This window comes from Pelophylax lessonae (assembly GCF_965119305.1).
Source record: "Pelophylax lessonae genome assembly, chromosome: 3".
NCBI lineage: Eukaryota > Metazoa > Chordata > Amphibia > Anura > Ranidae > Pelophylax > Pelophylax lessonae.
In genome coordinates this window covers 560,042,094-560,186,272 of record NC_138770.1, presented here as the reverse complement: position 1 = coordinate 560,186,272, position 144,179 = coordinate 560,042,094, and the positions used below count along the sequence as shown (strand labels likewise).

The 144,179-nt window shown below is 43.2% G+C and overlaps 1 protein-coding gene across 1 annotated transcript; it reads left to right on the top strand.

The window, feature by feature from the left end:
- The first annotated feature begins 46,182 nt into the window (after nucleotides 1-46,182).
- On the top strand, nucleotides 46,183-107,452 carry LOC309549638 (myelin and lymphocyte protein-like). Its single transcript, XM_082250019.1, has 4 exons — nucleotides 46,183-46,337; nucleotides 93,070-93,237; nucleotides 105,248-105,367; nucleotides 107,331-107,452. The coding sequence occupies exons 1-4, from the start codon at nucleotides 46,233-46,235 to the stop codon at nucleotides 107,406-107,408; spliced, it is 471 nt and encodes a 156-aa protein (XP_082106145.1). The 5' UTR covers nucleotides 46,183-46,232; the 3' UTR covers nucleotides 107,409-107,452.
- Nucleotides 107,453-144,179: the final 36,727 nt, after the last annotated feature.

The window sequence follows — 144,179 nt, the reverse complement described above, 5'->3', positions numbered from 1 at the left end:
GCCACGCATATCTCCCAGATTAAAACATTTGATAATAAGCTGGTTGTTAAGACAGAACAGATAGCATCCGAATTTCATCAATTTTACAACAAACTGTACAATATCCCTCCATCCAATAAACCTTTACATTTGGAAGGTACAAGGTCACGAATAATACAACAATATTTAGAACACAGTGGACTCCCTAAGCTATCGCCCTCAGAGACCATAGCACTTGACCGACAAATTGATATTATAGAACTTATGCAGGCAATTAAATCCCTTAAACCAGGCAAAAGTCCGGGCCCAGATGGTTTTTCTGGCATTTATTATAAAACATTCTGTCCACTTCTAACGACTCACTTGTTAAAGGCATTGAATTCCCTGCAAGATTCTCAGAGAGCAATGCCGTCATTTACTATGGCCCATATTACAGTACTGCATAAACCTGGCAAAGACCCTACCGATTGTTCTAGCTACAGGCCAATATCATTGCTCAATCTTGATATTAAATTGTTTGCGAAAGTTATGGCCATGACACTTGGCCAATTTTTGCCTAAGCTCATTGGTCCAGAGCAAACAGGGTTCATGCCAGGTGGGGAGAACCGGGACAACGTTACAAAGGCAATGAATTTTATTCACAGGCTTAAGGGAGGTTCAGAAGAAGGTCTTCTATTAACGGATGTGGAGAAGGATTTTATGTTGTCAGTTTGTAAATATGTGGGATTTCAATCAAATATGATGGCCTGGTTGTCATCGGTACAGATTTATACAGTAATGGTACGAGACGGGGGATGCCCGCTTTCACCTATTTTATTTATCCTTAACCTGGAACCATTTATACAAACGATTAAAAACAATTCTTCTATTAAGGGTATTACTATAACCCATCGGCACTATAAGTTAGCAGCATATGCTGACGATCTTCTTTTTGCTTTGACACAACCCCACACCACGATACCTACCTAACCTTATGAAAGAATTTGATACATTTGGATATCCCTCAAATTTTAAAATCAATGTCTACAAATCTGAGGCGCTTAAAGCGGTAGTATCCCGCTTTTTGACACTTTTACCTACAGGTAAGCCTATAATAAGGCTTACCTGTAGGTACAAATAATATCTCCTAAACCGGCATGGTTTAGGAGATATTTACAGTGCATGCAGCCGCTCTCGCGAGCGGCACATGCGCTCTGAAGGTCCGGGGGGACCTTCAATTTATTTGCCGGGAGCTTGCCGGAAAATCACTCCCGCGCGCATGCCAATCATCGCGCCGGAGCCGTCTCTTCCGGCCAATCACCGCGCCGGAGCCGCCGAACCCGGAAGAGACAGCGAGGGATCATGGCAGCGCCCGCAGCGATGTCCGGGGGTCCGTGTCGGGGCTTCGTTCTAAGGTAAGTTACACATAATGGGCTAGTATGCGATGCCTACTAGCTCATTATGCCTTTGTCTTGCAGGTTTTTTTTTTTTATTTTTTAGGGTTTACAACCGCTTTAACATATCCTTAAATAAGGCATCCATAAAACAGATTCAGAAAAATTGCACATTCAAATGGGTGCCATCCCAACTTAAATATTTGGGAATCATATTGACTTCCAACATGGCGGATTTATATGCTGAAAATTTTCTCCCCTTTTTACAAAAGTTAAAAGAAGACATCAAAAATTGGAATGCGAAAGCCCTTTCTTGGTTTGGCAGAGCTGCGGCAGTAAAGATTACAGTATTACCTAGGGTGTTGTACCTTTTTCATAGCCTACCTATTCCGATACCCAATTGTTTTTTCCTATCCTTGAACTCTATTATTGGGAAATTTATTTGGGCAGGTAAAAAGAATGTTTGCAGATCCTTACTAGGCCAAAAACTGCGGGAGCTTAAACCTACCAAATTTTGTTCATTATTATTATGCTTCATACTTAGTAAGGATCATTGATTGGAACTGCCATGCTAAATATAAAGATTGGGTTACTATGGAAAGTTTGCAAACCACAACACCACTTAGGTTTTTACCTTGGATTCCTTTTAAACTTTACCCAGCCAATGTCAAATTGCACCTAACTATTGGGCCGACCCGCGCAATATTTCACAAAGTGTCCGAGACTTACAATCTCGCATCTTCTCCAGGTCCCTTGACCCCCTTAGTGCATATAATGGATTGGGCGCAAGATAGGAAGGCGACTCTTGCTTCTCAGGAAGAATCCCCAATATCCTTGACCCTACATCATTGTATGAGCATGGGGAAACGTAAGTCATACAGCCAGTTGCAATCCGAGTTACTCTGTAGACGTTTTACGTATTGGCAATATTTTCAACTTCCTAGTTATATTCATTACTATATTAATTTGCCAAACTTTTCAAGGCAGTTGACACACTTTGAGACTATGTGGATCAAGGGGAATCCTATAGAGAAACTGACCTCTAGATTGTATGATTGGCTACAAACGTATGGCATTGATCCACACACCAAACATAGGAAGGAGTGGGAATCAGCCCTACAAAGAACCTTTACGGATGCCCAATGGTCAAATGCATCATGTCTCACCAGTGTTCTATTAGCTCTAATATTCAGGAGACGGCATTCAAAATATTGACAAACTGTTATCTCACCCCAGCCAAGCTGAATGCGTGGTTTCCTGATACCCCTGACACTTGTTGGCGATGTGGAGAAGATAAGGGTACGATGCTACATATATGGTGGCAATGTACCTACATACATAAGTTCAGGAATGAAGTTTTTGCACAAATTTGTGCTATTACTAATATTACCCATGACTTTACCCTGGAATGCTGCCTCCTGAATATACCCAACTGCTCTTTGAGCAAGTATAAAAAGTCCTTAATGAGACATTTGTTGAACGCTGCTTAATCTATTATCCCTAAATACTGGAAATCCATGAGAACACCAACTCTCAAGGAGTGGCTATACACGGTGAATTCACTGTACTCTTTGGAAGAGCTGGTTGCGATAGCATCTGAGAACATCGAAAAATTTAATAAACTATGGGAACCTTGGGTCTACTATAAGCTTTCAGATATGTATCTCAAATTACAAACTGACTGATTGATTATGGCACCTAGAATTTTTTTTTAAGGGCTCTTTCACACGGGCGTTCCTTTTTTTTTGCCCGATCAGGTCCTTTTTTTTTTTTTTTTTGTAACGGACACGGATGACACTTGTGTCATCCGGTCCGTATGTCCGTTTTTCATCCCATCCGTTTGCGGATGAAAAACTGACATAATGCATGTCTATGTAAATACGGATGTCTGCGGATGACACCACTGACATCCGTTTTTGCTTCAGTTCCGTTTTTCGAATGGAAGAAAAAATAGGGTTCTCCTCCGTTCAAAAAACTGAACTGAACTGAACTGACAAAAAACGGATGTCAGAGGATGATCATCCGCTGACATCCGTATTTACATAGAGATACATTATGTCCGTTTTTCATCCGCAAACGGATGGGATGAAAAACGGACATACGGAACGCCCGTGTGAAAGAGCCCTAATTCAGATTTGTTATGTTTTTTGTTTTGTTTCAATTTATTATTTTAAGCTTAGAGAAAGGGAAACAATTGTGGAAGTAAGGCCAGTAGAGACACTATATCATGAGATGTGGTGTGTTTTTACTTATGCTTCTTGACTTATATCTTGGTGGTGTTTATCTGGTTTGTTTTTGATTGTACTGTATCTCTCTATTTCTCTGTATACCTTAATAGAAAATTAAAAAAAATTATTGTAAATTTACTAGCAACCTTGCTTAGGACAAGGATGCTACACCTCTTTTAGGGATCAATAGGTTGTGCATATGAGTAACATACAAATCCAATTCCAAAAAAGTTGGGACACTGTACAAATTGTGAGTAAAAAAGCAATGGACTAATATACAAATCTTTTAAACTTATATTTCATTTACAATATAATATAGATTACATATCCCATGTTGAAAGTGAGAGATTTTGAAATATCATGCCAAATATTGGCTCATTTTGGATTTCATGAGAGCTACACATTCCAAAAAAGTCAGGACAGGTAGCAATAAGAGGCCGGAAAAGTTAAATGTACATATAAGGAACAGCTGGAGGACCAATTTGCAATTTATTAGGTCAATTGGCAACATGATTGGGTATAAAAAGAGCCTCTAAGTGTGGCAGTGTCTCTCAGAAGTCAAGATGGGCAGAGGTTCACCAATTCCATAATGCTGCGATGAAAAATAGTGGAGCAATATCAGAAAGGATTTTCACAGAGAAAAATTGCAGAGTTTGAAGTTATCATCATCTACAGTGCATAATCTCATCCAAAGATTCAGAGAATCTGGAAAAATCTCTGTGCATAAGGGTCAAGGTGGGAAAACCATACTGGATGACTGTGATCTTTGGGCCCTTAGACAGCACTGCATCACATACAGGAATGCTATTGTAATGGAAATCACAACATGGGTTCACGAATACTTCCAGAAAGCATTGTCGGTGAACACAATCCACCGTGCCATTCACCGTTGCCGGCTAAAACTCTATAGGCCAAAAAAGAAGCCATATCTAAAGATGATCCAGAAGCGCAGGTGTTTTCTCTGGGCCAAAGCTCATTTAAAATGGACTGTGGCAAAGTGGAAAACTGTTCTGTGGTCAGACTAATCAAAATTTGAAGTTCTTTTTGGAAAACTGGGACGCCATGTCATCCGGACTAAAGAGGATAAGGACAACCCAAGTTGTTATCAGCGCTCAGTTCAGAAGCCTGCATCTCTGATGGTATGGGGTTGCATGAGTGCGTGTGGCATGGGCAGCTTACACATCTGGAAAGGCACCATCAATGCTGAAAGGTATATCCAAGTTCTAGAACAACATATGCTCCCATCCAGACGTCGTCTCTTTCAGGGAAAACATGGTATTTTCCAACATGACAATGCCAGACCACATACTTCATCAATTACAACATCATGGCTGCGTAGAAGAAGGATCCGGGTACTGAAATGGCCAGCCTGCAGTCCAGATCTTTCACCCATAGAAAACATTTGGCGCATGATAAAGAGGAAGATGCGACAGAGAAGACCTAAGACAGTTGAGCAACCAGAAGCCTGTATTAGACAAGAATGGGACAACATTCCTATTCCTAAACTTGAGCAACTTGTCTCCTCAGTCCCCAGACGTTTGCAGACTGTTATAAAAAGAAGAGGGGATGCCACACAGTGGTAAACATGGCCTTGTCCCAACTTTTTTGAGATGTGTTGATGCCATGAAATTTAAAATCAATTTATTTTTCCCTTTAAAATGATACATTTTCTCAGTTTAAACATTTGATATGTCATCTATGTTGTATTCTGAATAAAATATTGAAATTTGAAACTTCCACATCATTGCATTCTGTTTTTATTCACAATTAGTACAGTGCCCCAACTCTTTTGGAATCAGGTTTGTAGAAACAGTATATGTCACTCTTACAATACAGTAAAAGCACACCTCCCAACTTTTTGAGATGCGAATGAGGGACACCTATTAGCAAAAGTATGTAGGCATAGGAAACACACCCTACCACTCCCCCCTTAAAGAATTGCACAAAAAAATGTTTGGTTAAACCCACAAGTACTTTTTTACCAATACTATTCCTTTATAATGGCTTTTGGAATTTACACATGCTGCAATTTAGAAATTGGATTAAAGGCTTAGCACTGGGAAACAAGTTTTGATTGATAAATAGTGCATTTTATATTCCATTATATAGATCATACCAGAATGAGGGACAAATGAGGAGTAAAGAGGACAAGAGGGACTTTGCTTTGAATGAGGGACAGTCCCTCAAAATCAGGGACAGTTGAGAGCTATGTAATACCATTATTTCAGTTTCATTTTTATAAATTATCAGTTACACTTTTATAAATTGATATTTAGGGAGATACATAGAAGAAGCAACCCTTTACTCTCATGGTGAAACGCAAGAAAGGAATGCTTTCTGATGTATTTTTGTATGCACGCCTTGTATGATGGCCATACACAATGCACAGAGAAAACCAGATTTACAGGTTTGATGTGTCTTGTGAAAAATCCTGGCGTGATGGTGTGTGAAACTTTATCAATTTATCCAGTCATTCCTTCCAGAACAATAGCTGATTCATTGTAGCCTCAGCATTTCCTTACAAGTTCCAAAGTGAGGGGAACAGGTTAAAGTTGGTCATGTGTCATGATCATGTCAAAAAAATATAGCAAGGGTTACCTATTCAAAACAAGTTTTTATATGAAAAAAATATTTTACTTGTGGACAGGTCCACCCAAAATGAAATATACATTTGTTGAGCAGAAGCTGGTGGATTGAATTGACATTCGTTTTTCCTGGGAACACTGGTGGAAAAATGTCCCCCATACAATAACCATATCTGTGCCCCATCAACCATTACTGTCACCTGATCTCTGGGGTGCATTTTCTGAAGCTACCCTCCATTCCCTTCATCAGTCCGGGCCATCCCTCGTGTCATGTCACTTCTCCTCACTGCTGTAGGACCCCGAACAGGCAATGTGTAGAACTCAAATCACCAAGACGAGACCTGAACACTGAAGACTGGACACTACAGCACTTCGGAACAGAAGAAAGGAGACCTAGGACCCCTTGTCAGCTTGACTTTATAATTATTGACACTTTTAGATTTTTTTTAAAATACATTTTGATTAGGTATGAGGAGGTAGGAGGGCAGAGGGAAGTTTTTTTTCCCCCCACTGGAGGTTAGTTTTAAATTGGAATTCTAGCCAAATATAGTGGAAAACACCTTCTGGTCTTAACCACCTTAGCTCTGGAAAGTTTTACTCCCTTTTTGACCTGGCCATTTTTTGCTATTAAGCACTACAGTAAACCCCCGCCATTGCGGGGGTTACGTTCTGGACCCACCCGCAATAAGTGAAAATCCGCAAAATAGAAATACCCTATTCAAATACACTCTAGGCATGTTTTTATAACTTTCACTGTACTTTTAAAAGCATTTTAAGGTCTTTAAACACACTTTTAAAACAATAGAAACACATTTAAACACATAAAAGATACAGAGAGACAGAGCAAGAGCAATGGAAAACACAAAAATACTTAATTAACAATGATTTAATTAGTAAAATAATATTAATAGGTCTTACAGAAAAAAACGCAAAATACCGGGAAAACTGAACCGCGATATAACGGGGGTTTACTGTACGCTAATTTAACTGGTAATTGCGCGATCATGCAACACTGTACCCAAACAAAATTTATATAATTTTTTTCACACAAATAGAGCTTTCTTTCCATAGTATTTAATCACTAGTGGTTTTTTATTTGTTATTATCCAAATTAAAAAATCTAAAATTTTGGAAAAAAACTATATTTTTTACTTTCTGTTATAAAACATAGTCAATAAAAAAATATTTAAAAAAATCTGATTTCTTTATACATTTTTTCCAAAATATATTCTGCTACATGTCTTTGGGCAAAAAGGAAAATCCAAATAAATGTATATTGATTGGTTTTTGTAAAAGTTATACTTCCAACAGACTATGGTATATATACTAGAATTTTTTTTTTCTTTGTACTACTAATGGGGGGTGATCAGCGGTGATAATGGGGGTGATCAGCGACTTATGATAGTACTGCAATAGTGCAGCGGGAAATCTGACACTAACTGACGCTGAGTGGAAACTGACTAACTGCCACTAACATCGCCAGTGACACTAATACAGTGATCAGTGATAACATTATACACTGTACTAATGACACTGGCTGGGTAGGGGTTAACATCTCGGGAAATCAAGGGGTCAAACGTGTGCCTAACAAATGTTAATTTGTGTAATGTGTGCTGCTTTTTACCAAAGATCTCTTTGTTTCTTCTCCCTCCCAGTCGATCAGCAGGTCCAGGCCATGAATCATTGGCCGAGACCTGCTGACAAACTCCCACTGTGTACAACAACAGGGGGGGAGCTTGCATGAGCTCGCTCCTATACCCGGAAAACAGGCAGCGGTGTGCCAGACTGTCGCTGTGCCTGTACGGTCCACCCGTCCACAGTACATTGCAGGCGGGCGGTATGGAATTGGTTAACGCTGAACCCCTGTCTTACCAGTTGTACAGGTCCCTCTCCTTTTCTGAAATTGCTCACTGCACAAGATGAATTAAAGTTGCAGAGAGTCAGATCAAATCTGTCTCTTTTCAGGCTGGAGGATGTCCATCATCATCTAACCCTTTCCTCCCCAGCCGGACTGTCCTTGGCCTGGCCCTTTCATTTTTTTGGGATTCTGTTCTTTCAAAAATGGAGGCACAGCATCACATATGGGTGCCACCTAGAACAGTCTGCATGCAAATGAAGCCTGCTTAGGAATGCACACTGCACTATTCAATAAACCACATATTTGTAATATGTATGTATGTGTGTACATGTGTTTGTGTGTGTGTGTATTATGTGTGTATAAAAATATGAAAGCACACTAGATGCCAGGAGGATTTGGGCACAAAAATCAGTAGACGTCAGTAGGACAGGTGCGGGAATGATGTAACATTAGGGGAAACAGTCTCAAAAGAATGTAATTATGCGTAGCATATGGACATTAATATGTTAGATGCCAGGGGATTATGGGTACAAAAAACGCAAAATACCTATAGGGTATAGGCATAGAAAAAACCAGGGCGAAACAGGCACAAAAAGCACTAGACATCAGTAGGATAACAGCATAAAAATATGCTAGGTGGCAGGTGAATAAAGGGAAAAAAAAGTCTACCCTTCATGGAGTTATAAATTGACATCAGGGAGTTTGTGGCAGGCCAGCAAAATATTAAAGCCTGAAAATCCTCTGATGAGAAAGTAGAGGCATGAAGGTAAACGTCAAATAACATATCAATGGTATGATCTACATGGCAGAAGAAACTACCATTATGATCTTTGGCTACAGTAAGTGACACATGGAGGCATATCGGGTAAACTATTTACACACTAAGTGATCTAGCCTGTTTTTGAATGTCACCCATAGTCATTCTTTATTTATGTCATGTTATGTTGTGATGTCTAGGTTGTTTTGTCTTTCAATGTAGCGTTAAGCTGTTAGTATGCGCTAATTCAAAGCTAAATATGGGGATTATTGAAGCGTAAATATGCTGTAGATTTTTGCAAAACTATCCTTGCTAGAGAAACTATGGAAATGTACTATTACTCTAGGCTGTGTGTTATAACATAAAAATGTTAATCAATACCAGAGAGTGGATATCGCTATCAGCCCTCTGTTGTACTCTGCTTGGCTACGTGCACCAGGACTTGCATTTTACAGCCCATTCATAAAATGACAGCCACATGTAGCAGGGAGAATTCTATTATTGGAAGAGAGTGCTCTGTGACTTTGACAGGTAATGTCACCGCTCTTTCCTTGTTTTTGATGCATTCCAGACTCCAGACTTCCGAGCCAAGCACATCTATAAAGCACAACTGTGTTTTATAAGTGTGTGGTGTTTACTTTTTTTTTTTCAAAGCCGTAGTGGCTGCAGTAAAACCTTACTGCTGTTTGAATAAGTCCTATGCTCTAAATATGCTGCTGCGACTTATGCATTGCAACACAACAAGGATTTACTATTCTACTTTAGTTCATTATGTAGTACATTTTCTCTTTGTTCATTTAGCCTCGGTTCACACTGAATGCGGGTTTGAAATTGTGCGAGTTCAGCTCCAAACCGGCATTTTAGTCCGACTTCCGGGGGCAATCTGTGCGGGTTCATGCACAAATGTCTATTGAAATCGCCCCCGAAGTTGCCAAAAGTAGTACAAGAACTACTTTTGGGAATCGGTGTGTTGCCGAAAAGTCAGCGTTGCACCAGTTCGGATGGTGCCGCTGCTGGCAATAGGGTCTGATTTGGCATGCAATTTGACATGTCAAATCGCATGTCAAATGGAACCGATGTGAAAGGGAGCTAAGGGGGGCAAACATTTGTAGTGCATTGTACATTCTCTACAGCAGTGTTTCTCAACCTTTTTTTCAGTCAGGGCACAAAATTATAGACAATCTCAAGGCACCCTTTAAAATGATGGACAGTCTTGAGGCACCCCATTCTGAAATGTAAAAATCTATTCTAATAATTTTACATAATGCAGCAACATCCACACGAAGAACACCCTACTTCAGGTGATTTATTCTTCCAAAGCAAATACACTTTTGCACACTGTTACTGTTCCAATGTTTCTCTTCTTCCTCAATTTCTCTTCAATCAGTCCGCTAATGTCACCCCAGTGCTGAGGGAGAGGGGAACAAGAGGGTCCAACAAGGATGCTGTGGAGGCAAAAGACATCCTCCTTATTTACTGATGATGTCATTGGTTGTTAGGGTGCCAGTGTCTAGAAAGTCATAATGGTGCATTTTGAAAACCCGTGCCTTTGTATAACTAAAAGGCAGGCTTGATCCACCTGCTGGCTTGTATACAACGCTTGATATATTTTTAGTCATTTTTGCCAAGTCACCCCTAAAGAAACTTCAAGGCACCCCAGTGTGCCTGGGCACCCTGGTTGAAAAAGGCTGCTCTACAGGTTCCCTCCTTACGAAAAATGCTTTCCGCTATTGCACACTTGGCTTCCCATAAATGAAGCATTTATCAAGTTGTGCAACACATTTCTTACTGAATGCTATGCATTTCTTCATAGACCACACCAAGGAATGTGGACATAAAGCAGCATACTTTTTTAATTGTTAGGGGAAGGGGGGTTGTTGATATCAATAACTTTTTATGTCTGTCTGTCACTTTGGAACACATCATTACCTAGTCACAGAACAGTAGTCATCTTTATCAGTCCATAAAGTAGGCCATTTTTTACATTTCCCTTTTAAAGTATAACTATACTCTAATCAAAACATCCCACCTAGGCTTTAGTACTTAATACTATTCAACAATAATCTGTTTCTACACGTACCTTTAAAGGAGAAGTACAACTAAAGCTCGTTTTGCACTCCTGTGACCCATTTTCAGCGAGCTGAAGCAGAGCCAGTTCTGGCTCGGATAGGATCGCAACCGAATGGTCAGGATCCACCTACATGCCTGGACCAGGACCCAGCTCAGCCTCTCAACAAGCCGCTGAGAGCCTAAGCCAGCCACTCCCACCCCATCCACAGCCCAGTGCTCCAGTGAACACAGGGGGGGGGGGGGGGGGAGCTCACGGTGCTGTGAGAACCAAGTGACCAACGGTGTTGATTGCTTGATTCTCGGTGTTAGATTATTGCTCATTTTTAGGCTAATAAGCTTCTTAAAGACATTTATTTGACCAAAAAAATGAAGGTGGACTGTAGTGCAGATGGGTTAAAAAGCTAGATTGGAAGTTGCATATGGGTTGATTAACTAGAACTGAAGAGTGCAAAATCTGGTGCAGCTCTGCATGCTAGCCAATCAGCTTCCAGTTTTTTTGTCAGAGCTTAATTGAACAAGCTGAAGTTAGAAGCTGATTAACTAGCAACTTAAGCTTGTTTGATTAAAGCGGTAGAAAAAGTCCACTTTGTGATTTTTACCTACAGGTAAGACTATAATAAGGCTTACCTGTAGGTAAAATGAATATCTCCTAAACGGGCATCGTTTAGGAGATAGTCACACTGGATGCAGCCAGTAACATTACCGGCGCATGCACTCTGAGAACACCATGCCGGAACTGAGGGCTCCCATGCGCATGCATGGGAGTGACATTATCGCAACTCTGGCCACTCACACAGCTGGAGTCCGTGAACCCGAGGGAAGACCGGGGGAAGATGGAAGCTCTGTTAGCGGTGAAATCGCACCGCTGGAAGGGTCCATTCTAAGGTACGTTTTTCATGCCTTACCTTATGCGATGCCTACTATCATATTATGCCATTGTCTTACTGGGGAAATTTTTTTTTTTTTTTTTTTGTACTGCAGCAGTTTACAACTGCTTTAAGCTTTGACAAAAAAACTCGAAGCTGATTGGCTACCATGCAGAGCTGCACCAGATTTTGCACTCTCGGGTTTTAGTAAATCAACCCCATAGAGTCTTGTACCAATATCAGATTTTGTGTTCTGTTTTATACAATCATTGTAATAAATTTTGTTAACAATATTTGCACTGCTTTTTTCCTATATATGTTTTTCAGGTCCACTGGAACATCTGTGACAACACACAATAGGTGTGAACTGTCTTGGCAATCCCAGGAGATTTTACAAACCAAGCTTAAATTGATGTCAAATGGTATTACACTCCAATCTGTAGAGGATACACAATGCAGAGAATATTGGGAGATCTGACAGTTTGGGTTTTCTTGGAGAGAGCGTAGTGCGGTTCACCCATTATGGCTCCAATTGCACTTGTGAATGGGGCCATTAGCAATTACATATGGATGACCCAGTGGGGGTTCCTGGCAAATAGGCCCCATTGAAAGCAAAGGGAGACTGACAGCTCCCACAGCTGATCGCAGGGAACCTTCGCTGGGTCTCCAGCCACCCACAGCTAATCACAGGGAACCCACGCTGGGTCTCTCGCACATAATCCTTAGGCATGATTGTTAAACAAAAGGAATTCAGAGCTGGACACTGGCATGAGGGACATGTGCTAATGCCAAAAACAGTTTAATATTGTACAACAGGGGGAGGGTCCTCTTTTTCATGTGATTTCAAGGGTGACATGAAAAAAACACCAATCCTTTCATGTACATGCTTAGGACATTACTTTAAGTTGTATATGGTGCTATAACACAATGTGATTCTCACAGAGAGCATCTGCTACACTGTATTCTAATATCACATGATTTGCACGTGTAATAGATTTTTTTTACATTTCACATTATTGCCAGTACACCAATCTGATTAACCAAACTTAGTTGTTATTGCTGTCCGTGTTCATGCTTGGAGGTTTTACCTACTTTGACTATTTGTCACAGAGAGAGAGAGAGAAAGTGAAGGGAAATCCAAAATTTTACATTAGTCACCAGAATAAGAAGTGAGAGTAGAGGTGCATCTCATAAAATTAAAATATCATCAAAAAGTTAATTTATTTGAGTATTTCAATTAAAGAAGTGAAACTCATATATTATATAGATCCATTACACATAGAGACCAATTAAAAAAAAAAAGATTTTTAATACAGAAATGTTGGCTTACTGAAAAGAATGTCCATGTAGAGTATAGTATGCACTCAATACTTGGTCAGGGCTCCTTTTGCATGAATTACTACATCAAAGCGGCGTGGCATAGAGGAGATCAGCCTGTGGCACTGCTGAGGTGTTATGGAAGCCCAGGTTGCTTTGATAGCGGCTTTTAGCTCATCTGCATCATTGGGTCTGGTGTCTCTCATTTTCCTTTTGACAATACCCCCCAGATTCTCTATGGGGTTTAGGTCAGGCAGGTTTGCTGGCCAATCAAGCACAGTAATACCATGATCATTAAACCAGGTATTGATACTTTTGGCTGTGTGGGCAGTTGCCAAGTCCTGATGGAAAATTAAATCAGCATCTCCATAAAGCTAGTCAGCTGAGGGAAACATGAAGTGCTCTAGAATTTCCTGCTAGAAGGCTGCGCTGACTTTGGACTTGATAAAACACAGTGGACCAACACCAGCAGATGACATGGCTCCCCAAATTATCACAGACTGTGGAAAATTTTGCATTTCATTTGGAAATCAAGGTCTCGGAGTCTGGAGTAAGAGTGGATAGGCACAGAATCCAAATTGCATGAGGTTCAGTGTGAAGTTTCCACAGTCAGTGATGATTTGCAGATGAGCTGAAGGCCACTATCAAATAAACCTTGGCTTCCATAACACCTCAGCAGTGCCACAGGCTGGTCGCCTCCATGCCACACTGCATTGATGCAGTAATTCATGCACAAGGAGCCCTGACAAACTATTGAGTGCATACTATACTGTACATGAAAATACTTTTTAGTAAGCCAACATTACTTTTTTTTGTTCAATCTTATTTCATTGAAAGAGGAGTATAAAAGGAATATACAGCATTACATAAAGTTATCCAACATGGTACAAAGATAAGGAGTGCAAGAGATAAAGACGTAGTTACAACAATATGGCAGTTTCACATTATGGCTTTACGGTGTAAAAGTATAAAATTATTATAAAGACGTCAGAAGGGTATTGCACTGATATATATGAAGTAGATCTCTCAATCAACCAATGTCGCAGTTGTATACATTATATTGCACAGGACGGCTTGAATTATATCAATAACCTCATCACACATTAAGAAAATCTGAAAGAAAAAGAAAGAAAGAAAGAAATACTCTGGTAAGGTCAGTAAAGATGCTATACATATGGATGATTGCCATATATTGGTAAGAAGGTAAATGAGAAAGGTTCAAAACAAGAATACAGAGGGAAGAAAGTAAAGAAGACAGAAGGCAGAAATAATGAGAGAGAGAAAGAGGGGAGGAGGTGTTAGGGTTGTACGCACTCCATCATAGTAGGGGGGCACCAGTATCCGCTGCGCCCCCGGCCCATTGAGCAAAATCTGCTGAAAATCAGAACACGGACCAAGAGGACCATGTGGTGGAAAATGGTTCAGTTTTCCCATTTTCTTGCGCCAACAGACGTTCCAAGTCTCCAATCTTATCCACCTCAATGGCCCAGTTTCCCAGGGAAGGCATACCTGGTGTTCTCCAATGGCTAGGTATTACTCCCCTTGTTGCGGCCAAAAAGTGCCACAGGATGTCTTTTTTGATTGATCTGAATGTCCCCGGAATGACTGACACAAGGGCCATTTCCGGTGTGGGTTGAAGGGAGGTCGCCATCAGCTGCAGTACAGAGTAACAATCATCTCCCAAAGTTTCCGAACTAGGGGGCAATCCCACTAAATATGAAGCAGAGTCCCCTTAGCAGATGAACCCCTCCAACAAACGTCTGGCAGGGAAGGGTCTATGTATTTAATGGTTGAGGGACATCTGTACCATCTGGTCACTAACTTAAAACCCTTCTCCTGAGTTTTGGTAGCCAGAGATAGCTTATTTGTTAGTATGAAGCATTTCTGCCAGTCGATGGGCGAGATAGCATGGTGAAGTTCCTTTTCCCACGCTCGCGTGTATGGCGGAAGATCAGGGGAAAAGGCCCAAAGTAACAAGGAATACAGTTGGGAGTCGACTCACACTGGAGGACCGGCTTGCAAAAGCTGGTCCTCAAAACCCAAAGGGTCTGCTAGGATGTCCGATAAAGAGGGAAGTGTACGGAGATAGGAAAGGACCTGTTGTCTCTGTAATCACCCAGTCATGTGTTGGAAAGGTACCCGGGATGAGACCTCAGTGATAGATCAGCTGGTAGGATTTGGGCAAGGCGTCTTTGGTCATCTTTACACCATGGGCTAAACCTCTTCCCATTAGAAGCTGGCAGGAAGGCCGGGGTTCCAAAGAAAGGGGTCATGGGGCCCTGTGATTTAGACAAGTTGCCGGATGTTGTCAAGCGGTCCCAAATCTGAAGGGTCTCACAAGAAGAGTACAAGAGGAAGGTGTATCCCTGAAGTGAGCAACAGGTGTCCAAGGCAGGGCACAGAGGTCTATTGAATTGAGGTAGCGTAATTACCGCTGCCTTGTGGTACAGAGAAGCATCGGGTATTCCAGCTCCCCCACGGGCCCTGGGGAGGGAGAGTGTTTTGTATCGAATCCTAGGATGGGCCGCTTTCCAGATAAATTTGGAGAACAGTCGGCAGAGCTTCCTAAAGTAGGATGTAGGAATAAACATGGGTATCGTCTGGAATAAATATAGGAAGCTGGGAAGTACATCTATTTTTAATGTATTAATCCTCCCAAACCAGGAAAGTCTCTTGGTGGCATATACGGCTAAGTCTGATTGTGTTCTGAGGAGTAGGGGCTCAAAATTATCAGCAAAGAGTCGGGATGCATCGGATGGTATGTTAATCCTTAAGTAGCGGATAGAGGAAAATCCCATCTTAAAAGGAAATAAAAGCTTTGCTCCTGGCAGACTTCCCCTTTAAATGGGGGCCCTCCCGTATCAAATATCAGGGAATTTACTTACCGGACAACGTTGAGCGTTTTTTTGAATGTAATTTCCCCCCCTCTCCTTGCTCAGATCAAGAAGGATCTTGGGGAATGGCAGCGGGACTGTTTTACTGGTTTGGCCGCTGCAGCATAATTAAGATGAATATCATGCCTCGTCTGCATTATGTGTTCCAGGCCCTTCCTATTTTTGTCCCATCTACCTATCTAAAAAAGATCAACAGGACCTTCCGGGAGTTCCTTTGGGCATGGAGCCCCCCCCCCCGATTGGCGCTTAACATCCTAAAACTGCCGAAGCTGAAGGGCGGGATAGCCCTTCCGGATGCTATGCTCTACCATATGGCTTTCCACCTGACCAGAGTATTGGACTGGTGCCGACACGGCACCCTTAAACAATGGGTGCAGATTGAGCAGTCCCTTAGTGGGAGTCCCCTTAGAATCGCTCCTATGGTGCCAGTCCCCTGTGCCTATATCATTGTCGTCACATCCTACGGTAGGTGCTACTTTGTGAATATGTCGTAAAGTTTGCCAAGACTTTCAGATTGCCCCGTCACCATCACCCCTTCTCCCGGTAGTCGGTAACCCGGACTTTGTACCTGGGTTGAGGGACCCTAGCTTTCAGGAACTCAAAGCTAGGGGGATTTACCAAATACGACACTTTATTGTTAATGGACAGTGGATTTCTAGGCAACAACTTCAAAATGAACAAGCCTTCGAGACTATTTCCTTTTAGCAGAAGGTGCAAGTAGCACATTTCTTGGGATCACTGCCCCCAGCGGCTTCTTATGTTAGGTGCCTCACGACCTTCGAGGCCTTATGCATTGAGCACTCTCCTTGGCATTATGCAGTCTCGCTGCTCTACCAATTACTGATCAACCCCCCACCTACGTTCCGGCCCCCCTATGTTACAAGATGGGAACAAGATTTTAACCTGTCCCTGGATTCACAGATAGAGAGACTCACGTTCTTCTCTTGCAAAACCTCCATATGCTCTAAACATCATGAATCGGGGTACAAACTTTTGACTAGATGGTATCACACCCCGATGAAGATTCGTAAGATGTTCCCTTTCTGCTCGGACCTCTGCTGTAGATGTGGGGAGGAACCGGGTTCTCTCTTCCACGTCTTTTGGTCATGCCGCCTCCTACGATCTTATTGGTCTGAGGTCTTGGCGCTTACCCAGAAATTTACAGACCATAAGCTCACTTTGGATCCCGTGCTCTTCCAGTTGCACCATAACCCTTTTCCGAGGACATCCTACAGGAGATCCATCCTGCCTGTGCTGATTACAGCGGCAAAGATCTGTATCCCCCTGTTCTGGAAGCATGGTTGAAAAAAGTGGCCTACATTAATGATATGGAAGATCTTGTGGCCACAGAAAAAGGAACATGGGAACATTTTCTTGATTGTTGGTTTTATTGGCATGAATTTGTGTTCTCTGAGGAGTACAGGAAACTCATAACATAGATTGGTTCTCACTGCATATAACGGCATCTCTGCACACTTTGCAACCCCCACCTCCACCCCCCCCCCCTTTTTTTTCTCTCTCTCATCCCCTCCCCTTCTCTTCCCCTCAGCCCCTTTTTTACTATCTTTTTTCCTTGGTTGCTCTCCTGCTTGCTTCTTGTATTTCTCTATTTCTGAGTTTCCCAGTTGTGCTCTCTTTCTTTCCATCCATGATAAAAATCTCTGTCGGGTGTGCTTGCATTTTGGGTGAAGTGCCTTACCTGTACATGGGGTCGCTCCTGCGGCCGGGGGTCATTGCCTTTATATGCCGGGCAGTAGATGGATGCCGGTGGAGGTTTTGGCTATGCCTGGGGTCCCCCACGTGTTTGGGTGTTTTTCTTTTTTTCCTCTTTTCCATTGAAACATGGCAGGAAGAGTTACTCTCTATCGTAGTTTTCTGGGCTATCCTATATGTTATACATGTGATTTATCTGTTAGAAGGAAATGCGTAGATTGCTCCTCGGACCATGTTGGTCCCTGTTTAGTTATGTATCACGGATGGCGACTATTTGAGTTTTGATACCATGTATTGCTGATATCCCTGTTTGTTTTGCATACCATTAAATAAAGAATTTGAAAAAAGGAAATAAAGATGAAAGTTGACGCAAGGTCATCTCTAGCAACGATATATTGAGAAGAGAATTTTTGACTTATTATGATTAACTTTGAAGTTACTAACATCCCCGAAGTCTTTGAATTCTCACACAATCGAAGGTAACGATGAGAGTGGCTGGGTAACAAACAATAGAATGTCGTCCGCGAAGAGAGCGAGTTTGGAGTGTATGGGGCCCACTGTAATGCCTCGGATAGGGGGGTTATTCCGTACGGCAATGGCTAAGTGTTCCATCGTAAGGACGTAGAGAAGGGGAGAGAGGGGGCACCCCTGACATGTTCTATTCCGAATGGAAAACCCTGAGGACAGTGAGCCATTTATTCGAGTTCTAGCCAACAGAGAAGTACAGTATGTAGGGCTATGATCCTCGATAGCATATGTGGGCCGAGCCCTATCTGTTGTAGGGATAAATTAAGGAATTGCCAATCCACTCAGTCAAATGCCTTTTCAGCATAGACCGTTAACATGCAAAAAGGGAGAACCTGAGCACGCGTGTAATCAGTGAAAAAGAGAGCTTTTAAAGTGTTATCTCTTGCCTCACGTTCACTTACAAAGCCAACCTGGTCCATGTGTAACAGTTGAGGTAACAACTCCCTGGCATATATTTTCAGGTCTACTCCAATTAAAGAAATGGGTCTGTAATTCTCGCAGAGGGATGGGTCTTTATCTGGTTTTGGGATAAGAGAGATATGAGCTTCAAGCATCTGTGGGGGGGGGGGGGAGATAGAGCCTGCTGATAAGGAATGAAATACTGTGGTCAAAAAAAGGATAAGGAGGGAAGCAAACACTTTATAGAATTTGGGAGTGAAGTCATCAGGGCCCGGGCTCTTGCCAATAGGAGTACCGGCGATAGTCTTCGCCACTTTGTCTTCTGAGAAAGGTAGTTCAAGTTCATCTATAGTATCTACATCTAGGCTTGGCAAAGAGATATATTGTACAAAGATTGGTAAAAATCTTTAAAGGTCTGAGCAATTTGTGAGGGTGTGGCGACTAATTTACCAGACTCATCCCGAGTAATAAAGGTAGAGGGAGACTTAGGATGGAGGGAGCGGGCCAAAGGTTTACCACACTTATCCTGTAATTTATACTGGTGGAGACGCTTCATATAACTCTCTAAGTTGCAACAGGGCTAACGATAGAGCAGTTAAGGAGCCCAGAGTGGGAGCCGTTTGGGATCTGTTTCTAAAGATTTAAGTTTATGGACCGCGGTCACTCTTGCTGCCGAATGTTCTTTCTTCAAGTGGGTCCCTATTTTAATAAAGTTGCCTCATAAGACAGCTTAGAGAGCCTCCCACTGAATGGGGAGTGAGGTTGTGCCCGTTGCGTGGTCCACAAAAAAGTTAGAAATGGTTTTTGTGATCCGAGAGATGCACTCCTGATTTGATAGCAGGGAGTCATTCAGGCACCAAGTCCAATCCTTAGCTGGAGTGGAAGGAAGTGAGAAAGTGAGGTATACAGGGGAGTGGTCCGGCCAGACCATAGAGTCTGTCACATTCCGGGGACCAATCTAGACATCTATGATCTACTAAGAAGTAATCTATGCAGCTATATGACTGATGGACATAAGAAAAATGGGTATAGTTCCGGGATTTAGGGTGGAGAGCCTGCTACACGTCAATAAGGTGTAAATTGAATATGGCACATTTCAGGGCCCTCAGCTTCCTGAAAGCTATTGAAGAGTGGGAAGATGAGAAATCCAATAAAGGATCCAGCGGGATATAAAATCCCCTCCCAGGGTGAGCTTGCCCTCTGCGAAACCTGACAGGAGCTCTAGGTACTGCAGGGCTGTCGAGACCTGATTGACATTTGGCAGATAAATATTAGCTACCGTGAGCATAGTACTCCAGAGACAGAATGTCACAAACACATACCTTCCCTGTGGATCCAAGACGTGGTCTATCATTTAGATAGGGAGCATCTTGTGGAAGGCAATGGAGACTTCCTTGGATTTCTGCAGCAGAATGGTACTGTGAATCCACCTGTTGAAATATCTGTTGGAGCAGGATGGAGTAGAGTTAGAATAAAAGTGCATTTCTTGGAGGAGGAGCACATTCACTTGGCTCTTGTGCAATTTTAGCTTAGGATGAGAACTAACCGTATAGGCCATAATAGAGTGTGTAGAGGAGGGAAGGGTCAGTAATGGGGAGGAAAGGGGTGGGGGGAACAAGAAAAAAAGCAGAAAGAGGAGAGGATCAAGAAAGAAAGAGAAATAGAAATAGAGTGGAAGGGACACAGAGGGGAGTGTCCAACAAAACTAAAGTGTTTGCGAAGCAAAACACTACGTGCTTATCACGTTCAGGCACAAACCGTGCCAAACCTAATGTGGGAGAAAGGTCGAAGAGGAGAAAACCGAGTTGTGATCCCGGCAGTATGACAGGCACATAAATAAAGAAATAATAAACACACCCTTTAGAGACCAAAATCAAGCGAGATTAAAGTAACACATGTTCAATGATAATTTACGGAGAAACGGCACCAATCCGAATGGTCCAAAGATGCTTCATAAGCATCCACACATACCCTCTGTATATCCATTGCCCATAGAGTCAGCAAAAGAATACCTAGTATTTTGGAGGGGGGAGCGCATGTAAACAGTAAAACATACCATGGTTAACCACTCCGATGAGTATAGAACATAGTAACAACTACACCTTGTAATAACTGAGGTAGGCCCATAGGTGACAAGATCTGGCCCAAACTCCAGCCAGACAAATCTCACCGGCAAAGAGCAGGGTAAAAGCTTGCATATCCAACAGACCCACCCTCAGAAGTCGTGAACATGGCTACGGGGAGGAAAGTATCATAAATGGAAGGATATGACTAGTATAGACCTGATGGGGGTTGATGGAATAAAGACGTCTGTATATAGTCTATCGAGTAAGGCAAGTAAGGTCTTCAACGGCCCTCCAATAAAGGATCCGGTCAATCTTCTGGTGAGGTAGGGCGTCGCACTCCATGGTCCACAGACACGGATCTGGATCTTGGACATCCACGCCGCTGTGGGAGAGGAGCCTGTCTCTGTATCCCTGGTCTATCCTCAGGGGGGTCCAACCAGTTCGGAATGTCTTTTGGATCTTGCTCTAGGAAGAGGAAAAAAATCAGGGAGCTGTTCAGGGTCTGAGAGGACAAATTTGTTATCATTGCGTGTCACCTTAACTCTGAATGGATGACCCAAGTGTATGTTGCACCAGCTTGTCTATTTAGATCCATTAGGGGGCGAAGCACCCTGCTCATGTTTAGTATGTTGCGGAATAGGTCAGGATACAGATGGATGGAGGAAACATCAAAGTCCACAGGCTCCAGGCGCCAAGCTTTCTGCCTGATTTCCTCCTTCAGGGTATAGTAGTGTACTCGGCAAAGTACGTCTTGGGGACGACCTTCAGCTCTTGGTCAGCTCCAGTCGTGGCCTCTGGTATGCCCTGCAGCCTGCTGTTATTTCTGCGGCTCCTTTTCTCACCGTCTTCTTGATGTTGTCGCAGGCGGAGAAGGTAAGTTTTGGATGCAGTTTCAAGTGCCCTTATATGGGTCGCATGGTATCCTGCGTGGCCACGTTTGCCGTGACCTGTTGCTTTAATGCATTTAGTTCTACACACAGCGATGTTTCCATTTTGATTGCACAGGTTTTAAAATACATCCTGAAGGCAAATAAATGGGCTGCAGCTACAAATCCAAAAGTTCCCCCTGGTGCTGTATGACCAGTACTAGCTTGTATATCGGGATGGGGCACTGACCTGCTTGCAGAAGCTGGAGGAATTGCCTGTGCAGCCTGTATCTTTGGTGTCACGTCCTCACAGGCCTGTGCTGCTGCTCATTACTTTTTTTTTTATTGGTCTTATGTAATATTCAAATTTTCTGAGATACTAAACTTTGTGTTTACTAGCTGTAAGCCATAATCCTCAAAATAAAAGAAAGAAATGCTAAAAATACATCACTCTGTGTGTAACACATCTAAATAAAATATATAAGTTTCACTTTTTAAATTGAATTACTGAAATAAATTAACTTTTTGATGATATTCTAACTTTATGAGATGCACTTGTATATCTTCTTATGGAGGTGCCTGTTCCAGTGACAACTGTCTAAAAGGGCAATTCTTCTCACTTCCTGTTGTTTCTCCAGGACAGGCAGTGAAGGTAAATCTTCAACAGTGAGACACAGACAGCAAAAAGTAAACTGGTAATAGTTTTAAACCCTCCCCATTCTACCACAAAATAAAAAAAATGTTTTGGTTATACGAACGCTTTAAAAATTAGCACTTTTTAAGTAAGTGTATTAAAAGCTATAAATAGAGTTGGAAAATGGTTAAAACCCCTGCTAGTTATTTATTTTTTTTGCTGTCTTTGTCATTGGAAGGTTGATTTTCTCTTCATCTCCTGGAAAAACAATAGGAAGAAAGAGGAAAGTGAGGGGAAATCCCTTCTTGGACAAAATACACCCACAAACGGGGCATTAAAAACATAAATATATATTTAAATGTGTTTTTCTGTAAATTAGCGCAAACACCAACCCTAAAGTTATAATACCTGGACCAGGGTGAAATGAGGGTCTCTTTCCCTCTGTGTGAGAGCAGCAGGCTTTTCTGTTGCTGATTGGAGAGCAGTCAAGGTAGTATGTTCAGTTCATAACTTGGAAAGTAGCCTGCGTACAGAGCCCTGGGGATTCTGACTTCTGGGCTGAATCTAGGGTACAATTACAAAGAAAGTTATTTTAGGCACCTTCTATTTGTGTATTTTGTTTGCTCACAAACTATGTCTAGACTTTAATTTAGCAATTACAAAAAAAAAAAAAATTACCAAGGAATACAGATGTAGCACCCTACAGGGTAGGTGCTAGGTAAAAGTATAGTGGGCCTTGGCTGCCTAACAGCAGGGCCATAATTTCAGCTGGGCTGTCATGTCTCCCAGGTGTGTCTGCTGAGAGGGGAGTCTCCACACTGGCTCCATGAGAGGATTCTCATTGGGCAGTGAAGGAAATCCAATCAGAGACACTGTATCTACCCCAGAAGGCAGATTCTGCCACAGAGGATTCTGGGAGTGGGTATATGTTTGAGGGGAAAGCATGACGCAGCATCTTTGGCAGGAAGCAGAGTCCCAGGAGGGAGAGTACGGCTGTCTCTCCTCCTGTCAGAAGGATCGGGTGTTCCGGGTGGCTGCCTGGGAATCCAGAGGATGCTGAGTTGAGCTGCAGGAAGGATCTGGTGTGCCGAGGACCAGTGGAGGAAGAGGGGTTCAGTTCCAGGAAAGCCTGCCAAGGTTGTGAGTACTGTGAACTGCCCCTAAGGGTCTGCCAAGTGTAGAGGGGACCACTCCAAAGAAGGTTCTAGGGATCCAGGAGTCAGCTAGCTTTTAAAGGGGGTGCCTAGTCAGAGGACCCTGAAGGGTTAGAGGGGGCGCCAGCAGTTGGGCCCTGAAGAGCTAATGTGTACAGTGTGTAGTGTTGAGTTAAGAGTTGCAGCGGCACAAGCAGTGACAAGGAGCTACTTTGGTCAGTGAAGGGCTGAAGGGAACTGTTCAGTGACTTTTGAGCTAAGTTGAGTGTCAGGAGTCAAATGTTCTACAGTCCTGGATCTTCTGAGTTAACAAACATGTTAAAGTTGAGGTTCCAGCACTAGTTCAGCAAAGCAATATCTTCAAATGTCAGGAAGCGCTGGTCGGCATTCAGCTGGCGTCAAGACAGCACCAACGGGCATTTTTGTACAAAGTCCCAGTTAACCTAGTTGAGCCAGAGGAGTATCCCACTCATTCCCTTCTGTCTCAATTCTCACACTTGGGTTCACAATTTAAATGTGTTGGAGGTGTCACCGGTAACAATGGCAGACCCACATCAGACTCAAGGCCTGGAAATATTGCTACACGAAAAAAAAGAAAAAAAAAACAATAATACCTGTTGTTGTTTTTACAGTTTTGTGTTTGGTAAAATAAAACATATAACTGGTTAGTACAGCTTACGATTTTCACTTTTGCTTATCTCTAATTTTACACGTACTTTTTCTTTTCTTATCTGACTTTCGCTGTGTCCTCTGTAATAGAAAAGAAGAAACAAGGGAAAACCCCTTAAAGTAGCCCCAAGGGAACACCGGTGTATAGGACACACAATAGGTTTTTCCAGATCTATAAAGAACGAGAAGACGAGACGAAGAGTGGATGATCTACCTGTCCACGCACAAACTGAATTGTAAGTAGACAAATTCTTTAACCAATTAATGTTTGGTAAAATTGCTGTGCCATGCTCACACTTAGTGATATCATTTTCTATGACTTTCTTTATGTTTCTTGTGTATTTTAGATTTCAGTGAAATGTAATTAGTATGCTAGCTTTCCAGTGACAATTGTAAGAATTTTGTCTTGTGGACATAAACCACGTGTCATTTCACAGAGAGGATGAAAATAAAAAAAGATGAAAGATAAAAAGTTAACAGGCATATTATAATTTCTGGTTCTTTTTAATATAAACCAAACAGAAGAAAAAAAAAAATTTTGACACACAAAATAGTAACTTTTCAACACTGTTGTATAAAGAGTCATAAGTTGTTTCAACCTAAAGCACCCTTTTAGGTGCCTAAAAATTAAAAGACAAGCTTATCTCTCTTACTTATCTTTCTGTCAACTTACCTGTATGTCCTTTTCCTCCGCACTATTCCAGTGCTTCAGCCTCCTTCAACGCTTTTGTTCAATCCACTGTCTATAGCCAGCCATACATGAATCGAGATTTGGCTGGTTCAGCAAGAATCTGCCAAATTTAGATTCATGTATGGTAAGGGAGGTTGTGCAGAATTGGATCTAGTGATTGTCAGATTTTCTCTGCTCATTTAGTGCCACTGGCAATATATCAGTGTATTCTGATGTGGGGAAGTCTCCCCACTGTTAGAATACAATAGCTCAGTGGGGAGGATCCCCCATCCACATCGAGTGTGTGGATGGGGAATCAAGTAATTTTTTTTGTTCAACCCCCTGGTTGAACAAAAAATAAATAAAAAATGACTTGTCTATGGTGCCCAGGGCTCTCTCTTCTAAGGGAGACCTGAATCTGCTGCTGTCCTCCTTAGTTTACCCCATATTGCCTCCATATGTCCAAAAAGTATGCTATGCGCAGGAGAGTATCTGGATTATTTTTAACGGTTGACAGGCACTGGCCAGACAGGAATCACTTGGATTAGGTGCATCGTATTATACAGTATATAGGGTACATAGATGTGGGATTCTTCTTGGGGTATCCACGACACTTCCTATTTGTAGTGGACAAATCCTATTGACTGCTTAAAGGTGAGGTTCTCTCAGGATCCTGAACACAAGTCTTAGAAATTACATCATTGAGAGGCAAGCCTTGGGAGCTGGCCAGCGTAGGCACACCTGCAGTGCTGGATTACCAGTCTCCCACGACCAGCCAGTAGACAAAGCTGAGTAAAACTTGCTTCACTAGATAGAAAAAAAAATGTGCTGGATGGGTGAAGGGGGGTTGGGGGTTAAGCTAATATTTGGCTAGAGATTGGCTTTGAGCGCCCTTAATATTAATTAATCTTATAAAACACAAGCTCCCTAGTATTTGCTGCCCAGCTGCTTCATTACTACTTTACATTAGAAGTCTCTATTTAGGAGCACTTTGCTAATATGCCAATTTACAGCAATTCTTAGTGGAGCTTCCTTGTTTTTAGCTGTTTCTTTGATTTTACAATGGAGTGAACTGATTGTTGTTGAGGTCAGTTTACAGTCCTGACATCTGTTAGATGATGGGAGTAAGTGCGGGGTGCTAGCATGAATGAACTCCTGTTCACATGAGTAGGTGTTACTTCATCCCAGCCAATCAAAGTGGCCGAAAACTACTGAACTTGGAAGAAGAAGGGGTGAAGATGGATGCACTGGTGACAGAAAGACATTATGGCTAAAGCTCCAGGGAGGTCAAATTTTGTTACTTCCACTTTACTTTACAGTTTGGGTCTATATTGTATTCCCTTACAAAAATAAAAACAACATAATGCAAACTCTGGGGCAAAGAAGATAGGAAGGTTTCCAAACTACAACTTAGGAGCATAACTTAAAAAGTTCTGTCTTTCCAACTGCCAAAGTTATTTCACTTTGTTAATAGATAACTATCTGTAATGTACAAGTCAACATTACAAGTGGACATGGTAAGTTATCACAAAGTCGGGCTCATAAAAATGTTAAGCAAATTAAGAGAAAAACATGATGTACCTAATGTCAATATAAATAAAATGCTGTGGTTTCAATGCTTGATAGCAATCAAATCATATCTGTAATGAAAACTATGTATCTCAGTTAGTATGATGAAATACAGGAAGGGGGAAAATTAGTGCAGATGAAGAATATTACTGAAAAAAATAGGGGACTTTTCTATTAATCTGAAAACAGTCAGCCATGACATCAATTTTAGTGCAATCTTTAGACTAAAATGGGCTACAATTGTGTTGATGTCTGGTAGGTAACAGTAATCATTGTTCTTCCTTGTTGCAGTTGCTTGAATGGCAACAAAGAATGGAAGCTCTTTATGACACATCCCTCTTTTCAGATCCCCCCCCCCCCTCTTCTAATGGGCAAAGATGGCAAAGCTTGACCCAACAAAAGGTATTCAAAAATAAATGTAACCATTCCTGGTCTCTTCCACACCCAGCCAATGATTATTTTAGCTCCTTTTAGAGACTGATTACATAGTCCAGGTATTCATCCAGGTAGATATTCAGCACTGTCAGAATATCCAGATAAGCAGCTGTAGATGCTGATCGACCAAAGTTTTCCAACTTGTTTGATTGCCTTCTGTTGAGCAGGGAAAGCCGCACACTGATCCAAATTCGTTGAGTCCCTGCTGAACTGGCCAAATTTTGATCTGTCCATGGCCAGCTTTAGATGGGAATTAGGTTTACCTCGGGAGATTTCCTCTTTTTTCCCTAGGATGGTAAGTGAAGGGTGTTCTCCATAGTGGGACACAGGCAGCATAAAAAAAAAAACCTAATAGGAGTTTCAAACCATCTCTAAAAAACAAAATCTCTGGCTTTACATACTCTTTAAGGAATGCAGAATTGTCCTCTCTCCAACCCCAGACTACTTACAGCAGAGTAAAAGAGCTCTGCTTCCCCTGCTCTCTCCTTCCATCAGCATGCAGCACACCAAATTGGAACCCAGTTCTTCTCCCTCCCCATTTCTGAAATGTAAAATACATTTAAAGTCCCCATTTAGTCTAAATAAACAAAAAAAAAACGGAACAAGGGACTCTACTTATTATTAAACTGATGTGTCCTTTGCATTTCTGGCTCCTGTAGCCCTTGGAATCTTCATTCTACGACAGCCACCCCCCCCCCCCCCCCACTGTAATCTTCTGGTATGGCAGGGGTTCATAGAACCAAGAGAGCTGTGACAGGCATTTGGTGAGATACCCACCCTTTCCACCCAGTTCCTTCATTCATCAAAGCTGTATTGCAGCTTTAATGACTATAAAATTACCTATGAACAGAGAAATAAGTAAAAGGTCTGCCCCCTTCATTCATAGATCACGTTTCATTCATAGAAGCTGTAGTACAGTGAATTAATTTATTAATATGCCATGATTTAATAATGAATATAGAGTTGCACTCACTAAAAATTAATAATTTTTAATAGGGATGCACCGAAATGAAATTCTTGGCCGAAGCCGAATAATAATGAAATGTTTGGCCGAAGGCCGAATACCGAACGCGGTGTTTCGCATTTTTTCCATTTATTTTGCCAATTTTTTGTCCTCTCTCTTGTCCTCTCATGTCTCTCTCTCTCTCTCTCTCTCTCTTGTCCTCTCATGTCTCTCTCCCTAAATGTTACTGTAGGGAATGGGATTCAGTGCACACTGCAGCCTTGTACCATAGGGTTAATGTTAGTGACACTGTAGGGATTGGGAAGGATGCTGGGAATGGAAATCAGGAAGCATGCAGGCAGCCTTGTAAATTTTAATTGCAGATACAGGGCACTGGGCAGGTCAGGGTTAATGTAGTAACATCAATTACTCAGTGACAGTCAGTCAGTGTCAGTGTGGACTCGATCAGATTATACCGTGAAAGACAGTCTCTCATAGTGGTGGTAGTAGGAGTCTGGAGGTGGACTAGTAGGAGCCTGGAAAGGAGCACAGCCGCATACATACATTACTCACTCGTGCACTGCAGCCCGCCCCACACATTCAGTGAGTCTTACTCTCCTCCCTAGTTTTTTCAATGGCACATTCAGGAAGCCAATCACGCCGTGAGTAGCAGCACAGCGGAACCAATCAGGTGTGCAGGCACGCGTGATTGGTTCGCTGTGCAGCTAATCACGGCGTGATTGGCTTCCTGAATGTGCCATTGAAAGAACTAGGGAGGAGAGTAAGACTCACTGAATGTGTGGGGCGGGCTGCAGTGCACGAGTGAGTAATGTATGTATGCTCACCGCTGAAGTGTCCCGGCTTCCCCTGCCTAACACGGAAGTCTGTGAGTCCTCCTGTCCTCCTCCGAGTCCCTTCCCCCTGTAAATATCGTGACCTCGGAGATATGAATATCGCCTACGGCCACAGAACGATAGTCGATATCATATCGACTATCGTTCAGCCCTATTGTTCGGCACAAAATTATTCGGCCTTTTGACTTATTCGGCCGAACAGCGAAAATGCTATTTTTTCTATTTTCGGCCGAATAATGTTCGGCCGCCGAATATTCGGTGCATCCCTAATTTTTAATGTTTACATGATGACACCACTTAACGCCTTCTTTTGACCAGAGGCCAACTTGTTTCATTGGGACCCACATCAGAAGGATAATGTTCTCTCTCTCGCCAGTGACACCTATCCCAGCACTTACTACAAAGCTATTTTAGAACACTGTTTTTTTAACATATGTTACACTTTACTTCAGAGAGAAACTGCTGCATAATTCATGGGGCACAATTGTGGACCAGGCACAGTCTATAGGAAAACTCTGCTACATAGCAGGCCCTAGCTTGGTCCCTGCCACTCTACGGATAGCCCGTATAACCACCAATCCACTCCTCCGTCAGAACTTCTGTTACTGGTAACCACTGTCTTCTCTCCCAAACTCGCTGCTTCTCCGTCTTTCACTCTTCGCCCTCTGTTACTCAGAAAGGTAACAGGCCTACACATCGTTCCACATTCCCATACACTGTAGGAAATTAGACCAGATGACTCAACCAACAACTCTGTTTACTTAATAAAGTTAACAAAATGTACAACATTTCTTCATAAAGTTTGGCTTCATCACTCACATGGCAAATCAACAGTATATTGCAAGGTCAGCATTCCTCTTAAAGTTTTTTGGCAGGATTTGGGTTTTGTTGTTCTGTCTCATAACTTTAGCTTGTAGCAGTTTCTGAAGAGCAAGAAAAAAAGTGTATCACTTCAGCGCTAAAGTCTCAATAGCCAGTCATATGGTTGGACATCTTGCTGACTTAATGCTTTAGTAGGTAAATAGGGGAACATCCAGACCTTGCTGCCTGTTTATATTGGTGGAATCATTAGAGCTAAACGACAAGACAAGAATGTTGCACCAGCCTCGTGCATTACCTCAGATACCATTTTCTTGATAAAACAAGCATACGTAATATGGTTTGTTAACAATCCCACTTCAGGGTCCTGCTGAGGGGTGACGATATATATCTCTCCATGTATGGCCCCTCTCCTTCCCATGACCAGTCTCCAAAAAGGGGCCTAGGGACCCACCCCCTTTATAATTAAATACTCCAGCTACAGGAGCTCCATCAGGCCAAATGGCAGACACACCAAGCAAGTTAACTCCAACATTACCAACAATAACTTACAAACACAGTACACCATAATATAATTGGCATCTGCCTACATGCTTGTCACTTATTTGGCCAATAAACAAAAACATAGATTTAAAAAGTAGTAAATTGATGATGGGGTGGGATGCAGAATTCTTCTATTTGCTGGCGTTTTTAAACATTTGCTTTTTATTTCTTTTAAATATAACTTTGTGTCCCTTGAACCCATTACGGTATACAGGTATTAAAAGAGTTTAAACTTTTGTATAATTTTTGAAGAACACGATAAGTACTGGTATTTCCATTCATTTTCTTTTATACATTCTGTTATGCAGGCTTGCAAAGTTACGAAAGCATTCCTTTTAAATTTGCAAAGTTCAAAAGCTGAACAGTAAAAAAATAAACCTTAATTTAAAAGACGTTTATAAATATAACCCATATTCTCACTTCATCAGAAACTTGTGAACACAGATGCTGGTTTCTTAATGTGATTGTTCATTCCAGCCAGTTTAGAAACTCATATAAATGCAATACAAGTGAAAAAGTTCACTGTTGCATTCCTTTCACGAGTGCAATCTTTTGCAAAGGTTGCCAGTCCAGAAGTCAATATTTGGCAGGTAATTTTATAGGTGAATACCAAAAGCAATGAACCTTTACTTGGAAATTAGTTTCTGGATAATGTTTCACTAGTGGATAATTATAAGAATGGTAGAGCGTATACAACTCTGAGGTGACTAGCAGTAATAATAACATCAACAGCAATTCAATCTTCAGTTTCTATTATCCTGCAACAGAAACTGAAAGGGATTCTGTGACTTGAGAAATGGCTGTGATTCTGTAGTGGTTTGTGTCAATTGGTTTGCGGTCTTAGCTGATGGAAATATGGCCTTCTTATTGCAGCTTTCTAAATGAGAAATGTTCAAAGGTATTTATAAGGTTTTGGAAGGACTCCTGTCAAACCCTGAGACAAGTACAGGGAACAGAACCTATCTGCTGAATAGGTCCACTTCTCATCCAGTCATTGCTAAAGTGCAGTATTCCATCCCACTCCTCTTAACCCCTGAAATTCAAGGATCATGGAGCACACCTGTTGGTAAAGCTGGAACACTCTGCTTGCTGGATCTCAAATACAGAAAACCTGATATAAAAGACTACTAAGAAATTCTCACAGCTGCTAACTGTACTTTGCCCATGCAACGCAAGATCCCTGGAAACTGCAAAAAGCTCTCTGGTGTAAGGTCCAATTTAGACTATGTATGTGTAAACTCAGAGCATCTTAACAGGAAAAATCAGTATCGCCCCCTTTTCTTTTTTTTAACAGCGCATAGTAAGTGCCCTATGTTGCTCCGCAGAAATTGTGTGTTGCATGCTACTGTAACAGAACGTTGGGGTTTTGAATGGCACCACAAAACACCACACTATAGTGTGCTCATGTGGTGTGCATCACTGCTTTCTGGCATAGCCCACCAGTGTAGATAAGCTTTACTGTTCTAACATTGAAGATTATAAAATTACATTTTTTTAAATTTAGAGATTTACAATGATCGATGGAGATTACTTCCAACTCTTTCTGCACTCCGTGAAGTACAAAATTGTCACATGATCATTATTGTCTACTTTTTTGGTTTAAATTATATTCTTAAGTAACTGGACAAACTGCTAACCACTAAAGGATAATTATACTTTTAGTTCAGTTGTACTTTAACTGATCCTCATTTATTTATTCAACTTTGGTCAAAGAAGCTGAGTGGAAAATATTTGGCCTAAAAGTGACTGCATGCAATCATGGGCAGTCCCTGTGCAGGTAATCTGACAACTGCAGGTGCAAGCTGCCAGAATACAATAGTCAGCATGTAGGCAGGTTGGAATCGTTAGTGGGTGCTGTCCGGCTGGCCTGCCTGGGTCTGGCCCACTTGCCTGTGTGATATACATGGGACAGTGGTCCGGGTCAGAGAGAGTTCCCCTATGGGAGTTGTCAGTGGTGCTACAGGAGATACTTTATATGTACACTTTAGCCTTGAGCGTGAGTCCCGCAGGGGATGGATATGGAAGAAGACACCCATAGGAGTAGGAGAAAGTCACCTTTCATGGCCTGCAACATAGACCTGGGGTTTGACCAGAAGATACCAGCAGTGGAGTATGTCTCTAAAGAACCTACACTTGTTTGAGAGAGCCTGTAACGGACTGTGGACACTGGAATGCACTTTTATAGGTATGCCGGGGCATCTCATCAGCCTGTAGTTATAGTTAAGAATAGGGAAGTATCATGTTTTAATTGTTGGACTGTAAAATGTCTACTTTTTCACTTTTATTAAGTAAAGCATTTGAAACGTTGTCCTTGCCTGGTCTGAAGTTACTAAAGAGGTGTAATAAGTAACCAGCACACATTTAGTTCACTGAGTGAGTCTTTAACACACTGGGTTATGAAGACAGTAGCGTAGAACAAAGTAACCTGAAATCACAAGTAGTTGCCAAGAGTGACGGAAGTGTAACAAGCAGCCTGTCGGTAGGGTGTACCTGTTATAGATGGTACGGCCTCTGTCTCCCATAACAACAGGAGTGGATTGCACTGCAGACTTTCATCAGCCTGTAGTTATAGTTAAGAATGGTGAAGTATCATGTTTTAATAGTTGGACTGTAAAATGTCTACTTTTTCACTTTTATTAAGTAAAGCATTTGAAACATTATCCTTGCCTGGTCTGAAGTTACTAAAGAGGTGTAGTAAGTAACCAGCACACATTTAGTTCACTGAGTGAGTCTTTAACACACTGGGGTATGAAGACATCAGTGTAGAACAAAGTAACCTGAAATCACAAGTAGTTGCCAAGAGTGACGGAAGTGTAACAAGCAGCCTGTCGGTAGGGTGTACCTGTTATAGATGGTACGGCCTCTGTCTCCCATAACAACAGGAGTGGATTGCACTGCAGAGTTTCCCCATTCTGTACAAAGGTACAGAAGTTTGAGAGTTAAATGAGTGCACATATGGAGCCCATGCAGAGTGCACGGCGAGGCACACTCAGCTATTTGGGTATAGTAGTGGGAAACACTGGATAGGTGGTTGTGGATAGAGTTGGGCGAAGAGTTCAATCTGAGCAGAAGTTCGGCTGAACATCGCCTGTTCTTCTGTTCGGCGAACACCCAAATTAGCAGGGCGCTCTGCAGGATGTTCGCACGTCAAGCACTCCCCAATGCACTGTGCTCTGCGGTTTTGGCTGATTAGACACAGCGGGAGGCAGACCGCGGGAGGAGCGCCATCCTTCAGAGTGCAGCAATCTTTCCAAGGGACTACATGTCCCAGTGTGCAATGCAGCAGCTCTGGTCTCTGCCTTTGCCTTTGATTGGGTAAAGCAGCAATCGCAGATGGGAAAGTGGGGCAAGAACAAGCAGAGCTTGACACAACCCACACACTTGGCCCTCAGCTCTCAGCCCTGAGCTGCTCTGAAGGGTGTGAAGAGAGTCCTTGGCCCTATGTAAGCCATAACTAGTGTGACTCGGAGCCTACAGTGTCTTACCTTGATCCTGGAAGCTGAAGGAAACAACAAGGATGCAATGAAGAGTATGTGATGATGCAATGGAGAGCATTAAAATGAACCTGTTGCTTTGCCCAGCTTGACATTTGCTTTAAAGTTAGTATTGCTGTGTAAGGTGGCTCTACAACATACTACAGTGTGAGGATTATTTCATTTGTAATTTTTCTGAAGATTTTGCTCCAACCATCAAAAAAGAAAAACACCAAAAATAAGTGTGAGCTTCACAGCATAAAATAAAAATTTTGACTTTCATTGTGGAATTTTGTTATTTAGCAATACGAGGAAAATGTTTCTTCAATGTAAGTTTTTGGTGTCAATGTAAAGAAAATGCATAACCCCTGTACACGCGGCTGTACATGTGGCAAGCACATTATGATACAGGCAGGTTGATAACTTCACAGAAACAGGGAAGCCTTATTGTTAGCAATGATGTAGGGTTAGTAAAAGACACAAGAGGGATCAGAAGCTTACAGTACCCTGCACAATTAGCATCACTTCACATCGTTTAGAAATAATTACAGAAAGAGTAACAGTAACAAATTGCTGACCCCAGAAAAACACAAATGACAGTTCCTGCTAGGAAAGGGGAAGGGGTCATATTTCTCCTCTAAATAAATTATTTATGACTTTCTAGGATACCTGATATTCAGGCTGTTTTTAACAGTGCGGACTTTTAAAACTCCAAAAAATATATTCCCCCAGAATCTTACCACTTGCTGGTTGCAGTAATATATACAATAGATTAACTTTAACACACAATATTTAATATACACCCAATAGTAATAAATACAAAAAAATACAAAAATGTTTAGTTCTAAACATAATAAAGAAAAAAAACCCACTTAATTCCTCTTAAATGTAGACTGTAATTTTATTTTAAATATTTCTTGGTTTAGAGGATAAAACTGATGTTTTAGGTCTTTGTTACTATTTATCTAAAATCTTTATTATACAAATAATATAGGGTGTACTAATGACAGGGGATTTAAAAAGTTACAATCTCACAGTAACTGAAATTCTATAAAGATATCCTCTAGCTTCTTTAGCTGTCTGTGTAATTTGGACATAAGTTATTAAGAATTCTCTTTTTGCAGCAAAGCAGTTAGGATTAGCTTAGTAAATCTGTAAACAGCACTCTACTTGCTTGATGCATATTGCAAATATTTAGGTCTTCTTCATACTAGTGCAATTTTTGCTGCATCTGCTGCCTGATAATGTAAATCCCATTATTCCTTATGGTGGCCAATCACATCAATGCAACATGGTGCAGTGCGATTTTTAAAAAGGTGTAGGTGCCTATTTTGGTGCAGCATAGTGCTTTTGGCCCTAAAGACTTCAATGGAAGTGCATGAAAAAATGAATGTACATTTTGTAGTGTGTTTGTGGCAGGGTTTTGTGTTCAACAACCAGTTTTCTCCTACAGAAAAGCATGAAGCATGAAATGTTTCAAAAACACATGTAGAAATGTGCAAAAGTAGGTTACACAAATGCACTGATCAACACATGATTATGCATCAGAACTGTGGCTAGTGTGAACCTAGGCTAAATATTTAGGCTATGTAATATTTTATTGAACTAAACAAATGGGGAAAAAAGTCCAGCCAAAGCTTTTTTTTTTTTTTTTTTTTTTTAACACAATGACGACTTTTGTATAGTATTTTAATATTATAGTATTTTTTGTATAGAACCTTTGCATAGTTTTAATTTCTGTCTCTATTCCTGTTACAGAGATTTTCATGTGCTTCCTATTCTCCCTGGGACCTGTCACCTGGATAGCATGTGAGAGTAATGCTGGCCTTAAAATAAACGAAAAAATCTGCCAAAATTCAGTCATTTGGACAGTCTTTTTTTCGACCAGTTAATAGGCACAAATCTGTAATGAGTTGTTACATTTTTGAGCCAAAAAAATGAAGGACAAGCTTGGAAATGTTCTGCCGAACAAACGATAGATTGAAAGGGTAATGTGTTTCTCGTCCAAACAGTTTGCACTGGGTATATGTGAAAAAACCAACAAAAAACTGATTCATTTATGTCCATTGAACGATCAGTCTTTACATGATGGCAATATCGTTTGCTATCACGGCCAAGTGTTAGTTTTTTCGAAAATTAGTTTGAACTATTTTTTGTATAATGCATCATAAAGAAAAACTAAAATGGTTCCGCGCAGTGGTTATGTGAATTCTATTTCAATATGTAAAAAGCTACTGCCTCCACTAAAACAACTACCAGGGTAGAGTCTCAGTTTAGTAAAATTGGAAAGTGTGCATGGTGCTGCTCTGTAAGATAGATTAAGGTTTATTGATTGGTACTGTGTATGCAAGATGAAACTGTAAAGGGCCTTTATATCCCGGGTAACTATAGGCCGGTCAGCCTAACATCAGTAGTCTGCAAGATTTTGGAGGGGATGTTAAGGGACTATATACAAGACTTTAGTAATGAAAATGGTATTATTAGTAGTAATCAGCATGGTTACATGAAAAATCGTTCTTGCAAGACCAATCTATTAACCTTCTACGATGAAGTGAGCTACCATCTAGACAAAGGAAAGCCTGTGGATGTGGAGTATCTGGACTTTGCCAAGGCATTTGACACAGTTCCCCACAATGCTTACTGTACAAATTAAGGTACATAGGTATGGACCACAGGGTGAGTACCTGGATAGAGAACTGGCTCCAGGGGAGAGTCCAGAGGGTGGTGATAAATGGGGAGTACTTGGATTGAGCGAGTGTGGAAAGTGGGGTCCCTTAAGGATCTGTCCTGGGACCAATCCTGTTTAATTTATTAATAAATGATCTAGAGGAGGGGATATCCAGCACAATCTCAGTATTTGCGGATGATACTATACTAAGCAGGGCAATAACTTCTATGCAGGACAAGGTAACCTTACAAGCAGACCTGAACAAAATAATGGGGTGGGCAACTACATTGCAGATGAGGTTTAATGTTGAAAAATGTAAGGTAATGCATTTGGGTTTCAGAAACACGAACGCAAGCTACTCGCTAGGGGGGGACCTCTGGGTGAATCTAAGATGGAAAAGGACCTGGGGGTCCTAGTGGACAACAGGCTTGGCAGTGGCATGCAATGTCAAGCCACTGCAAGCAAAGCCAATAGAATACTGGCATGTATAAAAAAGGGGATTCACTCCAGAAATAAAGAGATTATTCTCCCACTTTACAAGACTCTGGACCGGCCACATCTGGAGTATTCCGTCTAGTTCTGGGCACCGGTCCTCAGGAAGGATGTGCTTGAACTGGAGAGAGTCCAGAGAAGGGCAACAAAAATAATTAGGGGAATGGAGGATCTCAGCTATGAGGAAAGACTACAAGAATTGAACTTATTCTCTCTGGAGAAGAGACGCTTGAGAGGGGATATGATATCAATGTATAAATACTGTACTGGTGACTCGAGCATAAGGAACAAACTTTTTAGGGAAAGGGAATACAATAAGACACATGGCCACTCACTAAAACTAGAGGAAAAACGGTTTAGCCCTAAAATATGTAGGGGGTTCTTTACTGTCAGAGCAGTGAGGATGTGGAATTCTCTTCCACAAGCAGTGGTATCAGCAGGGAGCATTGATAGTTTCAAAAAACTATTAGACGGGCACCTTAAAGACCACAACATAAAGGGGTATACAATGTACCTTTAACATCAAACACACACACACACACATAGGTTGGATGTGTGTGTGTGTGTGGAAGGACTGATGTCTTTTTTCCACCTTACTAACTATGTAACTATGTGATAATGTGTTGTTAACAACAGACACTAATTCCCAGTTAAGTACCATAAAAGTGCCAAGTGCTGCAAATCACAAATGTGTACTAAATGCTAATCCTTCATTGATATATGAGCAAAAACTATTACATTAAAATAACATTATTTATAGATCCAAGCTGTGATAAATTCATAAACATGTGCAAAGGTGCTAAAATATGTATCCACAAGTTTAGCAGTATAATAAGTCCGTAAACATATACAAAGGTGCTAAAGTATATTTCCACAAGTTTAACAGTTTAATAAGTCCATATATAATTGATTTGCAAATAAAGTGACAGGTGTTAATCAAAGTGCTTCAACAGCCGTGTATATTCAGAAAATTGTGTGTCGTGCTGGTGCTTCAACCCTTGCTCCCCCTTTTTTGCTTTACTCACCAGAGAGCTTTCCCCTCAAGTGGGTAGACAGCATTCACAGCATACACTGGCTGGGACAGCATACCCCAGATCCACAGTTGCCATGGATTTTTATTTTATTTTAGATAGTCTAAAATGCACACACATCATATAAAATAAGATTAACAACAATAAATTAAAAGCTTCAATTAACCTACAATCTATCTTACAGAGCAGGACCATACCCACTTTCCAATTTTACTAAATCTCCATAATAGACAAATATATTGTTAAGATGTTTCAAATCAACAACAACTCATTTCATTTTTTGTTTTCGAGAACTCACAGCCAGTGAGTAAAAAACACTCACCCCTTACCGGCCACTTTGATGTCCGAACATGGGTAGTCTCTACTGTGGCAAAATACCAAACCTTGGGTCCTAAATGTCCCAAATTGGAGTTCTATTACAGGAGGACACTATGCCAGTGCACCCTGTGGTGTGAGTAACATTTCTGCCATGTGGGATGCGACTCCACACGCTGCCCATTTCTTATGCCTCTATTTTTCCATTCAGGCCACCAGCCTGCCCCTCATTTTCTCTGCCTCCCCTTTCCCATGTGGGCTCTTCCCTTCAGTTTGGCGGTGTTCAGCATTCTAACTTCCTGCTAGGTTGGCCACGGTGCGTTTCATTTGCCAGAACAGAAAGTGACTTGGATGCTGGCACATGTCTGATGGGCATCTCAGATACTGCCAAAGTGAAGATTGGCCAGGGAGGATGGAAAGAGGAGGGTATGGTTAAAAATCTGTTAGTAATGGTGACCAGGGTCCACCAGAATCTTGGCCTCAGGCACACCATTCTAGCTACAATTATGCATTCAGTTCTGACAGGTAAGGCTGGGTTCACACTATTTGTAGAGCGGCTTGCAGCAGGGGGTCCAGTGTGTCTCTGTTCACCATTTCAGAGGCTGATCAGGTCCGAATTTTTGCCTGAATTCAGACCTAAAAAGAGCCAAAGACACACAGGATCCTTCTGCAGTGTGCTCCGCGGCCACCCCAGAGCTGTGTAAACTGGCTCCATTTTTGCTGTGTGTCCCCTGTGGGGGAGGGTTTCATTACACTCTCCTGTCATATGAATTGGATGCTGGGAATGCTCAGGTGTGAACAGATAATTATTACCAAAAAGTTCTGGCGCTACTCCAAAATGATGAAATCCTGGAATGTCCCTTCACAGAAAATATACAAAAACCTGTAAAGTTCATGTATTGAAGGTATATGGGAATAGCAACACTGTTCGCCCAATTCCTGATGTAAGACAGCATAGAACATGTAATGGAAATTGGATATAGGAGATGGCGCTCAGTGTGCATATAGTAATAAACCCCAATATGGACTTAGATGGATAGTCTCATAAGTACTTTATTAAGATGATCCAAGGGTAAAGCATATTATGAATAAAACAAGGTCAGTCCTACCACCCCTTGTAGCCTCTGGACATTCACACCGATGGAACTTGATAAAGCTACTATTGTAGCGAAACATGTCGTTGTGGCGATCGGGAGGCTCTTCAGAAGCAAACTCAACCAGTCCCCCATCCGTGCTGACATCCTAGTATTCCTCCAAGCCGGCTGGCTGTGGATCTTCGGTCCCGTGCAGTGACGTCATCAAAGCGCGACTCCCGAGGCTCTTGTCGGGTGCCGAGGGAGCGTAACACAGAAGCTCCGGTCTGAGGAAGCGGCCGCACATCAGACCAACCGAGCTCTCCTGCCTGCGACCCCACCTGACAACCGGCTCTTAACATCATCCACCGGTCTCCTACAGGATCACATTACCATCGGTGTGAATGTCCAGAGGCTACAAGGGGTGGTAGGACTGACCTTGTTTTATTCATAATATGCTTTACCCTTGGATCATCTTAATAAAGTACTTATGAGACTATCCATCTAAGTCCATATTGGGGTTTATTACTATATGCACACTGAGCGCCATCTCCTATATCCAATTTCCATTCAGGTGTGAACAGAGCCTGTACTTTAACCTTTACTTTCATTAGTTAGCAAAAGCTTTCCTTATTCTGCTTCATGTAATAGGTGAATGTAGTCATGGACATTGCTCATTTCTATTGTCAATGATCTTAGAGTAAACTTCTCGTGATATACAAAGCAGCAATAACATGAAATTACAGATACCATCAGTGACCGTACTTACCTTATGTTTGAGTAAATTGACCTCCAATATGCCATAGAGCTCCCTCATAAACACCGGGTGCAGTTCTGAATGTTGAAGTAAATGCAGTCCCTCATACATGTCAAAGAATACAATACAGGTACCTATAAATACAGGGGTGTACAAATTGCATTGTAGGGCTTTGTGGGCATGCTTACAATATATATATATATATATATATATATATATATATATATATATATATATATATATATATATACTGTAGATACAATATATGGTCTTCAATAAGTTTCTGCACTTTTATATACAGTGTATAATTTAGTTAAAAAAGTGCAGAAACTTTTTGAAGTACCCTCATATATATAAATACATATGCTTTTTTTGGAGTTTTGGATAGAGTGAGTGGGGATAAATACCATATCAGTTTAATTTTTGCTGTGTGTCCCCTCTGGGGAAGGTTTTTCTTCACTTCCTGCTCTGAAGATACAATCGGAGTGAGAGAAAAAGAAAATCTCAAAATTAAGATATATCCCTTTCTGTCTGCCAACACAATGGGTGACCACCTTTGAAAATTTCCCTTACTTCCTTTTTAGGTTACAATTATCACTTTATGCCTTGTGATCAATGGTCACCAGGACAAGTAGGGAGGATGGATTTACCAGCTTTTAAAAAGACAGAAATAAATACTTGACAGTGGTTCTAAATCTTCCCTACTCTATCCAAAATGTAAAAAAAAAATTTGATTACATACATTTTAAGAGTAGACTGTAATGGCTCATGGACACAAACGTAAAAAAAAAAAATAAAATAAAAAAATAACGCTTTAGATTCATAAATTGTACATATTTTTACAGGTCTGATCACAACTATACTGTATTGTGTTGTATGGGCCCATGCACAAATGTGGTCAACACATGCTAATACATACACTAAATGTAACTTTACTTTGTAGAAGTTTACTGATCATAGAAATAAAGGAGGTTGCATAAATGACACCACATTTGTTGCAGGTTGCACACTTCTTCAAGCAGAAAGGCAATGTCAGTCAACAAGGTAGTTCAATAGCAATATAATATGAGCTTGCATACCAGAGAATTCCTGAGGAGCACTTCCCTTGGAGGAGGAATCCAGAATACTGGGTCCCCCTGAGATCCCCACAGTCCTTGAAGTTTACCCAGCTGATGGTGCGAGGCAGTGCCAAGAAGCCAGCAGAAGGGTAAACCTATTTTTTTCCTCCTCATCTGGTATCTGTCCTACTTCTCCTACTATCTCCCCAGCAAGAAGGACCCTGACCTACTCCAACACTGTAGATGTGCTGAATGATGCAGAAACTACTATTTAAGACTTCTGTGTCAAGAGGTCTGCCAAATCTCATGGGATTTGAGCATCCAATAAGAGATGCCGCCTTCCCCAAGCTGTCCTCCTGTAGCCCATAATAGGGGGCTTATTGTTCCCCAATGGTTGATTGGCATCCTGAAGAAGCAGCACAAGGCCACCTTCAAATAAGCGGGTAAACTATGGCCCAACACCTGCCTACACTTCACATTCTTCATGGAATGCAGTCCTCAGCATAAAAAAGAAACACATATGTTTTCCTGAGGTTACGACTGTTTGTTACTTTATTGTTTGCTCTCTGTACCCTATGGGTTATTAGTTGTATCTCTGTAATTCTCCAGTGTATGTTAAACGTTGTACTACATTTGTTAACTCCAATAAAATCTTTGAAACGGAAAAAAGAAACACATATATTTTGAGAAACAGTAATAAAAACCAGCAAAACTTCGATTGTTTAGTCTGGTGGCCCTAGCTTGGAAGCAGGCCCCACCATCCACCTCACCATACAAAGGTGAAGAATCCTTAACAGGAGGATCCAAGTCTCCTGAAGCAGGGGAAGGCTGCACATGCTGAACCCCCTGATATGGAAAATGAGTCTCAATCTAAAGTACCACTATGGTGGAGCATCCAGAATTTGAGAAATGGATGGCGATGAAAGGGAGTCTGCACCAAAGATACAAGGTCTCAGCAGACCCTATTGTTAAATTCTTGTGAAGCCCTACCTGGTCTTCTGAAACAACATACACAGAATGATCTGGAAACTGTTGCTTTTCAATACAGCATGGATGAGGTTCCTATCTGGGCTCCAATTTGCGGCCCGCTCATATTTGCAACTATGAGTTTAGATGGTGTGCAGCATGGTGCGGTTACAATAATTCATACAGGTGGGTGCAGTTAAGAACTTGTATTGAAGTATGCAGATACAGTTCACAAGAAAACCCGGAGGAAAGACCGCCCAACTGGGTGCACTCACAGTTTTCAGCAATATGAATGGAGCGATGCTCAGCCAGACTGACAGCACCCGTAAAGAGGGCATAACGCAGCCTTGCCATCTCATAGCCAATTGGGAAAATGTCCAGAGGAGTCGCAGACCCTGCGATTTCCCTCCTCATCAGGAACCTTTTCGCTAACACTTTCCCTAACAGGCAGGGTTTTACTTTCTCTACACTGCCCACTCTCAAAATGCATGCCAAACCCGGAAGTCAGGGCCTTACATAGGCTCTGCCTGACACAAGATGGCAAACCAGATTAACATGGGGTGGCAGCATTCAAAAGGATAGCTTCCCAAGCGACCCACAAAACCATGCAGAAACCCTGTTCCTCTTGACTTCCTCTCCAGCAACAGTGCTGCTGCAGAGAGTGCCACCTGCAGTGGAGAAAGTAGGCTGCACCTGCCCACACAAAGAAGAACCCTATCCCCAGGTCAAATAGCTAATAGATCAACCACACATTTGACTGCTAAGTTTTGATGTTGTTCTAGTGCCACCTACTTAGCTTTCATTAGGTGGCACCAATGCTTCTGCACTCACTCATTAGGCGATTGTTCTGACATAGGTTGCTAGTGATTCTAGATCAATGAGTAACCTACTATATCACTATAACATAAAAAGAAGGACATATATCCTGTGGCCTTATGAACTATTTTGTTTCAAATCTAATCCACAATGCCTGCATAATAGGTGCAAGTTCTCCCATCCCTTACATGATTCAAAAGTGCATATTAAAGAGCACTCCCCCACCCCTCCAGTACAGATCGCCTCTCCGCAGTACAAACCTCTCTGCCCACCCCCCATCCCCCCAGTACAGAGCTCTCCCTAAAAGTACAGAGCCCTCTGACAGTACAGAGCCCCCCCCCCCACGCACACACAGTTACAGTGCTCCTCCTAATAGTACAGAGCCCCCTCACACAGTAAAGAGCGTCCACCAGACAGTAGAGAGCTCCCACCACAGTACAGAGCCCCCCCCCCCCCCACGCACACACAGTTACAGTGCTCCTCCTAATAGTACAGAGCCCCCTCACACAGTAAAGAGCGTCCACCAGACAGTAGAAAGCTCCCACCACAGTACAGAGCCCCCAACAATACAGAACTCTCCCCCCCCCCCACACACACAGTACAGATCCCTCAAAACAGTACAGAGCCCCAACACACACACACACATACACACAGTACAGAGCCCCAACACACACACACACACATACACACAGTACAGAGCCCCAACACACACACACACATACACACAGTACAGAGCCCTCAGCAGTACAGATCACCCCACACAGTATGGAGCCCTCAGCAGTACAGATCCTCCCCCCATACATAACAGAGCCCCCACACACAGTACTGCCCCCCCCCCAAACAATACAGAGCTTTCTCGTCACACAGTACAAAGCTCCCCCCAAAACTACAGAACACCTCCACACAGTACAGAGCCTCCCACCACTTACCTGAGAGTGCCAGGGGTAAATCCACAGAAGCAGCTAGGCTGGTGGCTCAGCAGCATGCCTGAGCTGCTGGAAGAGATGCACTGTCGCTGTAAACACAGAAGCAGGTACAGGAAGTGGGTAGTGCATAAAGCTTTCTCTACCGGCTTCTATATTTACAGTGAAAGACTGGAGAAGACAGGGCTGCCAGAAGTTCCGCCACATTCATGCTGAAAAAACAAACCCTATTTATGCATCTATATGTGTGCCTAAATGGAAACACTCCCTTGACAATTAAATGCATTCTTTAGGCAGTATCTTGCTGCCTAGGGGTGTGTGTCTTGGGCACCGGCTCTATGTGGAGAATTGGGGGCGCATTGGAAGCTCCCGTCTCCCTGCATCACACTGACAAGCGTGACTGCAGTGTCACTCCTGTCAGCTCACAGCACCCCTGGCACTAGCTCTGTGTTCCCTGCTGGCCACTGTTACTTGTAAACACAGAAACAGCTTTATATTCTGTACTTATAAGTGACAGCGCCCCCTCAGTGCAGTACCCAGCAAGACTGCATAACTAGCTGTACTGGGGGGCTCTGTGTACTAGGAGTTCTCTGTGTACTGGGGGGCTCTGTGTACTTTCAGAGATCTGAATACTGGGGGAGCTCTGTGTAGGGGGGTATGAGTATGCTGGATTCTGTGCTTATAAGTGACAGCTCTCTCTCAATGCAATGCCCCGCAGGCCTACATAACTAGCTGCACTGGGGGTTCTGTGTACTGGGGATGCTCTGTGGACTAGGAGAGCTGCGTACTAGAGGGGGTTATAAATACTAGGGGGCTCTGTGTACTGAGGGGGCTCTGAGTACTGGGGGGCCCTGTGTACTTGGTGCCCTGTGTACTAGGGGGAGCTCTCTACTTTGGAAAGAGGGAGGAGGGGGAGCTCTGTTTACTGGGGGAGAGAGAGAAGGGGGAGCTCTATTCAAGGGGGAGAGGAAGGAGTGCGGGGCTCTTTGTACTGGAGAGGAGGGGGGCCTCTGTGTATTAGGGGGAGAGGGAAGAGGAGGGCTCTGTGAACTTGGGGGAGAGGGAGGAGGGGAAAGTTCTGTGTACTAGAGGAAGGGGGAGCAGGGAGGGCCTTGTGTACTGGGGGAAGAGTGGGAGAGGAGGGGAGGAGTTGGAGCTCTGAGTACTCGGGGAGAAGGAAGAGGGGGATGCTCTGTGAACTTGTGGGAGAGGGAGGAGGGGGGAGCTCTGTGTGCTGGGGGAGAGAGAGAAGAGGGAGATCTGTACAGGGGGGAGAGGAAGGAGTGCGGGGCTCTTTGTACTGGAGAGGAGGGGGGCTCTGTAGATTAGGGGGAGAGGAAAGAGGGGGGCTCTGTGAACTTGTGGGAGAGGGAGGAGGGGAAAGTTCTGTGTACTAGAGGAAGGGGGAGCAGGGAGGGCCTTGTGTACTGGGGGAAGAGTGGGAGAGGAGGGGAGGAGTGGGAGCTCTGAGTACTCGGGGAGAAGGAAGAGGGAGATGCTCTGTGTACTGGGGGGGAAAGGTAGAAGGAGGGGCTCTGTACTAGGGGTAGAGGGAGGAAGGGGGCTCTGTGTACTGGGGGGAGAGGGAGGAAGGGGGCTCTGTGTACTGGGGGGAAAGAGAGGAAAACTCAGTGTACTGTGGGGAGAGGTGGGGTCTCTGTGTACTGGGGGGAGCTATGTGTATAGGGGAAAGGGGGGAGATGGAGGAGGAGGAAGCAATGTGTACTGGGGAAGAGGGAGGAGGAGCCCTGTGTACTAGGGGAGAGGGAGGAGAGAGGAGCTCTGTGTACTGGGTGGAGAGGGAGGAGGGTGGAGCCCTGTGTACTGGGGGGGGAGGAGGAGATGTTCTGTGCTAAAGGGGAGGTGAGCTTTGTGGTGAGGAGGGGGGGGGGGGGGTCAGGGTTGAATGAAGAGTTCTGTACTGGGGATGGGCTTTGCAATGATGTAGGGATATTTTTTTCTTTTCGGTGACACTACCAACACAGGGACATTTTTTCTTCCAGTGACCCCCACCGACTCAGGGACATTTTTTTCTTCTGCTGGCACTGCTGACGCAGAGACATTTTTTCCCTCCAGTGACACTGCTGACTCGGGGACATTTTTTTATCGCTGCTATTTATTTGCATACCACAAACATTACAATTATTTTGGCCCTTCCCACTATTGTCCCCCATCCTACGGGGAGGGGGGGGCAAGTCAAGGGGGCATGGGGTGCTGGGGGGGGGTGGGCCCGGGGGTGGGCCCACAGTTTCCCCATCTTCGCCCTAGGCACTAGTTAACCTTTTTCTTGCACTGGTCCCTGTGCATACAGAAAGTCCACTCACAAAAATGGAAAGTGTGTGTTCCTTTCAGTGCTACATATCCTGACAAGTGGGACAACTGGTCTGAATGTCTGCTTTCAGAGATCAGCTGATTGGTTCATCTGCAACTTTCCCAGCTTCAGAAACTGACAAAGCATAGTGTGTAGGTTATAGTTAAAACTATAAATGATGGCAATGTTTTTAAATTTTGAGTTCTCTAAATTCTTAAAAATACATACAAGTGATATGGTATAATTTAATATACTATATAGGTGCAGTTTTATCAGCCTTTTGGCCGCAGTACAGCTGAGTAGAACACCTGTCAGGTATTTAATAGATCTTGAATTTCTTGTATGTCCAGACTATCGTTCCTCCTCTACTTTCCCAGCACACTCAGGGCACTGAATTGCTAAGGGAGTGGTGGGGTTGGCTAACCACCCCTTCAAGGTGGAGAAAGAAGTGGGTAATTAGCTTTGAACCTATTGCAGTTGTATACCACTATTCAACAGGGATCTTTTTAATACATTCTATCTCCTGTAGTTGCAACTCACAGGTTAGCAGAGTAGACACAATGGCATCCACTACTGCAGCACCTGTGTATGGGGACATCTCTCCATTGCCAACAGGATTGAAAACATTTACTACTTTTCCAGACCTTCTTATGATACTTGAGTGGGTAAGTATTAATCTTGCAAGAAAACATTTATTTATTACAGGTATAAGGTGTATTTATAGTACTGGTGATTGCTGGTGTTAAGCTAACAGAAGCAACTATATACTATCAAGCTGCACTTTTGTACCTTGTACATAAACTAACCTTAAAGATTTCTTTTACTGTGCTTTATAGTCTCATTTAACTATTGCATGTCCCTGTATGCTCAGAATGAACAACAAATTTTCTGTTTATATTCAGTCAATGGTGTTAAATGTAACGCAGCCTTCTTCACACCATATGCATTGGACTGTGCTGGGCAGCCTTGCCCATCGCGGTCTCAATACATAGACCAGCCAATTTCCCCTCAGTTCTGTAAGCTCAATTTAATCCACTGTGGTGCGTGGTGAAAAAAGTAGGACATTCTCTACTTTTTTCAGTGCAGCATTTTTTGATGCATTTCAGAGAATAAAGATGAATTAAACGTCATTTTAAGGGAGATTTACTAAAACTGGTGCACTCAGAATCTGGTGCAGCTGTGCATTGTATCCTATCAGCATCTAAATTATGCTTGTTCAAGTAAACTTTGACAATAAGCCCCCATTCAAATCGCATACCAAATCGCAGTAGTGTCCCAATCGGTGCAACATTTCACTGATTCCCAAAATAAGTTCCTTCACTACTTTTAGCGACTTCCGAGGCAACTTCAATCGACATCTGTGCATGAACCCGTACAGATGTCTTTTAAATTGCCCCCGAACACGCACTGAAATGTAGGTTTGAAATTGTGCAAGTTCAGCTGCGTTCAATGTGAAGCAGGGCTAAAACCTAGAAGCTGATTGGTTTTTATGCAGAGCTGCACCAGATTTTGCACTAGGGTTACCACTTCATCACTTTAAACCAGGACACACATTAATTACACAAGTTCTGTGGCTGATTAACCACTTTAAGACCGGAAGGATTTGCCCCTTAATGACCAGGCCCTATTTTGCGATTCGGCACTGCGTTACTTTAATGGACAATTGTGCAGTCGTGCGACGCTGTACCCAAAAAAAAAAAAATTGATGTCCTTTTTTCCCACAAATAGAGCTATATTTTGGTGGTATTTGGTGGTATTCGATCACCTGTGCAATTTTAATTTTTTTTTTTGCGCTATAAACAAAAAAAGAGCGACAATTTTGAAAAAAAAAAAAACAATATTTTTCACATTCTGTTATTTGATATTCTCAAAAAAAAAATTAAAAATCAACATTTTTTAACATTTTAGGCCAATTTGTTTTCTGCTACATATTTTTGGTAAAAAAAAATCGCAATAGCCGTATTTTGATTGGTTTGCACAATTTATCGCATCTACTAACTACGGGAAAGATTTATGTCATTTTTTATTGTTTTTTTTTTATTAGTAATGGCAGCGATCTGCGATTTTTTGCGGGACTGCGACGTTGCGGAGGACAGATCAGACCCCTAACTGACATTTTTGACACTTTTGGGGGTACCAGTGACATTACTACAGTAATCAGTGCTAATAATATGCACTGTTACTGTAATAATGACACCGGCAGGGAAGGGGTTAACCCTATGGGTGATCAATGGGTTAAATGTGAGCCTAGGGGAGTGATTCTAACTGTGGGGGGGGCGTGACTTATGAAATGACCATAGAGACATGTGATCCTATATAGAAGGATCACATGAGCTCTGTGATCATTTCAGGGAGAAGGACGGTCGGCTGTGTTTACAACAGCTGACCGTTCTTCTCTCTCAGCGGGGAGCGATCATGGGTGTCAGGCGGCAATCCGATTGCCGCCTAACCCGTGCATTGCCTTCCCCGCTGCCAGGTGGGGGAGGGAATGCGCCGGCGGTGGCGCCTGCTCGCCCCCTAGCTTCCCGCACGCGACCGACGTAGGTCTATGCTGGTTTGCTCAGGAGAGACACCCTGCCGCAGTAAAAAGGCGGCGGGTGGTCGGGAAGTGGTTAAGGTGGTAATTCAACTCACTTAGTGTCCTTATGTGCATTATATTAGCCTCAGAACCTGTGTAATTCATGTGTCCTGGATTAAAGGGATGAGATGGCAACCCTATTTTGCACTCTCCAGTTTTAGTAAATCCACCCCTTTGTGACATCTCAGTAAAGCTGTAAAAAGTAAACCGCGCAGTGCAACATTTGCAACATATTGTCACTGCTTCCTTTAGACTAGGTTCACATTATTGCGGTTACCCTGCGGCTGCGTTTGCGCTGGCACAGCAGCCCTTTTATTTGAATGGATTGCTGTACCTGCTGGAAAACACAGAAATAGGGTCCCTCTACCTTTTCTAAAATCGCAGCCGCAGAGAAACCACATAGTGTTATGCATTTCCCAGCATGGGAAAACCCACTGTGGTTTTGTGTGTGTGATTAAGAATTAAAGGCATCCCAGGTGTCTAAGAGCAGCATGTTTTTTTTGCTGTGGAAAAGCATGCGATTTACACGCAATCCCTGTGCCAGCATACAGTGCATTGCGAAAGAATTCGCCCCCCTTGAACTTTTCAACCTTTTGCCACATTTCAGGCTTCAAACATAAAAATATAAAACTGTAATTTTTTGTGAAGAATCAACAACAAGTGGGACACAATCATGAAGTGGAATGAAATTTATTGGATATTTCAAACTTTGTTAACAAATAAAAAACTGAAATATTGGGCGTGCAAAATTATTCAGCCCCTTTACTTTCAGTGCAGTAAACTCTCTCCAGAAGTTCAGTGAGGATCTCTGAATGATCCAATGTTGACCTAAATGACTAATGATGATAAATAGAATCCACCTGTGTGTAATCAAGTCTCTGTATAAATGCACCTGCACTGTGATAGTCTCAGAGGTCCGTTTAAAGAGCAGAGAGCATCATGAAGAACAAGGAACACACCAGGCAGGTCCAAGATACTGTTGTGGAGAAGTTTAAAGCCGGGTTTGGCTACAAAAAGATTTCCCAAGCTTTAAACATCCCAAGGAGCACTGTGCAAGTGATAATATTGAAATGGAAGGAGTATCAGGCCACTGCAAATCTACAAAGACCTGGCCATCCCTCTAAACTTTCAGCTCATACAAGGAGAAGACTGATCAGAGATGCAGCCAAGAGGCCCATGATCACTCTGGATGAACTGCAGAGATCTACAGCTGAGGTGGGAGACTCTGTCCATAGGACAACAATCAGTCGTATACTGCACAAATCTGGCCTTTATGGAAGAGTGGCAAGAAGAAAGCCATTTCTTAAAGATATCCATAAAAAGTGTTGTTTAAAGTTTCCCACTAGCCACCTGGGAGACACACCAAACATGTGGAAGAAGGTGCTCTGGTCAGATGAAACCAAAATCAAACTTTTTGGCAAAAATGCAAAACGTTATGTTTGGCGTAAAAGCAACACAGCTCATTACCCTGAACACACCATCCCCACTGTCAAACATGGTGGTGGCAGCATCATGGTTTGGGCCTGCTTTTCTTCAGCAGGGACAGGGAAGATGGTTAAAATTAATGAGAAGATGGATGGAGCCAAATACAGGACCATTCTGGAAGAAAACCTGATGGAGTCTGCAAAAGACCTGAGACTGGGACGGAGATTTGTCTTCCAACAAGACAATGATCCAAAACATAAAGCAAAATCTACAATGGAATAGTTCACAAATAAACACATCCAGGTGTTTGAATGGCCAAGTCAAAGTCCAGACTTGAATCCAATCGAGAATATGTGGAAAGTACTGAAAGCTGCTGTTCACAAACGCTCTCCATCCAACCTCACTGAGCGCAAGCTATTTTGATAGGAGGAATGGGCAAAAATTTCAGTCTCTCAATGTGCAAAACTGATAGAGACATACCCCAAGCGACTTACAGCTGTAATTGCAGCAAAAGGTGGCGCTACAAAGTATTAACGTAAGGGGGCTGAATAATTTTGCACGCCCAATTTTTCAGTTTTTTATTTGTTAAAAAAGTTTGAAACATCCAATAAATTCCGTTCCACTTCATGATTGTGTCCCACTTGTTGTTGATTCTTCACAAAAAATTACAGTTTTATACCTTTATGTTTGAAGCCTGAAATGTGGCAAAAGGTCAAAAAGTTCAAGGGGGCCAAATACTTTCGCAATTTATTGTACATGTGAATCTAGGCTAACCGCGCAGACCTGCATCCGTGGTATAACAGGGCTTTTGGTGTAAATGAGCCCTAAATATAAAAGATGCCAATCCAAAAAAATTTAAAGGCAATTCTAGAGGGTTTCTGGAATATCTTGTTGATATGTTGTGATGACAGCTAGTGTGTTATATCCTTTTTCTGATGTTAAAGTGACACTAAACTCTGGTTAAAAAAATATTTATCCTATTCAAGTATGTATTCTTCACATCTTCACCCAAAAGTGGCTTCTGTTGATCTCAGCCCCCTCCAGATCTTCTCCCCCCCCCCCCTTTTTTTTTTTTTTTTGCTGCTTTGATCTGACTACCTGTTAGAGGGTGGCTACATTCATTCTCTTTGGTCTACTGTAATTAGAAGCGTAGCCACCCTCTCTTGGATTATATCTTGAATTATGGAATCTGTAGTGTGTATAGAGTAGTGCACGTGGCCACAACTAACATGCAGAGTTCATTTTAAAACAAAAGTGAGGAGGAAAAAAGAGAGGTTTGAGAGCTCAAAGATGTTACAAGGAGGCAGAAAAACACAGTAAAAACCAATTGTATGAAAAAATAAATTACAGGGCCATTAAGCAATGAATATGCACACGGGTAATTATTTTTTTATCACTTTAAAGTTTTGTGAATTGAACATTATGCATCGTGTTTAGGGTTGAGCGGACACCTAGATGTCCGTGTTCGACGGGTTCGGCCGAACTTTAAAAAAAAGTCCGGGTCCGTGTCCCGGACTTTTACCGAACTTTTCCCGGACACCGAACCCCATTGAAGTCAATGGGGACCCGAACTTTAAGGCACTAAAATGGCTCTAAAACACCAAAGGAAAGGGCTAGAGTGCTGCAAATGGCAGCAAAACGTAATTAAGAGCATGGCAAGTGCTCTGCAAACAAATGTGGATAGGGAAATAACTTAAAACAACAAAAAAAAACAGAAAAATAAAACAATGTTCTTCTTCATCTCTGAAGGACGAGGCCCATATGGAGTAGGAGGGAGGTTGAGGTGGTGGTGGATGTGGCGGTGACATAGGCGTGCGCACAGGGTGTGCTGGGTGTGCCTGGGCACACCCTAATCACCTAGGGCACATAGCATTGCCAGTGAGGAGATGGGAAAGATCTCCCTGGGACCTGCTCTGCTCTATTTCTCCTTGCCTACAGGTACATGGCCCCGATACATTACTCTCCCTGCTGGCAAACACATGCATGTGTATTTCAACTTTGGGGTGCACACCTTAATGCAATAGGCTGCGCACACCTATGGGCGGTGTAGGTGGAAGCGGCGGTGGAGGAGGACCAGGGCCGGATTAACAGCATCATGGGCTTGGTGCTGAGGATTTTGAAGGGCCTTAGGGCCGTGCCTTGCCATGCACCCAGAGGAGGAAGGGTGCAGCCATGCATGCCTAATTCAACATGGGATGCTGTCTCTGAAGCCCATAAACACATCCATGCATCGCCAACTGTCCCTCCTTGTCCGGCCTTCACGCTGTGTGGGGAGGTTCTGAGGGTGCTGCCTGGGGAAGCGAGCATAGAAGCCAGACTTCTGTGTTTACAAGTGACAGAAGAGCGGTAACAGTGAATATGGCCAACCCGGGGCCTATATAAAAGGTAGGGGCCTGGAGCTGCAGCTCCAATAGCCCCTACATTAATCTGGCCCTGAGGAGGAGGACGAGGTAGCCAACACTGCTTCTTTTCACAAATTTTAAATGAGGGTACACCCCAAAAGAGTGAGAAAGAGCAAAAATGGAACAATGGGTGGGTAAGGTCGGTATCCATTGCTATTCTGCATAAGGTACGGAAAAGTCCCGTGGGATCCATGCCTGGTTCATTTTAATGAACGTGAGCTTGTCCACATTGTCTCTGGACAGGCGGCTGCGCTTGTCTGTTATAACGCCCCCAGCCGTGCTAAATACCCGTTCAGATAATACACTGGCTGCAGGGCACGCCAGCACCTCCAAGGCGTAAAGGGCAAGCTCAGGCCATGTGCCCAATTTGGAGACCCAGAAGTTGAAGGGGGCAGACCCGTCATTCACTACATGTAGGCGTGTGCACACATACTGCTCCACCATGTTGGTAAAATGCTGCCTCCTGCTAAGACGTTCCATCTGAGCTGCTGGTGCTGCTGTTTGTTGTGGCGTGCTGACAAAGCTTTTCCACATTTCGGCCATGCTAACCCTGCCTTCTGAGGTGCTGGCGGTGCCCTGGTTGCGTTGGCGACCTCCTCCTCCTCCTCCTCTGCCTTGTGCTTCCACTGTGGCCCCGCTGTCAGATGGGAATGCCAGCAGCATGGCGTCTACCAGCGTGCGCTTGTACTCGCGCATCTTGCGATCGCGCTCCAGTGAGTGAATTAAGGACGGTACGTTGTCCTTGTAACGGGGATCCAGCAGCGTGGCCACCCAGTAATCAGCACAAGTTAGAATGTGGGCAACTCGGCGGTCGTTGTGGAGACACTGCAGCATGTAATCGCTCATGTGTGCCAGGCTGCCCAGAGGCAACGAAAGGCTGTCCTCTGTGGGAGGTGTATGGTCCGTGTCCTCTGTATCCCCCCAGCCACGCACCAGTGATGGCCATGAGCTGGCCTGGGTGCCACCCTGCTGTGAACATGGTTCCATCTCCTCCTCCAGCTCCTCCTCCTCCTCATCCTCCTCATCCTCCAGAACTGTGCCCCTGCTGGACAATTGCGTCCCTGGCGTTTGCGTGTGCAGGAACCCACCCTCGGAGCCCCTTGCGAATGACTGCCCTGAAAGCCTTGGAAATGTTACCTCTTCATCCTCCTCCTCCTCCTCATCCTGTGCCACATCCTCTTCCATCATCGCCCGAATTGTTTTTTCAAGGAGGCATAGAAGTGGGATAGTTAAGCTGAGAACGGCGTCATTGCCACTGGCCATGTTGGTGGAGTACTCAAAACAGCGCAACAAGGCACACAGGTCTCGCATGGAGGCCCAGTTATTGGTGGTGAAGTGGTGCTGTTCCGCAGAGCGACTCACGCGTGCGTGCTGCAGCTGAAACTCCACTATGGCCTGCTGCTGCTCGCACAGTCTTTCCAGCATGTGCAAGGTGGAGTTCCACCTTGTGGGCACGTCACATATGAGGCGGTGAGCGGGAAGGCCGAAGTTACGCTGCAGCGCTGCCAGGCGAGCAGCAGCAGGGTGAGAACGCCGAAAGTGCGCACAAACGGCCCGCACTTTCTGCAGCAGCTCTGACATATCGGGGTAGTTTTTAAGGAACCTCTGCACCACCAAATTCAGCACATGCGCCAGGCAAGGGATGTGCGTCAAACCGGCTAGGCCCAGAGCTGCTATGAGATTTCGCCCGTTATCGCACACCACCAGGCCGGGCTTGAGGCTCGCTGGCAGCAACCACTCATTTGTCTGCTGTTCCATGCTCCTCCACAACTCCTGCGCGGTGTGTGGTTTGTCCCCCAAACAGGCAAGTTGTAAAACTGCCTGCTGTCGTTTACCCCTGGCCGTGCTGAAGTTGGTGGTGAAGGTGTTACGCTGTCCGGATGAGGAGGCGGTAGAGGATGAGGAAGCGGAGTAGGAGGAGTTAGGAACAGGAGGCAAACTGAAGCGCCCTGCAATCCTCGGTGGTGGAAGGACATGCGCCAAATTGCTATCCGCCTCAGGCCCATCCGCCACTGCATTTACCCAGTGTGCCGTTAGGGAGATATAACGCCCCTGACCGTGCTTACTGGTCCACGTATCCGTAGTTAGGTGGACCTTGGCACAGATGGCGTTGCGCAGTGCACACCTGATTTTTTCCCCCACTTGGTTGTGCAGGGAAGGGATGGCTTGCCTGGAAAAGTAGTGGCGGCTGGGCACGACGTACTGTGGGACAGCCACCGACATAAGGTTTTTAAAACTGTGCGTCTCCACCAGACGGAATGACAGCATTTCAAAGGCCAATAATTTTGAAATGCTGGCATTCAGGGCCAGGGATCGCGGGTGGGTAGGGGGGTACTTCCTCTTCCTCTCAAGTGTTTGGGAGATGGAAAGCTGAACGCTTCCACGGGACATTGTGGAGATGGTTGTTGGTGACCCAGGTGGTGGTGTTGCTGACAGATCGTCTGTTTGCGGGGTGGCAGGTGCCGGTATCACTACAGATGTGGCTGGAGCGGCCGAGACTGCAGCAGAAGAGGAAGCAGGATGAGCCAGAGACGTTTCTTGGTTTTGAAGGTGTGTACTCCACTGCAGCTCGTGCTTTGCACTTAGATGCCTGATCATGCAGGTTGTGCTCAGGTTGAGAAGGTTCATGCCTCGCTTCAAGCTCTGATTGCACAGGGTGCAAACCACTCGTGTCCTGTCATCAGCACATTTTCTAAAGAACTTCCACGCTAGAGAACTCCTTTGAGCTGACTTTGGTGCGCTCGTTCCCTTGCTGCGTTGGGCAGTAGCGGGCGTAGTGTCTAGGGCACGGCCGCTCCGCTTCTGCACCCTGCTCCCTCTTCTGCTGTGCTGGTGGCTCTGTGCGACCACCGCCTCTTCCTCCAAACTACTCAGTTCACCTGCATGACGTTCATTCCATGTGGGGTCGAGGACCTCATCGTCCTCCACATCATCTTCCACCCAGTCTTCACCCCTGCCCTCCTTGTCGGTCTCCACAATGCTGAACGCCGCAGCAGTTGGCACCTGCGTTTCGTCATCATCGGAGACGTGCTGCGATGATCCTTGCATGTACTCATCTTGAGAAATAAGTGGTTGGGCATCGCTGCACTCAATCTCTTCCACTTCTGGGGCAGGGCTAGGTGGATGGCCCTGGGAAACCCTGCTGACAGAGTCCTCAAAAAGAATAAGAGACTGCTGTATGGCTTGGGGCTCAGACTGCTGGCCTGATTTGCAAGGGGGTGAGGTGAAAGACGGTTGGACATTGGCTGCAGGTGCCAACTCTGACCTTTCTGCAGTAGACTGGGTGGGAGACAATGTGAAGGAACTGGAGGCACTGTCAGCAGCAAACCAATCTACTATCGCCTCAACTTGTTCTGGCCTCATCACTTCTAGGGGCGTTTGATGCCCTACCAAATACTGATGCAGGTTCTGTCGCCTACTCACACTTGAGGAAGGTGTTTCACTTGTGCGTGTAGCTGGCACAGATCGACCATGTCCTCTCCTTGCAACAGGAGCTCTACCAGCAGCACCACGACCCAGGCCACGGCCCTTATTTGACGGTCTCCTCATATTTCTGTAATTTAAGATCTTGCCCTAGAAAGGTTTTTATTGAATAGCGGAATAGAAAATATGATCCAAAAAAAGTGTATGTATATCACACGTACACAACCACACTAGGCCCCAATTACTATTGTTTGTACCCCTAAAAGGCTAGATGAGGAGTAGGGGGGGTATGGAACAGGCAGCACCCTCAAACCTTCAGAAGTATGAGATGAACCCCAACAACTTGGAAAGGTGGATCTCTCTCACACGTACCGACACAGACTATCCCGCAATTCAATTGATCCTCAAAGGTTTTTATTGAATAGCGGAATAGGAAATATGATCAAAAAAAGTGTATGTATCTCGCACGTACACAACCACACTAGGCCCCAATTACTATTGTTTGTACCCCTAAAAGGCTAGATGTGGAGTAGGGGGGGTATGGAACAGGCAGCACCCTCAAACCTTCAGAAGTATGAGATGAACCCCAACAACTTGGAAAGGTGGATCTCTCTCACACGTACCGACACAGACTATCCCGCAATTCAATTGATCCTCAAAGGTTTTTATTGAATAGCGGAATAGGAAATATGATCAAAAAAAGTGTATGTATCTCGCACGTACACAACCACACTAGGCCCCAATTACTATTGTTTGTACCCCTAAAAGGCTAGATGAGGAGTAGGGGGGGTATGGAACAGGCAGCACCCTCAAACCTTCAGAAGTATGAGATGAACCCCAACAACTTGGAAAGGTGGATCTCTCTCACACGTACCGACACAGACTATCCCGCAATTCAATTGATCCTCAAAGGTTTTTATTGAATAGCGGAATAGGAAATATGATCAAAAAAAGTGTATGTATCTCGCACGTACACAACCACACTAGGCCCCAATTACTATTGTTTGTACCCCTAAAAGGCTAGATGAGGAGTAGGGGGGGTATGGAACAGGCAGCACCCTCAAACCTTCAGAAGTATGAGATGAACCCCAACAACTTGGAAAGGTGGATCTCTCTCACACGTACCGACACAGACTATCCCACAATTCAATTGATCCTCAAAGGTTTTTATTGAATAGCGGAATAGGAAATATGATCAAAAAAAGTGTATGTATCTCGCACGTACACAACCACACTAGGCCCCAATTACTATTGTTTGTACCCCTAAAAGGCTAGATGAGGAGTAGGGGGGGTATGGAACAGGCAGCACCCTCAAACCTTCAGAAGTATGAGATGAACCCCAACAACTTGGAAAGGTGGATCTCTCTCACACGTACCGACACAGACTATCCCGCAATTCAATTGATCCTCAAAGGTTTTTATTGAATAGCGGAATAGGAAATATGATCAAAAAAAGTGTATGTATCTCGCACGTACACAACCACACTAGGCCCCAATTACTATTGTTTGTACCCCTAAAAGGCTAGATGAGGAGTAGGGGGGGTATGGAACAGGCAGCACCCTCAAACCTTCAGAAGTATGAGATGAACCCCAACAACTTGGAAAGGTGGATCTCTCTCACACGTACCGACACAGACTATCCCGCAATTCAATTGATCCTCAAAGGTTTTTATTGAATAGCGGAATAGGAAATATGATCAAAAAAAGTGTATGTATCTCGCACGTACACAACCACACTAGGCCCCAATTACTATTGTTTGTACCCCTAAAAGGCTAGATGAGGAGTAGGGGGGGTATGGAACAGGCAGCACCCTCAAACCTTCAGAAGTATGAGATGAACCCCAACAACTTGGAAAGGTGGATCTCTCTCACACGTACCGACACAGACTATCCCGCAATTCAATTGATCCTCAAAGGTTTTTATTGAATAGCGGAATAGGAAATATGATCAAAAAAAGTGTATGTATCTCGCACGTACACAACCACACTAGGCCCCAATTACTATTGTTTGTACCCCTAAAAGGCTAGATGAGGAGTAGGGGGGGTATGGAACAGGCAGCACCCTCAAACCTTCAGAAGTATGAGATGAACCCCAACAACTTGGAAAGGTGGATCTCTCTCACACGTACCGACACAGACTATCCCGCAATTCAATTGATCCTCAAAGGTTTTTATTGAATAGCGGAATAGGAAATATGATCAAAAAAAGTGTATGTATCTCGCACGTACACAACCACACTAGGCCCCAATTACTATTGTTTGTACCCCTAAAAGGCTAGATGAGGAGTAGGGGGGGTATGGAACAGGCAGCACCCTCAAACCTTCAGAAGTATGAGATGAACCCCAACAACTTGGAAAGGTGGATCTCTCTCACACGTACCAACACAGACTATCCCCCAATTTAACTGATCCCCAAAGGTTTTTGATTAAATAGCGGAATAGAAAATATGATCCCAAAAAAGTGTATGTATATCACACGTACACAACCACACTAGGCCCCAATTACTATTGTTTGTACCCCTAAAAGGCTAGGAGTAGGGGGAGTATGGAACAGGCAGCACCCTCAAACCTTCAGAAGTATGAGATGAACCCCAACAACTTGGAAAGGTGGATCTCTCTCACACGTACCAACACAGACTATCCCCCAATTTAACTGATCCCCAAAGGTTTTTGATTAAATAGCGGAATAGAAAATATGATCCCAAAAAAGTGTATGTATATCACATGTACACAACCACACTAGGCCCCAATTACTATTGTTTGTACCCCTAAAAGGCTAGGAGTAGGGGGAGTATGGAACAGGCAGCACCCTCAAACCTTCAGAAGTATGAGATGAACCTCAACAACTTGGAAAGGTGGATCTCTCTCACACGTACCAACACAGACTATCCCCCAATTTAACTGATCCCCAAAGGTTTTTGATTAAATAGCGGAATAGAAAATATGATCCCAAAAAAGTGTATGTATATCACACGTACACAACCACACTAGGCCCCAATTACTATTGTTTGTACCCCTAAAAGGCTAGGAGTAGGGGGGGTATGGAACAGGCAGCACCCTCAAACCTTCAGAAGTATGAGATGAACCCCAACAACTTGGAAAGGTGGATCTCTCTCACACGTACCAACACAGACTATCCCCCAATTTAACTGATCCCCAAAGGTTTTTGATTAAATAGCGGAATAGAAAATATGATCCCAAAAAAGTGTATGTATATCACACGTACACAACCACACTAGGCCCCAATTACTATTGTTTGTACCCCTAAAAGGCTAGGAGTAGGGGGAGTATGGAACAGGCAGCACCCTCAAACCTTCAGAAGTATGAGATGAACCCCAACAACTTGGAAAGGTGGATCTCTCTCACACGTACCAACACAGACTATCCCCCAATTTAACTGATCCCCAAAGGTTTTTGATTAAATAGCGGAATAGAAAATATGATCCCAAAAAAGTGTATGTATATCACACGTACACAACCACACTAGGCCCCAATTACTATTGTTTGTACCCCTAAAAGGCTAGGAGTAGGGGGAGTATGGAACAGGCAGCACCCTCAAACCTTCAGAAGTATGAGATGAACCTCAACAACTTGGAAAGGTGGATCTCTCTCACACGTACCAACACAGACTATCCCCCAATTTAACTGATCCCCAAAGGTTTTTGATTAAATAGCGGAATAGAAAATATGATCCCAAAAAAGTGTATGTATATCACACGTACACAACCACACTAGGCCCCAATTACTATTGTTTGTACCCCTAAAAGGCTAGGAGTAGGGGGAGTATGGAACAGGCAGCACCCTCAAACCTTCAGAAGTATGAGATGAACCCCAACAACTTGGAAAGGTGGATCTCTCTCACACGTACCAACACAGACTATCCCCCAATTTAACTGATCCCCAAAGGTTTTTGATTAAATAGCGGAATAGAAAATATGATCCCAAAAAAGTGTATGTATATCACACGTACACAACCACACTAGGCCCCAATTACTATTGTTTGTACCCCTAAAAGGCTAGGAGTAGGGGGGGTATGGAACAGGCAGCACCCTCAAACCTTCAGAAGTATGAGATGAACCCCAACAACTTGGAAAGGTGGATCTCTCTCACACGTACCAACACAGACTATCCCCCAATTTAACTGATCCCCAAAGGTTTTTGATTAAATAGCGGAATAGAAAATATGATCCCAAAAAAGTGTATGTATATCACACGTACACAACCACACTAGGCCCCAATTACTATTGTTTGTACCCCTAAAAGGCTAGGAGTAGGGGGAGTATGGAACAGGCAGCACCCTCAAACCTTCAGAAGTATGAGATGAACCCCAACAACTTGGAAAGGTGGATCTCTCTCACACGTACCAACACAGACTATCCCCCAATTTAACTGATCCCCAAAGGTTTTTGATTAAATAGCGGAATAGAAAATATGATCCCAAAAAAGTGTATGTATATCACACGTACACAACCACACTAGGCCCCAATTACTATTGTTTGTACCCCTAAAAGGCTAGGAGTAGGGGGAGTATGGAACAGGCAGCACCCTCAAACCTTCAGAAGTATGAGATGAACCTCAACAACTTGGAAAGGTGGATCTCTCTCACACGTACCAACACAGACTATCCCCCAATTTAACTGATCCCCAAAGGTTTTTGATTAAATAGCGGAATAGAAAATATGATCCCAAAAAAGTGTATGTATATCACACGTACACAACCACACTAGGCCCCAATTACTATTGTTTGTACCCCTAAAAGGCTAGGAGTAGGGGGAGTATGGAACAGGCAGCACCCTCAAACCTTCAGAAGTATGAGATGAACCCCAACAACTTGGAAAGGTGGATCTCTCTCACACGTACCAACACAGACTATCCCCCAATTTAACTGATCCCCAAAGGTTTTTGATTAAATAGCGGAATAGAAAATATGATCCCAAAAAAGTGTATGTATATCACACGTACACAACCACACTAGGCCCCAATTACTATTGTTTGTACCCCTAAAAGGCTAGGAGTAGGGGGGGTATGGAACAGGCAGCACCCTCAAACCTTCAGAAGTATGAGATGAACCCCAACAACTTGGAAAGGTGGATCTCTCTCACACGTACCAACACAGACTATCCCCCAATTTAACTGATCCCCAAAGGTTTTTGATTAAATAGCGGAATAGAAAATATGATCCCAAAAAAGTGTATGTATATCACACGTACACAACCACACTAGGCCCCAATTACTATTGTTTGTACCCCTAAAAGGCTAGGAGTAGGGGGAGTATGGAACAGGCAGCACCCTCAAACCTTCAGAAGTATGAGATGAACCCCAACAACTTGGAAAGGTGGATCTCTCTCACACGTACCAACACAGACTATCCCCCAATTTAACTGATCCCCAAAGGTTTTTGATTAAATAGCGGAATAGAAAATATGATCCCAAAAAAGTGTATGTATATCACACGTACACAACCACACTAGGCCCCAATTACTATTGTTTGTACCCCTAAAAGGCTAGGAGTAGGGGGAGTATGGAACAGGCAGCACCCTCAAACCTTCAGAAGTATGAGATGAACCTCAACAACTTGGAAAGGTGGATCTCTCTCACACGTACCAACACAGACTATCCCCCAATTTAACTGATCCCCAAAGGTTTTTGATTAAATAGCGGAATAGAAAATATGATCCCAAAAAAGTGTATGTATATCACACGTACACAACCACACTAGGCCCCAATTACTATTGTTTGTACCCCTAAAAGGCTAGGAGTAGGGGGAGTATGGAACAGGCAGCACCCTCAAACCTTCAGAAGTATGAGATGAACCCCAACAACTTGGAAAGGTGGATCTCTCTCACACGTACCAACACAGACTATCCCCCAATTTAACTGATCCCCAAAGGTTTTTGATTAAATAGCGGAATAGAAAATATGATCCCAAAAAAGTGTATGTATATCACACGTACACAACCACACTAGGCCCCAATTACTATTGTTTGTACCCCTAAAAGGCTAGGAGTAGGGGGGGTATGGAACAGGCAGCACCCTCAAACCTTCAGAAGTATGAGATGAACCCCAACAACTTGGAAAGGTGGATCTCTCTCACACGTACCAACACAGACTATCCCCCAATTTAACTGATCCCCAAAGGTTTTTGATTAAATAGCGGAATAGAAAATATGATCCCAAAAAAGTGTATGTATATCACACGTACACAACCACACTAGGCCCCAATTACTATTGTTTGTACCCCTAAAAGGCTAGGAGTAGGGGGAGTTTGGAACAGGCAGCACCCTCAAACCTTCAGAAGTATGAGATGAACCCCAACAACTTGGAAAGGTGGATCTCTCTCACACGTACCAACACAGACTATCCCCCAATTTAACTGATCCCCAAAGGTTTTTGATTAAATAGCGGAATAGAAAATATGATCCCAAAAAAGTGTATGTATATCACACGTACACAACCACACTAGGCCCCAATTACTATTGTTTGTACCCCTAAAAGGCTAGGAGTAGGGGGAGTATGGAACAGGCAGCACCCTCAAACCTTCAGAAGTATGAGATGAACCCCAACAACTTGGAAAGGTGGATCTCTCTCACACGTACCAACACAGACTATCCCCCAATTTAACTGATCCCCAAAGGTTTTTGATTAAATAGCGGAATAGAAAATATGATCCCAAAAAAGTGTATGTATATCACACGTACACAACCACACTAGGCCCCAATTACTATTGTTTGTACCCCTAAAAGGCTAGGAGTAGGGGGAGTATGGAAAAGGCAGCACCCTCAAACCTTCAGAAGTATGAGATGAACCTCAACAACTTGGAAAGGTGGATCTCTCTCACACGTACCAACACAGACTATCCCCCAATTTAACTGATCCCCAAAGGTTTTTGATTAAATAGCGGAATAGAAAATATGATCCCAAAAAAGTGTATGTATATCACACGTACACAACCACACTAGGCCCCAATTACTATTGTTTGTACCCCTAAAAGGCTAGGAGTAGGGGGAGTATGGAACAGGCAGCACCCTCAAACCTTCAGAAGTATGAGATGAACCCCAACAACTTGGAAAGGTGGATCTCTCTCACACGTACCAACACAGACTATCCCCCAATTTAACTGATCCCCAAAGGTTTTTGATTAAATAGCGGAATAGAAAATATGATCCCAAAAAAGTGTATGTATATCACACGTACACAACCACACTAGGCCCCAATTACTATTGTTTGTACCCCTAAAAGGCTAGGAGTAGGGGGAGTATGGAACAGGCAGCACCCTCAAACCTTCAGAAGTATGAGATGAACCTCAACAACTTGGAAAGGTGGATCTCTCTCACACGTACCAACACAGACTATCCCCCAATTTAACTGATCCCCAAAGGTTTTTGATTAAATAGCGGAATAGAAAATATGATCCCAAAAAAGTGTATGTATATCACACGTACACAACCACACTAGGCCCCAATTACTATTGTTTGTACCCCTAAAAGGCTAGGAGTAGGGGGAGTATGGAACAGGCAGCACCCTCAAACCTTCAGAAGTATGAGATGAACCCCAACAACTTGGAAAGGTGGATCTCTCTCACACGTACCAACACAGACTATCCCCCAATTTAACTGATCCCCAAAGGTTTTTGATTAAATAGCGGAATAGAAAATATGATCCCAAAAAAGTGTATGTATATCACACGTACACAACCACACTAGGCCCCAATTACTATTGTTTGTACCCCTAAAAGGCTAGGAGTAGGGGGAGTATGGAACAGGCAGCACCCTCAAACCTTCAGAAGTATGAGATGAACCCCAACAACTTGGAAAGGTGGATCTCTCTCACACGTACCAACACAGACTATCCCCCAATTTAACTGATCCCCAAAGGTTTTTGATTAAATAGCGGAATAGAAAATATGATCCCAAAAAAGTGTATGTATATCACACGTACACAACCACACTAGGCCCCAATTACTATTGTTTGTACCCCTAAAAGGCTAGGAGTAGGGGGAGTATGGAACAGGCAGCACCCTCAAACCTTCAGAAGTATGAGATGAACCTCAACAACTTGGAAAGGTGGATCTCTCTCACACGTACCAACACAGACTATCCCCCAATTTAACTGATCCCCAAAGGTTTTTGATTAAATAGCGGAATAGAAAATATGATCCCAAAAAAGTGTATGTATATCACACGTACACAACCACACTAGGCCCCAATTACTATTGTTTGTACCCCTAAAAGGCTAGGAGTAGGGGGAGTATGGAACAGGCAGCACCCTCAAACCTTCAGAAGTATGAGATGAACCCCAACAACTTGGAAAGGTGGATCTCTCTCACACGTACCAACACAGACTATCCCCCAATTTAACTGATCCCCAAAGGTTTTTGATTAAATAGCGGAATAGAAAATATGATCCCAAAAAAGTGTATGTATATCACACGTACACAACCACACTAGGCCCCAATTACTATTGTTTGTACCCCTAAAAGGCTAGGAGTAGGGGGGGTATGGAACAGGCAGCACCCTCAAACCTTCAGAAGTATGAGATGAACCCCAACAACTTGGAAAGGTGGATCTCTCTCACACGTACCAACACAGACTATCCCCCAATTTAACTGATCCCCAAAGGTTTTTGATTAAATAGCGGAATAGAAAATATGATCCCAAAAAAGTGTATGTATATCACACGTACACAACCACACTAGGCCCCAATTACTATTGTTTGTACCCCTAAAAGGCTAGGAGTAGGGGGAGTATGGAACAGGCAGCACCCTCAAACCTTCAGAAGTATGAGATGAACCCCAACAACTTGGAAAGGTGGATCTCTCTCACACGTACCAACACAGACTATCCCCCAATTTAACTGATCCCCAAAGGTTTTTGATTAAATAGCGGAATAGAAAATATGATCCCAAAAAAGTGTATGTATATCACACGTACACAACCACACTAGGCCCCAATTACTATTGTTTGTACCCCTAAAAGGCTAGGAGTAGGGGGAGTATGGAACAGGCAGCACCCTCAAACCTTCAGAAGTATGAGATGAACCCCAACAACTTGGAAAGGTGGATCTCTCTCACACGTACCAACACAGACTATCCCCCAATTTAACTGATCCCCAAAGGTTTTTGATTAAATAGCGGAATAGAAAATATGATCCCAAAAAAGTGTATGTATATCACACGTACACAACCACACTAGGCCCCAATTACTATTGTTTGTACCCCTAAAAGGCTAGGAGTAGGGGGAGTATGGAACAGGCAGCACCCTCAAACCTTCAGAAGTATGAGATGAACCTCAACAACTTGGAAAGGTGGATCTCTCTCACACGTACCAACACAGACTATCCCCCAATTTAACTGATCCCCAAAGGTTTTTGATTAAATAGCGGAATAGAAAATATGATCCCAAAAAAGTGTATGTATATCACACGTACACAACCACACTAGGCCCCAATTACTATTGTTTGTACCCCTAAAAGGCTAGGAGTAGGGGGAGTATGGAACAGGCAGCACCCTCAAACCTTCAGAAGTATGAGATGAACCCCAACAACTTGGAAAGGTGGATCTCTCTCACACGTACCAACACAGACTATCCCCCAATTTAACTGATCCCCAAAGGTTTTTGATTAAATAGCGGAATAGAAAATATGATCCCAAAAAAGTGTATGTATATCACACGTACACAACCACACTAGGCCCCAATTACTATTGTTTGTACCCCTAAAAGGCTAGGAGTAGGGGGAGTATGGAACAGGCAGCACCCTCAAACCTTCAGAAGTATGAGATGAACCTCAACAACTTGGAAAGGTGGATCTCTCTCACACGTACCAACACAGACTATCCCCCAATTTAACTGATCCCCAAAGGTTTTTGATTAAATAGCGGAATAGAAAATATGATCCCAAAAAAGTGTATGTATATCACACGTACACAACCACACTAGGCCCCAATTACTATTGTTTGTACCCCTAAAAGGCTAGGAGTAGGGGGAGTATGGAACAGGCAGCACCCTCAAACCTTCAGAAGTATGAGATGAACCCCAACAACTTGGAAAGGTGGATCTCTCTCACACGTACCAACACAGACTATCCCCCAATTTAACTGATCCCCAAAGGTTTTTGATTAAATAGCGGAATAGAAAATATGATCCCAAAAAAGTGTATGTATATCACACGTACACAACCACACTAGGCCCCAATTACTATTGTTTGTACCCCTAAAAGGCTAGGAGTAGGGGGAGTATGGAACAGGCAGCACCCTCAAACCTTCAGAAGTATGAGATGAACCCCAACAACTTGGAAAGGTGGATCTCTCTCACACGTACCAACACAGACTATCCCCCAATTTAACTGATCCCCAAAGGTTTTTGATTAAATAGCGGAATAGAAAATATGATCCCAAAAAAGTGTATGTATATCACACGTACACAACCACACTAGGCCCCAATTACTATTGTTTGTACCCCTAAAAGGCTAGATGAGGAGTAGGGGGAGTATGGAACAGGCAGCACCCTCAAACCTTCAGTATGAGATTGTGTTCACTGTACCCCACAAAGATTGAGTTCACTGCACCCCACAATGATTGTGTTCACTGCACCCCACAAAGATTGTGTTCACTGCACCTCACAAAGATTGTGTTCACTGTACCCCCCAAAGATTGTGTTCACTGCACCCCACAAAGATTCTGTTCACTGTACCCCACAAAGATTGTGTTCACTGCACCCCAAAAAGATTGTGTTCACTGCACCCCAAAAAGGATGTTGTTCACTGCACCCCAAAAAGGATGTTGTTCACTCCACCCCAAAAAGATTGTGTTCACTGCACCCCACAAAGATTGTGTTCACTGCACCCCAAAAAGATTGTGTTCACTGCACCCCAAAAATGATTTTGTTCACTGCACCCCAAAAAGGATTTTGTTCACTGCACCCCAAAAAGGATGTTGTTCACTCCACCCCAAAAAGATTGTGTTCACTGCACCCCACAAAGGATTTTGTTCACTGCACCCCACAAAGGATTTTGTTCACTGCACCCCAAAAAGATTGTGTTCACTGCACCCCAAAAAGGATGTTGTTCACTGCACCCCAAAAAGGATTTTGTTCACTGCACCCCAAAAAGATTGTGTTCACTGCACCCCACAAAGGATTTTGTTCACTGCACCCCACAAAGATTGTGTTCACTGCACACCAAAAAGGATTGTGTTCACTGCACCCCAAAAAGATTTTGTTCACTGCACCCCAAAAAGATTGTGTTCACTGCAGCCCAAAAAGATTGTGTTCACTGCAGCCCAAAAAGATTGTGTTCACTGCAGCCCAAAAAGATTGTGTTCACTGCAGCCCAAAAAGATTGTGTTCACTGCAGCTCACACACAGAAAAATGGATGTGGATCACTGACACCTGCCTATCTCCAATCCCACACCACACAGCAATATCGATTGTAGTTTGTAGAACACAGTTTCCCTAAAATTCAGCAGACTCTGTCCCTAACAGGATTGAGAAGAGATCGTAGATCAGGATTGAGTGCAGACCCCACCCCCCACACAGCAATATCGATTGTAGTTTGTAGAAGACACTGACCCTATATAATTCAGCAGACTCTATCCCTAAAATGCCTACAACTCGCCCTGCCTAAACACTCCGACCTGTCCCTCAATTCTATCCGGACACAAATGGTTTTTTCCTGCCTATCTTTCCCTAATCAGCAGCCAGCACGTTGATGTGTGCTCTGTCCCTGAATCTAAGCAGCATAATGACGCCGCTGCGGCTGCCTCGAACTTATAAAGACTTGGTCACATGCTTCAGACGGCCAATCACAGCTACTGAGACATTTGCAGGCATGGCTGGGATGGCTTAAGGCACACCAGTTAAACGATTGTTGATTGGCTGTTGAAAGCCCGCCATGAAAAGAGCGCCAAAGCATGCAAAACCCGGAAATAAAACGACCGAACACGGATTTTTACCCGAACATACAGTAAAGTGTCCGTGTCCGTGTTCGGGTACAAAAAATCCAATTATTCGGTACGAACACGAATAATACAGTCCGTGTTCGCTCAACACTAATCGTGTTCAATTAAAATCTGAATTCTAAGGCCCCTTTCACACGGGCATTCTGATCAGGTCCATGAAGCCCTATGGACAGGCACAAGTTCATTTAAGCTGGGTTCACACTGTTGCGAATTGGATGTGGGTTTCCCCCGCATCCAATTCGCATGATAGGAGAGTGTGATCGGCTTTCAATGGAGTCGGTTCACTCAGCTCCATGGTGGCAGCGGAGTGCACTGGAAAAGGGTCCTGTGCGTCTTTGGCTCCATTTCCGGAGCAAATACAGGCACCTGAAACTGTAAACAGACACGCACCAGACCCCAGGCACAAACCCGTGGCCGCATCTGTGTGAACCTGGCCTTACACCTACCTACCTATGGGTTTGATCAGGTCCAGTAATAAAAAGGTAAAGGACTGCTTCCTTTTCTGTTTTGGTGACCCGGAACGGAGGTAGCCTGGTATGAACAGACAACGGAGTCTGTTTAGGCTCTATTCACACCAATGCGTTTTTTTCATGCTTCTTGCAGAAACACAGGACATTATTTTTAACATGGGTTCCTATGAAACACGTTCACATCAATGCATTTTTGTGCCTTTGCGTTTTTGGAAAGGGTCGGGGACTTTGAAATGTTAAAATACAAAACAGTGCTTTTTTTGGTTCAATAGGCTTCAATGGAAAAGCTACAGAAAAGCATGTAGTGTGTTTTTTGCTGCATTTTTTAATCTGCCCAACAGCCAGGGCCGGATTAACATAGGGGCTATTGGAGCTGCAGCTCCAGGCCCTTTCCTTATGATAGGCCCAGCCCAGTAGTGTGAGTGAGTCACCAATGCTTTCCAACAGTGTACACAAGATTGATATGTTAATCATGGTGGCATTAATATGTAAACGCTACATTACTACAATTCTAAGAATAACTAATGGCATCCTCTCTCTCACCCCCCCCCCCTCTCTCTCTTCCTCTCTTACCCCACCTCTCTCTCTCTCTCTCTCTCTCTCTCTCTCTCCCTCACCCCCTTCCTCCCATCCCCCCTTTCTCTCTCTCTCACCCTTCCTCTTTTCTATCATTCTCCTCTCTCTCTCTCACCCCTCTCTCTCTCTCACCATCCCATCCCTCTCTCTTTCACCCCCCCTCTCTATTTTATTTAATTTGTTTGAATATTTAATTTGTTTCAAATATGCAAAAATGATTTGCATTTTCAAAAGACCCACCAAAATCCCCAGCACCAGGTCCATGACGACCCTAATCCGGCCCTGCCAACAGCAAATTTGCCAAAAAAAAAGATATAAAAACGCAAATTGTGATACAAAATGCAAAAAGCACGGCAGAAATGCTCAAAAGCAACATGCATAGATGTGAATTGAGCCTTACACCCGGCAACCCATCATGCTCAGCGGGGTCTGCCCATGTCCTGTCTGCAAAAACTGAGCAGACATGGATGTGACATATATGTGCCCTAAAATTGTTTCACACATGCATACTACCGTATATCTGGTAAATATTCTTCAAATACAGTAAGTTCACCTGTTTTCTGCACCTGCTACTGTAGTTTATTATGTATTAGGAATACAGTAATCCCCCGCTACATCGCGGTTCAGTTTTTGCGGTCCCGGTAATTCACGTTTTTTTTTTTGTAATGTTATTTTACTATATAAATCATTAAAAATGAAATATTTTTGTGTTTTCCATAGCTCTTGCTATGTCTCTTAGTATCTTTTATGTGTTTAAATGAGTTTCTATTGTTTTAAAAGTGTGTTTAAAGACCTTAAAATGCTTCTACACGTACAGTGACAGTAAAAAAAACATGCCTACAATGCATTTTAATAGGGTTTTTCTATTTCGCGGAATTTCACTTTTCGCGGCTGGGTCCGGAACGTAACCCCCGCAATGGAGGGGGGTTTACTGTACATGTGCTTATAGCCTTTTCTATATCATTTGCAATTGTGCTACCATTCTTTACGAAGTGACACAGGCATTGAAAGAATAAGTTAACCTTCGGAACATGTAACATGTTACAACACCTGCCGCCTCTCTCCCCAACCCCATGACAGAAGGGCAAGGTTCTTCTCCCCACCCCTGCTGTCACTTTTTAAAAAGTTTCCTGTGAATGAACAAAATACGTCACCACGGCTGACATGCTTGTAGTTTCTATGGGACAATGATGAGCGCTAGTTCAATGACATATCCCCTGGCTTACAAACAGAAAACCTGCACCGAGATTTTGCCTGAAAGCCAAAGAACATGTCTGCAGGTGCCCACACCCCATGTGTGATCTACTGATCACGAGTGCAATGCTTTCCAGGCTACTGCTGGGGAAAAAATAATAAATGCACACTGTTTTTTTTCTGCAAAAATGTGTATTTATTATTTTTTCCATAAAGGTGAACTTTTATACTTTTTAAAAAGGTTTTTCTTTTTTTTTTTTTTTACAGTTTTGTCATTATCTGGTATAGTGCCATACCTGAATTGGGTGCTGCCCAACTTAGTTATTTCCTGCCCCTCCCTTTTACCTGCTCCCCTTACAAAACAAGAAGATTGTTAAAAGAGATAAGTCCTGGTCCTCTCTTCTCAGCAGAGCGTAAGGCCTCTTTCACATGGGCTTTCTACCCGCGGACTCCGTTTTGCTCAGCGGTTGATCGATCCGTCGATCCCCACTGAGCAGAAGGATGACTGGTCAGCCTCCACTCACTGTGCACAGACGGACCTGTCAGAGCCCCGCTATCCTCTATGGGAGATTGGATGAAAACGGACCGCCTGTCCGTTTTTATCCGGTCCGATCCTCCGGACGGATGGAAAATAGGGTCACCATCCGTTTGGATTTCAAAGACAGGATAGGATCGGAGAGGACATGTCACCGCTGGCATCTGCTGCTCCATAGAGGTGTACGGAGCGTTCGACCAGGTCCGCCTGAAAAACTGGCAGGCAGACCTGATCGGAAAGCTTGTGTGAAAGGGGCCTTAAGCCAGATTTGTGAATGACTACATCTGTTCTGCCTGCATTTATCCCAGTCACACAAGTGATTTAAAGTGTGTTTCCCAAAGCACTTTAAAGCTCAAAATCAAAATTCCCATTATATTCCATTATGCTGTTCACACCTAAACATTAGGGCACTTGTCACTTAAAGGATAAGTTCTCCTTTTAACCAAAAATAATAAATGTACTTTTTTTGCAGGTAAAAAATGTTCATTTAATATTTTTTGTTTCTGGAGCCTCTAAAGCAGGAGTCTCCAAACTTTCAAAACAAAGGGCCAGTTTACTGCCCATCAGACTCTCTGGGGGCCGGAATGTGGCCAGTGTGAGTAGAAAATGCTTTGACGTCAATGGGAGTATACAATGCCATATCATTGGTAATAGGTGGTGAAATAGTGGCAATTGTTTATAACAGGGGAAGGAATAGTACCCTTTCATTGGTGTCAGTTTAGGCAATGGTGTCCAAGGGCTTGATAAAGGCAAGGAAAGGGCTGCAGTTTGGAGACACGAAGCTACATTCTTAAAAAAATGTTATCAGCTAGTGAGAAGGAGAAGATCTCCGCTAACGGGAAGGAGAATATCCCTGCTAGCTGTGGGAGAGGGGGGGAGTGGGAGCCAGTCTGTTTGTAACATGTTACACCCTGATATACAAAATGAAAGGTGAACTTCTCCTCTAAATAGCACATGAGTTTCTTTGGGGCAGGGTATCACGTTTTGCGTTTTTGGCCACTTTATTTTTGAATGATTTATTGCCTCCCCTCCTAGTAACTAGCTACCCATTGGCTACAACAAAAACTCAAGCCTGAAAATGTTCCCAAATACCCTAAAAATGCTCAGGATCAATAAAAATACCAAACCTGCCTATACTTACCTGCCCTGTTCAATCGTTTTGCACAGACCAGCCGGATCCTCTTCTTTTGGGGTCCCCCACCAGGATTCCAGGTCCCTCTCTTCATTGGCTGCCCCCACAAAAAAAATACACTTTACAATCTCCTGTAGATCTACCATCTAATATGTAGGGCCTGCCCCATTTGATACAAATTGAGTGGCTTGTTCAAGTGGGTCCTCCTATGACATCATTTTGATGAATCTAAAGGAAATTGTACAGAGATTGCATAGCATTTGGCAAGCTTTTACAGTACAAATACATGAGAGGGAGTGGGCTAGACACTCAGCAGTCATTGTTCTTGATTTCAATGGGCTGCCCTACGCATTACAAACATGGAAAAGTAGCACATGGGGCATTCTGACGCATTACGGTTTGTACATTCTTTACCACACGTTTTTTTGTTGCATTTGTTGGTTGTTTTTTGCATGCAACAAATGCATGTTTGCTTCCACAATTCAACAATTAAAGTGATTCTAAAGGCTGAAGGGTTTTTCTCTTGCTGCATTAAGATAAAAATACTTTCAGTGTGCAGCAGCCCCCTAATACTTTCCCATCTCGATCCAGCAATGTGCATGAGTACTTCAGCTGTCTCCTGATTGGTTGAGACACAGCAGCGGCACCATAGCTCCCGCTGCTGTCAAAAGTCAGTTAGCCAATGAGGAGATGGAGAGGGGGACCGAACAATGGCTTTGTGTCGGAATGGACACACAGAGCTGCGGCTCGGCTCAGGTGCCCCCATAGCAAGCTGCTTGCTGTGGGGGGCACTCAACAGGAGGGAGGGGCCAGGAGTGCTGACGGGGACCCGAAAAGAGGAGGATCCCGGCTGTTCTGTGCAAAACCGCTGCACAGAGCAAGTAAATGTAGCACTGTCCCCGTAGGGCTTGCTATATGATGACTTCTTGGGCCTCCTCTGACTACCAGTAGACAGTCACTTAGGGTACAATTCACACATTCATCAGGGGTTTTGTTTTTTTTGTATTTATTGTGGAACTTGGATGGGAGAAGGGAATAGTGGTATTCTCCAACTGAAACTATACAGTGGTTAAGGACAACTCTCACTTGGCCTCACCAGGTTACTTGTGGAACCAGTCACGCTGCTTTGGCCATACTACCATGTCTATGGAAAGGGTTAAGTCTCCTTGCAATTGACTTGGTGAACTACATTATCTTCAGGACACTCTAACATCCCTGACACCCGTCCACTGACTCTTCTAGCTGCAGAGATGGCCCCCCTCAGGTCAGTCCCCTTGACCTAGATCTGTAATCACTGTATGCAGAATCAGATCCTTTCTAGTGTCTCCCCTCCAGTCAGCTTTACAGGACCTCCGGGTTCATTTTCTCTCTAGCTCTTTAGGTCCTTAGGTCGACCAGCTTAGGCCACATGGCAACTTCTACAGAGGGGGAGGAGGCAGCCGTACACTCCCTCCAGGACTCCGCTCTCCAGCTGGAAAGACCCCAAGCACATGTGCTCCTGACATTTATACAGTATCCCATGCATGGAGGCATTTTCCTCTGCCATATCACCAGGGCTGTACTAAATGCCTGTGCACTCATTTGTCAGGTTTCTTCCCACTATCCAATATGCCTCCCTATTGGACCAGTGTGAAACACTCTCCAGACAGACTGATTTGCACCTGAGCACATTGAGCAGACCTTACTAGCAGATCCTGCTTTTTGGTAGGTAGAGAACAATATAGAATTACCTGCAATCCCTCTGGTAAGCCGAAAGGATTAAAAACTATACTCTTTCTAGCGCCTACCTAGAAGGGTGCTACATACGTATGACATGTTTGTTATTTTTTAAAGAAAAAAAAAAAAACAAGACTTTAGTATCACTTGGCACCAAAAGCACGACTAGTTAATTTTAGGTGTATAAAGGGGGGCATACACTATACAATCTGTAGAATCCCTTTAGATTTACCTAAACTATAAAATAAGAGGACACATCCCCTGTATGTATCCAATCAAACAGGCCCTTGCACTACCTAGTTGATGTAGATCTAAAGGCAATTGAACAATCAGATTGAATAGTGTATGGTGAACTTTATAGACTTCCAGGGCATACTTCTCCTACTTCCAGTACAACAACTCTGCTCCACATTATAGACTGTTATGTGATTTACCAGCTCCCTGCATACTCTGCAAGAAGAAGGTAAGGTACTAAACTATCCATCAGCAAAAGACACTGGCTGTGTATTGAGGGAAAACCATGCTCACTAATAATGACTACATTAGAGAAGCTTGTAACTACAGGTGGGTGAGAGCAGGCTCTTGGAGGTGGGGTTTGCAAGGTGTGTTTTAATGGGGTAAGCTGCTGAAGTACTGTAGGACGGAAACCAGGAAGTCAGAGGAGTTTTCTATAGAAGAAACTGGAGGCTGAGGCGAGCTTGCCCTAGAATACAGGTGCATCTTTTTATTTTCTGCAACAGAGGTCCATTATTGGTATATTGCCTCATAGGAAAGCTGGAATTTATAAAAAAAATAAATAAATAACATAGCCTTAAAGTAGAGCTATAGGCATTTTTTCCATTTTGGATAGAGTAAGAGAGAGTTAAGACTCCTTTCAGATGTTTTTTTTTCGCCATGTGTCCCATTGCGAAGATTTCCCTTCGCTTCCTGTCCCATAGCCAAACAGGAAGTGAGAGGAAATCCCTGCAAACTAAAGGAATCTTTTGGGGACCCCCAGGTCAGCAGAACTAGCGTCTCCTTTGGAAGAGTTCCCTTTGATTACTTTTCTGGGGATGCCCCAAAATGTTGGATTTTTTTTACTATTACTTTCAATGAAAATGGTAAACAGGACAAATAGAGAAGGTGAATCTCCTCCTTAACGGGAGCACAGACAGCAATAAAAACTGACAAGTGTTCTCATCCCTCTCCACTCCACATCCAAAACTGAAAAAAAAAATGTTTTGCCCTTTGGTTCTACACTAAGCATAGAATATAGTGCTAGAAATCCCATGCAGCACCTGCAGCTTTTATGTCCCTGAATTATGGGTGTATAACATAATTTGTAACATGCTCCAGAAGATGAACCTATGATTTAAGTGGGCTTCAATGCCCAGGAGGCGGTGCAGCTCGTCATGTGACCAATGTGACTGCATGAGCACGCTCTCAGCACCCAGCCTCAAGCCGCTGTGGATACATAGGTGTGGTGACTGGGCTTTTTTATTTTATTTTATTTTTTTTATGCCACTTATATGCATTTACACAGTCAACAAGAGGTTGACCTGGAAAAAAAAAACAGGCAGCACATAAAAGTATTCAATGAGTTACTAATTTATGAAGTAAGTACAGCAACTGTGTTCAATTAAAATTCACTTAATTTACCATAAACTGAATTCAGTCTAATCATACAAACCAAGCACCCATGGCTCCATAAAGCTGGTTTTGTTTCAATTCCTCTGTTAGGCCCCTTTCATACTTGCTGCTCCGTCGGCGGACTCCGTTTTTCTCAGCTGGGGATCGATCCGCCGATCCCCCGCTGAGCAGGCGGATGGCAGCTCTGTCTCCGTGCTGTGTGCAGAGACAGAGCTGTCAGGTCCCCGCTCTTCTCTATGGGGGAATCTGATGAGAACGGACCGTCTGTTCTCATCCGATAACAGTGTTTTTAACATCAGCAAGGATGGGGTTTTGACATCATTAGCAGATGTGATTCGGGATCACTATATTATAGACAAAATTTGTAGTTTTTGATGAACTACAGCAGGGTTTCTCAACTAGGATTCCTTCAGAGGTTGCTAGGGGGTCCTTGAGCAACGAGCATTTTCTGCCTTTCTGATAAGTTCCCACTGACAGCATTGATCCTTTTTGCAATCTGTAATGGGGTCATTCTTCCTAATAACCACTGATCACACTAATGTATCAAGAGTTATAGATAACAGTAACTTTTAGCAGGGGTTCCATGGGACCCGAAAGTTATTTCAAGGGTTTCGCTGTGCTGAAACAGTTGAGAGAGCCTACACCAGGGCTGCTGTTAGAAATCGCGGGGCTTCGTAAAGACTACCTGGCAGGGCCCCCCCAAGAAAATATTAAAGATATATTTAGCTAAAATTACAACAAAATCACTATTATCAGACACAAATACAACATAACTCACATAATTCCTGCTAAATCTAAAAGAAAAAAACTATGTGAATAAAAAAAAATTAAGATGAGATGAAACAATATACAGGCTGAGCAGTTGGAGCTCCGGGATCAGAGAGACAGCAGGAGAGAAACAAAGTCACAGATAAACTCAGGAGCAGAGCTAACATTAGAGCCACTGCTGGGAGAATTTGATTTTCAGATTGAAGGATGATAGTGGGAGACACCAATGACTCATATTTAAAACCTCTAAAGGGGATGGAATATCCAAACCCCTGGTAAGCATTAGTAAGTAATTACCCACTAGGAATTTTTTTTTTTTTCATTTCCTTAATGGATAATTACATGTTACAGCATAACTGCATTAAGTAATTATTGCTTCTCTGTTCATGTCCTCTTGTACAAAGAGTATCTGAAGTTCACAAGGAGAATTTGTAGTTATGCCCTGCAGGTTGGATACTGCAGCATGATAACAGATACTTTTAGCATGTGTAACACTACCCCCGAAGGAGCCGCTTGAGTATTTTGGTTCTGTATTCTGCCTCTCAACCCCAATAAACAGTTTCAGCCCCTCTGGCACATCTGGTACTAAAGTTATTGCAAACATACCAGTAAACAGACACCAGTTATAGTGAAAGCAGTTAAATCTGGTTTTTACTGAAATATAAAAGCAGTCATGTGCATTAACATAGACACATAACATGTAAAGATTTTACCTTTTGATGAATAGTCTCTGGAAATAAGAACAGCAAAGAACACAATTGGAAGCAACACATGTGTATTTGCACATATATATTGAACATTTGTGCAGGTCAATAAAGTTGATTTTTATTGGGATCTATGAGCACAGGTCAAAGAAGGGCAGAGGGATGACAATATGTATATCAGGCCACTCCCGTCAATACCTCCACACCACAGTCCCAGAAACTGCTAGAACTCTGTTTCTAACTGACTCCCAACAATAGAGTCCTGAATGTAGCTGTGGGTCCCACAAAGCACCTACAGGACCAATCCCTTGAGGGGAAACAGGTTGTAGTCTTTTTGAAAGAGGAAGGCCTTATGTCTTCCGCTTGCTCTGTGTTGGTCCACTTGGTGTCCTGATGGCAAAGTAAACAAGGTTGTCTGTAAGCAGTGTCCTTGTGTCCTGCAAATGGGCAAGTGCCCGCTCACAAATCCTGCGGTCAAGGCCAAGTGAGATGTCCTGGAACAAGGCAGGCTCTTTGGGTCACCCAACTGGTTACCTCACCTCTGGAGCACTTCATACCATCAGTACAGGTGACTCTGGAGATGGGCTGAAGATCGCCATCTCAGACAGGATGTACCCCGACTGGCCGTGGATGCCTGGAAGGACGATATGCCTATCCAGGAGGCAACACCTCTCTCCAAGGTCTGGTCTTCTCCGTTGCCTAATGGTTTTCTCCCTAGCCCCAGGCAGAGAAGACTTTTCTTTTAATCCTGAGGGCAGCTGGTCTGTGTAATTTTGTCCCCATCGAAAGCTAGTGGGCTAGTCCATACCCTTGAAAAAGTCATGTGTTTTAGTGACGCAGCACGTCGGGAGGAACCGGGTGATGTCACTTCCGGTCGGAAGTTCGGAATCTTCACGCCGCTTACTGTGGGGGCCAAGCGGTCCGTATTCATATGCATCTTATTCAACTTTATTGTAAGTTATCAATATTTTTCCATTAAAAATATCCTTATATACTACACCATGAACCCCCTGTTTATTATTTTTTATGAGTGAACTACTAAGGGGACATACATCTCCAAAACGTTTGGCTATTTGTTATCATGTTTTGGATCACTACCATTTGCTTCTTTACCATCAATATTTTCTGCACTTGCACATGCACTTTTATATGGAATCTTTATTGATTATCTTTACATGAACATTTAATTTAAGATATATTTATTTTTCACTCAGATTTTTTGCACGGTTTCTTTGATATTGATTATTACTTTATTAATATTAAATGATTGTGTTATATTTGTGTGGTATATTTTCTGAGCAGGGTTCCACACAGTATATTCTGGAATTAGTGCCAATTTATTCATAGTTTTTTACTTCCATAAAAAATGGAACCTTTTTCCATAACCTTTTAGAACGAGCTGTGTCAAAGTAAGGGCAGGGCCTATGCTTGGACCAGTGTAAGTATGTATGTGCCATACCTGTGAGATCCCTGTGGAAGCTGGAAATAACTGAAGAAGTTACAACTACACTAGTAGTAGGCACTTCTGGGACCTGTTTCAACTGGCTACCCTGCTTCTTATTGATTAGAGGAGGTCACTTTCTTGAATGGTGCCCACATTGCATTTTCTCAATAAATACAGTGTTCTCTGCTGCGACGAGGTGAAGATTGTGACATTTCTGCCTCTCCATCTTGTGAATCGGAGATCATTCACTGAGAAAATGCAAAGCATTCCCTGAATGGCACCTATGCCAAGCAAGCGACCTCCTGTGTTCACAATGCAGCAGGACAGCTGCTCAGCATGGGACCTGGAAGCTAGTGGAGTTCACTGTAGTAGCAGCAGTGTCTAATAAAGTTATTTCCAACTTCCACGGAGATCCCACAGGTATGGCACATACAAACATACATTGGTTCAAGCTGGACCAATGTAGCTCTGTAAAAACTGCCATACTTAAACTTCAGCTTTAAGGAGGAACTGCACTCTTAAAGCTGTGCCCAAAAAGGCCAGGGAGATGGCAAAGGACTGGTCACCAGTATTGCCTGTAGACTCCCTGCAGCTGATGTTTCCCCATATTGACTTACCAATTACCATGTCTTTTTCTGCACTGCATCTCTGGTGGATGTGGCCATCTTAGTAGAAGCAGGGCTTTGCTTCCTCGTCAGAGTTTCCAGCAAAGACAACAGTAACCAACATAGGAAAAATTAATATGTACAAATTGTATTACTTTGTTCCCTCTCCACTCTGTACAGCTGCCACCAGTTAAAAAAAAAAATAAAAAACACAAACCCTGATATGCTCTGAAATTGCTGTAGCCACAGAGGACTTTCTACCTGCCCCTATGTGACAGTGCTAGGCCAATAATCCAAGAACCAGTGTACTCGGATGAGAGGAAGGGGGTAAAGGAAAGAGTATGTGCCACAGGGGAACTTGGGTCTGGAGCTTTTCCCTATATGCTATATCCACGCTATTGTTATATAGTTAAATTACATCTTGACTTGCGGATATGTGTAGCTCTTTAAATTACTAGAACTGTAGAAGGGCACTTAGGATCTTCAGTAGTTATGGTTATACGTTTGTGAGGTTCAGGATCATAGTTTCTTTAAAACTATCCTACTAGGTACTTGTCAGTTGGTCTATAGTTGTTTTCCATGAAAGCAAGCTAGGGTGGCTCGGTTTACATACAGTAGTGTGGAAAAGCAGCAAATGCTTTACGTTGAAATCGTAAAGCAAATCGCAGGGCGTGTCAACGTTGAGTTACATTAAGGACACCCCAAAAATGGTTTGCAAAACGCAGTGCGATTGACAGAAGCAGTTTGCCTTGGGTGTTTACCGTGCAGGGGAAAAAAGGGTCCTTCACCTTTTTGTGCGCATTTGGTCTGATTTGGGACATACAATTAAATGGCTCAAATAGCACCGCACAGACATCGCGTGTGATTTGAATAGGAATGCAGTGCAATTCCAATTTGAATCACAAATGGTGTCCAGCACCACATTTACCTGCACCTAGCCTTAAGCTGAATAAATGTATACTTTTACTAACTACATGGAATTATTTAAATTTAATATTGGTTCAGGATTTGTGTGTTTGATCCAAAACAAAAACCAGAATATGCAAGTACAGTCTTTAACTCTGCACCCTGTTAAACAACTTGAACACAGAATACGCAACAGGAGTTATTTAGGAAACTGATGGCTGTAATATAATACTGAAACAGTCAGAATAGTGATTACAGTATATGCTTTAACCATGCTAGCATTTTGTTCACCAACATTAGAATCATTGAATTACTTGTACTGCATAAACATGTTACAACAGAAGGTGGACCATGGATACCATGGGATGAGGAAATTCATTCCATCAATCAACCACTGAATCCCAATCCACAATGTTTTTGACCGTGGATTCATTTTTTCTTTTTATTTATTTATTTATTTATTTATTTTGATCTGTTGTTCACATTTAAAATAGAAGAAGAGTATTTGCACCCCACTCCAAGAAGTGAATTGTTTTGAAGGTCCATGGCAGGTACATAGTCTGTGGGTGAGCCTCCCAGATGTCAGAATGTGGGAAGTCAATCAGAATATGATTGATGACATTGTGTGACATAATAGTTTGTAATTATGGAGGAAAAGAGATTTCACATACAGAAAGGCTTATGTACAAAAGAGACCCACAGAAGTTAGTTCTGTCCAATGCTGTAGGTTTTTTTTTTTTTTTTTTTAAAGAAGGCTGGATGTTTTCTAAAGTGGAAATTCACCCATTAGGGGAAATTCCACATTTCTGCCTCATCCCCCACCCCTCTCCCACTTTTAGCAACTTTTGTTTTGTTAGGGGGGAGAAGAGAGAGTAGGTACCAGGTTTTGGCAGCAGATCCCACGTCTGTCTAGATTTCCTATCTTTATTTTTTTTGCTTCCTCTTGAACAGCTGTGGGTTTAGTGTTCTGTGGATGCAAGTCTTCTTTTTCTCTCTTCCTTCTTTTTTCTTATTCATGGAAGTCTGCCATGTTGTTCTCTTGTTGACAATCAGCATTGATGGTTTGCAACCTTGTGCTCAATTAACGGCATTTAGTAATCAGCTTTGGTTTTGCACTTTACTATTTAGGCAGCATCTTGACATGTACTCACATAGTTATGACTAAACGAATGTAATTTCCTGAAACGCGTCGACTGTGTTTTGTCCCCTGTCTCTGATTTGTCTTTATGGATTGTTTTAATTGGTTGGATCTTCAATAAATGGATTTTATTGCTTCATACCTTCAAACTGGAGTGCGGTTGCCTATCTCTATTTATGCAAGTCTTGCATACCCAAGCTTTTTGCTCTCTAAACCACCTTAAGTCCCAGAGTGTTTGTGTCAGTTCAGTGTTTTGAAGTCTACTCCAATGTGTTATATATGCATTTTTATTTATTCAATTTGGTAGCAAATTTGCATATATGCTTGTATTTCCTTCTGTTATATTGGGTATAAATAGTAAAAATGGGAAAAAAATTATCTTCCTGCAGTTGTTTCTAATGTAATGTTTACATAATTTGAAAACCTCTTGAATGCTTGACGAATGCAGCCCCCCTCAGAGAAATTCACATCTAAGCTAGTTCTGAGGAAGGGGGTGTGCCCTTGAAATGTGTTAGATTGCCAATAAAGCTTTGTGTTTTTTTGAGCACGTGTATCCTGCACTACATGGCATCTTCTGGTCTACATGCTCTTTTTATGTTGCACTTTTGTGAGTATCCATTTTTTATTGTCTGCCTGCTTTTTTTTTTCCCCACAATCAGCTGTTAAGAATGCGGCGGCCGGCTTCCTGGCCTGCTGCTTGGCAACCAGCATTGTCAAAAAAACAGCCTGGGGGTTCCCTGACCCCCCTAGGCTGTTTATTGACAAATCCTGGTCTGCTCCTTAGCAACCTAGCTTAATGCGGTAATTACCGCTAAATCTAAATAATACCGCATTCGGTATTTACCGGTAAATTCTTAGTGAATTGTGAGACGTGAGTCACTTTGGGCGGGGTGGCTCGTTGAACCCAGCTTACCTTAGCGAGGTTGGGAAACTCTTGTTTCAGCTCCCCATGCCCCTCTTATGTGTAAGTTACCGAGAAAATGATGGACAACTACTTAATGGATGCTGGATTACTTCAAATGGGACAGTAATATTTAACAACCATATCCCTAAAGAAATATATGAAGATTGAATCCCACTTTACACTGTAAGACTCATAGCAGATGGTAATCTCATCAGCTAAAGCCACCTGGCAAGTCTGACCTGGAATGAGACCTCTAAGTGTCCAGGTGGCTAGTTGTTTAACTTAATGTTTATAGTGTTAATTATATTTTTGTATACAGTTGCATTTGCATAGGATTGTGTGATCAGCCTCACCTGAGTGTGTATTGTATAAACACCCTTTATTCTTGTTTAATAAAGAGCTCCAGTTTTGCAGCTGAGCTAGTCCTGTCTAGTTCTTGGTTGCAATATGCGACTATAATATCTGATATCTATGTTCAGACTTGAGGAAGCAGTATACTGACGGAAGCACTCAAGCGGAGTGTGGAACGGTTCCGTCACATTGGTGGCAAGCGGTGAGATGATTCCTGCAGTCTGGGACATCCAAACCTCCTGCTGGATCCAAGGGTCGGATAGCAGAATAGGAAAGGTACAGATAACAGCTGCCAGGGAAGAAGAATTTGGAAGGAGGTTGCGAGAGATGTGGATACTGCACAGGGGACCAGTGTGAATACAGGTCCTGCTGGGATAGTATGATTCTGTCCGCTGGGAACATTGGAAGAAAATGCTAGCCTGTGAGCAGCAACACCAGGGAAAAATTCTCCCCTCCATCCAGGAAAGGTACTGATCGCAGTACGAAGTGTGAATGCTGTTTTTGGGGAAACAACTGCGCAAGGAATGAAAAAATTAGTTAAGCAGGCTGGTCCAGGCAGAGATATGGTTGGATGAGAGCTACAGAGCCCTCCACTGGTATGTAGCCCAAGTGTGCCTGTGGACAGCGGACAACAGCCCAATGGAAGGCTTTGGCAATAGTGGCCTGGGGCTGTTATTAGAGAGGCTGTCGAAGGACCCTGACTTTAGGAGTGATCTGGAATGGTGTTTGGAGGAAATCTTGGAATGCAGAGAACAGATGCTGAATGTCTCGGAAGTGCTCTGGGCACTGGAAGATTTGAAGTTTCTAGCCAATCAGGAATAGGAGCTGGAGATCGCCTACAGACGGCTGCTAGACTCTGCTCAGCAGCAGGTCTGGGCTCCCTTTGCCTGGGATTAACCAGAAGTACCAGCCGACAGTCCTAAAATCCCAGCTGAAGTGTCAGGTATGGGGCAGAGTAACCGTGTGCTTTGCCTATCTCCCCCCGCAGCTATGGAAGCGGAGGACTTTTGGCAAGTGCTGACTCACCTTGATGATCAAGTTTCTGCACATGACGATCTTGGATGGAGGAATGCATCTGTCCAGCAGCCGGATGAGGGTACAGGAGATGTAGAAGTCAGCTCATCTCTCCAGCCACAGATCACAGAAAGCATGGAGTTAATTGATTTTTCATTGGGGGATGTAACATTTACTGAACTTTCAACTGAAGTCCCAACAACCGGGCAGAGCTCTGCTAGCCTCTGCCCAGCACCGGTAACCTCTTCTGTGTTTTAGGGACAGAAGATGGTGAACCTCTATCCCCAGACACCAGTTCCAGAAACTGGGGATTTAAGATTTTTTTGCTGAGAAGGAACAACCCAGTGAGCCTACAGCAGAAAAGCGTGCATCCAGGCATAGAGCTGCTGACCTCTGCCTGCAACAAACGGTGACCCTGGAGGATTTTTGCAAGGCCACTGACTTTTACTTTTCAGCTTAACCACTGGCATCAGGGCAGAACATCACTGAGCTTTGCCCAGCACCAACAGCAGCTTCAGGCTTCCTAAGAGAAAAGGCAGCTGGTCTTTCTCCCACACTACTGACGGGGACATGGGACTTACCAACAGCAGCATCTGAGGAGTTACCACAAACTTCTCCAGCTGGAGCACTGGCAGTCAGACAGAGGGTCCAAGACCTTTGCCCCACACCTGCGGCAGTTCTGGAGGCCCAGCGTGAGAAGGAGATGGTTACTTCCCAGCAGAAGATCAAAATCCAGGGGGAAAAGAGAGAGGAGGTTGTCGTTCTCTCTCCCCAACAGTCAGCTAGAGTGAAGGAAACTGTCTTCCCTCCCCAGCAAGGATCCATGCACCTGGGAGACAGCGACAGAAAAATATCATCATCCCAGCAGCCGCAGCCAGATGAGGGTACAGGAGATGGAGCAGACAGCTCATCTCCCCAACGGCAGCTACACTGTTTTGGAGAGAGCGTGCGGCAGATCCACAGTCTGGGAGTGGAAGAAGCCAGCAGACCCGCAGTCTGGGAGTGGAAGAAGCCGGCCTCCCTCCCCAACAGTTAGCCAGAGTGGATGATGTGAGGTCCCTAGCTGAAGTGAAACAGGGCAGAGCGGCGCTGGCCTTTGCCCTCAACTAACAAAAGATGGATTTTCTGTGGAAGTGGATAGGACTGCGATCTCCACTGACACAACCCCAGAAAAAGGTCTGGCATTGGAACAGGAGGATATCAACCTTGCTCTGCAAGCACTAGGGGATTTACATCTAGAAAAAGTGGATAGGACTACAGTATCTACCTGTATACCCCAGGGATGCTGGGCAGTCGGCCCAGATCCCCACCAGCATGACGGGAGTGAGACCAGCCACCCTGTCTTCTCTCCAGTGGCTAAAAGGCCTCCAGGGAAAAGGGCCAGTTTGCAATTCTCCCTAGCTACGGGTATGTTCTATTAGAGAGGCAGAGGTTGGCTTGGTGAGTAATGCTCTGGTTTGGGACAATTTGTTTGGGGTACTGGGTGGGTACTGACATTGGGAACTGGAACCACAGACTAACTTGAAGTCAACATCTGGGGTCTCCTCCTGTGTTAGTCTCCTTCCAAAAGTGGAGATATGTGATGGAAGTCACTTTGGGTGGTGGGTGGCTTGGGGAACCCAACTTACCTTAGCGAGGTCTGGAAATTCTTGTTTCAGCTCCCCATGCCCCTCTATGTGTAAGTCACCCTGTGTCTATTAGGGGCACAGGGTGACTGAGAAAATTATGGACAACTACCTAATGGACACTGGATTACTTCAGATGGGACAGTGATATTTAACAACCATATCCCTCAAGAAATATATGAAGATTCAATCCCACTTTACACTGTAAGACTCATAGCAGGAAAGACACCTGTCTTTCACCCATTGTTAATTGTGCTAATTAACACACCTAACTCTCTGCTAAAAAACTATTGTGAGGATGTATTTATACTTGTAATAACGTGTATTGTACTTTTGTGAGCTTGATGTCTGTCTGCAAATCTGACCTAATATGAGACCTCTGAGTGTACAGGTGGCTATTTGTTTAACCTAATGTTTATAGTGCTAATTATATTTCTGTAATATAAATGGGTACTAATATTTATAGGTAAAGTTGATCCAGGGAATATCCGATTGCCTCTTTTTGGGATCAGGAAGGAATTTTCCCCCTGCTGTAGCAAATAGGATCATGCTTTGCTGGGTTTTTTTTCACCTTCCTCTGGATCAACTGCAGGTATCAGATTGTGTATATGGGATTGTATGGTTGGGTTTTCATTACTGTTTTTTGTTTTTTATTGATTGAGCCAGATGGACTTGTGTCTTTTTTCAAGCTGACTAACTATGTAACGTATGTTACACGTATGTATACAGTTGCGTTTGCATATGATAATATGATCAGCCTCACCTGAGTGTATAGTGTATAAAAAGCCTCTATTCTTGCTAAATAAAGAGTTCCAGTTTTTCAGCTGAGCTAGTCCTGTCTAGTTCTTGGTTGCAATATGTGGCTATAATATTCAGACTGGAGGAAGCGGTATACTGATGGAAGCACTCAAGCAGAGTGTGGGACGGTTCCCTCACAAAATTAGCTTTCACAACTGATTTACCGCATGCAGTATTTTACTGCAATTTATTTGCCGTTATTTATCTCTTAGTGAGTTGACCCCCTATGTTGGTTAAAAAAAAAGGCACAAAGAAAAGAGGGGAGGGAGGAGAAAAGAGAAGAAAAGAAGAAAAGAAAAGGATCCGATCCATCCTGAAGCTCCCCACCAAACACATCTCTAATTGCCATTTAACATCCAGTCCTTGTAAATAGGATATGGAAGCTCTGGCTTTCTTATCAAATAGTGCTTCTTTATCCCGCAGGATGCTTACAATTTTTCATTAAGCATAATCCAGGTAAATTTTGTGCTTCATCAGGCCCAAGTTGACTACAGGGCTCTTCCAAGCTGTTTCAGTGGTTATCTTGGCCGCTAAGTAGGATCTGCGTATGTCTCGGAATGCTATCTACTGGTATTTTCAACAGCACAATCCGAGCATCTCTAACCCTATTAACCCTTGTAACATAATATATCAATGGGTGGAAATGTCCCCAGAACCGTCTAACCTTAGGGCATGTCTTCCAAATATGAAGGGGTGTCCCCACCTGTCCACAACCCTGAAAGCATGAGGATGAAGAGCCTAAAAACATTTTTGAGAGATGTTCTGCTACTAAATACCACCTAGAGTAAACCTTAAAGCCGGCCTCTACCAGTGCTACATTCATAATACCCTTATGAATACGAGCGTTCCAGGTTTGGCAATCCGCATCATCAGGGTCTAAGTTAAGATCCTTCTCCCATGCCAGCTAATAGGGCAATTTGAAGGACGGGACAACAAATAGGCTGTACAGCATTGAAATGCACCCCTTTGCAATGTGGCTTGAAAACATCTATTCTCAAGTATCGTTTGTGTGGCAAGGTCAGCGCTCGGTTTTTGAAGAGAGCATAGGTAATGTAGAATTTTGTTGTAAATGAAAATTTTTCAGAGGGTGGCATCTTTAAATGCTGCACAAAATATGAAGAGGGGTATATGCCATTGTGATCAAAAAATTGGCCTATCCATTATAATCCCTTGTCCACCCACCATAGAAACTGATGAGATTGTAGGCCTGGAGGAAATAAGGGGTTGCTAAAGAGGGGTGCAACCGGGATATGGGAGGAGCGAAGGGGCCACATCCTACAGGGAAGATTCCCATAAGCCTATGGAATGAGAAAGAGTTGGGCTCAAAAGAGCTTTACAATGTCTGCAAGGGAGCCAAAGCACTGGTTCTATAGGTAGAGGGGAGCAGTCTTGGGCCTCTAAAGACACCCAGTCCAGCCTATAATAGGAACAGTGTAACCTGGCACATTTGGATCAACTGCGCTGCCACATAGTGTTTACAGAAGTCCAGAACTTCCAGGCCTACCAAATCCTTAGGAGATGAAAACAGACAACCCTATCTAGTACCTGACACAATTGTAAATGGGTCTGATTTATGGCCTTTCAACATAATTTAAGTGGAAGGTTTGCTATAAAGAGACTGAAGAAAAGCCACACATATTGACCCCAAATTCCATTTAGACATATGAAAAGCATTTGACTCCCTGTCCTGGCCCTAACTTTTTCACATTCTAGAGATGACATCATCCCCCCTTCTGTCTCCCTTCCCATCCCAAGAGGAATTATGGAGAGGAATCAAATCAATAGTGCGACGCACCTGATCTGCCGCCTATCTATGCAGAAGAAAACCAACCTAAATCGAATGAATGTAATGATCCAAGGACTGCAAGTAGTTGGCAAACATTTTTGTAAATAATTTTAAATCATTATTCATGAGCGATATTGGTCTATAATTTAGCAACCTTACTAGAATCCTTAAGAGGTTTAGGGATCAAAGTGTAGCACTACCCTGTAGGGGTTGTAAGTGACAAGGTTCTCCACTTCTGCACAGCCAGGCACACCACAGCTTCAGCTTTCATCCAAACACAGTAAACAGTCCTTGAGTTTTGTTTTGTGTTTTTATTAGGGGTAATGACTTGGATGGGGATAAGAATTATGTGATGCCCAACTTGAAAGTAAAAAAACCAGGGACAACTTCCTCCCTATTTACAGCTTCAATTGATTCTTTCCCCTTTACTCTGTACAACTACAATAGATTCCTCCTTTAGTAACTAACAGTGTCTGTTAGATCAGCAACGGCCCCTTACAGGCTAGGAACTCTCAGTAATGTTAAAAGAAATATTTCCGCGCTAAAATTAGGACAAGGTAAAGACAGTGAATGAATACAAGCAGCTAGCACCAAAATCAACTAACAGTGATCCATAAACATAATCCTTCCAAAAGTGCAGTGCTATAAATAAATGAAAAATTCGGAATATTTGTGAAACAAAAGGTAAAACCACAAAAAACATAAAAGGGGTAGTGTCCAAAATAATGAATAAAGTCCCAAAAAGTGGTGCAAATGAAAATAAATCCACATGCAGGGTGTTGATAAAAACAATCCTTTCGGTGACACCAGGGAAAAGTGCAAAATGGGGACACCTCTGTGCACAAATATCGCAAGCAGCTTACCAGAACTCCATGGCTACTCAATTGAATGAGACAGCCTCTCCCAGCAAGATGTTATACTAGTGTCATCAGTGGATGTCAAACTCAGGCACTTCTTAATTACTCCGTCATACATAAATGGATATATGGAAAGAATAGAGGCCCATAGCGTAATCCCGTAACACATATAAATCCAATTTATTTAAAAAACTACTCACAATAAGAAGGCATAAAATGGCATATAAAGTAGGCTGTTCGTGGATCGAGTCGCGGCGTCCCGCGGGTATCCAAAGCAGCGTGGAACAGTATGTAAGCAGCCGGCTTTGTAAGGGGGCGTGTGGACGTTACGTCTGGAGTCGCCAACGTTTCGTCATCAAAAGACGTCGTCAGTTTTTTAAATAAATTGGATTTATGTGTTACGGGATTACGCTATGGGCCTCTATTCTTTCCAACCTATACTTTCCAACACTTCAAAAATATTTTTTAAGGTCATCTTTTTTTTCCTGCATGTCCAGAAAGCCATTTTAGGCGGGGCATGTACTTTAATTAGGGACGGGGCATTCATTTATTTTGGGTGTAGTTCTACAAGGCGTCCCATTAACATATTTATTTGTTGGAGGAAGCTTTCCTTGTCTCCAAAGTTTACTGTTTAAATTTTGTGACGTGTCGAATGGCGGGGAGAGATTCTGCTGTAGCGTTAGTGATCACATCACTTGGGACCCAGGACATCCCATGAGAGATTTGGAGTACATTCTCTGAGTGCCCAGGGCTAGCGATTATACTGCATGTACAGTGCCTTGCGAAAGTATTCGGCCCCCTTGAACTTTGCAACCTTTTGCCACATTTCAGGCTTCAAACATAAAGATATAAAACTGTAATTTTTTGTGAAGAAACAACAATTTGGACATAATCATGAAGTGGAACGAAATTTATTGGATATTTCAAACTTTGTTAACAAATAAAAAACTGAAAAATTGGGCGTGCAAAATTATTCAGCCCCTTTATTTTCAGTGCAGCAAACTCTCTCCAGAAGTTCAGTGAGGATCTCTGAATGATCCAATGTTGACCTAAATGACTAATGATGATAAATAGAATCCACCTGTGTGTAATCATGTCTCCGTATAAATGCACCTGCACTGTGATAGTCTCAGAGGTCCGTTTAAAGCGCAGAGAGCATCATGAAGAACAAGGAACACACCAGGCAGGTCCGAGATACTGTTGTGGAGAAGTTTAAAGCCGGATTTGGATACAAAAAGATTTCCCAAGCTTTAAACATCCCAAGGAGCACTGTGCAAGCGATAATATTGAAATGGAAGGAGTATCAGACCACTGCAAATCTACAAAGACCTGGCCGTCCCTCTAAACTTTCAGCTCATACAAGGAGAAGACTGATCAGAGATGCAGCCAAGAGGCCCATGATCACTCTGGATGAACTGCAGAGATCTACAGCTGAGGTGGGAGACTCTGTCCATAGGACAACAATCAGTCATATACTGCACAAATCTGGCCCTTATGGAAGAGTGGCAAGAAGAAAGCCATTTCTTAAAGATATCCATAAAAAGTGTCGTTTAAAGTTTCCCACTAGCCACCTGGGAGACACACCAAACATATGGAAGAAGGTGCTCTGGTCAGATGAAACCTAAATCGAACTTTTTGACAACAATGCAAAACGTTATGTTTGGCGTAAAAGCAACACAGCTCATCACCCTGAACACACCATCCCCACTGTCAAACATGGTGGTGGCAGCATCTTGGTTTAGGCCTGCTTTTCTTCAGCAGGGACAGGGAAGATGGTTAAAATTGATGGGAAGATGGATGGAGCCAAATACAGGAAGAAAACCTGATGGAGTCTGCAAAAGACCTGGGATTGGGACGGAGATTTGTCTTCCAACAAGACAATGATCCAAAACATAAAGCAAAATCTACAATGGAATGGTTCACAAATAAACATATCCAGGTGTTAGAATGGCCAAGTCAAAGTCCAGACCTGAATCCAATCGATAATCTGTGGAAAGAACTGAAAACTGCTGTTCACAAATGCTCTCCATCCAACCTCACTGAGCTCGAGCAGTTCTGCAAGAAGGAATGGGCAAATCTCGACTGATAGAGACATACCCCAAGCGACTTACAGCTGTAATCGCAGCAAAAGGTGGCGCTACAAAGTATTAAGTTAAGGGAGCTGAATAATTTTGCACGCCCAATTTTTCAGTTTTTTATTTGTTAAAAAAGTTTGAAATATCCAATAAATTTCGTTCCACTTCATGATTGTGTCCCACTTGTTGACTCTTCACAAAAAATTACAGTTTTATATCTTTATGTTTGAAGCCTGAAATGTAGCAAAAGGTCGCAAAGTTCAAGGGGGCCGAATACTTTCGCAAGACACTGTATATTATTGTCACTAGGACATTAGGATGCTATTTGAGGTATTATCATAATATGCATGAAGATGTGAAAAATTGCTAAAGTGAACATTTATACTGTGACTGTACATTTATATTACTTTCATGGTAATGCGAACATACAGATATTTATTTGGATTTATTATTGTAGCTTATTATAAACTATAATAATAAACCCAATAAAGTCACAGTATATATGGTGACTTTAGCAGTTTTTTTACATCTTCATACATATTAGGAACATCTCCATTGGCAGTCCTAGTGACAATAATAACCAATGAAATCTGTAATGTTGATCACTGACTACAAAGCCTTACATTGGCTGGTGGTGGAGATACTGATGTTCCCTAGATTTTAGTTAAGGGTGGAGGTGTGCACACCTCCGCCCTTAACTGAAATCCAGGGATCCTCAGGGTCTCCATATGGTCACATTTTGCTGCTTACCAGATCTGTTGCTTTAAGAGAACCTCCACCTGCTACACATTCACAACCTGGAATCCTCCACCGTGTGCTGCAGTCTCTCACAGGGTCTCTCTATGCAGCTTGAGCCTCGTACTTGCACCAGAACATGGACTGGGCACCATCAACTTCGAGGCTGGCCACACCTCCTCCCGGAGTCCAGCCTAATTAAAATGCATGCCTCAGCAGGCTCCACCTCGGGCATTTTCTGTAGGAGTGGGAGCGAGTGTTCTGATCTTCTGCTCCGCAGATCGGGACAGCTGGCAACTACAGAGGCCCCACCCCTCTCCACTGTACAAAGGAAAGTTACCTGCTAGCCGCAGGGAGATCCCGTGGCTGGCGGGCATCACTGCGATTATGGTAGTTCCACACTGCTGTAAAGGCTGTAGAGGTTTAAAGAAACGTCTCTTCTGAGCAGTAGCTGGAGAGATGTCCGCAAATATTTTGGACTTTGTGGCCCATTAAATGAATGGAAGAGGCCTCCCTTGCCTTTTGCATAGCGCTCTCCTTAACTTGTGTGGCTTCACAATTTATTATTATTATTATACAGGATTTATATAGCTCAAACTGTTGGCGCACAGCTTTACAACATGGGGGCAGACAGAACAGTTATAATACAATTCTATACAGGAATAATCAGAGGACCCTGCTCATTAGAGCCTACAATCTAGAAGAGAGGTTTAAATGATACAAAAGGAAATAACTGTGGTGTATGATCTGATGGAGAAAATGAAAGTACTGTTGTTGGGGGCAGAATAGAGAGAGTTTTTCAGGGATCATCTAAAAGCAAACTGAGTAGGAGATAGCTGGACAGATAGGGGTAGGGAGTTCCATACGATGAGAGAGGCTCTGGAAAAGTCCTGGAGGCAAGCATGGGAAGAGGTGATGATGGAGCTAGAGTGCAGGAGGTCTTGGGAGGAACAAAGAGAACGATTTGGTTGGTATTTTGAGACTAGGTTAGTGATGTAGCTGGGGGCCTGAGCTGTGGATGACTTTGTAAGTTGTTGTTAGTATTTTGAATTGAATTTGTTTGGCGAGTGGAATCCAGTGAAGAGAATGGCATAGAGGGGTAGCAGACACCGAACGGTTGGTAAGGTGGATGAGCCTGGCATCAGCATTCATGATGGACTAAAGGGGGGTAGCCTATGAAGAGGTAATCCTGTGAGGAGGGAGTTGCAAAATTTAAGACAGGAGCTGACCAGGGAGTGAACTAGGAGCTTTGTGGTGTCATTGGTTAGGAAGGGGCATGTTTTGGAAATGTTGCGGAGGTTGAGACAGCAAGCTTTGAAAAGAGATTGGACTCCAGGATTACATCTAGCACCCTGGCAAGTGGGGAACAGGCTGATAGTAGTGCTATCAATCTTGACAGAGAAATCAGGGTAAGAGGCATGTGGGGGAGGAAAAATTGAGCTTGGTTTTGGATAGATTGAGTTTGAGGAAGTGGTGTGACATCCAGGCTGATATGTCTGTTAGTCAACTAGTGCTATGTGGGGAGATTGAAAGAGTGAGTGAGGGGTAAAGAGATAGATTTAAGTGTCATCAGCATAGAGATGGTATTGGGAGCAATAGGAGGCAATTATGTCTCTTGGAGGGCCATTCGGATGAGAAGCTTTTTAAAGCTCTGTGAGAAAGATCAATTTACAACTTGTGTGCGCAGCCTATTGCATTAAGGTGTGCACCCCAAAGTTCCAACACAAATGCGAGTGTGTATGTACAGGTGCATCTCATAAAATTGGAATATCATCAAAAAGGTAATTTTATTTCAGTAATTTAATTCAAAAAGTGAAACTCATATATGTTTCAAGCATTTCTTTCTTTTAATTTTGAATATGACTTACAGCTAGTGAAAACCCAAAATTCAGTATCTCGGAAAATTAGAATATTACATAAAACCAATAAAAAAGGATTTTTAATACCAAAATGTTGGCTTACTGAAAAGTATGTCCAAGTATAGTATAGTATGCACTCAATACTTGTTCGGGGCTCCTTTTGCATGAATTACTGCATCAATGCGGCAAGGCATGGAGGCGATCAGCCTGTGGAACTGCTGAAGTGTTATGGAAGCCCAGGTTGCTTTGATAGCGGCCTTCAGCTCATCTGCATAGTTGGGTCTGGTGTCTCTCATCTTCCTCTTGACAATACCCCACAAATTCTCTTTTGGGTTTAGGTCAGGTAAGTTTGCTGGCCAATCAAGCACAGTGATACCATGATCAATAAACCAGGTATTGATACTTTTGGCAGTGTGGGCAGGTGCCAAGTCCTTCTAGAAAATTAAATCCGCATCTCCATAAAGCTGGTCAGCATAGGGAAGCATGAAGTGCTCTAGAATTTCCTGGTAGAGAGCTGCGCTAACTTTGGACTTGATAAAACACAGTGGACCAACATCATGCAACTTTGATTCTGTGCCTCTCCACTCTTCCTCCAGACTCTGGGACCTTGATTTCCAAATTAAAAATTTTCCACAGTCTGTGATGAGTTGGGGATCCTCTCCTCTCCTCTTCAATTTCTGTTTCAACTTCTATCCATCTATGGCCAACTTAAGAATAATTTACTATTACTGATAAAATGTTAATTCCAAGCTTTCCAAATATACCAAATATATATCTTTGTTCCTCTTTTCCAGGTTTTCGGTGGCCTGGTGTGGATATTAGTAGCTTCTACCACAGTTTTAATCCCATTACTTCAAGGATGGGTTATGTTTGTTTCAATCTTTTGCTTTGTGTTTACAACCATTCTGATTATCCTATACTGCATTGGAGTGCATGGTGGAAAATCTTCCTGGACAACTCTAGTAAGTTGAAAACTTTTATCATGTTACAAATGCATTATCTGTTTGTTTTGCCTTTAAATAATTTTGTCCCTTCCTCACTCTGTAGCTAAGGGATGCTCTTTGTAATTAGTCCCACCCTTTGTCACACTTTAGCCTCTATTCATCACATGTACTCTATTCTGCTGGAGATGCACACAAATTTGACTTATTTGATATTCATCTGCTATGATCTGTACAAAGTTTTGAATTAAAAATCTTTCTACAATTGGCAGGATGTAATTTGGTTCAAATCAATGTCTGCTAATTGTACGCAGACCATAAGTTCTATCTATCTTGCCACAAATGTATCGGATGTGTAAATCAGCCTTTTTCAACCAGGGTGCCTTGAAGTTTCTTCAGGGGTGCCATGGCAAAATGCCTAAAAATTGATTAAAAATTGTATACAAGCCAGCAGGTGGATCAAGCTTGCCTTTTATTACAAAAAGCCACGGGTTTTCATTAACCACCATTATGACCTTCTAGACACTGCATCCTAACAAACAATGATGTCAACAGTTGATCAAGAGGATGTCTGCTGCCTCCACATCATCCATGTTTGACCCTCCTCTGCCCCTCTCCCTCAGCACTGGGGTCACATTAGCTGACTGATGGAGAGAAATTGAGGGAGAAGAGAAACATAGGAATTCTAGTCAGTACCAGTGTGCAAAATTGTTTTTGCTTTGGAAGAATAAATCACCTCTAATGTTGTGTGTCCTATGTGTGGATGTTGGTGCATTATGTAAAACTATTAGAATAGCTTTTTACATTTTAGAATAGGGTGCCTTGAGACTGTCCATAATTTGAAAAGGTACCTTGAGATTGCCTACAATTTTAAAGGGTACCTTAACTGTATTTATAGTGAAAGAGACCCTAAGGAAAGATTGGGGGATGGCTCAAGGTGTCAGAGCCAAACACCAGAAAGGAAGGGAGGAAAGAACACAGAAAAATGGAGAAAGGAAAAAAGAAAAGGGGAAAGGGGAAGAGAAAGAAAAGGGGGGGGAGGGGGAAAGACGGGAGAAGGGGAAAAAAAAGAAAAAAAGGGGGAGGGGCAATGAAGAGAAAAAGGGGAGGAAACGAGAAACAAGAAAAAGGAGAAAAAGGGAGAAGAAAAGCCAGACAGGAAACAACGGAGGGCTGGTGGGATTTTTAAGAGGTACCGTAGCTCATGAAATGACAACAATGTATAAAATATAAAGTATTTATTAATACATATTAAAAACAAGTACTAAATGTACACATAAATTGTAAGAACAGACAACAATACAATACATAGATGCAAATTGTTGTGGCAGCAATTCATATAAGTATACAACTTGTCCAATGAAGGGCTCATCGGAAATCAACCCGACATGTTTCGCGGACTAAAGAGATCCGCTTCTTCAGGGGTATGTATCATGGTATAAAGAATATGCCTTTTTTTAACCTGTCATGTCATGTCTGTCCCCCTGATGCTTTTTTGGTTGATAGTTTTGGGTGAGACACTTGGTGTACACATGGGGGCGCTACAGTTGCATGCCTGCCCGTCTCTCAATGTTATTTATAATTATGTCCTGCTTTTGCCATTTATACCATGCAGGTTAAAAAAGGCATATTCTTTATACCATGATACATACCCCTGAAGAAGCGGCTCTCTTTAGTCCGCGAAACATGTAGGGTTGATTTCCGATGAGCCCTTCATTGGACAAGTTGTATACTTATATGAATTGCTGCCACAACAATTTGCATCTATGTATTGTATTGTTGTCTGTTCTTACAATTTATGTGTCCATTTAGTACTTGTTTTTAATATGTATTAATAAACACTTTATATTTTATACATTGTTGTTATTTCATGAGCTACGGTACCTCTTAAAAATCCCACCAGCCCTCCGTTGTTTCCTGTCTGGCTTTTCTTCTCCCTTTTTCTCCTTTTTCTTGTTTCTCGTTTCCTCCCCTTTTTCTCTTCCTTGCCCCTCCCCCTTTTTTATTTTTTTCCCTTCTCCCGTCTTTCCCCCTCCCCCCCTTTTCTTTCTCTTCCCCTTTCCCCTTTTCTTTTTTCCTTTCTCCATTTTTCTGTGTTCTTTCCTCCCTTCCTTTCTGGTGTTTGGCTCTGACACCTTGAGCCATCCCCCAATCTTTCCTTAGGGTCTCTTTCCCTATAAATACTGTTTACATATAATCAGGGTGTCGGTACCTTGTAATCCTTCTTTTAGAACAAACACTATTATTTTCAGGGTGCCTTAACTGAAAAAAGTTTGAGAAACACTGGTGTAGATCACACTTGCAGTGCTTAGTTTGGAGAGGCAGAACAGTCAAAAACTCTCATTTAGCTGCAGTCAAATCTTCAGTTCCAGTCAAAAAAATTTCTTTAGCTCTAGTTCAAAAAAAATCTTCTTTAGCTCCAGTCAAAAATTGATCTTCAATAGCTTCAATTTAAATCTTTTATAGCTCCAGTCAAAAAATCATCTTTTTAGCCTGGAATACATTGTAAAATGCGATATCACCTTGGATACACAGCAGCTTAGGATAGTGCATCCATTGCTATACAAGCCTATACATGCCTTCAAGCTTTTCACCACTTCCTACAGCCTAGAAGACCACAATATTCCAGTGCTTTTCTAATGTGACTGTGTTATACAAGTCAAGTTGTGCATGTATATACATGTATTCAGTAGAAGCTGCCTACATTACTACATGCCATTTTGATTTCTGCTTTTAGTACCTTCTCAAGCAAGTGCGACAGACAGCAATCTGTGCTTCACAAACCACTTCCAAGCACACAGGCAAGCAATTGATACATTTCTCATAGACTGCCAGTTAACTCTTTCATTGTCAACACAATGTCACAGCAAAACATTACATTTTCTGTGGAGGCTGAGACAAGCAAAAACTAGAACTTTCTGTCATGTTTCACATGCTTTGAAATCTGCTTTTAAATTTTATATGTATTCTCCTGCCCCTGGTTCCTCCCCTCCCCTTAGCTCAGTTTATCCTGTATAGATAGCTCCACCCCTTTGTTCATTTTTCCCAGTAATGCAGTAATGCATCTCTGCCTCATGTCTCATGGAGTGGATCACATTATGATCTTTTGACCTGTCCAATGTTCATTGTTCTAAGATCCTCACAGTTTATGTATTAAACGTAACAAGATCTTCAAGATGTCATCTGGATCGAGTTCCTGTCTGTTAATTCAGCTAAAATTGTGGGTTATTGCTATCTCATCACAACTGTAAGTTTCAGAGATCACACTTTCAATGCTTAGATTGGAGAGGCAGAACAGTCAAAAGATCGTTCAAAAGATCAGTGAAATGTCTTTCTGAGGATCCTTGCTAGTTTTGGATACACAAAGAAATGTTATATGGACACTGGAAATAGCAGCTAACAGTCAGCGCTGCCATTACTACACAAGCCTGTATATGCCTGCAAGCAAATCTCAGCATAGCACCCATTAGTGTCAGGACAATATTACTGCTATGAATGTTCATACAACAGTTTATACACTGCCTCTGTATACATTAGCACATGGCATTTTGTCTGTGAAATCTTATAAGAAAGTCAAGGTAAACCTGTATGCAACTGTTGCCTAGGAAACCTGAGCTCAGGCAAAGCAAATTGATACATATCTCTGCTGCTGGAAGAACTTTACTATTACCCTCTCCTTATTAGCACAATGTTTAAGCTAAGCAATATACAATCTTGGGAAACTAATACACAACCAGAGTCAGAACTCCTTCCAGATCAGGAATTAAACCCTTAACCAAACAAATGAGAAAAATGCTCAACAAAACCAACCTGGAAAGTGCAAGAGAATCCTAAAGCTGACAAGGAAGAACTGCTTACGGTCTAATACGGTTAAATGCATGTCTTCTCTCTCCCAACAATCTCATGAGCCATTACAACTAGAGGGCGCTATCAATCAATTGAATGTTGCTTATTAGAGTTATCAAATACTGTGTGTTAAATATACTGATCTTTAAAGAAGTACAACACTCAAGGGCCATTGGAAGAATTAAAGGGATTTGAGGAGCTTGATCTTGAAAGAGACAATTTAGTGGTGCAAACAAAGACAAAGGCAGAATTGAGAATAACACCGCTCCATGAATCTAGATCTTATCACTCTGCATCTACTAGACACTCCACAAGATCTTCCAAATCCCTACAATCAAGATCTGCTACACTCAGTCAACAACTCATAAAAGCCCGTGCAGATGCTGAAGCTTCTAAAATCCAGGCAGCTTTCACCCAAAAAGCAGAAATGGAAGCTGCATGCCAGGAAGCAGAAAAGGAAGTTTTGGAAAAACAATGTGAGCATGCCACAGCCATGGCAAAGTTAAGGGTCTTAGAACAAGCCGCTAGTGAAAGAAAGAGACAACAGTTGCAGGCACTCATTTGCATCTTTTGCCTCAGATTCTTCACATACCTCTCCAGAACATCCACTCCCTGTCACAGCAGCCAAATCACTCAATCAAAATCTCTTCTCTGCACCTACTGTACCTCAAGACAATTTGTAGTTTATATCTTCCAGTACATCAGACTGCAGCAACTCTTCAAGCAGCATATAATAGACTGTCCACCTTACTTTGGCACTAACCATGTACCTCCTAGCAAGCGCACTATTCCACGGCTACAAACCAACATGTCAATGAACTTTAAAGCCAGTTCCAGAATTGAATGCCTTAGCAGCAACATATGTTCCCAAGTCACTAAATGTCAATGCACCAGCCATCACAACTAACTCTGTTCCATTTGCAGTCATGCACCCAAAGTCTGAAAACACGGACATGTCACAGTTTGATAAATACATGCTCCGCAGAGAGCTCGTTAAGACAGGCCTTACCAAGTTTGATGACAAGCCTGAAAATTACAGAGGCTGGAAATCCACTTTTAGGGCCACAATGTGTGACCGAGACCTCAGTGTCACAGAGGAATAAGATCTACTCATCAGATGGCTAAGTCCACAGTCTACTGAGCGCATTAAGAGGCTCAAAGCAGTTCATATTGACAACCCTGCTGTAGGCCTTAATGCTGCTTGGAACAGACTTGAACGTACCTTGGGCAGCCCAGAGGCCATTGAAGATTTCTTATTAAAAAGGTTGTAAAGTTGCCCAAAGATTTCTTCTAGAGACAATATAAAGTTTCAATAACTTAGATATGTTCTATTAGAGCTTCAACTTGCTAAGGCTGACATCAACTTACCTGTTCTCAGTTACCTTGACAACCCTCATGGTATCAACCTTATTGTTCTCAAGCTACCATATGGCATTCAAGAAAAATGGGCAGTGCTTGGATCAAAGTATAAGGAAGAACATCAAGTTGCCTTTCCTCCTTTCCTCCTTTTTCCTATTTCTGCGAGTTCATCAAAAGAATTGCAGACACTAAGAATGACCCAAGTCTCTCCAATGGTGACTGTAACCCTCTCAGTTCACCCACTCCAAGACATACAAACAAAGATATGACTCACAGAGACCATAGAGGTCCAGTGTCAGTGAAAAGGACTAATGTTCTACCTGCGCCTGCTACAGTTCTTGAAAAGACTGATCAAAACAAGAAAATTGAGAGCCCAAATCGCCAATGTCCAACACATAATAAACCACATCCACTTAAGCAATGTATCTGCTTCAGAAAGAAAACCCTACAAGAACGTAAGGAACTTTTTGAAGAAATTTGGGGTTTGCTACAAATGCTGTGCCTCCACAGAACACTTTGCAAAGGACTGTAAAGCTATCATCAAAAGTATAGAGTGTGACAGTGATGATCACGTGCAAGCTCTTCATCAATATCTGCACAACTCTATTACGCTCACAAACAATCTTCCTGAGGCAAAGCAAGGCTCCCTGCCCAGATCAAACAGCACCTTACACCTCAGTGATCTCTACATGTGCAGAAGTCTGTGCAGGACAATGACAATTTGGAATTTGGGCTCTCATATTTCTTGTTTTGATCAGTCAGCCGTCACCCTCTAGTGGGCTGCGCTCGGCCAGTAGTCGGGGTGTTGTGCCGCGTCTCTTTATGGCAGTGTTTGCAGCAGCGGCGTGTGCAGTGTGAGGACAGGAGAGACCGGCTGGATCCCGGGCTGTGTGTGTGTGTTAGAGTGTGTGCGGCTCCTCTCCTCTCCCCTCCCCAGCCGCCTCCCTCCCTACTCACCATGGGCTATGTATGACTTCAAACTGAAGCTGACCGGAGAGCGGGAGCCGGTGGAGGACCTGTTTGAGTACTAGGGCTGCAAAGTTATGCATACATGTTTTCAAAGCAGTGCATATATGTGTTCACAGCCAAGAGGAAAGATAGGCGAGTGCCCTGAGCAGGCCTGGGGGCCTCTGGTGAGCCATGGATGGGCCTGACCCGTGTCCAGTGGGGGCCACACTGAGCCCCATGAAGGGGGGGGGGAGGACATCTCCATATTTTTGTATATATACCCCATCATTATATATATATATATATATATATATATATATATATATATACAATTCTTCATAATCATCCACACCCCATTCTATATATAACACCCAATCATTATAGCTACACCCCACTATACATACATAAAATTAAGCCCCACTGTACCCATTATACCACATAGCTATATATACACCCACTATAGAAAAACACCCCATAATAATAATAATATATATACACACCAATACACATAACATCCCATGATTATATGTATCCTACTATATACGTATATATGTAAGTATATCTACATCCCACTATATACATAACCCACAGTGATATATATCTCACTATATACATAATGCCCCATAGTGTGTGCCTGGGCATCAGGCTTTCATTTTTGTTTCCTACTATATATGTAATACCCCATGGTGTTCCTGGACATTGGGGGGGATATTGTATTAATATATATACACACACCACACACATGCATACATTGCTATTCCACTGTTTTTTTTTTTTGTTTTTTAGCAAAAACTGTGTAAGCACCAAAATGAATCTATTTTCCTAGTAAAAGCAGCACTCATACTAAACACAAATACTGGCTAGCAGGCCAGGCCAATTACATTGTACACAGGTAAAGTGCTATGAGAGAAAAGAGTGAATCGGCACTAGTGGGAAACAGCTTCTAAAGTGCACTGCTCACAGTGCTTTGCAACCTAAAATGCTGGATAAAAATGCATGAATAAATACAAAACTATGAAAATGTCTGGTTGGTATGATATCTCGGTGATCGGGGAGTTTTTTAACCCAGTATGCAAAAAAGTTTAAGCTGGAGTCTTCCTAGAAAATAATCAACCAAATAATCACATCATGCGATCACATTTGCGAAAATCGCAGAACATTGTATGTACTTAGTTTCCTGAATTGGTGATTAACATACAATGTTCTGTGATTTTCGCAAATGTGATCGCATGATTGCATAATTTCTAGGAAGACTCCAGCTTAAACTTTTTTGCATATTGGGTTAAAAAACTCCCCGATCACCGAGATATCATACCAACCAGACCCTTTCATAGTTTTGTATTTATTCATGCATTTTTATCCAGCATTTTAGGTTGCAAAGCACTGTGAGCACTTTAGAAGCTGTTTCCCACTAGCGCTGATTCACTCTTTTCCTCTTTTCACTCACTGTTCCTTGATTACTGAAGGCCCCTTTCACACTTGTGTGACGTTAAAGTCACGCAATTTTTTACCGCGTTTTTTGCCGCAAATCAATGCCTATTACGTTTTTCTTTTTGCGCCCCCCCCCCCCCAAAAAAAATTTTGAGCACCAGCCATCACTGGTAATGCTCTCATGTATATATCACACTCACTCAATGGCATCAGTAGATAATACATATGCAGGGGGATCCAGACCATCAGTAGATAATACATATGCAGGGGGATCCAGAGCACACACCATACCTATATTGCAGGGCTGGAAGTATCAAGGCTGGAAGTATCAAGTATCATGTTTGGGATTCGCAACGAAGTATGGTTGGAGAGCTAAGTGAAGGTTGGTGGGAGTCACTGGGTAAAACACTGTCTGCTCTTGGTAGTAATGATGTGGTGCCTTTGGCCTTTTGAATTTGGCCCTACCCAGGCCCTAGGTGTCGTACTTTTCAGAGCTGGTTCACACCACAAACATACTCCAGGTCCATTCCAGATGCGTTTCTGCATGCGTGTTTTTGACATATTTCAGTTCATTTTTTATGCGTTTTTTTTTGTGTTTCTGGGTATATTCAAGGTGGGTTTTTTTTTTCCTTTTTTTTTTCACTGTACTTGGGTCTGGTGCATTTTTTATGTGTTTTTGATGCATTCCATTGCTCTTTTGATGCATTTTACTGCGTTCCAGTACAGTCTAGTGCAGGAAAATGCAGCATGTTCTACTTTTTTTTTTTTCTGGAACTGAGGGCACTGGTGTGAACTATGCCATTGGAAATCACATAACCTATTTTTGATGCAGAAAAACCACACTGGACTGCATGCTGCATGTGGTGTGAACTGGCCCTCAAACCATATAATGCTGTATTCCCCCACATACTGTATTGTAACAGCCACCATAGTAATATTAAAAAGTCTTAGAAAATGTCTTTATGCATTTAAGCACAGAAGAAAGCCTGCAATATACTAAAAAAACGTAATTTAATGTTTATAAAGTGCAAAATATATCACTATAAAATATAAGGTAGATAAATGCAGAATAATATATGCCTTTGTATGCAGACAGTGATCATATCACAGTATTATATACTGTAGTTTCTTACTGGTTGCTTTTTAGAAAGCAGTTTCGCCAATGTCTCCTGATGCTTTGTGAATGCCAGGTTGCTCTGTCCTTGGGGTCATTACAGCTCTTTGCTTTCCATTGCCCAGTCATCTTCTTAATGTGACCCTTACACCACTATATAAAGCCAAGCTTATAAAAGAAAAGCATGTATACTTGCCTTTCCAGCACCCATTTCCTAAAGGGGTTGTAAAGGCTTATTTTTTTATTTAAAATAATAAACGCCTTATACTTACCTGCTTTGTGCAATAGTTTTTGCACATAACCTGAACCTCCTCTTCTGGGGACCGTGCTGGTACTTATGGCTCCTCCTCACTTACAAGTGCCCCCAAAGCAAGCTGCCTGCTATGGGGAGCACTTATGCAGGCTGGACCCCCGACCTGGGCTATGTGCGTTGTGGGGGGTTAGCTCGGTGGCGGGTGTGGATGACCCCTTGGGGGGGTTCGTTACACAGGGAGATAGCCGAGAAGTGGTTGAAAACAACAGTGTATGGTTTTATTCTTGCAATTTTCTTCACACAAGTGCAAGCCTCAAAAATATCATACTTCAAAATAAACATAAAATAAAATAAACCCTTGCCACTGTGGGTGGCTACCTTCTCACACACAAGAACCTACCTAAGGAGTCTGTCCCCAACCTACTGTTGGGCAGACTTTGCTGATCCTACAGCAGACCATCAATAGTCCATTTATTTTCTCTTCACACAGAAAATGTCCCCTTTCTCTTCACATAGAAAACATCCATTGGTTTTTCTCTTCACATAGAAAATGTCCCTTTTCTCTTCACATAGAAAATATCAATTGGTTTTTCTCTTCACATAGAAAATGTCCCTTTTCTCTTCACATAGAAAATGTCCCTTTTCTCTTCCCATAGAAAACATCCATTTGTGTTTCTCTTCACATAGAAAACATCCATTTGTGTTTCTCTTCACATAGAAAACAATCCAAGACCTCACCTTGAGAAGTCTTCAGTCTTTTTACCCTCCTCAGCGCACATCGCTTCAGGAGGCATTCCTCTCCTATGCTCACACAGCTTCAGGAGGCACCCATCTGACTGTCCTCCTCTACTCACACAGCGTCAGGAGGCAGCAATCAATAGACTTCCTCTGGACAAATTATAGAGGCCTTAATTTCCTCATTCTGAATAGCTGAAGGTTTTTCCACTTCTTTACACCTTCCTGCTGGCTACCTCTGCAGCTGACACCCTATAGTAATTGGTGAATTGTCTAAACCAAGCAGACATGTATCTCCTGTCTGTGACAACATCCACAGATTTGCCTGACTTCCTCTCACAGCGTCTATTGACACACACAGCTCGGATCTGCCCCCACTCCCTCCCCACAGGTTTTGATTGATAGCAGCAAGAGTCAATAAGGGAGATTTACTAAGACTGGAGCACTCCAATTCTGGTGCAGCTGTGCCAATCAGCTTCTAACGTTAGCTTGTTCAATTAAGCTTTAACATAAAACCTGGAAGCTGATTGGTTTCTACGCAGAGCTGCACCAGATTTTGCATGCTCCAGTTTTAGTAAATCAAAACCAATGTCTCCAACTGCTGCCTTTGAGTCCTGTGAGGCTAGAGAGAGAGCAGGGATCAGGTAGGTATGGATGAAGCTGACCGTGGAAGGTTTCTTACCTTAATGCAGAGAATGCATGAAGGTTAAAAATAAATCAAAAAACTTTTTAGCCTTTACAACAACTTAAAACTCTGCTATTCTGCTCCTGACTACTACAGGCATTCAATACTTCTGGGTGCGTCAAATGCCTGCTCCCACTACTGCACACTTCCTCTCATCAGCTCATACATCCTGTGAGCAGAACAACAATGTGCGGCCAGAGGAACAGGTATACAACACACCCGGATTCGATGAATACCTGCAGTTACTGCAGTTACTGGGGAGTAGCAAAGCAGCTTACATTATGGAGATCATGATGCATAGGTATTTTGTAGTCCACAGAGGAGAACTGAGCAGGACAAGATCATTATAAGCGTGTGTTGCAGATATAAACTGATCGATTGTTTGTTTGTTTTTTTCTTTTGCCTAGATTTACTCTTTAAGATTAAACTGGCTATCTATCTTAACCACTATACAGTATTTACAGTATTTTACAGTACGTTTAATTTACTATTTTTACTGCTATATTTGAAACGAACTGGAAAATATGCGACAATTAAAACGTTGAATGAACATCCTCAGTCCCAATTAACCAATCAGGGAACAAGTAGCCTTTGCTGTATATCATAATAAGCCTTGCTACATATGTTTTGCAGAACATGACAGATGACCATCAGATAGGTAAAAAAAAAAAATCATACTGTGTCTAGCTCCAGCAGAATACAGTTCATGTGATGAATGGAGGCTGAAGCATGAAGAAGGGTGAGACTAACAACGCTGAGTATCTCCTAGCTACAGTATGAGTTAGGGCCAAATTTATTTAACCACCTCCCACCCGCTGTATAGGGAAATAACAGCCTGCGGGGTGTGGCGATCGCAGGCGTGCCGTGTCCCTCGGACATAGCGCAACCCCGATCTCATTAAAGAGACAATGATGCCGCTCTTTACCCATGTGATCAGCTGTGTCCAATCACAGCCTGTCGCATGTAAATGCAGAAGTGCCATTTATCAGCTCTCCTCGCTTCAAACTGTGTGAGACGAAAAGAGCTGATCAGCGGCATCTACTCACAGGGGAGACTGTACAAGTAAACAGGTCACTGATCCTCGGTGCCCTGATTACAGCGCAGCCCCAAGAGTACCCAGCAACTGATGCTAGTCTGTGCCCATCATTGACCCAAATCAGTGCCCATCAGTAACACCAATTAGTGCTGCCTTTCAGTGCCACCTCATCATTGCCCATTAGTACAGCCTATCGGTGCCCATCAGTGCCGCCTCATCAGCGCACATCAGTGAAGGAGAAAAATTACTTATTTACAACATTTTCCGACAAAATCTAAGAAATTATTATTATTTTTTTTTGTTAGCAAAAAATAAAAAAAGCCCTCCTGAATAAATAATTGATCATTTCATTTGGGTACAGCGTTGCTTGACCGCGCAATTGTTATTCAAAGTGTGACAGCTCTGAAAGCTGAAAATTGGCCTGGGCAGGAAGGGGGTAAGAGTGCCGTGTATTGAAGCGGTTAAAGGCAAATAAACAACAATGTGTAACATGATACCACTCATTCTTTATTTTGTGTAAGTAAAGAATATACAAAAAATTCAATATGCAGTATATCTAACACTTTAGTGTAGAACTCCTGTGTTTAATCGCATTCATATATAATTTTTTTTTTTTTTTTTTAGGATGCCTTTTATCACTTTATTGCTGCCTTATTCTACCTAAGTGCTTCAGTACTGCAGGCTGTGGCAACAATAAGTTCGAACGGCCTTGGTCAAATATATCAAGAGAACATTGCTGCTGTGGTAAGTGTCATATCTATTTTGTAATCTCTAAGGATTAGTTTAAACCATATCAGCTGAGCATACTGACAACAACCACTAATATTGACTACTAAAGAGCTGACTGATCTGACAGAGTGCATTGTGACATGTTAAAATCTGTCAGATCTTTAGTGGTCAGTGTAGAAGTGACCCCTTACATTGGTGGTAAGTGGAAAATTGCCCGCTAGCACTATGGGGTCAATATAGGTGGGAAATCAATTCACCACTGCTCTTTGACATCGCTTTCCAGATGACAACAAAGGTCCCCTCCAGCCACCGACACCCGCCATGTCGCTCCCTGGCTCGCAGATGGGAAAACAGGTCTTAAAAAACATGCGGGCGCATCTAGCACACGTGGAGGGGGGGGCATACCGGATGTGTGTGAGCCGCCCGAATGCTTTCATCTGACAGGCAGGAGTCTGCTTGTCAGTTTCACACACCATCCCGGTGGTTGCAGCCACCAGAGATTGTGTGTGTGAAACCCTCCGTTGTCAGGTCCGTACAATATACAGACCTGGCAGCGAAAGGGTTGAATGTCCAAAGTGCAAAATATTGAAAGCCGCATACTGTCCCCTTTAACCACATCTCCTTAGGTGGACGTCCTATGACATCCTGGACTTGAATGGGTAAATCTGAATGATGCAGCTACAGGTATCCTTCAGATATCTTTTTTTTTCTGCCGGCGATTCCCTGCACTGCAAAAACAATCATAGAGGCTGTTCAGCCGCTTGATTGTTTTTGCAGGCGGTGGGAGGGGACGCCCCCCCTCCCGCCATCCTCCAGTGCTGTGATCAGTGAGCCAGATAATGAATCGGCCTGTGGCGGCCACTTACCATAGAGAATACTGCAGGCCAGATGGTTCCTGACAATCTCTATGACCTTTGTAGGTCGGGCGAGACGTTATGACATCACCTCCGGCCTAGGCAGTTGTAAACCATGACATTTGTTTACCTGGAAAGGCTGAGATCGTTTTTTTTTTCTTTTTTTTTTATTAGATCTCAGGCTTTCTAGCATAGAGGAGAGATGTGGGGTCGTATAGACCCCAGATCTCTCTGTAAAGAGAACCTGTCATGCTCTATTCCTATTAGGAATGTGTATGCAAACGCATATGTACGTTGTGCCCACATATGTAAATTTCGTTTAAACCACACATGTGAGAGATCACCGCAAACATTAGAGCGAGAGCAACAATCCTAGCCAAAGACCTCGTCTGTAACTCTAAACAGATAACCTGTAAAAATGTTTAAAGTATCGCCTATGGAGATTTTTAAGTATCAAAGTTTGGCGACATGGCCACAGGAAATTTGAAAATTACAAACTTCACAATGATGCCTATAACTTTCACACTACTTCTGTGACAAATAAACACTTACCAGAAGGTGTTGACCCCATAAAAACAAATGAGTAGGTCACACAATGCTCAAGCATATGTACAATCCCCCCAATTCTAGCATGGTGTCCTCTAGCAACCATTAACAGCTGCAGATCTCCACTATATACTGCATATAATCACCCAGGGTAAAATGGTATCCTCCAGTAATTTACTAATAGCAGCAGATCTCAGAATTGCCATACAAGAAGAAGGAAAAGAAGGGAAGTGCTCCCACCCATATCATTTTATTAATGGTAATAACTCACATAAGGTCAGCTAAAAACATTCCCCACCACCTAAAACATGGAGTCACACTCCTAGAACGTCTGAACATGGTCAGCGCGTTTCTTCATAAACTGACATCATTAGGGCTAATGTGTAAATAATGTGCACATGGTAAACAACCAGAATTCCTGATTTAGGTTTAAATCTAGACTATAAAACTTACATTTGGAAACCGGTTATTGTGGGCAAGAGAAAATTTTCCTCTTAGGACCATTTGCATACATCTACCCTATTGTGTTCTATGGTACATTAACTAATATATATATATATATATATTTTGTTTTGCAGGTATTTGCTTATGTTGCAACACTACTCTATGTAATCCATGCAGTGGCATCTCTGTTCAGATGGAAAAGATCTCCTTAAGTTAAAATGTCTTAATAATTTGAAATGCAGATGGAACAAAATCTTCTGTGTTGCTTTTTAAATTCATATGTTTGAACATACAGACAGTTACATCTAGGTCAATTTTAGGAATGGTTTAAAGTGACATTAAACTAATTTTTTTTTTTTTTTACCATTGTTGTCAATCCTTTTTTTTTTTTGTCCTGTGCACACTCCCTATCCTCCTCCTGATGCACTTCACCACTACCAATGTAAAGTGAGGAGTGTCATCATTTCTGGTCACATGATCACAAGATGCATACTACAATTCCCATAGAAATGATTGTGTCAGCACGAAGGTGTATAGTCCATCTCAGGAGCATGCAGGAGAGGGTTCACATACACAAGGGAGGCATGGAGAATAAATGTAGCCACCCTAGAACCAGAAGTCTGAGAATGGAAGAAAAAAGCTTTCATTTGAGAGATGAAACAAAGTGATAGTACATTCAAATTATATTTAAACATATTGCTTTTAATTTCTAAAATAAAAATGAGTTTAATGTCATTTTAATTAGATCAGAAAAAAATAAGTTAAAAAAGTCTATTTTATCTGCATATAGCTGTCCATAGTAAGGCATAGCAATGAACACTGAGAAATTTGCCTGCTAAGGGCAACTGGAAATTAAAGAGTGCTAGTGACATTACCATAATCCCAGTATAGAAAGCAACACTATAATCATGCCAAACATCTGAAAAAGTCTCTTTTAACTACTTAAAATATCTTTTGCTATGGCTACTTAGTACCAAAAGACCAATTTTTAAAGGGAATGGATAGTGCATTATCACTGAATATACAGTTTGAAGAATTATTGCAGTGTTCACCTTACAGTAATGCTTGGTGGGACTTTCACAGTTTTCTCATCCCCATTCAACCCTTCTACTTAAAGTAGAACTTCACTTAAAAGTGAAAGTTCCATTTACCCTCCTGCCCTCCCCTCATCCTCCACCTCGATTGGCGGTACTTTTTTTTTTTTTTTTCTTTTATTCTGGGAGTGGGTACCTTTTCCTGAAAATACCAGAGGTTGCCACTCCCCTAACTACTCAGTAGTTTGTGTGGCCCCCAAGTGCTTGTATGCATGCCTGATAATGTCAGGGCATGCTCCTAATGAGAAGACGGATGGTCTCCTGGGGTATTTCCTCCCAGATCGGGACCAGGGCTTCACTGAGCTCCTGAACCGATTGAGGTGCAATCTTGCGGTGTCGGATGGACCGAAACATGTCCCAGGGGTGTTCTATTGCATTTAGGTCAGGTGAGCGTGGGTGCCATTCAATGTTATCAATTCTTTCATCCTCCAGAAAATGGCTGCATACTCTCGCAACATTAGGCCGGGCAATGTCGTGCACAAGGAGGAACTCAGGACCCACTGCACCAGCGTAGGGTCTGACAATGAGTCCAAGAATTTCATCCCAATACCTAATTGCAGTCAGGGTGCCATTTTCTAGCCTGTAGAGGTATGTGTGTCTCTTCATGGATATGCCTCCCCAAACCATCACTGACCCACCACCAAACCGGACATGCTGAACAATCTTACAGGCAGTATAACAATCTACACGGCTTCTCCCGACCCTTTCACGTCTGTCACATGCTCCTGATGAACCTGCTCTCATCTTTGAAAAGCACAGGGCTTCAGTGGCGGGCCTGTCAATTCTGGTGTTCAATGGCAAATGCCAACCAAGCTCCACGGTGCTGGGCAGTGAACACAGGGCCCACTAGAGGATGTCAAGCCCTCAGGTCACCCTTATGAAATCTGTTTCTGATTGTTTGATCAGAGACATTCACACCAGTGGCCTGCTGAAGGTCATTTTGTAGGGCTCTGGCAGTGCTCATCCTGTTCCTCCTTGCAAAAAGGAACAGATACCGGTCCTACTGATGGGTTAAGGCAGTGCTGTATCCTGGCCTAGGCCAACAAGGCCCGGGCCTAGGGCGGCACTTTGCAGGGGGGGCAGCAAAAAAAATATTTCATTTTTTGTAAAATTACTATGGACTTCCTATTTATTATACAAGTAAGTGAAATAATCCATAATTACAATCAGTGGCAGCAAACACAAGTCAAAATATCTTAAAAGAGTAATCTTACTAATTCCATGACATAAGGCTGTACTAATGGGCACTGATGAGGCCACACTGATGGGCAGTAAAAAGGTGGCACTGATGAGGCTGAACTTATGGGAACTGATGAAGCTGATGAAGCTATGCTGAAGGGCACTGATAGACTGTGGTTATGGTCTATGGTTTACAGATGACAGGGTGGGTCATAAACTGGAAGGGGTGTGGCCTTTACAGAAAGGGGTGGGTCATATTTAAATTAGGGGGTGCACAAATTTAGTCAGGCCTAGGGCAGCACAAAACCTAAATACACCACTGGGTTAAGGACCTTCTACGGCCCTTTCCAGCTCTTCCAGAGTAACTGCCTGTCTCCTGAAATCTCCTCCATGCTCTTGAGACTGTGCTGGGAGACACAGCAAACCTGTCAATGGAACATATTGATGTGCCATCCTGGAGGAGTTGGACTGCCTGTGCAACCTCTATAGGGCCCAGGTATCGCCTCATGCTACCAGTAGTGACACTGTCCCTAGCCAAATGCAAAACTAGTGAAAAAAAGTCAGAAAAGATGAGTAGGAAAAAAAAATGCAGATGGCCTCCACCTGTAAAACCATTCCTGTTTTGGAGGACGTCCCATTGTTGCCCATCTAGTGCACCTGTTGTTAATTTCATTAACACCAAAGTAGTTGAAACTGCATAACAACCCCCTCTGCTACTTAACTGACCGACCCAATATTCAAGGAGTTTAATTGACTGGATGCTATGCTCTGATTAAAAAGTGTTCCTTTAATATTTTGAGCAGTGTATATCTGTCATGGTGTGAGTGCATTTTGACAGCTGAGGGATTGATTTGCTTTCTGAGAAGGTAAAGCATCGACATAATAGGGTTGATTTACTAAAGGCAAAAAGACTGTGCACTTTTGAAAGTGCAGTTGCACTCTGCAAGTGCAGTTGATCCAGAGATTAATAAATGAACAGAAGCTCTGCTGACTTCCATCATCCAATCATGTGCAAGCAAAAATGTAGTTTTTAATACTTTCCTTGCACAATGATTGTGTACTTTTTGCAAAGTGAAGATTTAATTCATTTACAAAGCAAATATGGCTGTTCCCAGGTACAAATGTGATTACAAACTGATTATTTTTTTCAATTTGCTCACATTTATGCTATTATTTACATCAAACTGATCTTTTATATGAATGGCTCACTGAAAAGACTTTATATACCATTTAATAATAGAAATGAAATGATTTTTTTTTTTGCATTTAAAGTTTATTTGTATATTACTGTATGTATGTGTAAAACTTGTTTGATAACAAATTAGCTATCCACATTAGCCTCTTCCCTTTTGACAGCTTAACCACTTAAGCCCCTGAAAATTTTACCCCCTTCCTGACCAGGGCCTATTTTGCGATTCGGCACTGCGTGACTTTAACGGACAATTGCGTGGTCGCGCGACGCTGTACCCAAATTAAATTGATGTCCTTTTTTTCCCACAAACAGAGCTTTCTTTTGGTGGTATTTGATCACCTGTGCAATTTTTTGATCATGCGCTATAAACAAAAAAAGAGCGACAATTTTCCAAAAATAACAATATTTTTCACATTTTTTTTATATGAAATTCCCCCCAAAAAACGAGTAATGGCGGCGATCTGCAATTTTTTTTGCGGGACTGCGACATTGTGGCGGACAGATCGGACCCTTGACTGACATTTTTTACACTTTTGGGGGTACCATTGATATTAATACAGTAATCAGTGCTATACATATGCACTGTTACTGTAAAAATGACACTGGGAGGGAAGGGGTTAACTTTATTGGCGAGGGAGGGGTTAAGTGTGTCCCTAGGGGCGTGCTTCTAACTGTGAATGTGTGTAACAGCAGAGATCAACGGTCCTACATAGCAGGACCGTATGATCTGTGCTTTTACACAGGGAAGAATGACAGGTGGCTTTGTTTACATTAGCCGCCTGCTTTTCTCCCTCTCCACCCGACGATCGCGAGTGACCGGCGGACATCAGGTCCGCCGGTCACATGCACGGGCTGCTTAGGGAACGAGCGGGGGCGGGAGTGTGCCTCCGGCGGCGTGCGCTCGCCCCCAATTGGCTCCCAGGCTAGTGACGTACCGGTACGTCACTTTGCCTGGGAGGGGCTGACCGCCGCTGTATATAGTCAGGCGGCGGTCGGCAAGTGGTTAACTCCAAATGAAGCTTAATATAAGGCCTCATTTACACTGGTACTTCTGCAATTAGCTTTTCTAAATGCTGGAGAAGTAATCTGGAAATTATAAATAGCATTAATGCCCCTCAGACAACTTTTTCCTGTGTTTAGATGTTCCTGCTTTAGCTGTGTTTAGATGCATTTAGTCACATATACACGGTTTAGCCTCATTTAGAGTGTTTAATCGGATCATGGATGCACAGAATTCGATTTTTTCTCTAAGAGAAGCTAAACTGACTGCGCCTAAACACAGGTAAATTCTCGATGTGAATGGCACCATTGAAAAATCATTACATGCATTTGTATGTAATTTATAGGACATTTGTAAATGTCTTATAAATGCATATAACTGCAGGTTTGACGGTGCCAGTGTAAACAAAGTCTTAGAGTCTATGATACCATCAATCTCCTTTTGGAATGAAACGTACTGGATTGAAGGGCCAAGATGGGTGGAGTAGCATGCATGTCAGGTTTTACATTTAAATACATTAAAACATTTAAATGTTAAAAAAGAAAAAGAACGTTATTCCACTGTTTGAAAAAAAATAGGAAATAAATTGGCGCTCCTAATGAAGGTAAATAAATGTTATGGTACTACAAACTGGTGCTGAGATGAGAAGCACACTCAGGGTATCCCAATGTAAAAATAGGGATAATGTCTGTGCAAGGGGCACAGTAGCATAAAACACAAATGTGCGGTGTTTGTGGCAACTTGAAACATAAATAAGATATAAAACAATATTGGCAATAGATACAAACCAACGATGAAAGTGCTCAGGTGCAATAATATAAAAAAAAAACAGGCCTGATGATAATAAAAAAATGGTGCCACCAATTGAGAGTGCTATAAAGTGAACAAGTGCAATCAATCCATGAACAGGCCAAAAATGCCTGCCACTAAATGATAGAAATAAATAACAAAAAAGGCAAGGTGAAAGCAATGGATGCAATCTATATAAGTAGACAGTATAAAATAAAGGAATGAATAAATGAACAATCATTCAAAAGTGCAAAATAATGCAATGAAGTGATGTGCTGATAAAAGAGTGAGGTGAATAAGGTGATTATAGTGACTCTTCTTTCTACACTGTTACCTCTTCATTAGATTATATAGTAGGGACATGAATGGGTTTACAACTAGGAGGAATGTAAATAATAGTTTTTCATTCTCAGGTTTTTTTTTTTATTTTTTTTTTGTGTGTGTAAATACTCTTGAAAAAGAAAAAAAAGTCATACTTCTCTTTTTGTGTGTTTTCCGTTTTTTTTATATGCTTTTTGTGCTCTTTCGGTGAAAGGGATTAATTCATTTTGCCAGTAAGCGATAGAATGATATTTGCGTGTTTTAAAGAAATATTGCCACGTCTTTGCTGTACTTTCTTGAATTTGGAAAAGTAATAAAGTATTAAACAATTGATAAAAGCTGAAACATCTTTTGTTGCTATTGGTTACATTACTCTAAATGGTCAAACCTTTTACTAGATTTGTTAAGTTCATACTTGTCAAATAAACCTGTATTTACAGTATTTTCTTGTGTGTAACGTACTTCATTTTTGTATGTCTTCATGCTAATTCTGTAACTTGTAATATAAAATAATTTTCCACTTCTATATTCAAAATAATTCCAATGTGTTTAATCTGCAAATAAAATCCATACTTTACAGTTTGAAGTTCATTATGGTTTAATAAGATCGTTGGTTCATTTATAGACGATCTAAACCCAATTGCTTAAATCACAGAAAAGATTTTACCTATTAATGTTGTGACAATTCTGTATATCGCCTTTTACAGCTCATGGCACAACATTCTAGGCACGAGCAGACTGGGAATAATCATTGCTAAGGGAGGTTAACTCCACAGTAGCCACCGCCACGTGCCACGTGTTTTAATGCAAATACGTTTACAGCATCTGTTGTTACAATTCTGACAAAAGTTTATTTTTTTTATTTTTAAAGCAGCACAAGAGATAGTAATATTACTGGATGAGTGTCCGTTATGCTTTCAGCTGCTCTTCAACCCTCTGTCTAAAATGTGGCTTTTTTCACTTTCAGTGATGCCAGTAAACATGATAAATCGAGAGGGTGAATCTCCCTAACGGAGCCCAGACAGCAACAAAAACCTGTTGGTGTTCTAATCCCTCTCAACTCTGTTCAAAACTAGAGAAAAAAAAAAAAAGTTTTGTCTATCACTCACTGCCACAACCAGACAGGAGTGTAACAGAGTTTACAATACGATAGTTTTCTTCAAAGAGGGAAATAATTATTTTATGCTTAGGGCATTTAGCTTAAAGAGGAGCTCCAGGCTCCCCCAAAAGAGTTGAGTCAGCAGCTACAAATAATGTAGTTGCTGACTTTTAATTTAAGGACATTTAGCTGTCCAGGGATCCAGCGATGTCCTCACCAGTGCCGATTCCTCAATCGGCTTTTGGTGTAGACACCGCCAGTTCTGGTCGCCAGTCCTCAGGAGGGATGTGTTGGAGCTGGAGAGAGTCCAGAGAAGGGCAACTAAACTAATTAGGGGATTGGAGGACCTTAATTATGAAGAGCGTCTGCAATCACTTGATTTATTCTCCCTGGAGAAGAGACGTCTGAGGGGGGGCATGATAGCAATTTTAAATATCTCAATGGGGATCTCAGCTTAGAAAAAAAGCTGTTCAGTCGAAGGGATTGCATGAGGACTCGAGGGCATACAATGCTATTAGAGGAGAAGCGTTTTAACCTCAGGCAACGTGGGGGGTTCTTTACTGTTAGGGCTACAAGATTGTGGAATTCTCTACCACAAGAGGTGGTTTCTGCGGGTAGTATGGTGGCTTTCAAAAGACGTACATCTCAAGGATCAGAACATTCAGGGGTATGTGAGATGATTACAGCCACACACACCTACACAGGTTGAACTGGATGGACTATTGTCTTTATTCAACCTCACCTACTATGTAACCGCCATTTTAAGTAAGGGAAATCAGCCATGAAGCCTTGTGGCTTAATGGCTGGTTTCCTACTGTGCATGCGCGAGCAGTGCTGCACTTTGTGAATGGTTCCACAGTCTTCTGGGACCTGTAATGTGTCTACGCCGACTGCACTGGAAGGAGGTGGACCAAACTTCCAGCTCAAATCACCAAAAACTAGGTACCCGTTTTCCCCCATCCCCCCAAAAAATGACAAATGTGGCAGTGAAGGAGGGGGGGTTCAGGGGATGCAAGCAAGCAGAACTTTCCCTGTTGGGTGAAATTCCACTTTATTTAGGGAAAAACAACGCAAAAAAAAATTTACAGGGAAAAAAGAAATTTGGTGAATCACATTAATGTTTTTGGGGGAAAATCCTGTTAGTAAATGTTTTTATTTATTTTTTTTTTTTAAGATATGGGCAGCTGGGCATTGCTATGGGGGATGTGTCCCAATGCTGAAATTTCTAAAAAAAAAAATCACTGTACATTGGAAAGAGGAGAAGAATCTTTTTATATGATGCTTCACGGGACATGAAAAAAACATCTTTAAATGACAGTTTTGGAGGATGCCTTAAAGCTGTATGTTGTGTTGTGGAACATCGTGCTTTTTTTCTGAAAGCCTCGGTGACAGCATACAGCGCATATTTGGATGTAGATTTTAATTTTTTTTTTTTCTTTTCTTTTTTTTTTTTTTAACGTTTTTTTCTTTTCTTTTTTTTTCTAAAATAATTTAACCGCTTGCCGCCCGCCCGCCGTCATATGACGGCGGAGCGGAGCGACCATTATCCTGGGCCGCCGTCATATGACGGCGGCACTTTAAGCAGGGCAGGCGCGCGATCGCGTGCACGCCGCCCTGCACTGTCGGTGTCGGGGTGTCCCCGGGACACCCCCCGTCACCGGCAGGGGGGAAACAGCCAATGGGCGTGGCTGTTTCCCACGTGATCGGCTGTGTTCCAATGACACAGCCGATCACAATGAAGGCGCCCACCAGATGACCGCGCATGCGCGATCGGGAGCGCGCAGCGCGGTCGTGTCGGTGGCACTGTGTTCCGTAGGAACACAGCTGTCACCGGCGGTAGTAAACAGTCACTGACAGTGACTGTTTACTATGTGATCGGCTGTGAATCCATTCACAGCCGATCACAAAATGTAAACAAAGAGCAGTAACTGACTGTTACTAGCTCTTCTCTCCTCATACAGTTTCCAGTATGAGGGGAGCAGAGCTAGAAATAGTGAGTTACTGCTCTGTACACCTGTAAAAAGTAAAAATCACACTAATAAAGGTCCCCACACAGTCCTCAGCCCCCCCCCCCCCAATATCACCTGTCACCCAACAGTCACCTCATCAGTGCCCAGAAATTGACACCCATAACGTTCACATTTGAGCGCAGCGATCGCAGGCAAAATCACTGCGATTCTGCCCGCGATCCGGAAATCATTGCAAATCGCGGGACGCCTGTGCGTTGCCCGTGATTTGCAATAGCACCCCAAACGCTGTGCGATGTTGCCGCCATTTCCGCCTGCCGAATCGCGGTAACATCGCGCAAACATCGCATGACGCCCAAAAAAGGTACAAGAGTTTCTTTGGAGCGTCATGCGTTGTTTGCGTGATGTTACCGCGATTCGGCAGGCGGAAATGGCGGCAACATCGCACAGCGTTTGGGGTGCTATTGAAAATCACGGGCAATGCACAGGCGCCCCGCAATTTGCAATGATTTCTGGATCACGGGCAGAATCGCAGTGATTCTGCCCGTGATCGCTACGCTCACATGTGAACGTAGCCTAAAATTCACCGGTCACCAGAGACTGCCATCAGTACCGCCGTGCACCATCGCCCGTCACCTGTCACCCATCAGTGACCATCGCCCGTCACCTGTCACCCCATCAATCACCGTCACCTGTCACCCCATCAATCACCGTCACCTGTCACCCCATCAGTCATCGTCACCTGTCACCCCATCAGTCATCGTCACTTGACACCCCATCAGTGATCGTCACTTGTCACCCCATCAATCATCGTCACATGTCACCCCGTCAGTGACTGTCATCTGTCACCCCATCAATCATCGTCATCTGTCACCCCATCAATCATCATCACCTGTCACCTCATCAATCATCGTCACCTTTCACCCCATCAATCATCGTCACCTGTCACCTCATCAATCATCATCACCTGTCACCTCATCAATCATCGTCACCTGTCACCCCATCAGTCATCGTCACCTGTCACCCCATCAGTCATCGTCACCTGTCACCCCGTCAGTCATCGTCACCGGTTTGCCATATACATGCAATCACTTACTGACCGCCTAACGACTATATGCGTTGGCCATTAAAAGCTAAATACTGGGGTTATGGCAGCAGATAGCCCCCATAACCCCGGTATTTTTTGAAACGGCGGGCGGTCGGCTTTCAGATAAGGGTGGTCCCAGTGGCGGATTCGCCGCGGAATTACCCTTACGGTGCAGGGGAAGAGGTGCCCCCCCCCCCTCCTGCCGCGTCCCAGACGTTTTCCCAGCTTACCGGACCCGCCGGCAGCGGGGAAAACTATCCGGTCCCGGATCCTCAGAGACAGGAAGTCGAGTGAGGGCAAGATGGCCCTCACTCAACTCTATGGTCTTGGAGGACCGGAGCTACGTCAAAAGACGTTGCCTAGCAACCGGTTTAAAGGGCCGCTTTTTTTTTTTTGCTTTTTTTTTTTCCTCTTTCAACAATTTTTTTTTTTTTTTTTCTTTTTTAGTGTAGTTGTGAGGTGTGAGGTCTTTTTGACCCCAGATCTCACAATAAAGAGGACCTGTCATGCCTATTTCTATTACAAGGGATGTTTACATTCCTTGTAATAGGAATAAAAATGATCAAAACATTTTTTTTTTTTTAACTGTGTAAAAATAAAAAAATAATAAATAAAATAAATAGGAAAAAAAAAAAAAATTAAAGCGCCCTGTCCCCGTTAGCTCACGCGCAGAAGCAAACGCATACGCAAGTCCCGCCCACATATGTAAACGGTGTTCAAACCATACATGTGAGGTATCGCCGCGATCGTTAGAGCAAGTGCAATAATTTGAGCCCTAGACCTCCTCTGTAACTCTAAGCTAGTAACCTGCAGAAATTTTTAAAATGTTGCCTATGGGGATTTTTAAGTACCAATGTTTGGCGCCATTCTGTGAGCATGCGCAATTTTGAAGCATGACATGTTGGGTATCTAATTACTCGGCGTAACATTATCTTTCACATTATGGAAAAAAATTGGGCTAAATTTACTGTTTTCTTATTTTTTAGTTCAAAAAAGTGAATTTTTTTCAAAAAAATCGCATTTGGAAGACTGCTGCGCAAATATGGTGTGATAAAAAATATTGCAACGATCTCCATTTTATTCTCTAGGGTCTCTGCTAAAAAAAAATATATAATGTTTGGGGGTTCAAAGTAGTTTTCTAGCAAAAAAAATGATTTTAGCTTGTAAACACCAAGTGTCAAAAATAGGCCCAGTCTTAAAGTGGATAAATGGACAACTTTGTGTAAAGCGCTACTTGGATGTGAGGCCTATGTATGTGGCCAGGCTGTGAAAAAGTGTTACACATGTGGTATCGCCATACTCAGGAGGAGTAGCAGAATGTATTTTGGGGTGCAAGTTTTGCTATGTACATGCGATGTGTTAGAAATATTGCATAAATGGACAGCTTTGTGTAAAAAAAATGTGTTTTCATTTTCTTTCCACATTTTCCAAAAACTTGTGGAAAAAAATGACATACTCAAAAGACTCATTATGCCTCAAAAATTATACGTTGGGCTGTTTGCTTTCCAAAATGGGGTCATTTTATGGGGGTTTCCATTGTCCTGGTGCTCCAGGGCCTTCAAAAGTGCGATAGGTTGTCAGGAAATGATATGTGTAATTTGTGCTCCTAGAATGCCGGACGCTGCTACTCGGATGTTAGGCCTCTGTATGTGGCCAGGCTGTGAAAAAGTCTCACACATGTGGTATCGCCATACTCAGGAGGAGTAGTAGAATGTGTTTTGGGGTGTAGTTGAAAGTATACATGTGCTGTGTGAGAGAAATAACCTGTTAATACGGCAATTTATAAAAAAATAAAAATAAAAAAAAATAAATCTTCATTTTGCAAAGCATTGTGGGAAAAAATTACAACTTCAAAAAACTCATCATGCCCCTTATTAAATACCTTGGAATGTCTACTTTCCAAAAAGGGGTCATTTGGGGGGTATTTGTACTTTCCTGACCTTTTAGTGTCTCAAGAAATGAGATAGGCCTTCAGTACATCAGGTGTGATCAAGTGTGATCAATTTTCAATGAATAGCACCATAACTTGTGGACTCTATAACTTTCACAAAGACCAAATAATATACACTTATTTGTGTTTTTTTTACCAAAGATAAGTAGCAGTATAAATTTTGGCCAAAATTTGTGAAGAAAAATGACTAATTTGCAAAATTTTATGACAGAAACAAAGAAAAATGCGTTTTTTCACGATATTTTCAGTCTTTTTTTATTTATAGCACAAAAAATAAAAAACCCAGTATTGATCAAATACCATCAAAAGAAAGCTCTATTTGTGTGAAAAAAAGGACACAATTTTTGTATGGGTACAGTGTTGCATGACTGAGTAATTCTCAGTCAAAGTGTGAGAGCGCTGAAAGCTGAAAATCGGTCTGGGCAGGAAGGGGGTGAAAGTGCACTGTAGGCAAGTGGTTAAAGAAAGGAAAAGACATATATAACAGGCAACAGCGGAGCATAGTCATAGACCACAGAATCAAAAAGTTACAAATATGTCCTCCACATGCAACATATATAATATAAATCCAAAGACCAGTGTGTGAATATCCACACTATTTCTAATAAGAAGACGAACAGTAGTAATAAATGGGTCGCATAACATTGACCTAAAGCAAAGAAATAGGGGCAGCAATGTAAAAAGATCAAAGCCCGACTTCCATGTCGTGGTAGTAGCATATACAAAGATGTGATGAAAGCCCACTGCACCATACGTTTCGTATTCAAATATAAAAGAAAGAAGAGAATGGGACAAAGAAGGAAGAGGGCTTCCGGTGCTGGGGGTTGGGGATTTATATCCCACCTCACCGGACAATCTCCCACACCTCCATGTGGACCACTCGGGACTACTAGACGACTTTGGAGTGCAACTTTGAGGTGCAGATTTGATCCAACTTTACACTTTCTGGATCAAAGTCACATCAAAAGTTGCATCAATGTAGTGCAGGTACCTTTTCAAGGTCGCTGATTTTCAAAGTCACATATATATGATCGGGTGCCATTGAAATCAATGGGCTGTCATGCAACTTTGTATCCAAATTCGCATGACAAGTCACACTAGTGGAAACTGAGCTTTAGTCTACATTTCCACTATTGCAATTTAGAGTGCGACTTTGATCAAACTTTACACTCTCTGGATCAAAGTCGCATCAAAAGTTGCATCAAAGTAGTGCAAATACCTTTTCAAAGTTGCTTAGATGGGAACGGGTGGCATTGAAATCAATGGGCTGTGACTTGTCATGCGACTTTGTGTGTCCAAAGTTACATGACAAGTCGCACTAGTGGAAACGTAGACTTAGTGTGGTTGCCTGTGCTATGACCATTGTAGACTGTGAGCTGAGACCCCCAAGCACTTCCAGCTACACTGACAGCTCCCCCCCCCCCCTTGCATCCAGCTTACTTCTCTTATGATAGTCTTCATTCAAAGCCCAGCACAGCTATTCTGTATATGCCCCCCCCCCCCCCACATGTCCTGTGTGAATTATTTCTTAATTTTCTCATGAATTAGGATGTACAATGCACCCTTACTGATGAGAGAACACTGGGCGGGAACCTATAATCAGCTCCTCCCATTCTGTATACGCCAACTGGCTACACAGGGGAACAGTGTCCCTCCCTGGAAGTGATGTCACTAGTTTTCAGTAAGCACACCCACTTGCTGCTCTTGGACTCAGCAGGAAGAGGAACTGAAGTCATGTGACAGCACTGAATACTGCAAAATAAAGGGAGAAAAACTGGGATTTTTGTCATTTTGACACATAAGGCTGAACTCCGCTTACATTAATGATTGCAGAGGAGAATTGAAGGTATTAGGCCGTACTTCCACTTTAAATTAAGGGATTTTGTTGTGGATTCAAGCTGTCAAATATTCCATATTGTAAACATGAATATGTTTATGCAGATCAGTTTGGGAGGGTGGTTATTGCTGCTTTCATTTTAAGGCTATTAAACATCAAGTCGCAGAAAGTATATGGTATTCAGTTTGGTAGCAGAATTGGTCATATCTGGTATTAGAAATGTGCAATACGTATCAGTCCGAATATACATTTGGATGATTTTTTGTTTATGCGGAGATTCTGATGTATCCGAACCTTCGAATGAAATAGTAATGAATTTTGTTAAAACTAGTTTTGTATATTTGCTCCCTAACTAATGCCAAATTTTTGGAAAGATTCAGATCAGTCAAAAAATGATCGATTCAAATTCTGTGTGAAGAATAGCTGGTTGTTAAGGAGAGGGCCAGGAAGCCGCCCACTGTGTCCTTAACAACCGATGACTCATCAGCTGTCAGCGGGCTTCCCCACTGACAGCTGAAATGTAAACAAAAGAATTCCGGCAATGACAGCTAATGAGTTATTAGTTGTTAAGGATGCGGCAGCCAGCTTCCTGGCCCACTCCACTTTCACGGGGGGAAAATATAGCAAATAAAGACATTTTTTTTAGCGTATTCAAGCGCAACAAGTCATATTGTGATTGAATGTTAAATTTGTTTAATTTAAATGTTAAAAATTACCGTTTCAATCTGCAGCAGCTGTAATTTTCTGAAAATGCAATATGGCTACCTAGAGATGTTCTGTACACAGAATGTGTACTGCACACCCCCCAAAAACATAATTTCCTGCTTATGTGATTGGCTCACCAATTTTCCCGGAAGTCTGCATAAGATACAAGTCAGATGTAAGGCATCCCCTGCAACAAAAATGTCATTTTTGGTGAGATACTCCCAATAGGAAAACATCTTAAGGGATGAAGGCCCAGTAGATTTCCTCATTAGTTCTCTGCAGCTGCACAGTTGAATGATAATTATGAAACCACTCCCATTACGCTTACTCAGCTCAGAGGAACAAACAGTGCTTTCTTTAGAATTGAGGATGGGCTCTGTGTTCGAGTCAAACATCAGCTGTTTGTGTGTTCGCAGAACACACAAACAAATGGGGCGCTCGGCAGGAAGTTCGCCCGCCGATGAGCGCCCCATAATGCACTGCGCTGTTGCAGTGCATTGATTGCAAATGATTGGCCAATGCATGCACCTGACTTGTATGTTTTGGCTGATCACAGCACAATGTCCTGTCAGAGCCATGATTGGCGAAAGGCAGGGTGCCTTTGGCCAATAATGGCTCAGGGGCTAAGTGCACGCCCCACACTATATAAGACTGCTGCTTACACGGCAGCGGGGTATAGTGTGTGACAATAGAGATTAGGCAGGTAGTTAGTGGATAGTGTGTTCATTCAGTTTAGTGCAGTCATTGTAGTGTACAGGCATACCCCACTTTTAAAATGTATGGATATGTTGTAGTCTTGGGTCTCCTCTTTGTGCTACCCAAGTTTTGTGTCCCTGACCAATATTTTCCATAGATGCCAATGAACACTGAAAGCTGAAAATTGGTCCGGGCAGGAAGGGGTAAAAGTGCCTTGTATATAAGTGGTTAAGGGGAACCCTATGACAGAATTTAAAAAAAAAATGGCGTGGGGTCCCCCCCCCCAGAATCTATACCAGGACACAGATAAACCCCAATTCATGAACCAGTTCCCATCAGTCCTAAGGACATACGCATTTTGGCATGCATAAATGCATATATTCACACGTTTGTGTACCCGTGTGTAAAAATTCTTCTAGTTGCTTTTTGGGCAAGGGAGTTTAATGTATGCAAGTATATGTACATATTACACATATACGCACAAAAAAAAATGATTTTTGTATTTTTTTTTTTACTGATCTATACACAGCGCCAGTTTGTGCACCTGTGTGTACAGGCGTATTAAAAACAGTCTTCAAATAGATCTGCCCTGGAAGAAACCAGATTTGACAAAACACGTAGGGTGGAGCAGTCACGCACTGTAGAATCCAGAAGCAACCGGCAAGTATTATTTTAAAGCTCTGCTGTTTGTACTTGTAGCACCCTCTAGTGTATGGTAGAGATGTATAGAACTGTTCGCCGGCGAACAGTTCCCGGCGAACTTAGCATGTTCGCGTTCGCCGCTGCCGGCGAACATATGCGATGTTCGGTCCGCCCCCCATAAGACATCATTGAGGCAAACTTTGACCCTGAACTTTACAGTCAGCAGACACATTTCCAGCCAATCAGCGTACCTCCCTCCCACACCCTCCCACCTCCTATAAATAAGCAAGGGCAGCATCCATCTTAGATCATTCTGAAGCAGTGTGTGTAGTGAGAATAGGGAGAGAGCTGCTGCTGCTGCTGCTGCTGTTAAGCTAGGGACAGTTAGTCAGTGTTCCTGGTCTTGCAGTGTTCTTGGTCCACTACTGCTGTAATATCAGCACCCCAAAAAGCCCTTCTAAGGGCTGGTATTTGTGTTTTTTTTTTTTTTTATATATATATATATATATATACCTAGCGTCCCCAAAAGCCCTTTTAAGGGCTGGTAATTGAGTTGTTTCTTCATATATATATATATCTATATCTATCTAGTGTCCCCAAAAGCCCTTTTAAGGGCTGGTAATTGAGGATTTTTTTATTTTTATATATATACATATATATATATATATAGTGTCCCCAAAAGCCCTTTCAAGGGCTGGTAAGGTAATAGATTTTTTTCTTTATATATATATATATATATATATCTATTGTACACTGCAGTTGCCTGCCCGCTGTGTGTGAGAGGCCACAGACCTACCACAGACTGTACTGTGTGCACACCACACTCATTTCGGGTGGCACAGGCACAGTACCTGGCATTTTAAAAAATATTTTTTTTTTCTCTGTCATAATTGCAGTGAGTGCTGTGTCAGGTCCACAGAGTGCACTGTACCCACTGCAGTGCACTGCCCACCACTGATATATATACGTTGGCACAGCATCTTGTTGCAATAAATTGAAAAAAAAAATATTTTTTATTATTGCAGTTGCCTGGGCTGCCAGTGACTGTCAGGTCCACAGAGTGTACTGTGCCCACTGCAGTGCCACTGTGTGCCCACCCACCACTGATATATAAGGTGGCACAGCAGCTTGCAAAGTAAAAAAAAAATATATATTTTTTTAAATTGCAGTTGCCTGGGTGCCAGTGACTGCTGTCAGGTCCACAGAGAGTGTACTGTGCCACTGCCCACCCACCACTGATATATAAGGTGGCACAGCAGCTTGCAAAGTAAAAAAAATATATATATTTTTTTAAATTGCAGTTGCCTGGGTGCCAGTGACTGCTGTCAGGTCCACAGAGAGTGTACTGTGCCACTGCCCACCCACCCACCACTGATATATAAGGTGGCACAGCAGCTTGCAAAGTAAAAAATATATATATATTTTTTTAAATTGCAGTTGCCTGGGTGCCAGTGACTGCTGTCAGGTCCACAGAGAGTGTACTGTGCCACTGCCCACCCACCACTGATATATAAGGTGGCACAGCAGCTTGCAAAGTAAAAAAATATATATATATTTTTTAAATTGCAGTTGTCTGGGTGCCAGTGACTGCTGTCAGGTCCACAGAGAGTGTACTGTGCCACTGCCCACCCACCACTGATATATAAGGTGGCACAGCAGCTTGCAAAGTAAAAAAAAATATATATATTTTTTAAATTGCAGTTGCCTGGGTGCCAGTGACTGCTGTCAGGTCCACAGAGAGTGTACTGTGCCACTGCCCACCCACCACTGATATATAAGGTGGCACAGCAGCTTGCACTCATAGTACAACAGTAACAACACATTAAAAAAAAAATGACAGGCAGAGGCAGGCCACCCCGCAAGGGCCGTCGTGGTCGTGGTGCTGTGATTTCCTTAGGCTCTAGAATAATGCCCAGTGTTCAGAGGCCACCACAGCCCCTGAACTCAAAAAATTCTGAGGCCATAGTTGACTGGCTTACACAGGACACCCAATCGTCTACAGCTTCCGCTCGGAACCTTAATGCACCATCCTCCTCCAGCTCAGCTTCGGGCACCTCTCAATTTACCACTCGCCAGCCCGCCGGCACCACCACCAACACTAGCACCACAGCCGCTTCACTTGATCCGTCAGAGGAGTTATTTTCACATCAGTTTGAAGAAATAAGTGATGCGCAACTATTAGTGCCAGAGGATGTAGATAACGGGGATATGTCTCAGTCAGGCAGCATTATACACATGGACGTACATTGTGATGATGATGATGTTGTACCTGCTGCTGCTGCCTTTGCTGAGTTGTCAAGTGAAGCGGCTGATGATGACGATGTGTCTGTGGATGTCACCTGGGTGCCTGCTCGAAGAGCAGAAGAAGAGGGGGAAAGTTCAGATGGGGAGACAGAGAGGAGGAGGAGACGAGTTGGAAGCAGGGGGAGGAGGTCATCGCAAGGAGCTAGTGGCGCAGTCAGACAGCATGTAGATTCGGCACCCGGGGTCAGCCAGACAGCACGCCAATCAACGCAAGCTGTTGCCACCACCAGAATGCCGTCCTTGCAAAGCTCAGCAGTGTGGCATTTTTTTTGTGTGTCTGCCTCTGATATCAGCGATGCCATTTGTAACCTGTGCCAAAAGAAACTGAGTCGTGGGAAGTCCAACACCCACCTAGGTACAACTGCTTTGCGAAGGCACATGATCTCACATCACAAACGCCTATGGGATCAACACATGAGTAAAAGCAGCACACAAACTGAAAGCCACCATCCTCCTCCTGGTCCAGCATCTTCAGCCACGTCAACCACTGCTGTCCTCCATGCCCCCTATCAACAACCCGCCCCTCCGCCTCTCACCTTCAGCAGTTCCTGCTCGTCACCTGCCCACAGTCAGGTGTCTGTGAAGGAAATGTTTGAGCGCAAAAAGCCAATCTCGCAGAGTCACCCCCTTGCCCGGCGTCTGACAGCTGGCTTGTCGGAACTCTTAGCCCGCCAGCTTTTACCATACAAGCTGGTGGAGTCTGAGGCCTTCAAAAAATTTGTCGCTATTGGGACACCGCAGTGGAAGGTACCCGGCCGAAATTATTTTTCACAAAAGGCAATCCCCAACCTGTACTCTATTGTGGAAAAAGAAATCATGTCACGTCTGGCACACAGTGTTGGGGCAAGGGTCCATCTGACCACTGATAGCTGGTCTGCAAAGCACGGTCAGGGCAGGTATATAACGTACACTGCGCATTGGGTAAACCTGCTGGCGGCTGCCAAGCATGGAATGCGTGGCTCTGCTGCAGAGGAGTTGGTGACACCGCCACGACTTGCAGGCAGGCCTGCTGCCACCTCCTCTACTCCTCCTACTCCATCCTCTATGCTAACCTCCTCGGCTGAGTCCTCTTCTGCTGTTGCGTCTTGCTCCACACCAACTGCACCCCCCCAGCTCCCCAGGGGCTATTCCACATGCCGGATACGACAGTGTCACGCTGTCTTGGGGTTGACTTGCCTGAAAGCAGAGAGTCACACCGGACCAGCACTACTGTCCGCCCTGAATGCACAGGTGGATCAGTGGCTGACCCCGCACCAACTGGAGATCGGCAAAGTGGTGTGTGACAACGGGAGCAATTTGTTGGCGGCATTGAATTTGGGCAAGTTGACACATGTGCCGTGCATGGCACATGTGTTGAATCTGATTGTGCAACGTTTTGTGCAGAAGTACCCAGGCTTACAGGACGTCCTCAAGCAGGCCAGGAAGGTGTGTGGCCATTTCAGGCGTTCCTACACGGCCATGGCGCACTTTGCAGATATTCAGCGGCGAAACAACATGCCAGTGAGGCGCTTGATTTGCGACAGCCCGACACGTTGGAATTCAACACTGCTAATGTTCGACCGCCTGCTCCAACAAGAAAAAGCGGTCAACGAGTATTTGTATGACCGGGGTGCTAGGACAGCCTCTGCGGAGCTGGGTATTTTTTTGCCACGCTACTGGACGCTCATGCGCAATGCCTGTAGGCTCATGCGTCCTTTTGAGGAGGTGACAAACCTAGTGAGTCGCACTGAAGGCACCATCAGCGACATCATCCCATATGTTTTTTTCCTGGAGCGTGCCCTGCGAAGAGTGCTGGATCAGGCCGTAGATGAGCGTGAAGAGGAAGAGGAAGAGTTGTGGTCACCATCACCACCACCAGAAACAGCCTTACCATCGATTGCTGGACCTGCGGCAACACTGGAAGAGGAGTGTGAGGAAGAGGAGTCAGAGGAGGAATGTGGCTTTGAGGAGGAGGAACACCAACCACAGCAGGCATCCCAGGGTGCTCGTTGTCACCTATCTGGTACCCGTGGTGTTGTACGTGGCTGGGGGGAAGAACACACCTTCAATGACATCAGTGAGGACGAGGAATTGGACATGAGTAGCTCGGCATCCAACCTTGTCCAAATGGGGTCTTTCATGCTGTCATGCCTGTTGAGAGACCCTCGTATAAAAAGGCTGAAGGAGAACGACCTGTACTGGGTGGCCACGCTACTAGACCCCCGGTATAAGCAGAAAGTCTGTGACATGTTACCCAATTACCGGCAGTCGCAAAGGATGCAGCAGCTACAAAATAAGTTAAAAACTATGCTCTACACAGCGTATAAGGGTGATGTCACAGCACAACGGGAATCCAACAGGGGAAGAGGTGAAAGTAATCCTCCTCCTACCACCACAACCACGCCGGCAAGGACAGGACGCTTTACAGACGTCTTGTTGATGGAGGACATGCGGAGCTTTTTTAGTCCTATGCATCGCCACAGCCCTTCGGGGTCCACCCTCAGAGAACGACTCGACCGACAGGTAGCAGACTACCTTGCCTTAACTGCAGATATCGACACTCTGAGGAGCGATGAACCCCTTGACTACTGGGTGTGCAGGCTTGACCTGTGGCCTGAGCTATCCCAGTTTGCCATTGAACTTCTGGCCTGCCCCGCTTCAAGTGTGCTGTCAGAAAGGACCTTCAGCGCAGCAGGAGGTATTGTCACTGAGAAGAGAAGTCGCCTAGGTCAAAAAAGTCTTGATTACCTCACGTTTATTAAGATGAATGAGGCATGGATCCCGAAGGGACTGACAGTGGGGGATGCATTTGACTAAAAAAGGCCTGGTGATGACTGAGATGCCTTGGCCTAAAAATGGTCCACACGCTGCTGTATATAATCATTCTCTGCATGCCGGATGACTTACGTGACGTCTCCGCCACCAACTACGGTTCAAGCAGCAATGTTTTAGTGCACTTTCTGCCTTAAAACCTCAATTTTTCAGGCCGCTGCTACAGCAGCGGCTGCAACAATACCTACTTTTTCATGCATGTGTACATGCCTAATTTTTCTGGCCTCTGGTGCTACACTGTGGCTGCAAAAAAACAAAAAACAAAAAAAAAGGCACATACATGTGTCAATTCCCCTTCGTGATCGTTACCTTGTCGTGGTGAAGGGGCTTGCGTATCACAATGAAGCGATCACCTCTAGGATTGTGTTGGCACACCCCAGATGATAAGGTCGTTGCTTCATTGTGTACAGACCAAAAGCGATCCGCAGGATAATTTTTCATAAAAAAAAACATTCATTTTCTTTCATTCTTTCTGCGGAGCTGGGTATTTTTTGGCCGCGTTACTGAATGCTCATGAACAATGGCTGTAGGCTCATGCGTCCTTTTGCGGAGATGACAACCCTGGTGGTCAGTCGAACCCAAGGCAACATCATCGACCTCATCCCATATGCGTTTTTTCTGGAGCGTGCCCTGCGAAGAGTACTGGATCAGGCTGTAGATGAGCATGAAGAGGAAGAGTTGTGGTCCTCATCACCACCAGAAGCAGCCTTGTCGTTGTCAATTGCTGGACCTGTGGCAACGCAGAGAGAGGAGTCTGAAGAAGAGAAGTCAGAGGAGGAAGGTGGCTTTGAGGAGGTGGAATACCAGCCACAGCAGGCGTCCCAGGGGGCTTGTTCTCACCTTTCGGGGACCCTTGGTGTTGTATGTGGCTGGGTGGAGGAAGAGACCTTCAATGATGTCAGTGAGGACAAGGAACGGGACATGGCTAGCTTGGTATCCAACCTTGTGCAAATTGGGAGTTTGCGGTTGTGCAAATGGACTGACTGACTGTTAAACGGGGAGTTTGGTCTGTCAGAGTTTGGTCTGTCACTGTGAAGCGGGCAACGGGCGTAACCCTTACACTACTTGACCGATAAAACATCATACCTGATCGTATTCACACACTGGATGTTTTAGTGCTGGTTTACACTGCCGCTACCACTAAAGTAGCGTCGCTTCCAGTGCGACTTTGGCGCGACTTAGCGCGACTTTGGCGCGACCTCATCGCGAGGTGACTTTTTATTTGGCCAATCACAATATCATGTTTTGTTACCGTCACCTAATTTCCTTTTCCTGTTTTTTGTTTTACATATTTCCCCATGTGTGCAGTGTTGTCTGTGTCATAGCTCAACTGATAGGCATGTTTGCCTTGGCATATCATATTTCAGCTTGCCAGAAAGAAAAAAAGACAGCTGGAAAGACACTGCATTAGTTTTCTACTAAAAATCATAAGAAAAATGCTGTTTTTTTTGGGTTGTGGACATACTACAGAGCTGAAACTTGACAGGTACACTTTTTAGACCCCCCAGACACTAAATACAAAAAATGACATGCCTGCCTAAAAAAATGCCCGATAAATGCCTGCAAGAGAAAAAGACAGCCGCAGAGAAGCCGTATTCCTGAAAATATAAGAAAAATGCTGTTTTTTAGGGGTTCTGGACATGCTACAGATCTGAAACTTGACAGGTACACTTTTGTGACCCCCCAGACACTAAATACAAAAAATGACATGCCTGCCTAAAAAAATGCCCGATAAATGCCTGCAAGAGAAAAAGCCAGCCGCAGAGAAGCCATATTCCTGAAAATATAAGAAAAATGCTGTTTTTTAGGGGTTCTGGACATGCTACAGAGCTGAAACTTCACAGGTACACTTTTTAGACCCCCCAGATGCTAAATCCAAAGAAATTTTTTATTTTTATTTTTTTTTAATTTTTCCAATAATTGGCTCTCTATCAAAAAATTATAATTTTTAAGAACTTTTTTTTGCGTGATCCCTCTCCGGCATGCCACAGTCCAGGTGTTAGTCCCCTTGAAACAACTTTTCCATCACTATTGTGGCCAGAAAGAGTCCCTGTGTGTTTTAAAATTCGCCTGCCTATTGAAGTCTATGGCGGTTCGCCCGGTTCGCCGGTTCGCGAACATTTGCCGATGTTCGCGTTCGCCGTTCGCGAACCGCGAATTTTAGGTTCGCGACATCACTAGTGTATGGTAGTTGGTAGTATAGGTTTGTTAGTATAGGGAAATTTCATTCAGCTCAAAGCTAAGCCTGAGCTGTAAGTCTGGGTTAGGGTTCAGTAAATTAGGCTGAATGACTCATCCTGATAGCTCCTCTGGTGCATCCCTCTGGTCTAGAATATTGTAAATTTTAGAGCTGGAGGGTGGAGGTTAGGAGGGACTGTTTGGAAACTTTATGAGGGTCTCAGCCAATCCCCATTAAAGGGCTGTCAGGGGGCAGGCCACCTCATATTAGGCAGGAATCATGCCAGCAGGAGCAGTCACACACAAGATGGAGATATAGTACTGTGGAGGCTGTCAGTGGCATTAAGAGGTGCCCCCTAGTCTGGGGGGGGGGGGTGGGGATGACCTTCAGCTCAGGTGCTGGAAGGATCCTGCCACAACACACGGAGGAAGCTCTTCCTGGGGGAACCAGAGCAAGTGAGAGGAAAGCAGGAACAGGTCAGCACTACTGGGGACTTACAAGGGGGGAGGCTGCCATGTGTAGCCAGTTCTCCCTGAAGACAGCGGTGTGCTTAAGTCTTTGTCCCTTCCCTGAGAGATCTCCTGAGAGTCAGCCGAGTGGGCTGGTGAGTGTCTGTCTGGAGGACTGTGGGGGAGAACTTAGCCAGGGGGGCTAGTGAAAGGGGCAGCTGCAGCCAGGTGGGTTGGCAGTACCTGAAGAGCTGGTGCTGGGATCAGTAGCCACAGGAGGAAATGTGCAAGCTGTCTCACTGTAATGGTGCTGGTGGCTGAGCCTGATGTGCAGAGGTAGCCTCGTGGGATCTGGTACAACAGGAACACGGACGGGTCTCACTGGTGGCAGACATGGGCTTGTCCGAGGTGCGGAGTCTAAGTGACAGCAGGTCTTCACCAGAGCCTCTGATGGTGAGGATGGATTTTGCTGCGTGCTGAACACCAGGTCGCGGTCCTCAGCGTTGCCCCACCAGGAGGTGAACAAGTCCAGAATCGGAAGCAGATAAGCCGACAAGGATAAGGCAGGAGAGTGGTCACAGGAACGAGCCAAGGTCAGGGCAGGCAGAAAGCAGACGAAGTAGTGGACAAGCCGGGAGGTCGATCAGGAAGTCAACAGGAAACAGCAGGTTCAGGATCAGGAAGTACAGATAAAGCTGCAGACAAGACAGCAAAGGCACAGTGCTGCTGAGGTGTTTAAATAAGACAGCCTTTTGCCAATTAGTGCAATTAGTCTGCACTAAGTTATCTCTTAAGTGGCAGATTCATGACAGCACTTTAGTGTGCACAGGGAGTGTTCCTAACACTCACTGTCTTTTTTGCTACACAACAAGGGGCCTTGGGTTCCTGTCTGTTCCTGGCCATTGCTTAAATATCTAACTGAGAGTTTTGTCAGACATCCAAAAAGTGATTCAGCTGGGGTTCTGCAAGAGTGTTGAAAGATGTTGGAGCTGTATAGAGACCGTATATAGAGACTGTATATAGTAAGAGTGTTGCTGAAGTTGTTGCTGAAGTTTGCTAAAGTCAAATGGGCATCTCATAACCTGCCATCCCTATCTTAGTTATTAACCCTCAATAAACCACAAAAACAAAGTCACAGACTGTTCTCTGTCTCTGAAGTGCCTGTGAGAATTTGGTGTGCCTGGCTCTGCAGGGTGGGGGGTCCCAGTTACTCTGCGGCTCCTAAGGGGTTGTGCTAAATACTTTTGTAGGTATTTTGATTATTTTTATTAATACATTTTAAATAATGGTTTTACACTATGGAGTATCCCTGGCTTTCTTTGCGTTACCTTTTAGGAGCTTTAGAGGATATACACTAAAGACCTGTGTATGTGGAGAGTTGTATGGTGCCACGAATGATCCTTAAAGCGCATATTGCTAAAAGGTGGAGGATCACTATAGTATTTTCAGAGTGACAAGATCTGCACAAGATTAAAAATAAAAAAATAAATACATTTAAAAAAAAAAAAAAACTAAGGTAAACCAGATTCCCAGCACCAGAAGACGATCAAGGGTTTCTGGCGCACAGAGGGTATATGCCCAAAAAGAGTCTCTAGACAAATTAAAATAACAGTTTGTAAAAGAGGGTTCAGTCCATAAATACATGAAGCCCATACAGTAGATCAAAGGGATTAGAAAAAAGTAATGGCGGCAGCCATCCCCAGAGTGTGTCCAACTCTGTAAGGAACAATAAGAGAAAAGAAGGGGCGGGGAGGCGCCACCTAAGTGCAGTATTAAAATGAAGTATTTAGTAAAGTAATTGTAAAGTCTTGTTTTTTTTTTTTTAAATAACAAACATGTTATACTTACCTGCTCTGTGCACTTGGTTTTGCACAGAGTGACCCAGATCCTCTTCTTCTCAGGTCTCTCTTCGGCTCTCCTGGCCCCTCCCTCCTGTTGAGTGCCCCCACAGCAGGCAGCTTGCTACGGGGGCACCTGAGCCGAGTCACAGCTCCCTGTGTCCATTCAGACATGGAGCCGGCCCCACCCCCCATCTCTCCTCATTTGCTGAATGATTTTGATTGACAGAAGTGGGAGCCAATCACGCTGCACAGCTGTCTCAGCCAATGAGGAGTCCCAGGCAGCTTAGAAACTCCTGCAACATCGCTGGATAAAGATGGGCTTGGGTAAGTATTGGGGGGGGATTGAAGGGGGCTGCTGCACACATAGAATGCATTAAAATAAAAAATCTTCTGCCTTTACAATCCATTTAACACAAGATAAAGATCACTCACAAGATATAAGTAATAAAAGTGCTCATCATGGGATGGAAAACCGCTGCTTTTATTACTCATGTCTTGTAAAGTGAATTTTATTTTGTGTTAATAAATACTCTATTTTAATACTGCACTTAGGTGGCGCCCCCCTCTTTCCTCTTACCAGCATCAGAAGGCCAGTGTGGGCATATGCTCTCATTCATGCACGTGTGCATTGCTCTCATGCCAATACTTCTACAAGGCAATAGATGTATTTTTTTCAGTTCATTGTGCTCACATTCGTGTGCGCACTTGCACATATGCACACATTAATTAGCTTGCATACTTGGCGCCCAGTTACCTATTTAAACTGGCCTGTCACCATGAGCAGTTGCTGAATGGTTGTCAGCTTGTACCTGTATTCCTGTGACCTGATCCATTGAACCTACTTACCTGTGTATGAGACAAAAAGCAAGGGGAAGAAAAAGCTGCCCAGCAGTGCAAAACCCCGGAGAAATAGTTGTAAAGTCCACTGCAAAGCAAGTATTGTATAAAATGTGAAAATGTTCAAACAGGCCACACAACATTTCCACAATCCCATGAAACTGCCCTCTGAAGAGTAATCCACAGCAGAGTGCTCTTCAGAGGGCAAAATCTGTGTAAATTCGCCAAGTGTGGTGACGATTACCCTATTGGTGGGAATGAAAGGGTCTCAAGGAAATGTGTGTGTGGCAATGTAACAATTCATAAACGTGAGTGCAAAAGTTGCAAAGTTAAAACTGAGTGACAAAATATAAAAACAATGAGGCGGGTGGCCCTATGGACTATGCACATTATCACTGATTACTAGCTAGAAGGTGCAGCTTGAAGCAACCATGGGTGATTGCTGAAACACTGTGAAAACAAAAGGAAAAGGACAAACGCAACCTCCAGAATAAACAAGGTGAACAGGGGGAGCACTGGTAGGAGGGAGCCGCTGCTGCAGGAAGACAACCCAACCAGGGATAGAACCTGGAGCCCAGATGGGGAAGATGCCTGACACTGCTGGGAGTGCACTGGGAGATAGGGACGCGTTTCAAAGCATAAAACTTCTTCTTCAGCCTCCTTGAAGCAGGGAATTCCACAGCGGCTCTTGGCTCCGGAGGGAGCAGCTTTGACTTTCACTGCTCTGCACAAGCTCCCCCTTTTGTGATTTTTATTAACAAATATTGTTCACTTTGTTTACTACACTATGGAGTTTGCGCATGTCCTTTCCCATTTTTGTTTTTACATGTGTATGATCCCGCATTCTTCTGGACTCTGCCTTTGCTTCTGCATTAACCTTGTTCACCTGATCACTCTGACCTCAGCCTGTTTACTGGACTCCTCTGTGCCTGCTTATTCTGCACTGCGCTGCCTGGCTGTTACTGACCTTGGCCTGCTTCCTGGATTTGCTCTGCCTGCTGACTCGGTCCCTTGTTACCCGGCTTCCACTGGTCACTGCCTGCCTACCGCCTCTGCTACCACCTCCTGCTCTGGTGCCAAGCTGCTTCAGTATCCTGTTGTTAGGACTGCGACTCCCAGCTCCATCCACCTAAGAGAGGACTTCACCAGCCAACTACTGCGGCACGCATGCAAGTCTGTGCCCTCATATTCTTTGTCTCCAGTGTTGAGCAGGAGGTGCATGAGAGGCCTCTACAATATTTAAGTTGTCACTAGGTACATTGATAATAACTCTGATTTCTCCCATCCGTAAAAAGCCATGGATGGGTAAACTGTCAGCCAGAAAATATGCTGGCTTGCTACAGCTGTCAGGGCAGTATGCCCGTGACCCTCTTCCAGTTTTCAGAAGCCTCCAGGCATGAAGAGGACAGGGTCTGGATCTGCAGCATCTCCCTTGCATTTGAACCTTGCATTGCAGAATTGGACAGTAAAGGCTGGCAGCTGTTTAGCTCTTGTAGACACACAAAGGTCAGTGGGAAGAACAGTTCAGTGCAGTGGGGGGACATAATGGAATAGCACTCCTGGAAGTGGTTCTCAGCGGATTTTAGAAGATGATTTTTCTTTAACCACTTACGGACCGCCCACCACAGTTTTACGTCGGTACTTTGACATTAAATACTGGGATTATGGCAGCAGATAGCTGCCAAAACCCCAGGATTTTTTTAAACGGCGGGCGTCCACTTTATCATAAAAGTGGTCCCAGTGGCGGATTCGCCGCGGGATCACTTTTATGGGCGGTGGGAGAGTAGCCCCCTTGTGCCGATTCCCGGTCGTTTTCCCCACTTACCAGAGCTGTCAGTAGCGGGGAAAATAATTTGATCCAATATAGGCAGGAAGTCGAGTGAGGGCCAAGATAGCACCCACTCGTCTCTATGGCCTTGGAGGACCGGAGCGACTTTATACATCGCTTCCTCCCAACGGCCTTAAAGGGCCCTTTTTTTTAAGTGTAGATGTGAGATCTGAGGTCTTTTTGACCCCAGATCTTACATTAAAGAGGACTTGTCCTGCTTATTTCTAATACAAGGATATTTACATTCCTTGTAACAGGAATAAAAGTGATCAAAAAAAAATAAAAATTTAAAGGGCAGTGTAAAAATAAAAAATAGAAGGTAAAATAAATTAGAAAAAAAAATTGAAAGCATCCTGTGTGTCCGAACTTGCATGCAGAAGCGAACGCATATGCAAAACGTGCCCACATATGTAAACTGTGTTCAAACCATACATGTGAGGTATCACCATGATCGTTAGAGCGAGAGCAATAACTCTAGCCCTAGGCCTCCTCTGTAATTCTAAGCTGATAACCTGTAGAAATGTAAAACCTTGCCTATGGAGAATTTTAAGTACCAAAGTTTGTCGCCATTACATGAACGTGCGCAATTTTGAAGCATGACATTTTAGGTATCAATTTACTCGGTGTAACATTCTCTTTCCTATTATAGACAAAAAATTGGGCTAACTGTAATGTTAATTTATTTTTTAGTTAAAAGTGTATTTTTCCCAAAAAATTGGGTGGAACAAAGTATTACAACAATCTCCATTTTTTTCTCTAGGGTCATAGGGCAGTGTTCAGCAGCTCAGGCAGTAGTAGAGACAATTTTTTACTCTCTTCTTTTGAAGGGGCACATTTCAACAGAAAGACATGTAAGCTCTGTCTTTATTCTGTATGCAGAGAAAGTATATTTAATAAAAGTTAATTTAATTCAAGTTTCATTTTATTGAAGTTCATATGTTTATGTAAGACTATTAACAATATAGCAATGCTGTGCTAAAAGAACTCTCACTGAATATAAGTCAAACAGAACCCTGGGCAGTGGATGGTGTCAGTAGAGCAGTAGACGGTGTCAGTGTAGCCACTGAATCTGGCTTTCAGCTTCTACAGCCAATCGATTCTAGCAAATGCCGCCCCTGCCTTCCCTCCTGTCCTGGTCTGACTTCATGGCAGCAAGGTAGCAGCCTGAATTCCAAGGGTTCGGATCCTAGCTCCCCTACGATCAGCGGCAGTGTGCGCTCACAGCTGATGGTGTGAATGTAGCTCAGAGGTGTCAGTCTAGCACGATCCAACCAACCAAATCCCAGCTAGTTTCAGCACTGCAGACAATTTGGCACCCGGGCATGTGCCCCCCCCGCCCCCCCCCTAGTTTCGGCCCTGAGTGGTGAGAATGCTCTGGCGAAGAGAAAGACTGATGCCCCTTCCTGGACTTTTTTTTACAACACACAAGCTAGCAAACACTTCCAGCGCTATGGGGTCCTCTGTAGTGGAAAGCACAATATTAATAATTATGGACACTAGGCAGATGCAGCCCTCCTCAGACGGGGTAACCCAATAGATACTACAAAAAAAAAGGACATGCAGGCGCACGCACCTAGTGCATTACCGGAAAAAAAAATATTCAATGTAAACGCAAATAAAAATAAATACTCACAAAATTGTAACAGCTATCAAACCACACAATGCCATGCAGTGCGGACAACAAATGTCATAAACACCAAAGGGGTGAAGAGCTGACGCCTTTGGAGGGCGCACCCCCTTTTTTTATTAGAGCTCAGCTACCGTAGATAATACAAGGTATTGCCGCTAATGTCATAGCGAGTGCAATCATTTTAGCACCAGACCTCCGATGTAACTCTAAACTGGTAACCTGTAAAGGCTTTTAAAATGTTATCTATGATGATTTTTAAGTACCATACTTTGTACTTGGTGTAACATTATCTTTTATATTTTAACAACCGATAAGGTAGTATATTATATCTTTGTGCATTAAAATTCAATAAAGTGTATTTTTTCAAAAGAATTTGCGCTTGAAAAACCACTGTACAGATAGCATGTGACATAAAAAATTGCAACAACTTTTTTTTCTCCTGGGCCTTTGCTTAAAAAAAAAAAAATATAATGTTTGGGGGTTTCAAGTAATTATCGAGTAAAAAAAAAAAAAATGATTTTTACAGGAATGTGAGAAGTGTCAGAAATGGTTTGGGCAGCTATTGGTTAAAGTCTTTCATGCATGTTTTAAGCACTGCATCTATGTCTATTTATGTTTTTTTTGTGTGCAATGCTTCATTATTGCTGAAAGCTTTTAGAATGTGTCATAAGCCTGATATCTTTGAATGAATGTCAAATTAACACAATTCCCTGGGTAAGCTGGCATTTTAGAGATGACTTTCTGACAGTTGAAGTTTTTGTTTATAAAATGTCAGAACACTTCAATATATCACTTAGAAGCTGAAGTGCCTTTGTAACCACTCCTTTTTTACATATACAGGCTTCTATATGGCAATATAAAGTGATATTATGTTATTTAAAAAAATGAACCCACCTAACAACCAATCAGATTACCCCTTGATAACAATAATGAAGTCAAAATAATTAAGGATGATAGCCGATTATTTTTTTGTAGATTACTGAGGCGCATTATTCTTTGCTTAGATAAACCATCAAATCTGTCAAAGTAAATTTAAGTATAATAATGCATGAAGTTTACAAAACCTTGAGCCTTTACATCCATTTTAACTATAATCTCACATTTCAGAGATACTGGTTCTCATAAATGACTCTTAGCATGCCTTCATAGTTTTGATGGTGAATGAGATCTTAGCGCTGCAAATGCAGTTACACTATATTGCCAAAAGTATTGGGACGCCTGCCTTTACAGGCACATGAACTTTAATTCCATCCCAGTTTTAATCCGTAGAGTTCAATATTGAGTTGGCCTGCTCTTTGCAGCTATAACAGCTTCAACTCTTCTGAGAAGGCTGTCCACATGGTTTAGGAGTGTGTCTATGGGAATGTTTGAACAAACTTCCAGAAGCGCAATTGTGAGGTCAGGTACTGATATTGGATGAGAAGGTCTGGCTTGCAGTCTCCACTCCAATTCATCCCAAAGGTGTTCTATCGGGTTGGCGTTGGGACTCCATGAAGGTCAGTCAAGTTCCTCCATCCCAATTTCGCTCATCCATTACTTTATGGACTTTACTTTATGCACTGGCCAAAATCATTTGGTGGAGGGGGGGGGGGGATTATGGTGTGGGGTTGTTTTTCAGGTGTTGGGCTTGGCCCCTTAGTTCCAGTGAAGGGAAATCTTAAGGCGTCAGCATACCAATACATTTTGGACTATTTCATGCTCCCAATTTTGTGGGAACAGTTTGCGGATGGCCCCTTCCTGTTTCAACATGACTGTGCACCAGTGCACAAAGCAAGGACCATAAAGACATGGATGAGGGTGTTTGGGGTTTAGGAACTTGACTTGCCTGCATAGAGTCCTGACCTCAACCTGACAGAACACTGGGGGGCCTAAACCTAACCCTCTTTCCCTGTAAAGCTGGAGAAATAAAACTACAAAATAATAAAGTGACTTGCGGCCTTTGTCATGCAACGCTCTCCACTGTGGATAATAATTCACCCGAGGTAAATGCTAGCCTTCTCCATGCTGGAGGTGAGTCGGCTTCTCTCCCCCATGCAAGAGGGGAACTACTTATAATTTTTAAAATTGGGTATTTTTTAACTTTTCAAATTGTATTGTTGGCTATGTAATAAAAAAATACTGTATGTTCTTATATATTTTATTTGCATGATATTGCTGCTGTGTGATTCATTATGTTTGGAGGGAGTTTATATACTGTATAGTTGACCTACATACAGTGGTGGTGCAATTCCAGTATTTGTGTGAACGGTTTATCGCTGCTTCTAGAAAGGGGAATTATTATCATCTTCATATAGCCAATCACGTGGGCTTCTATTACTCCTATTGAACTATAAAGAGGACCTATTTAAAGGGTAATATAGGTATCAACTCAAAGGGGGTAGCAGAGACCTTTGAACTTTAAGAAAGGAATGTAAGGGTAGTAAGGGTTGACTAGTTAGTCATCTAGTGGGAATCATTGGGATTGATTTACTAAAGACAAATGGGCTGTCCATTTTGCAAAGGAAGTTGCCCCAGAGCCAATTGAATGTGGTGAAGTTTCACTTTGCAAAGAATACCCAATCACATGCAAGAAAAACAAACAAAAAAAAAAAAACTGGATTTTTGTCTTACCGTAAAATCCTTTTCTCTGAGGTTCACTGAAGGATACAGCTTCAAGTCTTCAAACCATTGGGCTTTATGCTCGGAATAGAACTAGGCGGAAAGAGGGTATACCATCACTTCCTGCTGTAGGACTCCAGTTTGTAACAAGCAGTGTGAGAAGAACATATAACTCAACCCCAACAGAGGGGCGGTGCTGTGTCCGTCAGTAAACCTCAGAGAAAAGGATTTTACGGTAGGACAAAAATCCAGGTTTCTCTTTCATTCACTGACAGACACAGCTTCAAGTCTTCAGACCACTGGGATGTCCCAAAGCAGTGTCAATATGAGGGGTGGTAAGAAAAACACAGCAAACGCAGAATTCCCAACAAGGCTAAACATAGTCAACCAGGTAACAACAGTAGCTCAACTAGGAACAAATGGAGCTCACCACCAGGAAAAAAATTATACCCCCAAGAAGCGGAAGCCTCTGCAACCGCAGCCTGCGAAACTTTGCGGCCAAACATCGCATCCGAAGATGCAAGTACATCCACCTTATAAAACTTTGTGAATGTGTGTACAGACGACCACATAGCCGCCTTGCACACCTGAACCACTGATGCCTGATGACGGAAGGCCCAGGAGGCACTAAGTGCCCTCTTAGAGTGCGCTTTAACAGGGAAAGGAGGAACCTGACCCTTAATGGAGTAGGCCTGCACCACCGTCTGCCTGATCCCCTTGGAAATGGTCACAGAAGATGCGGCATGCCCCTTACGAAGTCCATCCGTAAGATCAAACAAAGAATCGCATTTTCGAATCCGTTCAGTCACCCCCAGGTACACCCGAATCGCCCTTACCTCATCTAAGGAATGTAAGGCAATTTCCTTAGGATATTTTGGCTTAGGCCATAGGGACGGTAATACAATGTCTTCATTCAAATGACACCCTGAGTCAACCTTAGGAAGGAACGTCTGACAAGGTCGCAACATCACTTTGTCCCTATGAACCACCAGGTAAGGTGATCGACAGGACACCGCAGCCAACTCCGACATTTCCAGGATGTTCCGAGTCCAGACACCTTGGGCCGAACACACTCCCAAGACACCTCCCCATCCGGACAAACTGGCATCTATGGGGATTACAGTCCAATACAGAGGAAGAAAGGATTTTCTCAGATGTAGGCCGGGGGAGCGGAGCCACCATAGGAGAGATTCCCTCGAACCCTGACCCAACAGGATCAGATTCTCCAATGACAGCAGTTCCTTGTTCCATTTGATCAGAATCTCCCTTTGCAAGGGTCTGGTGTGGAACTGCGCAAACGGAACCGTCTTGAAGGTGGAGACCATCAGACCCAGCACTTACATGCAAGTCCTGAGCGATGATCGATGGTTGAACAGGAACCGAACAACATCCTTGTCATGTACCTGGGTGTCCTTGAACCGGGAGGTTCCCTGTTCCATAGCTTGCAGCCTTATCTGTTGTGCCACAAAGAAGCTCTGGAGTTTTTGCAGTGATTTTCCAGCCTGATGCTTTACTTTTGGACTCACTAGCTCCACCTGCTGCCAGCTGCAAACAATGTACAATTTAACCAGCTGTGAACAATGTACAATTTACTCAGCCTTCAAAAAGCAGCACTTCCTGTTCCTCAATGCCCGCTTGTTTGGAATATCTTCCTGGGTGTGCTGCTTGCTCTTTGATAGACTTTGTGTATGAACTTTTGCCTGTATTCTTGACCCCTCTTCAGCCTGCCGAATCTGTACTTCACCGCCAGCTTGTGTATGACCTCTGCCTGCCTGACCATTCTTTGGATTATGTTTGGATACCGCTTTGCCCGATCTGTTGCCGGCCTGATCCCTGACTACGTTTTCGCTTGAATCCTCAGCACTCAAACTCCACTTCGGACTTTACCTAACAGGGACCTAACATAACAAACGGGCCATAATGCCAGTGGACCCTGCTGAGATTGTTAAGGCGCTTGCGCATCAGGGACAATTGATTGGAGCTCATGAACAGCATATCTCTTCTCTGGACGCTAAGCTAGATGAACTTTGTGCTATGCTAAAATCCTGTTTGCCTGGCTCCTCTGTATCTGTCCAGACTCCTGCTCCAATCTAACCCACCTCTTCTGTGCCCCTCAAACTTCCCTTACCTGAAAAGTTTGGTGGTGACACCAACCGACCGCCGCAAGTAGATATACTGCGGCGGTCAGCCCCGGCCAGGCAGAGTGACGTATATATACGTCACTAGCCTGTGACCGGCTTGTGAGCCAATAGCGAGTGAGCGCACACCTGCTGAGGCGCGCGCCCGCCCCGGCTCGTTCACTGAGGAGTCCGCGCGTGTGACAACGGGTCCGCCGGTCACACTGTGATCGTCGGTAGAGAGGGAGAAAGGCAGGCGGCTTACAGTGGGTACGGAAAGTATTCAGACCCCCTTAAATTTTTCACTCTTTGTTATATTGCAGCCATTTGCTAAAATCATTTAAGTTCATTCTTCTTCCTCATGAATGTACACATAGCACCCCATACTGACAGAAAAACACAGAATTGTTGACATTGTTGCAGATTTATTAAAAAAGAAAAACTGAAATATCACATGGTCCTAAATATTAAGACCCTTTGCTCAGTATTTAGTAGAAGCCCCCTTTTGATCTAATACAGCCAGGAGTCTTTTTGGGAAAGATGCAACAAGTCTTTCACACCTGGATTTGGAGATCCTCTGCCATTCCTCCTTGCAGATCCTCTCCAGTTCTGTCAGGTTGGATGGTAAACGTTGGTGGACAGCCATTTTTAGGTCTCTCCAGAGATGCTCAATTGGGTTTAAGTCAGGGCTCTGGCTGGGCCATTCAAGAACAGTCACGGAGTTGTTGTGAAGCCACTCCTTCGTTATTTTAGCTGTGTGCTTAGGGTCATTGTCTTGTTGGAAGGTAAACCTTCGGCCCAGTCTGAGGTCCAGAGCACTGTGGAGAAGGTTTTTGTCCAGGATATCCCTGTACTTGGCCGCATTCATCTTTCCCTCGATTGCAACCAGTCGTCCTGTCCCTGCAGCTGAAAAACACCCCCACAGCATGATGCTGCCACCACCATGCTTCACTGTTGAGACTGTATTGGACAGGTGATGAGCAGTGCCTGGTTTTCTCCACACATACCGCTTAGAATTAAGGCCAAAAAGTTCTATTTTGGTCTCATCAGACCACAGAATCTTATTTCTCACCATCTTGGAGTCTTTCATGTGTCTTACACTGAGGAGAGGCTTCCGTCGGGCCACTCTGCCATAAAGCCACGACTGGTGGAGGGCTGCAGTGATGGTTGACATTCTACAACTTTCTCCCATCTCCTGACTGCATCCCTGGAGCTCAGCCACAGTGATGTTTGGGTTCTTCTTTACCTCTCTCACCAAGGCTCTTCTCCCCCGATAGCTCAGTTTGGCTAGACAGCCAGCTCTAGGAAGGGTTTTGGTCATCCCAAACGTCTTCCATTTGAGTATTATGGAGGCCACTGTGCTCTTAGGAACCTTAAGTGCAGCAGAAATCTTTTTGTAACCTTGGCCAGATCTGTGCCTTGCCACAATTCTGTCTCTGAGCTCTTCAGGCAGTTCCTTTGACCTCATGATTCTCATTTGCTCTGACATGCATTGTGATCTGGAAGGTCTTATATAGACAGGTGTGTGGCTTTCCTAATCAAGTCCAATCAGTATAATCAAACACAGCTGGACTCAAATGAAGGTGTAGAACCATCTCAGGGATGATCAGAATAAATGGAAAGCACCTGAGTTAAATATATGAGTGTCACAGCAAAGGGTCTGAATACTTAGGACCATGTGATATTTCAGTTTTTCTTTTTTAATAAATCTGCAACAATGTCAACAATTCTGTGTTTTTCTGTCAGTATGGGGTGCTATGTGTACATTCATGAGGAAGAAGAATGAACTTAAATGATTTTAGCAAATGGCTGCAATATAACAAAGAGTGAAAAATTTAAGGGGGTCTGAATACTTTCTGTACCCACTGTATGTAAACAAGCCGCCTGTCATTCTCCCCTGTGTAAAAATGGAGATCAGACGGTTCTACTATGTAGGACCGTTGATCTCTGTTTTTACAGTAGTAGCCATGTCCCCCCACAGTTAGAAGCACGCCCCTAGGGCACACTTAACCCCTCCCTCTCCAATACAGTTAACCCCTTCCCTGCCAGTGTCATTTTTACAGTAACAGTGCATATGTATAGCACTGATTACTGCAGTAATCTCACTGGTAACCCCAAAAGTGTCAAAAATGTCAGTCAAGGGTCCGATCTGTCCGCCACAATGTGGCAGTCCCGCAAAAAAAAAATCGCAGATCGCTGCCATTACTCGTTAAAAAAAAAACACCAAAAATGACAAAAATCTTTCCCTTTGTTAGTAAACGCGATAACTTTTGCGCAAACCAATCAAAATACGCTTTTTGCAATTTTTTTTTACCAAACATATGTAGCATAAAACAAATTGGCCGAAAATGTTAAAAAATTTTGATTTTTATATTTTTTTTGGGAAGTTCATATAAAAAAATGTGAAAAATATTGTTATTTTTGCAAAATTTACGCTCTTTTTTTGTTTATAGCGCATGATCAAAAATCGCACAGGTGATCAAATACCACCAAAAGAAGGCTCTGTTTGTGGGAAAAAAAGGACGTGAAATTCGTTTAGGTACAGCGTCGTACGACCGACCGCGCAATTGTCCATTAAAGTCACGCAGTAAAAAAATCGCAAAAAACCCCCTGGTCAGGAAGGGGGTAAAATCTTCCGGGGCTTAAGTGGTTAAACGTTTGTCGTTTGCACTTCCGCAACAACCCTGGGGCTTTCAGTACTTCTTCTGCCAAAGTGACATTTGTAATTTCATTGTTAAAAGGGAAAGCCCTGGCCTGGGTCTCTCCTTACCTGGAATGCAATGATCCTGTGCTGCAAGATGCTGATAGATTTCTGTCTTCTCTTCAGACT

What these genes read in the sequence shown, in the direction of transcription:
- LOC309549638 (XM_082250019.1), top strand. Translation starts at nt 46,233, where the DNA reads ATGGCATCCACTACTGCAGCACCTGTGTATGGGGACATCTCTCCATTG. An exon ending in TTCTTATGATACTTGAGTGG is followed by an intron (nt 46,338 to 93,069) that starts GTAAGTATTAAT and finishes CCTCTTTTCCAG; the next exon opens with GTTTTCGGTGGCCTGGTGTG. An exon ending in AATCTTCCTGGACAACTCTA is followed by an intron (nt 93,238 to 105,247) that starts GTAAGTTGAAAA and finishes TTTTTTTTTTAG; the next exon opens with GATGCCTTTTATCACTTTAT.